Source organism: Musca domestica, unplaced genomic scaffold (assembly GCF_030504385.1).
Source record: "Musca domestica strain aabys unplaced genomic scaffold, Musca_domestica.polishedcontigs.V.1.1 14, whole genome shotgun sequence".
In the NCBI taxonomy this organism is placed as follows: domain Eukaryota; kingdom Metazoa; phylum Arthropoda; class Insecta; order Diptera; family Muscidae; genus Musca; species Musca domestica.
In genome coordinates, this window is record NW_026712192.1 from 448521 (window position 1) to 576020 (window position 127500).

Here is a 127500-nt window from a genome sequence, read left to right on the forward strand (position 1 = left end):
ATATTGTCAGCTATCTTTGGTACAATTTCGCTAAGAAAAGATGATTTATTCTAATAAAAATTAAATTTTTGTCTGTGAAGGTCCTCAAAAATTCTTATTCTTAAGAAAAGTACAATAAGACGTCGAATCAGTTTAACTAAACAAAAATATTATATTTTAATAAATTAATTTATTATTATTATTAATTATTCTTACAAAAAATTGGTATGGCCGACTGTTGGAAAAAGCCATACCGACAATTGGCAAGTGGTGCCGAACTACTGGCAAAAAAAAGCATTGTTTTAATAAACTAAAAATTTATGAAATTTATAAAAAGTTATTAAAACTTTATTTATTATTGCAAAACTATACAAAATTTCGAATCTGAATAAATTAACTTTGTAATAATTGAGAAGTTCCACTCAGAATGGTGAGCGATTAAAAACGCGAAAATCCTAAAAGTGCCGACTACTGGTACACTTACCCTAATTCACACTTAAAAAAGTGATCACAAATAATAGCTAAAAACGCTGAAAACTCAATATTTAAGGAGTTATGGCCATTTTAAAATTCATATTATTTCACACTTAAAAAAGTGATCACAAATAATAGCTAAAACGCTGAAAACTCAATATTTAAGGAGTTATGGCCATTTTAAAATTCCTACTAATTCACACTTAAAAAAGTGATCACAAATAATAGCTAAAAACGCTGAAAACTCAATATTTAAGGAGTTATGGCCATTTTAAAATTCATATTATTTCACACTTAAAAAGTGATCACAAATAATAGCTAAAAACGCTGAAAACTCAATATTTAAGGAGTTATGGCCATTTTAAAATTCCTACTAATTCACACTTAAAAAGTGATCACAAATAATAGCTAAAAACGCTGAAAACTCAATATTTAAGGAGTTATGGCCATTTTAAAATTCCTACTAATTCACACTTAAAAAAGTGATCACAAATAATAGCTAAAAACGCTGAAAACTCAATATTTAAGGAGTTATGGCCATTTTAAAATTCCTACTAATTCACACTTAAAAGGTGATCACAAATAATAGCTAAAAACGCTGAAAACTCAATATTTAAAGAGTTATGGCCATTTTAAAATTCATATTATTTCACACTTAAAAAAGTGATCACAAATAATAGCTAAAACCCTGAAAACTCAATATTTAAGGAGTTATGGCCATTTTAAAATTCATATTATTTCACACTTAAAAAAGTGATCACAAATAATATGGCCATTTTAAAATTCCTACTAATTCACACTTAAAAAAGTGATCACAAATAATAGCTAAAAACGCTGAAAACTCAATATTTAAGGAGTTATGGCCATTTTAAAATTCATATTATTTCACACTTAAAAAAGTGATCACAAATAATATGGCCATTTTAAATTCCTACTAATTCACACTTAAAAAGTGATCACAAATAATAGCTAAAAACGCTGAAAACTCAATATTTAAGGAGTTATGGCCATTTTAAAATTCATATTATTTCACACTTAAAAAAGTGATCACAAATAATATGGCCATTTTAAAATTCCTACTAATTCACACTTAAAAAAGTGATCACAAATAATAGCTAAAAACGCTGAAAACTCAATATTTAGGGAGTTATGGCCATTTTAAAATTCCTACTAATTCACACTTAAAAAAGTGATCACAAATAATAGCTAAAAACGCTGAAAACTCAATATTTAAGGAGTTATGGCCATTTTAAAATTCATATTATTTCACACTTAAAAAAGTGATCACAAATAATATGGCCATTTTAAAATTCCTACTAATTCACACTTAAAAAAGTGATCACAAATAATAGCTAAAAACGCTGAAAACTCAATATTTAAGGAGTTATGGCCATTTTAAAATTCATATTATTTCACACTTAAAAAAGTGATCACAAATAATAGCTAAAACGCTGAAAACTCAATATTTAAGGAGTTATGGCCATGTTAAAATTCATATTATTTCACACTTAAAAAAGTGATCACAATAATAGCTAAAAACGCTGAAAACTCAATATTTAAGGAGTTATGGCCATTTTAAAATTCCTACTAATTCACACTTAAAAAGTGATCACAAATAATATGGCCATTTTAAAATTCCTACTAATTCACACTTAAAAAAGTGATCACAAATAATAGCTAAAAGCGCTGAAAACTCAATATTTAAGGAGTTATGGCCATTTTAAAATTCCTACTAATTCACACTTAAAAAAGTGATCACAAATAATAGCTAAAAACGCTGAAAACTCAATATTTAAGGAGTTATGGCCATTTTAAAATTCATATTATTTCACACTTAAAAAAGTGATCACAAATAATAGCTAAAACGCTGAAACTCAATATTTAAGGAGTTATGGCCATTTTAAAATTCCTACTAATTCACACTTAAAAAAGTGATCACAAATAATATGGCCATTTTAAAATTCCTACTAATTCACACTTAAAAAAGTGATCACAAATAATAGCTAAAACGCTGAAAACTCAATATTAAGGAGTTATGGCCATTTTAAAATTCCTACTAATTCACACTTAAAAAAGTGATCACAAATAATAGCTAAAAACGCTGAAAACTCAATATTTAAGGAGTTATGGCCATTTTAAAATTCCTACTAATTCACACTTAAAAAAGTGATCACAAATAATAGCTAAAAACGCTGAAAACTCAATATTTAAGGAGTTATGGCCATTTTAAAATTCATATTATTTCACACTTAAAAAAGTGATCACAAATAATAGCTAAAAACGCTGAAAACTCAATATTTAAGGAGCTATGGCCATTTTAAAATTCCTACTAATTCACACTTAAAAAAGTAATCACAAATAATAGCTAAAAACGCTGAAAACTCAATATTTAAGGAGTTATGGCCATTTTAAAATTCCTACTAATTCACACTTAAAAAAGTGATCACAAATAATAGCTAAAAACGCTGAAAACTCAATATTTAGGGAGTTATGGCCATTTTAAAATTCCTATTATTTCACACTTAAAAAAGTGATCACAAATAATAGCTAAAAACGCTGAAAACTCAATATTTAAGGAGTTATGGCCATTTTAAAATTCATATTATTTCACACTTAAAAAAGTGATCACAAATAATAGCTAAAAACGCTGAAAACTCAATATTTAAGGAGTTATGGCCATTTTAAAATTCCTACTAATTCACGCTTAAAAAAGTGATCACAAATAATAGCTAAAAACGCTGAAAACTCAATATTTAAGGAGTTATGGCCATTTTAAAATTCATATTATTTCACACTTAAAAAAGTGATCACAAATATAGCTAAAAACGCTGAAAACTCAATATTTAAGGAGTTATGGCCATTTTAAAATTCCTACTAATTCACGCTTAAAAAAGTGATCACAAATAATAGCTAAAAACGCTGAAAACTCAATATTTAAGGAGTTATGGCCATTTTAAAATTCCTACTAATTCACACTTAAAAAAGTGATCACAAATAATAGCTAAAAACGCTGAAAACTCAATATTTAAGGAGTTATGGCCATTTTAAAATTCATATTATTTCACACTTAAAAAAGTGATCACAAATAATAGCTAAAAACGCTGAAAACTCAATATTTAAGGAGTTATGGCCATTTTAAAATTCCTACTAATTCACACTTAAAAAAGTGATCACAAATAATAGCTAAAAACGCTGAAAACTCAATATTTAAGGATTTATGGCCATTTTAAAATTCCTACTAATTCACACTTAAAAAAGTGATCACAAATAATAGCTAAAAACGCTGAAAACTCAATATTTAAGGAGTTATGGCCATTTTAAAATTCCTACTAATTCACACTTAAAAAAGTGATCACAAATAATAGCTAAAAACGCTGAAAACTCAATATTTAAGGAGTTATGGCCATTTTAAAATTCATATTATTTCACACTTAAAAAAGTGATCACAAATAATAGCTAAAAACGCTGAAAACTCAATATTTAAGGAGTTATGGCCATTTTAAAATTCCTACTAATTCACACTTAAAAAAGTGATCACAAATAATATGGCCATTTTAAAATTCCTACTAATTCACACTTAAAAAAGTGATCACAAATAATAGCTAAAAACGCTGAAAACTCAATATTTAAGGAGTTATGGCCATTTTAAAATTCCTACTAATTCACACTTAAAAAAGTGATCACAAATAATATGGCCATTTTAAAATTCCTACTAATTCACACTTAAAAAAGTGATCACAAATAATAGCTAAAAACGCTGAAAACTCAATATTTAAGGAGTTATGGCCATTTTAAAATTCCTACTAATTCACACTTAAAAAAGTGATCACATGATCATATGGCCATTTTAAAATTCCTACTAATTCACACTTAAAAAAGTGATCACAAATAATAGCTAAAAACGCTGAAAACTCAATATTTAAGGAGTTATGGCCATTTTAAAATTCCTACTAATTCACACTTAAAAAAGTGATCACAAATAATAGCTAAAAACGCTGAAAACTCAATATTTAAGGAGTTATGGCCATTTTAAAATTCCTATTATTTCACACTTAAAAAAGTGATCACAAATAATAGCTAAAAACGCTGAAAACTCAATATTTAAGGAGTTATGGCCATTTTAAAATTCCTACTAATTCACACTTAAAAAGTGATCACAAATAATAGCTAAAAACGCTGAAAACTCAATATTTAAGGAGTTATGGCCATTTTAAAATTCATATTATTTCACACTTAAAAAAGTGATCACAAATAATAGCTAAAAACGCTGAAAACTCAATATTTAAGGAGTTATGGCCATTTTAAAATTCCTACTAATTCTCACTTAAAAAAGTGATCACAAATAATAGCTAAAAACGCTGAAAACTCAATATTTAAGGAGTTATGGCCATTTTAAAATTCCTACTAATTCACACTTAAAAAAGTGATCACAAATAATAACTAAAAACGCTGAAAACTCAATATTTAAGGAGTTATGGCCATTTTAAAATTCATATTATTTCACACTTAAAAAAGTGATCACAAATAATAGCTAAAAACGCTGAAAACTCAATATTTAAGGAGTTATGGCCATTTTAAAATTCCTACTAATTCTCACTTAAAAAAGTGATCACAAATAATAGCTAAAAACGCTGAAAACTCAATATTTAAGGAGTTATGGCCATTTTAAAATTCCTACTAATTCACACTTAAAAAAGTGATCACAAATAATAGCTAAAAACGCTGAAAACTCAATATTTAAGGAGTTATGGCCATTTTAAAATTCATATTATTTCACACTTAAAAAAGTGATCACAAATAATAGCTAAAAACGCTGAAAACTCAATATTTAAGGAGTTATGGCCATTTTAAAATTCCTACTAATTCACACTTAAAAAAGTGATCACAAATAATAGCTAAAAACGCTGAAAACTCAATATTTAAGGAGTTATGGCCATTTTAAAATTCCTACTAATTCACACTTAAAAAAGTGATCACAAATAATAGCTAAAAATGCTGAAAACTCAATATTTAAGGAGTTATCGCCATTTTAAAATTCCTACTAATTCACACTTAAAAAAGTGATCACAAATAATAGCTAAAAACGCTGAAAACTCAATATTTAGGGAGTTATGGCCATTTTAAAATTCCTATTATTTCACACTTAAAAAAGTGATCACAAATAATAGCTAAAAACGCTGAAAACGCAATATTTAGGGAGTTATGGTCATTTTAAAATTCCTATTATTTCACACTTAAAAAAGTGATCACAAATAATAGCTAAAAACGCTGAAAACGCAATATTTAGGGAGTTATGGCCATTTTAAAATTCCTATTATTTCACACTTAAAAAAGTGATCACAAATAATAGCTAAAAACGCTGAAAACTCAATATTTAAGGAGTTATGGCCATTTTAAAATTCCTACTAATTCACACTTAAAAAAGTGATCACAAATAATACCTAAAAACGCTGAAAACTCAATATTTAAGGATTTATGGCCATTTTAAAATTCCTACTAATTCACACTTAAAAAAGTGATCACAAATAATAGCTAAAAACGCTGAAAACTCAATATTTAAGGAGTTATGGCCATTTTAAAATTCCTACTAATTCACACTTAAAAAAGTGATCACAAATAATAGCTAAAAACGCTGAAAACTCAATATTTAAGGAGTTATGGCCATTTTAAAATTCCTACTAATTCACACTTAAAAAAGTGATCACAAATAATAGCTAAAAACGCTGAAAACTCAATATTTAAGGAGTTATGGCCATTTTAAATTCCTACTAATTCACACTTAAAAAAGTGATCACAAATAATAGCTAAAAACGCTGAAAACTCAATATTTAAGGAGTTATGGCCATTTTAAAATTCATATTATTTCACACTTAAAAAAGTGATCACAAATAATAGCTAAAAACGCTGAAAACTCAACATTTAAGGAGTTATGGCCATTTTAAAATTCCTACTAATTCACACTTAAAAAAGTGATCACAAATAATAGCTAAAAACGCTGAAAACTCAATATTTAAGGAGTTATGGCCATTTTAAAATTCATATTATTTCACACTTAAAAAAGTGATCACAAATAATATGGCCATTTTAAAATTCCTACTAATTCACACTTAAAAAAGTGATCACAAATAATAGCTAAAAACGCTGAAAACTCAATATTTAAGGAGTTATGGCCATTTTAAAATTCCTACTAATTCACACTTAAAAAAGTGATCACAAATAATAGCTAAAAACGCTGAAAACTCAATATTTAAGGAGTTATGGCCATTTTAAAATTCATATTATTTCACACTTAAAAAAGTGATCACAAATAATATGGCCATTTTAAAATTCCTACTAATTCACACTTAAAAAAGTGATCACAAATAATAGCTAAAAACGCTGAAAACTCAATATTTAAGGAGTTATGGCCATTTTAAAATTCCTACTAATTCACACTTAAAAAAGTGATCACAAATAATAGCTAAAAACGCTGAAAACTCAATATTTAAGGAGTTATGGCCATTTTAAAATTCCTACTAATTCACACTTAAAAAAGTGATCACAAATAATAGCTAAAAACGCTGAAAACTCAATATTTAAGGAGTTATGGCCATTTTAAAATTCATATTATTTCACACTTAAAAAAGTGATCACAAATAATAGCTAAAAACGCTGAAAACTCAATATTTAAGGAGTTATGGCCATTTTAAAATTCCTACTAATTCACACTTAAAAAAGTGATCACAAATAATAGCTAAAAACGCTGAAAACTCAATATTTAAGGAGTTATGGCCATTTTAAAATTCCTACTAATTCACACTTAAAAAGTGATCACAAATAATAGCTAAAAACGCTGAAAACTCAATATTTAAGGAGTTATGGCCATTTTAAAATTCCTACTAATTCACACTTAAAAAAGTGATCACAAATAATAGCTAAAAACGCTGAAAACTCAATATTTAAGGAGTTATGGCCATTTTAAAATTCCTATTATTTCACACTTAAAAAAGTGATCACAAATAATAGCTAAAAACGCTGAAAACTCAATATTTAAGGAGTTATGGCCATTTTAAAATTCCTACTAATTCACACTTAAAAAAGTGATCACAAATAATAGCTAAAAACGCTGAAAACTCAATATTTAAGGAGTTATGGCCATTTTAAAATTCATATTATTTCACACTTAAAAAAGTGATCACAAATAATAGCTAAAAACGCTGAAAACTCAATATTTAAGGAGTTATGGCCATTTTAAAATTCCTACTAATTCACACTTAAAAAGTGATCACAAATAATAGCTAAAAACGCTGAAAACTCAATATTTAAGGAGTTATGGCCATTTTAAAATTCATATTATTTCACACTTAAAAAAGTGATCACAAATAATAGCTAAAAACGCTGAAAACTCAATATTTAAGGAGTTATGGCCATTTTAAAATTCCTACTAATTCACACTTAAAAAAGTGATCACAAATAATAGCTAAAAACGCTGAAAACTCAATATTTAAGGAGTTATGGCCATTTTAAAATTCCTACTAATTCACACTTAAAAAAGTGATCACAAATAATAGCTAAAAACGCTGAAAACTCAATATTTAAGGAGTTATGGCCATTTTAAAATTCCTACTAATTCACACTTAAAAAAGTGATCACAAATAATAGCTAAAAACGCTGAAAACTCAATATTTAAGGAGTTATGGCCATTTTAAAATTCATATTATTTCACACTTAAAAAAGTGATCACAAATAATAGCTAAAAACGCTGAAAACTCAATATTTTAGGAGTTATGGCCATTTTAAAATTCCTACTAATTCACACTTAAAAAAGTGATCACAAATAATAGCTAAAAACGCTGAAAACTCAATATTTAAGGAGTTATGGCCATTTTAAAATTCATATTATTTCACACTTAAAAAAGTGATCACAAATAATAGCTAAAAACGCTGAAAACTCAATATTTAAGGAGTTATGGCCATTTTAAAATTCCTACTACTTCACACTTAAAAAAGTGATCACAAATAATAGCTAAAAACGCTGAAAACTCAATATTTAAGGAGTTATGGCCATTTTAAAATTCCTACTAATTCACACTTAAAAAAGTGATCACAAATAATAGCTAAAAACGCTGAAAACTCAATATTTAAGGAGTTATGGCCATTTTAAAATTCATATTATTTCACACTTAAAAAGTGATCACAAATAATAGCTAAAAACGCTGAAAACTCAATATTTAAGGAGTTATGGCCATTTTAAAATTCCTACTAATTCACACTTAAAAAAGTGATCACAAATAATAGCTAAAAATGCTGAAAACTCAATATTTAAGGAGTTATGGCCATTTTAAAATTCCTATTATTAAATAATAGCTAAAAACGCTGAAAACTCAATATTTAAGGAGTTATGGCCATTTTAAAATTGTTACAAATTCACACAGTAATGTATAAAAATTGGGATAGTGTATGTAAGGTTAAGGGCGAGGGTTTTGCATAGCTGTCATAGAATAGATGACCTAAAAACAGCCAATTCTTTCGATCCACTCTAGTAAACATTTTCAACACATTTGTTATTTGGGAAACCGAACCCATAAGCAATCAGACACCTGCACAAAATTAAAATGTTGAATAAAGCAGAATAGGGAAGGAACTAAATGAGCAGCAGTTTTTCTATTCTAGTGCATGGTGACTACATTTAGAAAATACCGTCAAGTAAACACAAATTTTCAATACATTTTGAAATTGCTGACGGCTTATGGTTTGCAAAAACATATTTGTTGTTGTTATTGGTCAGGTTTTTTTTTTTCTATTATTGCTTTTCGCAATCTTTATACGGTTAGCATGTGAAAGTTCGTGTAGCTTGGCACGTACGACCTTTCGAATACAACAACAGACAGCTAAAGTAATAATTGAATTTATTTTTCATTAGATTAATTGTAAGTTGCCACTGAGAGAGGTAAATAAATATTCTCGGCGAGTGAAGATGGGAAATTATTATTATTTTTTTATTGAGAATCTTGATGGGAAATGATGTTAATATTAGGTGTGTGCGATACCACAATGATTTGTGTGCAACCCATTACAAAACTTAGTTCTATAAAGCAAAAGTCCGGTAAATGATAGCAGAAGAAAGAAGAAAAATTCTCAGTCACATCACCTGATTAAAAGTCAGCTGTTTTATAGCAAATGTAAAAATGTTAGCAAATTTCAGGTAATATTTGTATTATTTTTCATTATTATTTAATTATTTTTATTATTATTATTATTATTATTATTATTATTATTATTACTATTATTATTATTGTTATTATTATTATTATTATTATTATATTATTATTATTATTATTATTATTATTATTATTATTATTATTGTTATTATTATTATTATTATTATTATTATTATTATTATGATTATTATTATTATTATTATTATTATTATTATTATTATTATATTATTATTATTATTATTATTATTATTATTATTATTATTATTATATTATTATTATTATTATTATTATTATTATTATTATTATTATTATTATTATTATATTATTATTATTATTATTATTATTATTATTATTATTATTATTATTATTATTATATTATTATTATTATTATTATTATTATTATTATTATATTATTATTATTATTATTATTATTATTATTATTATTATTATTATTATTATTATTATTATTATTATTATTATTATTATTATTATTATTATTATTATTATTATTATTATTATTATTATTATTATTATTATTATTATTATTATTATTATTATTATTATTATTATTATTATTATTATATTATTATTATTATTATTATTATTATTATTATTATTATTATTATTATTATTATTATTATTATTATTATTATATTATTATTATTATTATTATTATTATTATTATTATTATTTTAATTAGTATTTAAGATAAATCCAGTTCTTCACGGATAAATGAGCCTGTTTTTATAATAAAAGAGAATTGCGGGGCTACCTAGTGTAGAAGAGAGAGATTTTTATTAAACCGGGATCTTTTTTATACAGACCACATTAAAAGAGATAAGAAAATGACGTAAACAGAACTTCGAGTCATTAGAAATAAATAAAAACGCATTTATACTATTGAAGATTTACCCACTGGGTTTATTAGATCCAGTGGGTCAATTATGTGTGTTTAGAAGGATACAAATCCCGCTCAGCTGACGTAAAAAAATCAGCAAAGATGATGTATCAAAAACCAAATATAGAGACAATTGACGAGTAAAATAGCAGTAAGTTCGGTCGAACTTTGAATTACCCTCCACAATTTGGGTCGAACTTTGAATTACCCTCCACAATTTGAAACGAATTTGGAAATTTCCAAAAAAAAATAAAATTCGTTAAAAATGCTATTAAAATCTTAAAAATACCGAATATAGCCGTTATATTAGGGTCTATTTGAAGACGTGGACCTGCATATGCAACTTTTGTCATAAGCCATTACAATATTCATAGCTAAAATCATCAAAATACCGAATATATCGGGGCTGTTTGAAGATCTGGACATGCATAGACAATTTTCTGGCATAGACTATAGTTCCCATTACGAACTCTAAATACGAAATTTGAAACAACTCCGGTGAGGAAGATCCCTAAAATCGTCTAAATATCGTTGTATGTTGGCTCTACGAATACGTGGACATGCATACGACATTTTTTGTCACAGGCTGTAGTACCCATTACGAATTCTAAATACGAAATTTGAAACAACTCCGATGAATAAAGTCTATGAAATAGTCAAAATATCGGATATCGGGGAGCGTCGTATGTGGGCTATACGATATCGTGGACCTATATAGACATTTCTCTTCCTGAGGATAAAGTGCTTAGAAGGAGCTCCTTGTGTGGAATTTAGGCAATACCATTAAAAAATGTGGCTAAAATCATCGAATGTCGGGAGGTGCGGTTATATGGGGGCTATACGACGTCGTGAACCTATATAGACAATTCTCTTCCAGGGGGTAAAATACTTAGAATGAACTCCTAGTGTAGAATTTCAAACAATTCCATAATTTTTAAATTTTTTTTTAATTTTATTCAATAAAAGCAAAAAATGTCGGAAATGGCATCAAATTTTAGAATAAGTTTAGATTTGTTCGAATTGGTCACCTTTGGCACGAATTATGGCCTTCGAACGGCCAATGAAACCGTCACACGCTGCCCAAATGTTGCTCTGCGGTATTTTGGACCATTCCCGGCGAAACGCTTGCTTGAGGTGATCGACATTTTTTAGCGCCGACCTTGCTTGCCAAAATACTCCAGACACAAAAGTCCAACCGATTGGTATCCGGAGATTTTTGTGGCCATTGTGCGCTGGAAATGAAGCGAGGAACCTCATTTTGTAACCTTTCTTGGGTGGCACGTGCTGAGTGCGATGGTGCGGACTCCTGTTAAAATATCCAAGGTCTGGGGCCAGAATGTTGGCCTGCCCAGGGCCTTTATACATCCTCCAGAATATTTTCGCGATAATATTCGGCATTTATTCTAATGCCACGGTCGATTAATACAAGCGGAGAGCGACCATCGGCTGTTTTGGCGGCCCTCACCATCACCATGGCCGGCGCCGGCATTGAGTTCTGGTGGCCAACCGAAGGTGCACATTTTCAGCTGACCCCTTTGGCAAGTAAACACGATCATTTTGTTTGTTTACAAAATGCTGGACAACGAATATTTTCTCATCGGAGCGGAGAAAACCAAATTCGGCAGTTCACCACTTTCGGCCAAGCGAAGCAAATCTTCAGCTCGTTTGAGTCTATTTTCTTTCTGTTGCGGTGTAAGTTCTTCTAGTTTTTGGAATTTCAATGGCTTTACTCCGAGCTCATTTTTCAATATTTGCCGAATAGAATAATGCGATATGTTCAGCTCACGAGCCATTTTTCGGCCACTGCGACGCGGTTTCCGATCAAGTCGCTTCATTACTTTTCGAACCATTTCTTCTGATGTTGCTGCTTTCTTTCGTCCATTTCCTTGACGTCGGGCTACGCTACCAGTATCACGGTAACGAGTGATGGTACGAGACACAAAAGATTTATTCACATTTAAATACTGGAGTGCTCTAACGATAGCCACTTGTAGTTTTTCAGCTAAGTATAAAGAAATCACACTATCACGCTTGAATTCGATTACGAATAACTGTTTTTCTGGAAAATTCCCACCAAAATGCTTTTGTACGCTTGTAAACTATAAGGCCTCCCTGGCCTGCAGCTCGTCTATAAGGCCTCCCTGGCCTTCCAGCTCGTCTATAAGGCCTCCCTGGCCTTCCAGCTCGTATATAAGGCCTCCCTGGCCTTCCAGCTCATCTATAAGGCCTCCCTGGCCTTATAGATCATCTATAGGGCCTCCCTGGCCTTCCAGCTCGTCTATAAGGCCTCCCTGGCCATCCAGCTCGTCTATAAAGACTCCCTGGCCATCCAGCTCGTCTATAAAGACTCCCTGGCCATCCAGCTCGTCTATAAAGACTCCCTGGCCATCCAGCTCGTCTATAAAGACTCCCTGGCCCTCCAGGTCGTCTATAAAGAAGTGTCCTCTTCCTTTCTTTCTCCCACCTCGTAGTTGAAAGACTCCTTCAGCTCTTCAATGACAGACTCCATTCCCCAAATTGTCATTGAATGTCTCAACTCTGGTCGTTTAAACTTTTTTCATTTATTTTTTGTATTTTCTTTTATCTCACTTATCAAGTAATTGCTTGACAAACAAACATCATGCGAATAAGATTATGTCATACGAAAACAACAAACACTTGTGTAATATCTCAAGATGCAGTGCACTGAGGTATGACCGTTCCCGTCATTTCCCTTTTGCCACAATTTTTATTTTATTGTTTGTGTTTTTCGAGAGAATGCATTTTTGTTTTGTTATATTCATATTCTCACATTCTCTGCTCTAAATACACTAACACTGAGCAACAAAAGTTAAGGAGACTTTCAACCTTTGGAGATGTATAGAGTACAGAACGCCTTCTACCCAGAGAAAAATTATGAAAGGACTACTGCACTAAGCATTTCGTCGTTTAGATTTCTATACAAAAAAGCCCTTTGGGAGATCATTTATGCATCGAAGAATTTTGAAAGATTTTCTAATGTACGAAAGAACTTCCGAGTTGGTCCATTTTATGGTAATCCATTTTGGGGTTTTTTCTAGTTTCTTTTGAAAATATCTTCAAAAGAACTTTGACAATGTCTGTCATTTCCTCAACAAAAAAAAACTTTGTTCTCTTTAATAAAATTTACAATAACAAAAAAAAAACACACAGAAGAGGAAAGGAAATTGAAAAACCAAACAAACAGGTAAAGGGAAGCAACAGCGTATGCACTCACCTAAAACGAAAACCAACTACAAGGTCATTTGCAGTGCAGTTCAATACACTTTTATCTAGAAGTGCCAAAGAATTGACGTAAATACAATAGCAACAAAACGTGGCCAAAACAGCTCGCATTGGTTTCTGCACTCACACACACACTCATAGACAAAAACGCGAGCGCCCTCATCCACCGGCCACACTCACGCCATGCCAAATCAAAGTATTAGGTCTGTCTGATGAGATTTTTTGAAAGAATTGTCCAGCAGCATCTTTCTCGGAGAATAATAGCTCATTTATACTATTGAAGGTTAAGGTCATGGTAGAGAAATATAGGTAGACGCATCGACACAGCTGCTGGGACATTGAACTGTCAAACCAATTTTGGAATGAAAAATGTCGAATGAAAAATTATTTAAATTTGTAAAAATTGTTGAGAAACGTAAATTATAATAACCTCCGAATGACGCCGTATAAGAAACCATATAAAAATCTACTTATATTTGAAAAACATGTAAATTGTTTTGAGATATCAATGTTTCCAAGCGATAATGCATCTACCTGTATTCTTCTACCATGGTTAAGGTTGTGTGTTTAGATACAACCATGGTAGAAGAATATAGGATAAACACATCCATGCTTGGGAACATTGATATGTCAAAAATTGTTGAATGTTTTTTTTTAAATACGTGTATTTATATTTACTTTTCTATACGACGCTAATCGGAGGTTGTTATGACATGCATTTTTAAACAATTTTTAAAATTTGAATAATTTTTCATTCAAATATTTAAAATTTAAAAATATATTTGACAGTTCGTGTGTCGATGCGACTACCTGTATTCTTCTACAATGGATACACCCTAAGGAGAATATAAATGTCGCTCAGCTGATATTTGTTTACGTATAGGGTGAGATGAAAAAACTGCAACCAACTTCAGCCTGCTGTCATTTCTAAGCCACTAGTCCGACAACTGTTATTATTCCAGTGATAGCTCATTATATTGTTTACAAGCGTACAAAAGCATTTTGATGAGAATTTTTCAGAAGAAAAGTTATTCGTGATGGATGGATGGATGGATCAAGCGTGATTTCTTTATATTTGGCTGGAAAACCACAAGTGGCTATCGTTGGGGCACTCCAGCATTTAAATGTGAATAAATCTTTTCTGTCTCGTACCATCGCTCGTTACCGTGATACTGGTAGCGTAGCCCGAAGTCAAGGAAGTGGACGGAAGAAAACAGCAACATCAGCTTGATCGAAACCCGCGTCGCAGTGGCCGAAAAATGGCTCGTATATATCGCAATATTTCATTCGGCAAATATTGAACAATGAGCTCGGAGTGAAGCCATTAAAATTCCAAAATGTGCAGGAACTTACACCGCAACAGAAAGAAAATAGACTCAAAAGAGCTAAAGAGTTGCTTCGCTATAGTGGTAAACGGCCGAATTTGGTTTTCTCTCTCTCTCCGATGAGAAAACATTCGTTGTCTAGCAGTTTGTAAACAACCAAAATGATCGTGTTTACCTGCCAAAGAGGTCAGCTGAAAATGTGCATGTCAAGGTGATGGTGTGAGCCGCCATAACAGCCGTTGATCGCTCTCCGCTCGTATTAATCGACCTTGGCATCAGAATAAATGCCAAATATTATCGCGAAAATATTCTGGAGGGTGTATAAAAGCCTTGGGCACCCAAACATTTTGTCCGCAGACCTTTGACATTTCGACAGGACTCAGCACCACCGCACTCAGCACGCGCCACACAAGAATGGTTACAAAATGAGGTTCCTCGCTTCATTTCACTAAAAAATACCAAAGCAAGCGCTTCGCTGGATCTGGGCTAAAATACCACAGAGCAACATTCGGGCAGCGTGTGACGGTTTCATTGCCCGTTTGAAGGCCATAATTCGTGCCAAAAGTGACCAATTCAAAAAATCTAAACTTATTCTAAAGTTTAATGCTATTTCCGACATTTTTCAGGTTATCATATTTTTTTTATAAAATCAAAAATTTTGCTCAATATATTCGTCTGATCCTTGTATATACAGTTGAGCATTATTTGTTAATTTTCATGTCGATTACAACCACAGATCAAACATCAATTCATTACATTTTTAATTTCCAAACAATTATTTTTGCAAATTCTTAAGCATGGCAGAAGAATACATCAACGTTTCCGAGCATTGATATGTCAAAAAAATTTAAATGTTTTTTTCAAATATAAGTAGATTTTTAAATGTTTTCTTATACGAAGTCAGTATAATTCGCATATTTCAACAATTTTTACAAATTAAAATAATTTTTCATTCAATATTTTCAATTCCAAAATTGGTTTGACAGTTCATTGTCCCAGCAGCTGTGTCGATGCGTCTACCTATATTCTTCTACCATGTTCTTAAGTAAAAAAAAGTGTGTGTGCATATGTAAACAAAGACCAGCTGACTGATATTTTATATCATATTAAACTAATCTAAACATGTATGATTTGAAAGTTTGTTTTAGAAACCTAGTCTATATAAATTAACTAGTCTAAATTGGTTTTAATAAACTTTAACTTTTTCAGTTTTTTTTTTTGCCAAGGATAATTTAAGACAGCATTTAAGCACATTAATCAGCACCACTTTGTGAAAAGAAGAAGTTTCATCTTTGTGCATCTTTTATACGAACGAAAAAGACGTCAAATTCCCCTGCTTTCCATAAAATGTCACATTTTTTTGTTTATCTTTGTCCCTTTTGTTGTTTTACCTATACAACCCTATATTGAACCCAGAGTTGTTTTCTTACGTACATGTGCATACCCAACATTGGCATCACTTTTAATGAATCATAAAATTGGTGGGAGTATCCTTTCCGATTCTTTTTCCAGCCATCGACGTCTACAACAGTTGGGAGTAAAAATTAAAATTTATATAAAATTAAAAAAATCATCTCAATTGTACGCAACACCTTTTGTGGTTTTGTGGTACTGACCAACATCATAACAATTCGTAACTTCGTAAAAAAATACAGACTCTTCTTAAAAGAGCTGTCAAAATGTATTTCTCTCTCTCCCAAATCGCTCTCTTTTGCTGAACGTTTTTCACTAACAATTTGCAAACAATTGTTACAAAGTCTTAGGCAACCAGACAGACCTAGTATTATTTTGCTTTTGAACGGAAAAACAAGTGTGAGAAGGAAAACCACACACAGCCCGCTAAAATATTGCCTGAGTTAAACGGGTACGAGGGTATGCAACGCATATCGGTGGAAGTATGTCATCGTATTAATCGTGGTGCACGAGACTGACTACACTCACCGCAGGTGTTATACGGTGAGGATAATACAATAACACGCAATGGGATGACAACAAATTTAAAGAAAATAATTAAATATCCTCCGCAAAGTTTCTGCAAAAAAATATTTTGCCAAAATAAAATCTGGACTGAATGCAAATAATAGATTCGTTTTTATTAAAATTCGTGCTCTATTAAGGAAATGAATGTTCTTCGATTCAGCTAAAAAGAAGCTAATTTTTGGCTCAATGGAAGTACGTAAATAAACAAAATTGTCAATTTAGAAGCAATGGGAAAGCTACCAATGCATCCAGAAGAGGTACCTCTTCGTTGCCGTGAGATGAAATTCGTTTTTATACCCTCCACCTTGCAAAGGAGGGTATATTAACTTTGTAACATGCCTAAATATTAGTCGTAGACCCCATAAAGTATATATATTCATAATAAGCATAAAAGTCGATTTAACGATGTCTGTCTGTCTGTTGAAATCACGATACAGCCCACATTATTTGACGTAGAGCGTCAAAATTTAGCAGAACAATTTGTTAGCAGAACGATATATTAGGTATTTTGATGATTTTTGCCATACTTTTTCGCGGATTTGTCTGAAAATTGGTATTTGTACGTCATAATGGGTCTTAGTTCGTGTGGCAAAATATTGTATGTATGGGTCCACGCTTTGATATATCCCCCTTATAACGGTACCTCCAGATTTTTGGTATTTTGATGATTTTTGCCACATTTTTTTCAGGGATTTGTCTAAAAATTGGTATTTATGTGTCCTAATGAGTTCTAGCTCCGTTGGCGAAACATTGTATATGAAGGTTCACGTTTTTGTATAGCCTCATATAACGGTACCTCCCGATATTCGATATTTTGATGATTTTTGCCACATTTTCGCATGAATTTGTCTAAAAATTAGTATTTGTGGGTCATAATGGGTTCTAATATCTCCTTTACCCTAAGGTGGAGCGTATTAAAAGTTCGCCCCGGCCGAACTTAATGCTTTTTTAATTGTTTTGTTTTTTGCAAGATTTTCTGAATTGTTTGTGTTTTTTTCTTAAATATTCCAATAGCTCTTAAAAAGTCCTTCAGAAGATTTGCTTAACAAAAGACAATTATATGTTCTCTACTCCCAAAACAAGTCCCGAAAGATGTGAGATTTTACATACCATAGTATTTGAAAAACGCTTCTCAAAATCCCAAATATAATCTTCAGGGAAATTCACATTTGTAATCTTAAATTCCTGTGGTGTACGCCTCTTAGAGTGTTAACCATGAGAATAAATAATCGTAAGAAGAAGAAGAATAGGTGGCAACTTTTATTAAAGAAGACAAAAACAGCTGATGCTTAATATTTCTAAATGTCAATAAGGTTGGAAAATAAAACAATATTAATTAAGAGAATGGCAACTAGAATTTCCTAGCAAATTTCAAAAGGCCCTATTTTATATTCATCGCATGAGAAGATTGGATGTGTGGCTCCAACCAAACCTCAGAAAAAAACATGAAGAACTACATATATCAATGGGTTTTTTATTGAGTGCTAAAATCTACATTTAGTGCTAGATTTGAAAATTGAAAATAATTAAAATAAAATTTATTGGTAATACCGAATAAAAGTATTACATGAAACTATAATCCGAACTTAATTTGAAAGCGAAAAAAAGACAAAGCTTAACTTAAAAGCAGCAAAAAACTGTTCAAATATCCAATTGAACTAAATACAAATAGAATCAAGAAGAGGACAAACTTAACTTAAACTTAACAAGTAAAACAGCCGTAAGTTCGACCGGGCCCAACTTTGAATACTCTCCACCATTTGGAACGAATTTGGAATTTTTCAAAAAAATAAAATCCGTTAAAAATTCTGTTAAAATCTTAAAAATTCAAATGCTAAACTTGAAAAAAAAAATCGAAAACTTGAAAAAATCGGTTAAAAATGTAGATAAAATCGTCAAGTAGGGAAGTGCTATTTTATGGGGGCTATACCAAAATGTGGACCTACACAGACAATTTTCTGCCTTAGGCTGCAGTACCCATTACGAACTTCAAATACCAAATTTGAAACATTTCCGGTGAATAATGTCGCTATACCAGAATTTGGACCTGCACACACAATTTTCTGTCTTAGGCTGTAGTATCCATTTTGAACTTCAAATATCAAATTTGAAACAATTCCGGTGAATAATGTCGCTAAAATCAACAAAGTACCGAATATCGGGAGGTACCGTTATGTGGGGGCTCTAAGAAGATGTGGACCTCCACAAACAATTTTCTGTAATATGCTATAGTATCCATTTCGAACTTCAAATACCAAAATTGAAACAATTTCGGTGAATAATGTCGCTAAAATCATCAAAAATCAAGTGACACCGTTATATGGGGGCTATTCCAAAATGTGGACCTACATGGCTCATTTTCAGTACCAAAAGTCCTGCAGACATAGTACACATTTGAGTAAAATTTTATCAATCTACATTATTTCGTTCGGGAGCTAGAATGATTTCCACAGACGGACGGAATTCTTCGAATTGGTAACCTTTGGTACGAATTATGGCCTTCAAACGCCTAATGAAACCGTCACACGCTGCCCGAAGGTTGCTCTGCGGTGTTTTGGTCTTTTTTCGAGGTGATCGACACATTGGTATTTTTTAGTGTCAACCTTGCTTTCCAAAATACTCCTGACACAATAGTCCAACAGATTTGTATCCGGAGATTTTGGTGGTCATTGTGCGCTGGAAATGAAGCGAGGAATGTCATTTTGTAACCATTCTTGGGTGGCGCGTGCTGAGTGCGATGGTGCCGAGTCCTGTTGGAATGTCCAAAGTCTGCGGCCAAAAAGTTTGCGTGCCTAAGGCTTTAATACGCCCTCCAGAATATATTCACGATAATATTCGGCATTTATTCTGATGCCGCGGTCGATTAATACGTCCGAAGAACGACCATCGGCTATTATGGCGGTCCACACATTCATCATGGCCGACGTTTGAGTTCTGGTGGCCAACCGAAGGTGCACATTTTCAGCTGACCTCTTTTCATTTTGTTTGTTTACAAACTGCTGGACTATGTTTTCTCATCAGAGAAAATCAACTTCGTCAGTTCACCACTTTCGGCCAAGCGAAGCAACTCTTTTGAGTCTATTTTCTTTTCGTTGCGGTGTAAGTTCTTGCACTTTTTGGAATTTCAATGGCTTTACCCCGAGCTCATTTTTCATTATTTGCCGAATGGAATATTGCAATGCGTTCAGCTCACGAACCATTTTTCGGCCACTGCGATGCGGGTTTCGATCAAGTCGCTTTTCTTTACTTTTCCGACCATTTTTTGCTGATGTTGGTGTTTTCTTCCGTCCACTTCTTTGACGTCGGGCTACGCTACCAGTATCACGAGCGAGAACCGAGCAATGGTACGAGACACAAAAGATTTATTCACATTTATATGCTGAAGTGCTCTAACGATTGTGGTTTTCCAGCCAAATGTAAAGATAATACAATAACTTTTTTTCTGGAAAATTCTCACCAAAATGCTTTTGTACACTTGTAAACAATAACATGAGCTATTACTGGAATAATTTTAACAGCTGTCGGATGAGTAGCTTAGAAATGACAGCAGGCATGAATGGAAGGCAGTGGAGTTAGTTAAGTTATTCCGCTTTTTATTTTTTTCTTTGGTTTTTTTCTTCGACATGTTTCAGGTCCTTTTATAAACCCCTATTATGATCTGTAAGACCGGTATGTGTTTCTAATATTTGTCAACCGAAATGTCAATGAGTGACAAGAACCACCGCTCATCCGATGAGCTATAGTCGCGCAAAGCCCCATTATACCAGCAACGTCACTTAAATACGAAAAAAAAAACCTTATTTCCCCATTCAAAAATCGGTTGCTATAGTCAAATTTTTACAAAAAGTCCCCAATTATAGCTTCTACAGCCCATTTCATATTCAGACTTAATGAATAATCCTCATAACCCGTCACCTATATTTTTTATTATATTTTTTTTCGATGCAAAACAACGATATGCGTTCATTGCCTTCTCATAACTGGCTGATAAGATTATGAGTATTTTTTATTTGTCATACAAAAAAAAAAACAAAAACACTGAATAACAAAATTCTAAATAAATTCCATTTATAATAAAACACTTATAGAAGTTTAGCAGCGGTGGTGATGATAAGAGGCCAACGCAAGCGGCTGCGAGAGAAATGAGTAAAAGTTAAGTAGTTCATGTTTTCACTGTATTCCCGCATTTTTTTTTTCTTCAAAATTGAGCATGAGAATATTTCAGTGAACCCCAATATATATCTGTGTGTGTGTGTGTCTTTTATGGATAGACAGTAGTGTTTGTGTGTGTGTTTTTCGCCACCCATTGTTTATGAATGACTTTCATTTCTATTCTAGGTTATGGTCAAGGAAACTATCGCCACAGCCTAGAATAGAAATTATTTTATCTCAAGGTCAAATGGCTAAAGTTTATTTTATTTATATAAATTTCCTAATTGTTGTTATTGCTAGATGACTCTTTCATTATTACTACACACACTGTTGCTGAGTTGATTTTTTTTCATTTTTGTTATTTTTTTTTTTTCGTTGCGCGCCATCGTTGCTTTTGGATTATGTCCATTGTTCGTACATTTGGAATAAGTTGTGATAGTCTTTTATGATGACTACAAGGTAGTCATTGCAGGAATATTTGCCAAATGTCCACGATAACAAATCACAATATCCTAAAAAGAAATTATCTTCAAAAATCCACGGAAGGAAGATGCCTTCAAACTTGTCACGAATCTAAAGGAGAAAGTCAAGACTGCCGATGAAACTAAGGATAAATAAGTATGGTGAATCCGAGAAAACTCAAGGTGTAAGTACATAAGAAGTTTGAAGCCATGGTTAGGCATATTTTGTGACATTTCATAAAGGGATTACAGAGCCGTATTAAAATCGTGCCGCCGCTTTCCATTATAATTTGACTTTAATATGCCTAGCCATGAGATCAAGCTTTTTATGTACTTACACCTTAAGAATGAATAACTAACGGCTACCCAGGAGGCAGAAAGCAAGGGCAATCCTTTGAAAGCAATAGTAGGACAACTTACTGATGATTACAATAGAGTTTGGAAGGAAGATGCCTTCAAACTTGTCACGAATTCAAAGGAGAAAGTCACGATTGCTCTGTGTGAAGACAAGGAAACTAAGGACCAATTACTAACGGCTAACCAGGAGGCAGAACGCAAGAGCAAACTATTGAAGGCAGTATTAGTAGGACAACTTTCTGATGATTTATCCAGCTCAAAGAGAACACGACTTGCAGCTGAAACCGAGCGAGATGGGTTGGCTGAAAAGCTAGAAACTAGAGAAAAAATCAAGCATGCTGAGTACGCTGTAAAAAATATCTGAAAATACCAGCAAAGATGAAAGAGTTGAGGTAGAGATCCAATTACTGAAGTTGAAGAACTAGGAGAAGAAACAGAATCAAACTCTTAAGACTTGAAAGAACTAGAATCAATCGCAAAAGGTCATATTTATATAGAAACGAAAAAGGACAGCAACCAGGGATGAACTGCACGCCAAAGAGATGAAGACGATAGAGGATGGGTATCTACGAGTTTGGAATAATAAAATGTTCGAGGGAGCACAAGTTGTCAGAAAGATGAAGATGCCTAGTGGAAGTGGTGCAGCGAGAAAAAATAACGCTAGAGTGACAGAAAATAATGACGAGAAATGGAAAAGGACAAAAGTCAGGGATGAACTGTACGCCAAAGAAGTGAAGACGATAGAGGATGGTCATCTACGACCCAAAAGTAATAAGAAGCTCAAGGAAGCACAAATTGTCAGGAAGATGAAGATGCCTAGTCGAATTGCAGTGCTTTAATGATGAGATGTCCATCGTGACGAAAAGGAAAAGGACAGAAGTCAGCGATGAACTATACACCAAGAAGATCAAGGCGATATAGGATGGACATCTTCGACTCTGGAGTAATAAGATGCTCAAGGCAGCACAAGTTGTCAGAAAGATGAAGATGCCTAGTGGAAGTGGTGCAGCTAGAAAAAGGCAGACAGGAGTGACAGGAAATTATGAACGCTTGCAACGCTAAAACGATAAGCTATCCAAGCTCTGTAAGAAGGCGTTACCAGAGAAATATCACACCATTGGCTGCAAAAGGTAATTCAGCATATGAGGGAAATTCAGCCTGGAAATTGAAGCCGGCAGAAAAAGGAGGTGAGAACTTTAAGAGAGACTGATTGGACAGATGGAGGAAAGTCCTGGGTGCTATTACTTCACATCTTTTTTATACCCTCAGCTATGTGGTGGAGAGGGCATATATCATTTTATACCGCAACGACGTGCCTTATCAAAATAATGGTTTTTAGGTCTCTTTGGACCAAATCCGTTTCAGGACATTTGGAGTCGATCTAGCGATGTCCGTCCGCCTGGCTGGCTGGTGCGCAAGTTAGCTCTCGAAGGGAGTATCCGATTTGATCCAAACTTGGTACATCGTAATATTATTGTCAAACTTAGATGGAGTTCGGAGATGGGCAATATCGGTCCACTCCTTCTGATACCACACCCACAAAATGTCAACATTTTCAAAGAAAATAATTTTCTAGACAGAATGAGAAAGGATAATCCCATTTTGCTCCAACTTTGCAAATCCAATTTTTGCATCAGTGCCAGGTCGGGTGCGGAAATGAACAATATCGGTTAATTCCATTCAGTACCTCCCCCACAAAGGGCCAAAATTTTTAATAATTATAACTTATTTAAAATGTGATGTAGGAGTCCGATTTTCTTCAAATTACGATTTTCTTCTGGTGTGAATATGGGATATACCGGTGCACTCCTTCCGGTACCTCCCCCACAAAAGGTCAAAATTTTGAATATCCATGAAGCTCATAAAACACGAAATTAACATCCGACTTCATTCAGACTTGGCACATCTTAATATTTCCATTACCACAAGATCTGCCATAAAGATGGTAGAGTTCGGACAATTCCTTGTGGTACCTCCCCCGCAAAGGGTCAAAGATTTGAATAACAAAAACGATCATAAAATCTAAAATAAGCATCGGGTTCTCTTCAAATTACACACATCACAATATTGTTATTAACCCAAGGTTTGATGTGAAGATGGAATATATCGGTCCATTCCTTCTGGTACCTCCCTCACAACGGAGAAATAGTCTTTAGAAAGTCAATTCGACATATTCTTCCACGTCCTCGGTGTTTCGGGTCCTTTAAAAAAATTTTCCAAAAATATCACATTCTTTATGAAGTGTTCTTAGAATATCGTCTACCTTTACAAATGTTTTTAAGAAATCCACGTCCTTTAAGAAATATTTTTTTTTAAAGATCCTCGTCTCTAAGGACATATTCTTTAAAAATCCTCGTCATTTATAAAACAGTCTTCAAAATTTCACGATATTGGCTCAGCTAGTACTTCAAGAAATTTTCATTAATACTGCACTAGCTTTTAAGATATGTTCAAAAAATCCCCAATTGTAGGTCAGATAGTATTTGAAGAAATAGTATTAAAAATTACCTTAATAGCTCTTATATATACTTCTTTCAAAATCCATCTCATTGGACTTAAAGTCCTTCAAAAAACATAGTCCACAATAATCCACAATTATTTAAATATATTCTTTAAAGCCACAACGAATGAAATGTCTCTTACCTTGGATGCCACCAAAAATCGTAATTCGCCAAATCTTTAGCTTGGCTTGCCTTATTAAAAGATTATTTGCAAGATTTTCTTGATGCTTTATGCAATAATTTATTTTATGGGAAATTGGTCAGCCAAAGATAAACAATAGTTCGCTTCATATATTTTTATTTTTTGGACTATTAATTTCTTTTTCAAAACATATACTCTTTTAAGTATTTTTTTTTTTTTCAAATTGAAAAGTGTTTCTATTTTTTACAATTATGGGTTTCCGTTTGTTTCGCAGGTTTTGCTTTTTTCAATTGACGAAAAATGTAACGGATTAAAATTGAATTGCAGTGTATTACCGCCTTCATAGATAAATTGGGCGTACTTACACTCACTATCTGCTATTAATCACACTATTCACCAATAGGTGGCCACCGTTCGAATGAGATAAACAAACATGTACAACAAACAAAAACCCAGCCGATTTGCCTCTATTGCAATACTAGTGTCAAATTTGATAACAGGTTAAAAAGAATCTAAAAAGAACCGTAAAATAAGTCACGTAAGGTTTGATTATTAAATGGTTGAATATTGTTTTAAAATATCATTTTGCGGCAGCTAAGACTAATATGAAAATCAAGCAACGCGTCTTGTTTGGTTATATCCATGGCAGAAGAATATAGGTAGACACGTAGACACAGCTACTGGGACAATGAACTGTCAAACCAATTTTGGAATTGAAAATGTTGAATGAAAAATTATTTAAATTTGTAAAAATTGTTGAAAAAAGCGAATTATAATAACCTCCGAACGACGTCGTATAAGAAAACATATAAAAATCTACTTATATTTGAAAAAACATTTAAATTTTTTGACATATCAATGCTCCCAAGCATGGTAGAAGAGATAGGTAGACGCATCGACACAGCTGCTGGGACAATGAACTGTCAAACCAAGTTTGGAATTGAAAATGTTGAATGAAAAATTATTTAAATTTGTAAAAGTTGTTGAAAAACGCAAATTATAATACCGTCCAAATGACGTCGTATGAGAAAAATATAAAAATCTACTTATATTTGAAAAAACATTTTTTGACATATCAATGCTCCCAAGCGTTGATGCATCTACCTGTATTCTTCTGCCATGGTTATAATAATGATAGAAGATTGTCATTCCGACTTTTCAGTCGAATTTGTCTTAATTTCATTGGAGGAAATTATCAGATTGTTCCAAACAAATTTCACCCGATTATTCTGGGGGTTTGATCCTTAGAAACTGGCATAAAATAAAATGTTATTTAAGGATTACAGAGGAACTAACAGCACCTAGAAAGTTTTCCCAAAATGCCGAGTTTAAAATTTATATTTTTATAACCCAAAGCTTAAGCCAAAGAACGCTGAAAAATAGACTTTTTATTATTTTTATAAAATATGCCATTCGTCATACGTACAATTTTAGATATGAAAAACCATTTAAAAAAATGACAGAGTCGAGCATGGTACTATGATATCAAGGTAGGGCTATGATACCATATGATTTTAATTATTTTATTTTCTTGGCTTAATATGTCATCTTTATTTGTTTATGTATGTGTTTTCTTTCCAATAACAAAAAAAATTGTTCAGAAAACATTCAAATTCGGGTGTTTTCAAAATGTTTATTTCAACGTATGCATCGACAAAATCTAGAGTTTTTGTAGCGAAATAATCCTTTAGAGATATATAGTACATGATTTTAAAAAGAAGTGTTGACCTTTCATTCACTTATCGTGGTTTTCAATTATTTATTCAAAATAAATGCAACAAGTTGTTTGATTTTTTATTGTTTTGATACTAATTCTGACATTACAAGCCAAACAGGTAGACCTCTATACTTGCAATTTTTTCAAAGTTGGCCTACCTTCTCTTTATTGTACCATGTATGGGAGCTATATCCAAATCTGAAACGATCTTGATAAAATTTGACAAAGATATTTCTGAGCTGTATTTCATATATTTACCTGAATATCGTTATTACAGAGTGCATATTACGGCTGTGGGTAACAAGTATAACAAATCGGATGAACAATATATATGGAAGCTATAGCTATATCTGAACCGATCTTCACCAAATTTGACATACTACCTTCTAGACGCAATTCGGTCGTAAGTGCCAAATCTCATCCCATTTGGGATGAGACGAAGTTATGTATGGGAGATATATCCAAATACGAACCGATCTCGATGAAATTCAGCAAAGATATTTCTGAGCTGTATTTGATATATTTCCCCAAATATTGTTGTTACAAAATGCATATTACGGCTGCGGAGGACGAAAACAAGAAATCGGATTAACAATATATATGGGAGCTATAGCAATATCTGAACCGATTTCCATAAAATTTGGCATACTTATTTTCAGGTCTAATTTGGTTGTATGTGCAAAATTGCATACTGATATTACACGTTTGGTGCACAATAAAAGACAAATCGGACGAAGATATATATGGGAGCATTATCTATTTTTTTACCGATTATCTCCAATTTCAAATTCGACTGAATGTATTTTTTTTACAAAAACAGGCTTCATTCAGAAATTTTAATTCTAAAAATGTTTTGACAATTTATTATACCATCAAATGTGTTGATGCGGTATTATTTTATAATGGTACCAAAATACAGTTGCTGTGTTCCAGAACCTGCAAGAACCGGGTTTTGGATTTTTTTCGATGTCACAAAAGGAAAAATCTGTTATCGTAGTAAAAACGTTTACATTCTTGCAGGTACTGGAACATAACAATTGTATTGAAAAATAAAAACAAAATCAACGATTGGAAGATACGTACATTGCGGATTATTAAGAGTGTTAACCAGTTTTGCCATGGAATTGAGAGATTGAATACTTTGAACAATAATTTTTAGAAAATATCCAAACATTTCATTCATTTTCGCGCTATTTAAATCATTTTAAAAATGAGTAAAAATATTAATTGTCAATAATTCTGACAGGAAGCGGGCATAGGAGAAAGTTAAAAGCAACATGAAACTAATCAGAACAGACGAAAGTATGAGATGAACTAAAGGAACTATATGAACAAAGCGGCTGCATATAGCTCCGATGGTTCATTTCGCTGAATAATTCTTTTGAACTTTAAGCGCCTTTATTTTGAATACAACATTTTTGTAGCTTTTGTTTATAGAGTTTCTCTTAAAAATGGATAATAATGATATTCCAATAATAACTGATACTGAAGCGGAGACAAGTATTGAGCAGGATCCTGAAGAAAAAATTGCAACAATTGCCAGCAATGCAACTCAAAATATAACAAAAAGTTTATTTAACTTGACATTGGAAAATTGTGAGTAAAAGTTGCGCTTACACTACTAGAACTTAGCGACACCACAAGAAAATATGTCCGCAAAGCTCCTTATCACTATTTAACATAGGCTATATAAATCAGTAGCAAATGATAAATATGAATCCCAAACGGGATTCATACCCTCATGCCCCTGCGAGGCCAACCAGTAAAAAAATGATAGTGACCCTAAGCAAGAAATTAGCCGCGCGATTGATATATTTTATATATATTTTAATTAAACAACGTTGATAAAATATGCAGAATAAAATTGATATTGGTTGACTCTTTATGAACCTATGCAAAGAGAAGTATCCAAAGGCTGACTATATTTTTTTGTGTTTTTTATGTATTTGAATTCAATCCGATTCCGTATACCATTTATTATTTTACCGACTAATTGTCTGCTACAATATTTTCTATTTTTTTCAGTCGAAGATGAAGAAGAGCAAAACAGCTTAGAATTCAAAGCGTAAGCATTTTTTTATAAATTAGTTGCAAATTTAACACGCTCAATTAAAATTACATTTCAGTTATGAATCTCGTTTGCATCAGGAGATGAAGGATTGGAAAACACTGCTGCGCCAAACATACAGTGACTTGAAGAAGGCCAAACAAAAACATCCGATTATTGATAAATCAGTATTATCACATGAGAAAATAAAATACTTGGAAAAGGCACCTTGCTTGCAAAACTTCATAAGAGAATCTCTGGATTTTCGGCATCAGGCTTATATATTTTTGGAATTAGATTATGCCGATACAATGGATATGATAAGAAATTTGGAAGATCAATGTGAGCACCGTTTAAATCAGGTTATGGCAGAGAAAATCAGAGAAAACCTGGCTAGCTTTTCAAAAAACCGAACGAGACAATTCTAAAATAATACAACAAACAATTTTTTTTTAAAAATATACTTAGTTATACATACATACGTGTCAGTATATAATTTTATAAAACTAGTAAACTATTAAAACTAATTATTAGCATTGTTTTTTATATTTCTGTTATTCTTTGCCCCAGGCAGCTAAATATTTCATTAAATCAGTCAAACTTTCAAAGTCAGTACGACTTTTGGGCGGCTCGTCACTAGTTATCTTTGGTAAAGCACTTCCCATTTTCATGCGAAATTCTTCCATCTGTACTCACAAAGAAGAATTGTTAAAAAGGTATCTTTCTCATAAGGATACAATTTACTTACATTTTTAGCTCCTGACAGCTTCCAAACACCAAAGCAGAATGCTCCCGTACCCAAGACCGCGTATAAAGTACCCCAACCAAGTGCACGCATAGCTAAAGCTGACCCTTCGTCCAGTAAAACCAACGTTTTTGTCCCACCTTTCTCCAGGAGTTTCGATTCCGATTTTTTCGCCTTTCCAAGTGTCCTAGAAAACCCAAATAATGCCGATATGCCACCAACTAGACCAAGAAAAGCGGCCCCTGCAATGAATGCACGCGCAGTTTGTGTTTTGTAATCAAAAGTTATTTTGTTGCAGCGACCAAGTAGCCGGACGACGTTGTTATTTTGTACCCACATACCTTGTATTCTATGCTTTTTATCATCTGTAATTGTTGTCTGCGGTTCACCCATCTTTCTTCTGTTAATTTTATTGAACTTTTCCTTTTTTAAGTGTTATCCGGATTTCTCTTACAATTTTCCCAGCCGTCTTTTATTTACATTTTCTTGTTTTTGTATACGGTCTACATGTCATTGAACTGACTTTTCATTTCAACAAGTTGGGTGTGTTCAGTGAAAGACAGATATGTTTGCCCCATAAAAATGCTACTGACTAAGTGGTTTCATAAAGAATTCATTCTTAATATAGGAATATCTTGTTTTCATATATACGATGTTGCCTTCCGTTGGTAGTATCCCATTGTCTAACGTTACATTAAACACCAAATTTGGTGTGAGTGTGGAGCACAACTCCACTGTGTGTGTTGTATGTTCAGTGATATGCCAAATGTAGTTAAAATACAACTCTGCCAATGTTTACATGATTAACTTGAGGTTATTTTTTGGCAACACATAGAACACCGAAACGAAAATGTCTAGAATAATTTTAAACGCAATTAGAAATTCACGTAATATTACAAGTAATAGTAATAAATTAATTCTCAGGTATGGAAATTCCATAAGTTTATTGTTTATATTAAATACATGTCGTCTTCATTTGCACAGAGATGTTATGCAAAAGAGGGGGCTGATGCAAAATGGCTGGAAAATTCAACAATCGCAGGCGAGTTCAAAACTATTGGAAAACCATCTGAATGGTGGAAAAATGCTTCAGCAATGTCAACGTACAATGTTTATACAAACACAAGATACACCAAATCCAGACAGTTTAAAATTTCTACCAGGCATTGAGGTTTTGGGTAAAGGCAATACATATGATTTTCCTGCTGTATCTGCTGCCTATTGCAGTCCTTTGGGTAGGAATAATGAGGTATATTATGTCGGCGATATTAATAGCTCTCGTCAATTATAGCCAAACTTCTGTTCCGCATTGAAGGAGTACGTTCCGTGTTCTTTGGTAGTGACTTTATAACCATTTCTAAAGAAGAGGAGGCTGAATGGGCTATTATAAAGCCAGAAGTATTCGCTGTCATAATGGATTTCTTTGCCAGCGGATTGCCCATATTGAATGAAGCCAAACCCAATGCAGACACAGAAATCAACGAAGACGATGATGAAACTGTGATGATGATTAAAGAGTTGCTGGATAGTCGCATTCGACCGACAGTACAAGAAGATGGTGGTGACATCATATTTATGGGCTTTGAAGATGGTATCGTTAAATTAAAAATGCAAGGTTCTTGTTCGTCTTGTCCCAGCTCGATAGTCACTCTAAAGAACGGCGTGGAAAATATGCTGCAATTCTATATTCCCGAAGTACAGGGAGTGGAACAGGTCTTCGATGAATCGGATAAAGTCGCCGACAAAGAATTTCAAAAATTGGAAGAGAAAATAAATGGAAAAGAAAAGGGCACTTCAACTGAGGCGAAGTAAAGGCATGACTATTAAGTTTGAAGGATATCAAAACTGACTAACATTTATCATCAGTTGGCGTGATAGGATAAATTTAAGCGTTATATTGTGAGTCTAGCTTTAATAAATGTTATTAGCTTATTGAGATTATCTGTGTTTTATATAAATTTCATTGGCATACAATTAATTGCAATTAAAAACATTGCCAGGGTAAGGTACTGTTTGGCACTGCGAAACAAATTTTAATGTTTAAGGAACTCTTATTTATATATGCAAAGAGAAACGTACTTTTCTATACAACTGCCTAAGTATATAATTCGAAAAAGATAACTTAAATTTATTTGAACATTTTGGTTTGAGGATGTAGTTTCCGACTTTTCAAACCCAGTTCAGTGTGAATTTAATTAATGTATACTCATTCATCTAACACAATTTTATAATCCTGTTCATTCTTATTAGTCATATATTCATACTCCAATATCATAGGCAGAATAGTCTCTTTAAAATACAATTATCATTATTCCATCTGTCGACAGCATAAGTGCCAATATTACCATCTGTGAGGTTTTTTAAAATTTTGTAAGGTTTTTGTAACTCTAACGACAAAATCAGAGCCAATACAAGTGTACGTCGTCGTCACATTCACCCTTATCAAATTTGTCGACGTCGACACAAGTCGACGGCGTTTTTCTAAGGGCGCGTTTAGATTTACGAAATCTACTTGATGTCGAATGTTAGTTACGTTTATTTACTTGACGTATACTCTATGGAATTGATATTTGAAATCTAGTGGATTTAGACTACAACTCTTGGTGCTCTTAGAAAAACGCCGTCGACTTGTGTCGACGTCGACAAATAGAATAATGGCAACGCTGTGCTGTGGTAGAAGTGCAAAAAGCAACCTCTAAATTAAAAATCGTAAAAAATAAACTTTTAAATGAAAGAGTAAACTGATTGTGCTTAAATTGTGTGGAAAAGTGACTCTTGCATTACGGGCATATGAAGTTTTGATGTGACGCCGCCTATTTTTATCAATAGCAGATCAAATTATTTTTGCTTTTTGCAAATCGCTTTTTGTGCATTTTGTTGTTGTGATGGTGTCGTCGTATATTATACGGTAGTTGTTGTTGCTGACAACCTGTAGTGCTGTTTTTGAAGCCGTCAATTCGAATTAAAATTATACGCCGTTTAAATTTTGGTTACGCCGTTAAATTGACGTCGATAACTTTTTACGCCGTTAATTTCTTACGCCGTTAATTTTTGGTAAGACTAACTGCGTCTTTGTTTGTTATTTTGCCGTCAAAATCCATCAAGCTACCAAAAGATAAACAATACATACCGGCAAAACGTTTAAAAATAACATCAATACCTGCGAGCTGAGGATAATAATTTTTTTACTTGGAGCTATTTTCTGCGTTTACAAATCCACAAATAATTTTTGGTATCGCTTTATTATTTGCACATTCTTCTGCCAAACTAAATATTTGCAAATTTGTTTTCCCAAATGGGCCACCCTTGTGGAATATGCAGTGCTGAAACAACAGACACAAATTGCGTACTCTGTTGCAAATGTAACATATGGTTTCATGCAGACTGTGAAAACATTTCGAAGACTGTTTTTAGTATGCTGTCCAAAAATAAAAGCCTGGAATATAAATGTGTAAACTGTGTGGAAAATCCTGCTGATAACTCTGATGATGCATTCAAGAACGAAATGAGAGCACAGTTTGCTAATTTAAGAGCATCTATAAATTCACTTGCCAGTGACATGAGTGTTGTTAGACAAGATCAGAGTGAAATTAAAAGCAAGTTTGAGAGCCTTGCGACTGAAATACGATCCGATTTAACAAATGGTCTCGAAGATATGAGGGGTGAGGTCCAGAAGTGCAAAGATCTTGTTGACTCTCATGATGCAGTTTATAAAAATAAATTCATGGAACTTGAGCTCCAAAATCATTGCCTTCAACACAGATTAAACCGAGCTGACATTATTGTTTCTGGACTTCCTGGTGATCTTGAAAAATTAAATGATGTTGCTGTTAACATTTGTAGTTTGCTCAAGGTGGATATTGCTCCGAACCTTATTGATAGTGCTTTGTATATCAGGAAGCGTCGTTCAATCTTAGTTAAATTTAAGAACATTGTACAGCGAGATGAGGTGATGCGTGTTTACTACAAGTCAAAGTCAATTAAAGTATCCGATGTGATTGGTGGATCTGATGGCTCCCGTGTTTATCTTAATGATAATTATTCTACTTTGGCCAATAAAATTTGGATAATTTGTATAAAACTAAAAAGAGAAAATAAAATTACTGGTTTTAGCCTTATAAATCGAGAAATACTTACAGTAAAATTTATAATGCCAAATAATGTTTCAAAAATTTTGAATTTTCGTGAATGTGTTGAATTCTTCAAAAGTAATCAATGTAATCTATAACCTTGCTTTTTATTTTTTATCTCAAACTTTTTTGAATTAATTGTTATCATGGTTAATACAATTAACTGTCTTTTATTAAGTGGTTATACCACAGTTAATGAATTAAATTTTTTCACATTGAAAATATTTTATAAAATCCTAAATATTTTTTATATAGTTTTTATAACTTGGTTCCCCCAAATATATGAATATTGCTGCCTTTTTGATGAGTTATAATATTAATCTGGGCCCTGTAGCAACTGATAATACTATACTGAAAAACTTTACTTCTTCTTTTTGTCGGAATCTTAATATTGGTCATGTAAATGCACAAAGTTTGTGCCCTTCAACCTCCAATTCTAAGTTGGAAGAGTTTAAAAATATTTTTGATGATTGTGGATTGGATATTTTGGGAATATCTGAGACTTGGTTTAAACCTAATATTTACTCAAGTTTGTTGGATCTCGTGAATTATAACCTAATTAGAAATGATCGTTGTTCTCTTAGAGGTGGCGGTGTATGCTTATATATATTAAGGAATTTACGTCATAGGGTGATTTTTAGGGGTATGCAGTATGGTGTTTGTGAGTCCTTGTTTGTGGAAATTTTTGGGGTTGAATCTTCATTTATTTTAGGAATTGTTTATTTGCCAACTGGAGCTATCGATGTTTTTGAGGATATGCATTCGGATATCTTTGACAAGTTCTCAAATATTGTTGTAATGGGAGACTTTAATTATAACTTATTCGATGCTAATAAATCCAATAATTTCCGCTCGCTGGTGAATAGATGTGGTCTTCATTACATTCATAATTCGTTACCAACGCATATAAATCATCCCACGAAAACAACTTCGTTGTTAGATTTGTTTCTTACAAGTCAGCCTTCTTATGTTGCCCACAAAAGTCAAATTCAATACCCATTTTTTTCCTCAAACCACAGTCTTATATTACTCTCTCTTCATTTTAAATGTCAACCGGGGAAAGAATGGATTGAATTTAAAGATTACAACAAGTTTAAAATTGATGATTACTTAGAGGTAGTAAATGAATTTGATTTGCGTTTGATTTATGATGTTCATGATATTGATTGCAAGTTATCAATTTTAAATAACCTTATTAATTTACTCCACTCTTATGTTCCAACTGCACGAATTAAAGCAAATTCAAATCATCAGTCTTGGATGAATTCCCAAGATATAATACAGGCGAGGATTGAAAGAGATAGAGCATATTCTGTTTTCCTTAGAAATCCAATAGATGAGAATTGGAAGACATATAAGCGTTTAAGAAATAGAACAAAAGGAATTATAAGAAAAGTGCGGTTTCAATTTGGAAAAAGTTATTTTGCAAATGTAAATGGTTCTCAAATGTGGAAAAAAGTCCGTCGACTAGGTTGTATTGGTCGTGAGAACATTGAAATTGATGTGAATGAAGTTGAGACTTTAGCGAATAACTTCCTGAGTAATATGTGTCCATCTGATAATTTGTCTTTTGATTTTGATAGTTTTGTTGATGACGCCGATTCGTTTTCTTTTCATCCAATTACGGAGTATGAAATCTTATCTTCTCTTAATTCCATTAAATCAAACTCGCTAGGATATGATTCAATACCAATCAAATTCATTAAACAGATTTTTCCAGCAATATCGAGTTCCTTAATGCATATATTAAATACTGTTCTAACCGTCTCTAGTTTTCCAGATGCTTGGAAACTTGGAAAAATAATCCCCATACCCAAGGATTGTCATAACTCAATTAGGAGTTTTAGGCCGATTTCCATATTACCTTCTGTTTCCAAAATCCTTGAAAATGTGATGAAGGAGCAAATTCTGGAGCATTATCGTCAAATCTCATTTTTTAGCCCATTTCAGTTTGCTTTTCGAAAAAACCATAATACAACATCAGCTTTGCTTTCAATTACTGATTCTATTAGAAGACATTTAAACGTTCATCCTAGCTGTTTGCTTGTTTCGTTGGATGTAACTAAGGCATTTGATCGAGTTAATCACCGCATCTTACTTGAAAAACTTCGTGACCACTGTAAGTTTTCTAAAACAGCGTGTCGGTTAATTTATTCATATCTTTCTGATCGAAGACAGTATGTTTCTTCTAATAATATCAAATCTTCTATTGGCTTTGTGACGTCTGGTGTGCCTCAGGGATCTATTCTAGGCCCTATTCTCTTTCTTTCTTACGTTAATGATATAATTGCTGCCTTAGAAAGTCGGATCTGTGAACCTTATGTTTTTGCGGATGACATCTTCCTTTTATTTAAGTCGTATGACTCGGATCTTGAAATAAATTCCCATCTCCATCATGTTTCTAACTTGCTGTCACTAAATAAGTTGGATATAAATCCTCTTAAAACAAAGGCAATGCTGTTGCATACACGTAGACATGGTTCTTCTTGTCCTAATATTAAAATTGGTTCCACACTTATTCAAACGGTGGAGTCTATGAAATGTCTTGGCATTAATGTTGATTCTAAGTTAGATTTCAGTGACCATATTGATGATATATCAAGAAAAGTGTGTCTTATCTTGAGAAGACTTTATAGCCTAAAAGAGTATACACCAATTGCTGTGAGAAAACAATTAGCACATTCGTTATTGATGTCCTTGGTTAACTACGGAATTGAAGTTTACTCTGGAACTTGGGGATATAATTTGAATATAATTGAACGGTTTGTTCGAAGAATTGTTAGATATGTTTACCAAATTCGTGTTTACGATCACGTACGTACGCTGGAGGCAACGGAAGATTTCCTTGGATGTACTTTTCCAAATTTTGTAAAGCAAAGGATTGTTTTGCATTTCTACAAACTTGTTAAATATCAGCAACCTGAAATACTAGTAACTCAGTTTTCTTTTATTAATTCAGCGCGTAACACACAAATTGATGTTCCCTTAGTAAATAATGCCTTTTTCGAACACTCATTCTTTGTGCGGGTCTACAGAGTATGGAACCCTTTACCAACTCCTTTGAGAAGGTTCTCGTTTTCCTACTTCACCTTCAAAAAAAAGTTGAAAAGTTTTGTAAATAGTGGACATAATTTATAAGTCTTTTTGTTTTCATTTACATATGTCTTTGCTATAGGACCTAAATCTTGTAACATTTATTTAACTTTCAATATTCATATGGCTGGGGAGCCGTTCATTCTTGTTCATTGAATTTTTTAGCTATTAAAAGTAAACAAACTGTTTTTGTATTATTATGATAATTACTACCACAGTATTAGCATTTATTTTTATAGTAATCTCCAATACATGTATAATTGGCTAGGAAGCTTTCTATGTATTGATTTTTTTGAAATAAATAAAATAAAATAAATAAATAAAAAAATGTGACGACGGCGACGACGACGTTGACTTGTATTGGCTCTGCATTTGTCGTTAGAATTTTTGCTGTCGACTTGAATTTGTGTAGTGTTTTTCTTTACAAAATAAAATAAAAATGGAAAATACCAAAATGAAAATAACAAACTCAAATCAATTTTCTAAATTACTTGAAGAGTTGGAAAAAAATCCGCATCTTGCAAGGGGATTTCGCAGAGGCAGCGTTCCAAAAGATTTCAAGGAGCAATGGGAACGTGTTTCCGAAGTGCTAAATGCTCTTGGACCACCAGAAAGATCTTGTGATGGTTGGCAAAAGGTAATATAAATTATATTTTTCCAAAAAAAAAAGTTTTTTGACAAAATTCTTGCAAAGGTTTGGCGGGATATAAAATGTAAAGTTAACAAAAAATTGGTTAACAACAAAGCCGAGTGTGCGTCTACTGAATGCAGAATATCTAAGCAGCTGGCACTTAGTCCCTTAGAGAAAGCTGTGGCTAATCTGCTCCAATTCCAGAAACAAATAAACACTGAGCGTGCTGTTCATGGACTGCAATCTCAAGGCCAAAACCATGAGTGCGACCTTGAAGATCGAGCGTTCGAAACGTCTGGCAGTTTTGTTTTGGCAGATATGCCAGAACAACCTGAGAGTGAAAGCCAACAACACATACAAATGGAAAATCCTAAAATCAAAATAACCAATACAAATCAATTTAATAAATTAGTTGAAGAATTGGAAAAAAATCCGATCCTCGCTAAGGGATTTCGCAAAGGTACCGTTCCAAAAGATTTCAAAGAGCAGTGGGAAAGTGTTTCCAAAGTGCTAAATGCTCTTGGGCCACCAACAAGATCTTGTGATGGATGGCAAAAGGTAAAGTAAATTATATTTTAAAAAATAAGTTTTTTTGACAAAGTTCTTCGTACAGGTTTGGCGGGACTTAAAATGTAAGGTTAACAGGAAATTAGTTAACAACAAAGCCGAGTGCACAGCTACGGAAGGAGAAATATTTAAGCAGCTGACACTCAGTCCGTTAGAGAAAGCTGTGGCCAATCTGCTCCAATTCCAGAGACAAATAAACCCTGAGGGTGCTGTTCATGGAGTGCAATTTCAAGGCCAACACCAAGAATTCCAGCTTGAAGATATAACATTCGAATCGGCTGACAGTTTTGTTTTGGCAAATGTGCTAGAACAACCTGAGAATGAAAGTCGACAACAAAGAAAAATGGAAAATCCCAAAATGAAAATAACAAATTCAAATCAATTTCATAAATTACTTGAAGAGTTGGAAAAAAATCCGCATCTTGCAAGGGGATTTCGGAGAGGTTCAGTTCCAAAAGATTTTAAGGAGCAATGGGAAAGTATTTCCGATGTACTAAATGCTCTTGGACCACCAGAAAGATGTTGTTATGGATGGCAAAAGGTAAAGTAAGTTACATTTTACTGAAATAAGTTGTTTGACAAAGTTTTCGTATAGGTTTGGCGGGACTTAAAATGTAAAGTTAACAAAAAATTGCTTAACAACGAGACTGAGTGTACGACTACTGGAGGTGGAATGTCTAAGTCCCTCAGTCCCTTAGAAAAAGCTGTGGCTAATCTGCTCCAATCCCAGAAACAAATAAACCATGATGGTGCTGTTCAGGGAGTGCAATGTCAACGCCAACACCAAGAATTTGAGCATGAAGATACAGCATTCGAAACGAATGACAATTTTGTTTTGTTAAATGTACATGAATCGCCTGAGAGTGAAAGCCGACAACTGGAACCAGCAACCAGTTCTACGCGAAATGATAATGGGATCACTTTGAAAACAATGCCAAATACGCCTATGTCAAATTATAACAGCCACTATGAAATGCTACAAAAGTTTAGCAGAGAACAGGCAAATATATTGAAGAACATGAAGAATTCTATGTCGTCAGTGAAACGTAGCCTAAAAGATTTGAATGACTGTCAAAAAAAATTATTGGACATAGAAGCGAAGAAATTAAAATTAAGTATAGAAAAAAGTGAAAAAAAGAAAGAGATGCATGGGCTATATTCTCATATATGAAAAATAAATTTATTTAAAATTAGAGGAAACTTTGTTTAATTTGTTCCCATATCAGTAACTTGTGTAATTGCAGCGTTGTCATTTGCATCTTATACTTGTTTAGTTTTGGTTATATTAACCAATGTCAATAAACGCTCAAGTGGAAAAAATTATTATTTTCCAACATCGGTTGTCTCTATATTAGGTTTTTTGATAGATTATTTTTCGTTATTTTTGCATTTTCTTTTGCTTGTGTATGCATTAGCAAGCGAACGCCAGCTTAGTTGCATTTATATCCTCCTAATGGTGTATCTAATTCATAGATATGTAAAACTGCCCAAAACGTACACTGGCTATACTCGTATTCTTTGAAATATCATCAAGGGGTGCCAGAGCCGCACTCGAATCCTGCCGTCGTTCCCCCTTATAATTTGGCATTAATATGCCTAGCCATGATGCCGAGCTGCTCATGTACCGTCACCTTTATTTTCACGTTTTTAGCATACAAAAAGCTACATAAAAGCTCCAGCTGAGTGGGATTTGTACCCTTCTAAGGCTAAAATTAGCCTTACGTTACGTTCATCACTAATCATAAGAATAAAACTACGCCGTTAACGCATAACATCGAAACGGCTTTGATCTCTGAAGGCTGAACGAAGACTAGACCTTCGTCGTTTTCATTTGGTTGGTTTTTGTATTAAAAAGCCAACGTCGTCGTTCCTCGCTTTTTTGCTACAAATTATTTTTATTTAAATAAATTAGAAATAAAATAATTTATTTAAATCCAGTAGAGTAAATAGTAGCATTAATACTTAAATATTCATATAATATTTAAATCAACGAAGAACGTGCACATAAAAAAGTAAATCCTTTTACGTTTAACGACATAAAAAGACGACGAAAAAAAAATCACGTAAGAAAAAATTGATTTTTCATCGTCACAAAGAACTACAAATTATAAAAAAAAGAAAGCGAGGCGGCGGCTTTGGTCATTTATAAAAAAAAGAAGTTATACATATAAATTATAACTTTTTTTCGCTATTAGAAGTAAAAAATACATTCTAATAAGTCAAATATTTTCTCAAACGAGTTTTTGTGAAAAATATAATATACACATTAGGTAAGTTGCAAAAGAAGCCATTTATTTCGTTTTTTCTTTTTCATTTACTTGTCCATAAAATGAGTAGTTTTCATTGTGTGTATGTATGTGATGTAGTTGTAGGGTTGCCAACCACCAAATATCACAAGTCTTGCTGCTGCTGCAGTTGTATTGTTTTTTTTCCTCCTGTTCCCATGGTCTTGTATCTTTTTCTATAACAAAATTCATAAAACCGAGTACAGATCTATACTATACACAGGGGTTGGTTGGAAAGGAGGGTGATTACCACCGACTGTGTATGTGTGTCATATTGAACGTTGAGTACGTACATGTATGAGCACTAGGTATTCTTCCGACCGCATGTGTACCTTGGTAGATTTTTGAGAAAAAAACAGTAGTCTTAAGGCAAAACATTACATGGAAAAGTTAAAACATCGATTGCTTTTAAAAAGTGTTAGCGTGCGTTATTTTTGTGAGATTTTCAGTGATTGTGAAATTATATTGCATATATTGTTCGGAAAATGTCTCGTGGCGCTTTATGTTAGGTGACTACAGTTGTTAATTCCTCCGATTTTCCAGTTTCGATTTTTAGTCTACCACCGTTTTAAGGTTATGTGTTTTTAAATTACTACGAACAAATTAAGTGCCCAAATAGGGAATAATTTCGAACATCTAAACTCCTTTGGAGCTCTATTTTAAACCCCGATAGTTTTGTTAACATCTACCCTTGCATCCTTCTCGTTGTTTTCGGACCGACAATCGCAGTATGAAAATAACAATTCTAAGTCCTTATTGAAGTTGTAGTTTTTGTTGAAAGCCGGCACTTTGCCACGAATATTCAGATATAATCCGACACTACTGGCTATTCGTCAAAAGGCTCACCTATGGACAGAAACTCATCTTTAGTTGCCTGAATATACACTCCTTTATATATTTAGGTACACAGGAGGGTTGCCAAATTTACCAGAAAATACCAGAAAACATGAAAAATATGAAAACTTAAATTACCAAGAATTTAAAAAGTTTTCTACGCATCGCATGAAGCAAACTTCGACTCAGTGGGACAAAAAGAGCTAAATATGCAGATAAATATCCAATTTAATAGAAACCAGGGCAGGTAATGTACTTACTACACTGCGTCCTGGACCCCTTCAAACTAGTTTATATTCTGACATTTTTCTTTATTTTTACATGGAAAATGTTTTTTATACCCTCCACCATAGTTTTTAACACCTCGAAATATACATTTTAAACCCCACAAGTATAAATATTCTTGATCAGCATAAAATTCCAAGTCGATTTAGTTATGTCATTCTGTAAAAATCACTCTAGCTTCCGAACGAAATGACGTAGGTTGATAAAATTTTACTCAAATGTATATTATATCAGCAGGGCTTTTGGTATTGAATATGGGCCATGGAGGTCCACATTTTGGTATAGCCCCCATATAATTTTACCTCCCTATTTTCGGTATTTTGCCTATTTAAGCTACATTATTCACCGGAATTGTTTCAAATTTGATATTTGAAGTTCGTAATGAATATTACAGCCTATGACAGAAAATTGGGCCTTCGTATAGCCCCCATATATCGGCACCTACCGAAATTCGGTATTTTGATGATTTGAGCGACATTATTCACCGGAATTGTTTCAAATTTGATATTTGAAGTTCGTAGTGGATGCTACTACCCATGACAGAAAATTTCGTGCAGGTCTACGTTTTGGTATAGCCCCCATATCATGGTACCTCCCCATATTTGGTATTTTAATGATTTTAGCTACATTATTCACCGGAATTGTTTCAAATTTGATATTTGAAGTTCGTAATGAATATTACAGCCTATGACAGAAAATTGGGCCTTCGTATAGCCCCCATATATCGGCACCTCCCGAAATTCGGTATTTTGATGATTTGAGCGACATTATTCACCGGAATTGTTTCAAATTTGATATTTGAAGTTCGTAGTGGATGCTACTACCCATGACAGAAAATTTCGTGCAGGTCTACGTTTTGGTATAGCCCCCATATCATGGTACCTCCCCATATTTGGTATTTTAATGATTTTAGCTACATTATTCACCGGAATTGTTTCAAATTTGATATTTGAAGTTCGTAATGGATACTACGGCCCATGACAGAAAATTGTCTGTGCAGGTCCACGTTTTGGTATAGCCCTCATAGCGTCGACACGGTACATCGATATTCGTTTTTTTGACTATTTCAAGTTTCGCGTTTGAATTTTGTAATGGCTTATGGCAAAAGTTCCTATGCAGCTCCACGTCGTCGTATAGACCGTAATATAACGACTACATTCGGTATTTTTTAAATTTTAACAGAATGCTTAACGGATTTTATTGTTTGAAAAATTGTCAATTGCGTTCCAAATGGTGTATAGGGTATTCAAAGCCCGCCCAAACTTACAGTTTTTTCGCATAAAAAAACGTGTTTGGAATACCATTGCAAAAATTCTTAAAAAATTCCACGTTTTTGGCTCTGTAAATCAAAGCGAAAATTCTTTAAAAATCCAAGTTTTTGGGACTGTTAGAACTTGGAAAAAATTCTTGAAAAAATCCAAGTTTTTGGGACTGTTAGTCCTTGGCAAAAATTCTTTGAAAAATCCACGTTTTTGGGACTGTTAATCCTTGGCAAAAATTCTTTAAAAAAAATCTACGTTTTTGGGACTGTTAGATCTTGGCAAAAATTCTTTAAAAAATAAAACTTTTTGGAACTATTAGTCCTTGGCAAAAATTCTTTAAAAAGTACACGTTTTTGGGACTGTTAGCCCTTGGCAACCAATCCACGTTTTTGGGACCATTAATCCAGGGCAAAAGTTCTTTAAATAAACCATCAAATATTTAATAATCTGTAAAGGATTTTTTAAATACACAGGTGGAAGGCCTGTTATCCTTAAGTCATTATTTTGAAAAATACGTTTGGAATCCTTAAAATTTAATTTTTTTATTTTTATATTTCGTATCTAAAATCTTTATTTTCCTTAAAAAAACACCACCAATTTTTTCTCAAAACGAAAATTTGTTTTTTATGATTTTACAAATGGTCTTCACCAAGCCGACACATTATTCCTCTGCACATTCCAATTAACTAACTTATTTTCTTTTGTTTTCTATTCTACAGGAATACTATCCTAAACAAATATCCTTACTGAAGTTAAATAAAAACTTAAAAAAACGCTATTATCTGCTTTTTTAAATTAAATATTTATCCATTGATAATATAAATCGAAAACCAGAAGAAAACAAAATGTATCCAAACGGTTATACAGCTACTGCTCCCGGTGTCGGTGCCCCAGCTCAAAGTTACGGTAATGCCAATGCCGGTGGACCATCACGTACAGATCGTCCCCATTATCAGCGTAATGCTAACGGTATGGCCAATGGTGCTGTTGGCGGTGGAATGGCTGGTGGTTATGGCGGTGCCCCCAACAATATGGCTGGAGGCTATGGCGGTGCACCACAAAACGTGGGTGGTTATGGTGGAGGTTATCGTGGTAATAATTTTAACCCCATGCTGGCCAACGGTGGATTTTATAACAATGCAGCTGCAGGAGGCTTTCAACCACGTGCCAAAAACCCTAATTTTGTGCCACGTCACCAGAAACCACAAAACGGTGGAGGCTACCAGGGCAACAACCCATACAAACCATCCATCAACATTGCAAATTTGTCCAAGGAAGAACGCGCCGAGTTGCAACGTGAAAAGGCCAAGAATCCCGGTCGCACTCTTGTCACACCCGAGTGGCAAAATTTGCAGCCATTCAAAAAGAATTTCTATAATCCACATCAGAACACTTTGAACATGAGCGAACAGCAAGTGGCTGAGATGCGTGCAGAGTTGCAGATTACTGTGTCGGGCAATGAAATTCCACATCCCATTGGTTCGTTCGAGGAATGCACATTGCCAGAATACACCATTGAAGAAATGAAACGTCAAGGTTTCACCAAACCAACAGCTATTCAAGCACAGGGTTGGCCAATTGCCCTATCTGGGCGTGATTTGGTAGGTATTGCCCAGACAGGTTCTGGCAAGACATTGGCCTATATGCTGCCAGCTATGGTTCATATTGCCAATCAACCACCATTGCAACGTGGTGAAGGCCCCATTGCCCTGGTGTTGGCACCAACGCGTGAATTGGCCCAACAGATCCAGTCGGTGGTGCGTGATTTTGGCCACTTGTGTAAACCCGAAATACGTCATACCTGTATTTTCGGTGGATCCTCTAAGGTGCCCCAGGCACGTGATTTAGATCGCGGTGTAGAAGTGATTATTGCCACACCTGGCCGTCTAATTGATTTCCTCGAAAATCGTACCACAAATTTGCAACGTTGCACCTATTTGGTGTTGGATGAAGCTGATCGCATGTTGGATATGGGTTTTGAGCCCCAAATTCGTAAAATTATTGAACAAATTCGTCCAGATCGTCAAGTGGTCATGTGGTCTGCCACCTGGCCCAAGGAAGTGCAAGCTTTGGCCGGTGATTTCCTCAACGATTATATACAGATTAATATTGGTTCCATGAATCTCTCGGCCAATCATAATATTCGTCAAATTGTCGAAGTCTGTCAGGAGAACGAGAAACCGCAGCGCATTGTCAAGCTGTTGAATGAAATTTTGCCAACAACAAATAATGCCGCCAATAATAGCAACAAGATTATCATCTTCGTGGAGACCAAAATTAAGGTGAGCTTTTTGTTTGTTTTAAAGATAATTGTCATCCTACATTACATTGTTGGCCGTCGTGGAAGAGAATTTAGGTTTTCATTCTCTAATGTTATTTGTTTTCTTTTCAAATTAGGTTGAAGAGATATTGCAAATCATTCGCAATGAAGGCTACACGGCCACATCCATACATGGCGATAAATCTCAAGCTGAACGTGACTCAACCTTAAAAGATTTCCGCAATGGTAAGTCAAACATATTAATTGCCACTGATGTGGCTTCGCGTGGTCTGGATGTTGAAGATTTGCAGTATGTCATCAATTATGATTATCCCAATTCATCGGAGAATTATGTACATCGCATTGGTCGCACGGGACGTTGCCAACAATTGGGCACAGCCTACACATTCTTTACCCCGGACAATGCCAAACAGGCCCGAGAACTATTGTCGGTGTTGGAAGAAGCTGGCCAACAGCCAAATCCAGCATTAGTTGAAATGGCACGTTCAATGGGCGGTGGTAATGGCAATGGACGCAACAATAATAGACGTTGGACCCAAAATGGCAACAATCAACAACAGCAACGTAATAATCCCTTGAATTATCAAGCGAATGGTGGAGGAAATGCCAATGGCTATGCCAAACCCGGTTATCAACAATATGGCAGTCAGAGTGGTGGAAATAACTATCAAAATGGCGGAGCACCCAAGAATGGGGCCGGCGGCATGGGTAATTGGAATAATCGTGCTAATGGCCAGTACAACAATGCCGGCAATGGTCAAGATCAAGCTAACAGATCTTACCGTCCAAGGGCTCCATTCAATGCCCCCAATGGAGCTGGGCCACGTCAGGTAATGGGCGGTTTCATGCATCCCCATATGCCACCACATATGCAACAAGGCGCCAATGGTTTTATTCCCCAGCAACAATATCGTCCTCGTGGACAATATATGCCACCCAATGGAAATGCACCACGATTCCAACAGCAGCAGCAACAATACCAGAAACGTGACTACCAACAACAGCAGCAGCAAATGAACGGCGCGGCTGCTGGTGGGTATAATAAGCCACAAGGACAGCAACAAAATGGCCAAATGATGGATAATGCACAAGGCCAAAATGATAATGCTGCAGCTATGGCAGCAGCAGCAGCCCAACAACAGCAGCAACAAATGAATAATATTGCTGCAGCTGTGGCAGCAGCTGGTGGCCAGGTCGAATATCCCAGCAATGTGTCGACACCACCAGCCGGAGCTTTATATGCCGCACCAGCACAATCGCCACCAACAACAGCTGGGGCCTACATGTATGATGCTAATGGCATGTTGGCTGCTGCAGCAGCTGCCGCCGGCAATCCTTATGCTGGTCAATATGGACCACCACACACAGCTTATTATGCCCATCCACATCAGTTTGCCACAGCTGCAACGGCAGCCAATGGCAATGGAGCTGCTACACCCGAAATTATTGCCCAGCAACAGTAAGTTGTGGAGTAATCTACCCCACACACACACATACTTCTTTTCAATTAATAACAAAATATTACTACTGAGAAAAAAAAAACAAAATATTAAGAAATATAAAACATAAAATAATTAAATATTAACATACAAATATCAATTAATCACAATGCTACTCTACTAAAGGAAAAAAAGCCCCAAGAAAAAATGATGATTTCTTTTTCTCCAAAACCAAAAGCAAGAAAAAATCGAAGCATTAAATCGATTTTGTCAATGAAAGAACAACTAAAAAACCAAAAGGAGTTTATTTTCCAACGAAAACGGAAAATACAATAATAATCAATTTAATGGACACAGCATTTTATATAGCAGCAGGCAACAACAGCAACATCTACTCTATTAGATGCTGGTCATCTAAGATTATACAGTAAGAGAGACGCAACTCCTTTATTTCAAAATAATTAAGAAGGAAACTGAAACTAAAACAAATCAACATTTCCACCACCACCAAAAACATAATTTTATTCAAGAAAAAAGAAATGATGCCAGACATTTTTTGAGATGTCTCTACTTTTGGCCATTGACAACAAAATGATGCTCTCTTCTGTACTCGTTGTGATATTTAAAAATTTCAATTTTAATTAATTATTATTATAGGCATACAAGCAGTGACTTGTGTCCTTTTCGTTAAACAAAAAAATGTTTGTAACTTTACAACGTGTAGAAAGAAGATGGGCCTTTTTGCTTAAATGGAGAACGAAGCCTGAGACCCTTTAAAAATGTTGGTCACACTTATCTATAATTAGAATTATGAACGATAATGATTATAACCATAGTAATACAATTTATTTTTTTAAGACAAACAACAAAACAACATTCAACAAAACATCAATAATTAATTAATCAAGTCATTGAACTTTTCAAACGGATATTGAAAATAATAATGAATTATTTTGAGTTGAATCCTTGATAAACAAGAAACGAGAATTTCAGAATCGTCATATTTTTTTTTCTTTTTCTTTATAAACATTTATAAGTATACATATAAATATTAATTTTAGTTTCTTATTTTTACTTACAATAATATTCATTTTTGTAAATTTACAATGAGTAACAACAAAGAATGTAAACAACTCGTGAAAAAAAAGTATTTCAAAAAAAGAATTTGATAACAACAATGAAACACAAATAACCAACCAAAAAGAAAAACAAGCAAAACAAACACAAGAAGAAAGAAACGCGTTAAAACAAAAATACAATTAATTTGATTTAAAAAAAATTAATGAGCAACAAACAAAATTTTACATTGTTTTTAAGTGTACGACTTCTACTCTACCAATAAGAACAACAACAAAAGAATAGCAAGAGTTTGTTTTTTTGTATTTATTATTTCCATGAAAACAAAAAATTTCACCAAGAAAAGAATGAAACAAATTTCTATGATTTTATTTTAATTTAGAAATTTGTTTTTATTAATTTTTAATTTTTCCCCCTTTTATTAGTACTCACTCTCTGTGAAAGCAATTTCTTGTTGAAAACAAGTAAAAAAATGTAATTAAATGTAAATTGATACTTGCCAAAGCCGCCGCCTCCACCGCATCGTCGCCTTCCTTTTTTTAATGACATTTAAGAAATATTTGATGCTCTCATAGAGAGCAAAGAACAAAACAAACACGAACTAAGAAAAAAAATACATTTCTTTTTGTGAATTAAATGCCTTGGACGACGACTTTAAAGTAGAAATAATACAAAAAAAAACAAATCATCATTAAATTACTAATTGCAAAGTAAAAACTAAACATTTTAATGATGATCAAAAAACAAGATACTAACTACCATGAGAAATTGAATGAAAAATCATATACAAACCAAAAACAAAATGCGCCACATACATCCATACAAATATATACAAAAAGAGATTTTATGTTTTTTTTCGCAAAGAAAATTTTTAAACAATAATAACAAAATGCAACGACGAATGCGTGTTATTATTATAAGAAATTCAAGCAATTCGTTGATTTTCTGGTAGACCAAGTCAAAATATTAGCAAGATTCTAGAAAGCAAAAATTAAACATTTGATCATACACAATTAAATTGTGTGAAATGGTTTAAAAATTTGTCTATTTTGATTTAAGGAATTATTTATTTAAAAAAGAGACAATTTTTGAAAAAAATCCGAAACAAGTGTATTTTATATTTATTTGAAGAAAAATTTTTGATTTGATAAAACTTTGGGCACGTTTTTAGACTACTAAATCCAATTGATTTCAAATGTCGTAAAACCAATGGATATTATTTCACATATACGCTATGGAAATGACATTTGAGACCGAGTGCATTTAGTAGACCCGAGTGATAGTAGTAGTCTCCAAGTTCTATAAAATCAAAAATGTTTCTTCAAATAAAAAAATTCTCTTTTTTTTCAAATCCATTTTCTTTATAAAAGACAAATTTTTTGAAACATTGGACTTAGTAAATCTAAACATACTTTTATTTCTCATAATCTCTTCCTTTGCTGTATGGAAAAGTCCTACCAGAAAATCGCCGTAAAAAATTAAAAATCTCCCCCGACACACTATACTGCACACATTATTTGAAAGAAAGGTATAAATGAATTTAGTTTTTTTTAATAACAAATAGATGAAATTAAACCCAAAAAAAAAAAAAAGAAAATACGAATCCTTTTTATGTGTGTTGTGTTTTTTATATGAAACATATAATGAAATGATAAAAGAAAGACAGAAAGATGTTAAAAACAAGAAAAACGCGCAAAATAAATTTTAATTTTTTATACTTTTTTTGTTTTTCTAAAAATTACTAACCCAAACTTTTGCAAAACAGAAACTATTGCAAAAGACTTTAACAAAGAAAAAAAGAAATGGCCAGCACTCAAGAAACGAACAAATAATGTATTAGTAGAATAAAATTCGTTTAAAATTAAATTCAATGCCTAAATAGAGAATACAAAAGAAAATTATTCGAATTTTTCTTTCGTTTTTGTTTTTTCTAGAAACGAAAATCATTAATGTTTTTAATCGAATCGAATATGGTAGAGACAGAAGAAAACACAACATTTGTGGTTATGCTCTTTTGTAAAACTCTCTACCCTCTCTCTCTCTCTGTGATGATGTGTTGAAACCTCTAAAAACCACAACAAACAAATAAGCAAAGGATCTCATATTTTTAATTACTATTATTACAATATAATTTTTTTTTTTTAATTTTTTTGTTATTAGTTACTTATTATCACTCTCCTTTAACTATATAATGAACGAAACAAAAAAATATGCTGTGAAAAATGTCTGTTTTTTTTCTCTTGAAAATTGACAGGCAAACAACAGCACAGCAACAAAGATTGAACAATATTTTTGCATTTATTACAAGATACAACAATAAAAGAAGAGGAACAAACAAAAAACCAACCAAAATCAACTTAAATTGTGAATTATGAACTACTATTCACAAGAGAAATTATGAAACATTTTTTTTAATAAAAAAAAGAAAACAAACTGAGAAATATATGTGATGTGATATAGGTTAAAAAAAGCAAAGAAGCTAAATGAAACTACATTTTTATGGATGATATGAGGCACATTCTCTTTTTAACATAATTTGTTTTTTTTTTTTATTTTTGTTTAACTTTAAAAAATTATTATTTATTTACATTTACCATATATACATACCTAAAAAAACACACTCTTTCCCAAAAAAAATATGATAAATGAATATCAATTTATTTAATATTGTAACAAGGAAAAACAAGGCTATTTACAACATATATATGTATATGAACTTTAAAGTGCAGTGTTTTCTACTCTCAGCAGAGGAAAACACTGAGTTTTTCTCTAAAAGTTCATACTTTTCTTTAAACAAACAAATATCGTATCGTATGTTAATTTCTATCTCTCCGCCGCCCCCTCCACAAACCGAACAAAATGTGATATTTCTCAAAGACGTAGAAGAAAAAAAAAACAATTAAAACAAAATACAATTGTTTTACACATTTTTATTAAAAGGAACAATAGCAAAATTCTTTGACATCTAAAAAAAAGAAAAATTAATTAAATTCGGGTTTTTTATGAAAGAAAATCTTTTTAGAAACCAAAAAAAACACAAAAGAGAAACACTTGGTATTTAAAGATTTATTTATGAAAATCAAAATTCAAAAATAAACACATTGGTAATTGGTGCTAAACTATTCCCCCGGTAAAAATACACAAATTTTTTCCTTATAACATAAAAAAGGAAATAAATTTATAACAGCCAAGTATAAGAAAGAGTTAACTATGAAATTAAGAAAATATATTTCCTAGTACTCTTTTTATTGTCAAGAACATACGAGGGAAAAATATTGTGTAGCAAAAAAGCAAGCAACTATAAAAGACTTAATTTTTTTTTTTTTTTTTTTTTGTAAATCAAAAATTTAGATCTAAAACACAAAACATACGATATTATATTGTAAACCTTTAAAAAAGACAGCAACAAGAACTAACTAACAAAATTTTATTTTAATATTGTTGTTCTCATTGATTGAATATAAATTAAATTAAAACAAACAAACAAAAAAAGATATAAGCATTTTTTTGTTTAACATCCGAAATCTTGAAACAATTCCCCCAAACTCATAACATATTTCCATTATTATTACTAATTTTTCATCGTTATTAATTTTTTTTACAATCATCATATGTCACTCCATCTGTCCATACGTACAGATGGAGAAGAAACCAAACATGTATTCAAATTAAATGAAATTCCGCAAACTAAAATTTTTGAAAACAAACAAAAAATGAATAAAAACCTATAAAACTTTCTTTAATTACTCATTGTATATGCAATAATATTTATGTTACCATTTAATTTTCTGTAAACAAAACCAACAACAAGAACAACCAATATGTAACGCAAATAAAAAATTGAATTATTTTGTTAATTTTTTTCCACTTTTGAAACTAAAAAAAAATGTTTTTTATTTAATTTTTTAGTTTTATGATTTTTTTTTCACTCTGAGATAAACAATGATTTGCATTTTTGTAATTTTTTTATATCAAATTTCATGGAAGAAAATCTGCGATTTTGGAAGAGCAATTTGGACTTGAAAGCGTTAAGGTACAAATACATAAGAAGCTTGAAGTCATGGCTAGGCATATTTTGTGACATTTCATAAAGGAATTACTACAGAGACGCAATAAAATCCTGCCGTCGTTTTGCATTAAAATTTGACATCTTTATGCCTAGCACTGACTTCAAGCCTTTTATGTACTTGCACCTTTACCCCTGTTGAAGGGAGATGGTGACGTTTCCTCAGAATTAAAAAATAACGCCTCAAATATAAAATCAGAGGCTGCAAGAGTTTTGATTTATCCAATAGATATGGAAAATCTTGTCCACAAGGATCAAAAATAAGCTGTGGAGTAAAAGGAATTAGGCAAAATGGTGGGAAGAGAAGTGAAATTTCAAAATTAGTATTTAGCTTAAATGTACTTATTAATAGTGTCACAGTATAGCAAAAAATTTCCAGGCGTGGATGAGCATCACATACATCATTATTACGCCATGTTGATGATCAATCCTTTTAAAAGCCACTAAAGTCATCGCATTCGACTTTTATTCTGACGGAAAAAATGGTAAGGAGTTGGAAAATAAAACACGTACAGATGAATCAAAAAATAGGGTGTATAAAAACCCTCCAACCATACTTTGGAGGTTATATCAACAATTTAATTTCGTTCGTAACTTCTCGAAATAATCATGTTAGACTCTACAAAGTGTTCATATTCTTGATCAATGTAAAATTCCAAGCCGACTTAGCGATGTCCGTCTGCCTGTGAAGCCTATTTTGAAGTTTTTTTCTTATTGGCAACTTCGTCGCCACCTTTTCAGATGAGCAGGGGTTTCCCGCAGTCGTCGTCACCTTTTTTGGAGCCTCGACTGTTTTCATTACTGTTCTGCATTTGTGAATCCGGAGTTTCCTTAGTGATGGGTTGGGATATGTCCCCCTCGAACGTCCTAACGAACTTCAGGTTCTGCTCGCCGAAATGCCTTTTTATCCCTCATCTCCTTGGACTTGCCGCTCTTGTTGCCGGGAGAGTTCAGCGACACATTCATCTTAGCAATGGAGGCCGCTCTGTCCTCTATCTATATCGATTGCCTTCGGCCTTGAGAGTGTGGGCTTTTTTATTTACCGACATATGGGTATTAGGCCTTCTAGGACAATTCACTTCGACTTTCTTGATAGCTAACCCCAGGCTAGAGGTCAAGGCTTGAACTACCGTGGTATTCATGTCCTCGTCAGGCATGGGGCTTTCTCAAAAATCTACAGAAATACTGTACTGGCGGATTGCTTGCTGCTCTCGTTTTCAAGGCCAAGAGTCAGATCATTGACGATCTTGAAACGCTGTTCGAGCACGATTTTAAGGACTTTTTTGTTGAGTTGGAGGTAAGCAACGAACTTGTAGCATTGTTGATTAAGGGTGTCAAGTCTACATAAATATTGTCCTAACTCGGTCTTAACGGTCCCATATTCGCAATGATCTGGCGGATTGCTTGCTGCTGTCGTTTACAAGGTCAAGAGTCAGATCATTGCCTCCTCCCAGGCTTCCCGTCCCCTTCGTCGTGGTAGTGGTAGCAGACGACCCTGAATCGCTGTTCGAGTACGATATTAAGATAATTTTTTGTTGAGGTGGAGGTAAACATCGAACTTGTAGCATTGTTGACTGAGGTCAAGGCGCCTCGAATTCGTAATGGGTTCAACCTCCTGTGGCAGATCATTACTGTAATTGTATGAAATTGTTTGCATTCTATCTATTGTAGCAGCAAAGATAGACATTACTGCACCGACCTTTCTAAAAATTGTCCTCGAAATTTTGTTCAATTGGGATGGGTTATGAAGTGGAACACAGCACGACCGCCAAAACGTATTAAAGCCTGATGTATTACACTAGCGTTCCCAAGATTCCAAATCCTTTATTTCCATGGAATAGTATTTGGTCGTTTTTTAATTTTTTTTTTTTTTTGCTTCCTAAAACATTTACCATTTTTACAATACACTACATTGTTACAACACATAAATATTTTTTAATTTACGTTGGAAATATTTTTTGTTTTTTTTTTTATTTTAAACAAAAGTGATTTCAAGAATATTTTATTAACAAGTATTGAAATCTTTTGAAATGCATTTTGTAATTCATATATAACGTGGCATTAAGTGGTTTTTTACTTTTAGAGATTACAAAGAATGTTGAAAACTAAAAACAAAATTGCATTTGAAAAAGAAAAAATACACATATTTATACAACGTGTTGTATAAGAAAACAAGCACATTATAAATGAAATAATTTAAATTGTCAAACAATTTGACTTAAGCAAACTTTTTAAAAATGGACAAAATTTAATTTTTTTTTGTGATATAAAAATAATAAAATTAATTTTTAAAACCTGATCCTAATCAAATGCAACTGAAAAGTTTAAAACCTGGATGCCCAGAAAATCATTGACATTTTGTTTATTCTTTTTTTAATTCCATAAAAAAATCCTTTTATACTTTTTAATTTAATATTGAACCAAAATACCATTGAAAATTATCCTTAATTTCATTTGTAATTTCTATAAAAATATTTATCAATATATATTTATTGTGTATTTTGAAAAGATTCAAATTTATGTTCATCCCATTCCAAGTAAATGTTGAAAATAAACGAAAAGATCGAAACATGTTATGAAACTGCAATGCAATGATATGAATGAAATATTTCATTCATTCAATACTAACAAAAGAAATGAAAAGCAAATGAAAACAGACCAAATCACATGAAATGTTTGAAATATTATCCCAACACAAAACAAAAATGTTTCAGAGAAACATTTAAGATGGGAAAATATCAAAGAAATTTGTAACATTTTGCAAATTGAAGTTATTTTGAAACAAATAAAAACAATGAAGAAAAAGAAACCACAAACAAATTTTAACTTTGTTTCAATTTTCGGAATAAAAAATGAGAAGGTGGGTATTTTTTTTAGTGTCCTAATTCACCTTATTAGTCCCAGTCCTGATGTACATTAAGTTTTGTTGGGTTCAAGGATATACCAACATACTGGGAAATTAAGTGGTTGATAAACTAAACGGACCCCAATTGATTGATCTCTTGATTGATCAGACTTTTAATCTTCCAAAAGGCTATTATGTCAGCTGCTTCAAAAATTCTCTTATCGAAGAAGCTGGAAGAAGATTGCACTTGGAAACCAGTTGCAAGGTATCTAAAACCATCTGGCTGGTAATCTCGAGAAGAAAAACGAGCTCCCGAAAAATCGCGGTGAACATACTGATTGGCCAATGCCTATCTGGGCTCAAAATGGGATAACAGTCTCCCTAACAACTGAAGACTATGTGACGATGAAGAAGAACTACAGACGTAGTAGCTGTTCGCAGATGTCCCATGTTATTTAACAAGGCTATTTGGCAAGTGGGAGATATAAACACTTAATGTTTTTTCAGACGTATATCTCATCACCATTTACAAGTTTGCCAAAGCAGAAAATGTTAAATTGGGCGGTGCCATCATATTAACATTTTACATTTGGTAAGCGACTTAGAATTGTAATATAGATCAAAAATTAAATATTTAACAGGGTGTATTTAGCATCGGAGTGAAATAGTTAGTGTACCAGGGAGATCAATTTTTAAGCAGTCACAACATTTTTCCATTCGTTATCATCCAGAAAGACTCCGACGACATCTTTAGCTGATCTTGTAATAACATCTAGAGCGCGATATCATCATCAATCATAATTACCATTTTGATTTCAAATTTTCCATCCACAAACTTTCAATATTTTCCAAATAAACGACATTTTTACTTTTATAGAAATGTTTACTTTATTTTTCGCTATAGTTAAAATGCCTAACATACGTATTTTATGCTTGACTTCTCGCCGCCTTACGTTCATAATATCGTTGGACAGCTGCCTCAAATACCTCACCTACGGTACGTTTTTTCCATACTTCAGCTTTATCACGTTTTGGTTTCGCCGGCGGTGGACTTGCATTTTCTTCTTCAATATCGACTGACGGTACTGGTAATTTAGCCGGTGTCTCTGTTGGAATATTTCCTGTTTTTACCGTGGACTCTGTTGTGTTTTCGGTTTTATCCTTTTTCAGGGAATCTAAATTAAGGGCAATTTTACTAGAATCTATTTTTGTACTTGTATCCGAGTTGTTTGTAGATTCCTTTGTTTTTGTTTTATTTTTCTTCTTCTTCGGCTTCTTGTTTGGTGTTGCACTTTCATCACCACTGTTTGCTGATTCCTCAGAAGAGGTCGACGATGAATCATCTATGCTAAAATCTGAATCCGCATCAATGTTATTGGTTAAATGTTGTTTTTTATCGACACCAAGCTCGGTGAGGGATGTATCTTTAGCTGCCTCCTCATCTTCTTCATTGGAAGATCGTCGTTTGCGATAGGCTCTCTGTTGCGCAGGTTTGCCAGATTTGATGGGTTTATATGCTACTTCCTCGGTATCACTGTCACCCGCGCCAGACGTCATAAATTCTGGTCGTAATTCAGGTTTTTTAACCTCCTTTGTGGAGCCCATCTTTTGTTCGTACAAATGACGATAAAATCCATCAAGATCTTTCTGTTTTCTTACATCTCCAATTGCTTCCAAATAGTCGTCACGTTTGTTTTGTTCTTCCAGTTTACGCATTTCCTCGAGCTTCTTACGATACGAAGACGTGACAAAAGCTTCCTTGTCTTTGAACTGCTCCCCCTCAGCTTCACGTTCTTTTTGCACTTGCCTCTCGACACGCAACTCATTTTCCAATTTTCTCCTTTCAGCTGTTTCCAAAAGTTTCGTAATGTACTTTGGTTTCTTGGGTTCATTGGATTTGACTTTCTTTTCCTCATCCCGTTGATTCTCCATGTCATCATAAAGTTCATCATACTGAAATATTGTGGGATCTTCAGCCAAAGCCTGCGCCTGGAGGTTTTTGGCACGTCGCCTTTCCATCATACTAGGTCCCATTGTGGGTTTTTTCATTTGCATTTGTGGTGGACCATTTTCATCATCGGAGGCGCTGCTGCTGCTCTCATCGAAAATTGAGGGCTTAGAAACCTCACGCTGGACTGGAGGTGGGGCCTTCTTTTGTTGCCCGGGAATAATGAGGCCATACCTTAATGTAGAATGAGAAAAATAATTATTGAAATTAATCGAAAAATAATATAATTATCTTACTGTTTTGACATTTTTTTGTTATTTACCCATTAGTGTTGCCATTTAGTTTCTTTGACTGCAGTTTGGGAATGTTGTTGGCAATACTAATAACGTCCAACTCTGAATATTTCGTTGGACAAGCAACAACGCGCAACGTAAGCGCTGACGTAAGAATGCAAATCTTTGCAATTTCTTAAGTAATAATACAATTTGGAAGTACTAAATAATATATTTTTCCATAACCTTTCATTTAGGGTGTAATTTAAGCCATAATATGAAAGTCTAACTTCTAAATATCAATAAAATACTATACTTTCCTTTTGGTATTTTCAAATGTGTTCAGCTACATCGCCTTACGCTTTTAATTAGTTGAAAAACATTTATGTATTTAGTACCCTTTTTGACAACTCTGTGCAAAATGGCGCTCCGATGCAAAAGCGAGCAGGAAAAAAATGCTTTATTTTTCAGACGGCTGCCACAACCTGCTGCGAGCGTTGATGAAAATTCTGTGAAAAGGCCGGAAAAGCTTGAAAAACTAACGGAAAACATAGCCAAAGTAAGCTTTAGACTACTAAACATGCATTTCCAATAACAATTCGTAAAAATTCGTGAAATTTTCGCAAGAAAATTGAATGTAAAAAATTCTTTGTTCAGTTTGTGAAATTCGCGTTCACGACGCAACGAATTGAAAAAACGATCAGAAACGAAGGCACTGAAAAGCGCATACAGTCAATAGAAATATTCAGTAAGGCAGCCAGCGGAGTCTCGACTTGAGGTTAGCCATAACAGCAGCAGCAAGGGAAAGTTTTGCGCTGTAGGGCGCTAACTTGACTCCGGGAAAATATCCATTATTTATTAAAATTTTAATTTTTGTTAATGATATAATTTAAAAAACACAGACGCAAAATGTCTACAAACGATTCCAAGGCGCCTTTGCGCCAGGTGAAACGTGTGCAGTTTGGCATCCTATCACCCGATGAAATTGTAAGTTTATGGGAAATTTGGTTTTTCTAGGATTAGTTTAACAAATATTTATTTTACAGCGTCGTATGTCTGTGACAGAGGGTGGCGTGCAATTTGCCGAAACGATGGAAGGTGGACGTCCCAAATTGGGTGGTCTCATGGATCCCCGACAGGGTGTCATCGATCGTACATCACGTTGTCAGACTTGTGCTGGCAACATGACAGAATGTCCCGGTCATTTTGGTCACATAGATTTGGCCAAACCCGTCTTTCACATTGGCTTTATAACAAAAACCATCAAAATCTTACGATGCGTTTGCTTTTATTGTTCCAAAATGTTGGTATCTCCCTCGAATCCCAAAATCAAAGAAGTCGTTTTGAAAACCAAAGGACAACCACGTAAACGCTTGGCTTATGTCTATGATTTGTGCAAGGGCAAGAAAATTTGCGAAGGTGGTGAAGATATGGACATGACAAAGGATGGCCAACCGGCTGATCCCAATAAGAAACCCGGACACGGTGGTTGCGGTCATTATCAACCATCATTGCGTAGAACAGGTTTAGATTTGACAGCTGAATGGAAGCATGTAAATGAGGATTCACAGGTAAGTTGGTGCCATATTACTATAGATATTGGTTTCATGTTGTATATAACACCTGTTGAAGGGGTTTTGCCTCGGGATTTAAAAATTATGTAGTTTTTATTTAATCAAATGCCGTTTCATTTATTTAGAGATGCTGGATATTACTTCCGTTTTCATAGACTAGTTCAATAACTCAAACCATTCATATCTTGTTTTGGCAGTGGTATATATAGGGTGAATACAATTAGAATTATGCCACTGTTTGCGAATTAAGTTCGTTTACTAAGACTCTAAACATGAAAATATATCATTGGTATTTCTTTGAATCAAAAAAATCATAATCTTGTAAATTCCATGGTTACATTTTTACACAATGAGTCGATAACTTGTAACTAAATGTAAAGATGTCACACAAAAAAAAAAATACTTAGTTGAATTGTAGCTGCTAGGTCACGTAGAAGCGAAAAAGATAATTATCCAAGGTTATAGTATGCAATGCCACGTATGCAGCGTTAGGGATGGTCAATGGTTTATTATTGAAATATACTTGAAGAAACAACAAATTCTTCAATCACCAAAAAAAATATTTTTTAAAACATTTGAAATATTTTCCATGACGGAAGTTAAGTCCATCAAGCCAATATTTAAATTGGAGTTATTATCTGGCCACAAATTTTTCTCAAATAGGTATCTCTCTTTTGTGTTGTTTCACATTTAATCGACTTTTTCAGGAGGATACTTTTCAATGAAAGAAACAAAAATGTCCATGTCGATTTCAAAATAGTAGCTAATTTTTAGAATTTCGAATGATAGGTGTTATGACTCACACCTATTATCTGTAATCAGTTTTTAGAAGTAATTTGCTAAATAAAGTTTTATATTTTTTATTTCACAATTCTATTTGAACAAATTCTTTGCAGGAGAAAAAAATTCAAGTCACAGCCGAACGAGTATGGGAAATTTTGAAACACATTACAGACGAAGAATGCTTTGTTATGGGCATGGATCCAAAATATGCACGTCCCGATTGGATGATTATTACCGTATTGCCAGTTCCGCCATTGGCTGTAAGACCTGCAGTCGTTATGTTTGGTGCGGCCAAGAATCAGGACGATTTAACGCACAAGCTATCTGATATCATCAAAGCCAACAATGAATTACGTAAAAATGAAGCTAGTGGTGCCGCCGCTCACGTTATATTAGAAAATATAAAAATGTTACAATTTCATGTGGCGACATTGGTTGACAACGATATGCCCGGTATGCCAAGGGCTATGCAAAAATCCGGTAAACCATTGAAAGCTATCAAATCCCGTTTGAAGGGTAAGGAAGGTCGTATTCGTGGTAATTTGATGGGTAAACGTGTGGATTTCTCAGCACGTACTGTCATTACTCCTGATCCCAATTTACGTATCGATCAGGTCGGTGTACCACGATCGATTGCTCAAAATTTAACTTTTCCGGAACTGGTGACACCCTTCAATATCGATCGTATGCAAGAATTGGTACGACGTGGTAATTCACAATACCCCGGTGCCAAGTATATTGTGCGAGACAACGGTGAACGTATTGATTTGCGTTTCCATCCCAAACCATCCGATTTACATTTGCAATGTGGCTATAAAGTGGAGAGACATTTACGCGATGATGATTTGGTTATTTTCAATCGTCAGCCCACACTACACAAAATGAGTATGATGGGTCATCGTGTCAAAGTGTTACCATGGTCAACATTCCGTATGAACTTGTCCTGTACCTCTCCCTACAATGCTGATTTTGACGGTGATGAAATGAACTTGCATGTGCCACAATCCATGGAGACCAGAGCTGAAGTAGAAAATATTCACGTTACCCCTCGTCAAATTATTACACCACAGGTAAGAAGGCGTAAAATGGCTATATCAAATGTATTAGTTTCAATTTTTAATTCTTGTTTATTATCATTTTTAGGCCAACAAACCCGTCATGGGTATTGTGCAGGACACACTGACAGCTGTACGTAAAATGACGAAACGTGATGTCTTCATCACGCGCGAACAAATGATGAATCTATTGATGTTCTTGCCCACTTGGGATGGCAAAATGCCTCAACCTTGTATTCTTAAACCAAAACCCCTGTGGACAGGCAAACAAATATTCACCTTGATTATTCCTGGCAACGTAAACATGATACGTACCCATTCCACACATCCTGACGATGAAGACGATGGTCCCTACAAATGGATATCTCCCGGTGACACCAAGGTAATGGTAGAGCACGGTGAATTAATTATGGGTATTCTTTGTAAGAAAACCCTGGGTACATCTGCCGGTTCTCTGCTGCATATTGTCTTCTTGGAATTGGGTCACGAAATTGCTGGTCGTTTCTACGGTAACATTCAGACTGTAATTAACAACTGGTTGCTGTTGGAAGGTCACAGTATCGGTATTGGTGATACAATTGCCGATCCTCAGACCTATAACGAAATTCAGATGGCTATTAAGAAAGCCAAAGACGACGTCATCAACGTTATTCAAAAGGCCCACAACATGGAATTGGAACCCACTCCCGGTAATACACTGCGTCAGACTTTCGAGAATCAAGTAAATCGTATTTTGAACGATGCTCGTGACAAAACTGGTGGCTCAGCTAAGAAATCTTTGACTGAATACAACAGTTTAAAGGCTATGGTGGTGTCAGGTTCTAAGGGTTCCAACATTAATATCTCCCAGGTTATTGCTTGTGTAGGTCAACAGAACGTAGAAGGTAAACGTATACCATACGGTTTCCGCAAGCGTACCCTGCCCCATTTCATCAAAGACGATTACGGTCCTGAGTCCAGAGGTTTCGTAGAAAATTCATACCTTGCCGGTTTGACACCATCCGAATTCTATTTCCACGCTATGGGTGGTCGTGAAGGTCTTATCGATACAGCTGTAAAAACTGCCGAAACTGGTTATATCCAGCGTCGTCTTATAAAGGCTATGGAATCTGTAATGGTAAACTACGATGGTACCGTGCGTAATTCAGTTGGTCAGCTGATTCAGTTGCGTTACGGTGAGGACGGTTTGGCGGGAGAAACGGTAGAGTTCCAGAACTTGCCGACCGTTAAGTTGTCGAACAAATCATTTGAAAAGAGATTCAAATTTGATTGGTCCAATGAGCGTTATATGCGTAAGGTGTTCACCGATGAAGTGATAAAGGAATTGAGTGAAAGCGGCAACGCTTTGCCAGAACTTGAAATAGAATGGGACCAGCTGTGCCGCGATCGTGAGGCGCTAAGAGAAATTTTCCCCAATGGCGATTCCAAAGTTGTATTGCCTTGTAATTTACAGAGAATGATTTGGAACGTGCAGAAGATCTTCCACATCAACAAACGCATGCCCACAGATTTGTCTCCTCTACGAGTTATAAATGGTGTGCGTGATCTATTGCAACGCTGTGTTATTGTGGTGGGTAACGATCGTATCTCAAAACAGGCCAATGAAAACGCCACTCTATTGTTCCAATGTTTGGTGCGTTCCACATTATGTACCAAATATGTGGCCGAAGAATTCCGTTTGTCCACGGAGGCCTTTGAATGGTTGATTGGTGAAATTGAAACAAGATTCCAACAAGCCCAAGCCAACCCTGGCGAGATGGTGGGTGCCTTGGCTGCCCAGAGTTTGGGTGAACCTGCCACACAGATGACACTGAACACTTTCCATTTTGCTGGTGTATCCTCAAAGAACGTAACATTGGGTGTACCCCGTCTAAAGGAAATTATTAACATTTCCAAGAAGCCTAAGGCTCCTTCTCTCACTGTGTTCCTGACTGGCGGTGCAGCTCGTGATGCAGAAAAGGCCAAGAACGTATTGTGTCGCCTGGAACACACTACGCTGCGTAAGGTGACAGCCAATACGGCAATCTACTATGATCCAGATCCACAACGCACCGTCATTGCTGAAGATCAAGAATTTGTCAATGTTTACTATGAAATGCCTGATTTCGATCCCACACGCATCTCACCATGGCTGTTACGTATCGAACTCGATCGCAAGCGTATGACAGATAAGAAATTGACCATGGAACAGATTGCTGAGAAAATTAATGCTGGTTTTGGTGATGATCTTAATTGTATCTTCAATGATGACAATGCCGATAAGCTGGTCTTACGTATTCGTATCATGAACAACGAAGAGAACAAATTCCAAGATGAAGATGAGGCTGTCGACAAGATGGAGGACGATATGTTCTTGCGTTGCATTGAGGCCAATATGTTGTCAGACATGACACTGCAGGGTATTGAGGCCATTGGCAAAGTGTACATGCATTTGCCGCAGACGGACAGTAAGAAACGTATTATCATTACGGAGACGGGTGAATTTAAGGCCATTGGCGAATGGTTGCTGGAAACTGACGGTACTTCTATGATGAAAGTTCTGTCCGAACGTGATGTAGATCCAGTGAGAACGTCGTCTAACGATATTTGTGAGATTTTCCAAGTATTGGGCATTGAAGCTGTGCGTAAATCTGTGGAAAAGGAAATGAACGCTGTGTTGCAGTTCTACGGTCTTTATGTAAACTATCGTCATTTGGCCTTGTTGTGTGACGTAATGACAGCCAAGGGTCATTTGATGGCCATTACACGTCACGGTATCAATAGACAGGATACTGGTGCTCTTATGAGATGTTCATTCGAAGAAACGGTAGATGTGTTGTTGGATGCTTCGGCTCATGCTGAGACTGATCCTATGAGAGGTGTATCTGAGAATATTATTATGGGTCAATTGCCAAAGATGGGAACAGGTAAGGGGTATTCTCTGAATGTGTGCGTGTGTGTGAGTTATTAATATGTGGTTTTATTTTCAGGTTGTTTCGATTTGCTGTTGGATGCAGAAAAATGTCGCTATGGCATTGAAATTGCCAATACGATTGGTTCGAGCATTTTGGGTGGTTCTGGAATGTTCTTTGGCGCTGTATCAACACCCAGCATGTCACCACCAATGACGCCTTGGCAGAATTGTGGAACACCCAGATATTTCTCACCATCGGGTCAAAGTAAGTTGCAAATAATGAATAGTTTTTGGATGATAATTATAATTTCATTGCATTTTTAGTGAGCGGTATGACACCGGGAGGACCTAGCTTCTCGCCATCTGCCGCCTCTGAAGCTTCTGGTATGTCACCCAATTGGTCACCAGCCCATCCGGGCTCATCGCCAAGTTCACCTGGACCACCAATGTCACCCTTCTTCCCCCCATCGCCCAGTGTGTCACCATCATACTCGCCAACTAGTCCAAATTATACGGCTTCTTCGCCTGGAGGTGCCTCGCCCAGCTACTCTCCACTCAGTCCAAATTATTCGCCCACAAGTCCGGCATATGGTTCAATATCACCACGCTACTCTTCGACTACGCCCAACTTTAATCCCCAATCAACTGGCTACTCACCATCGACAAGCCGTTATTCTCCCTCGTCTCCGGTATACTCGCCAACATCACCTTTCCACACTTCAAGTCCTTCGTATACGGGCAGTGGTGGTTCGAATATGTACTCTCCAACAAGTGCTTATTCTCCAACGTCTTCAAATTATTCGCCGAATTCTCCATCATATTCACCAACTTCACCATCTTATTCTCCCTCAAGTCCTTCATATTCACCATCATCGCCTTGTTACTCGCCCACTTCACCATCCTATTCGCCATCTTCTCCAACATATACACCAGTAACTCCATCATATTCGCCATCATCTCCCAACTATTCGTCTTCGCCACACTATTCGCCGGCCTCACCGGCATACTCACAGACAGGAGTGAAATATTCACCTTCATCTCCGAAATATTCACCACCCTCACCATCCTATGATGGTTCACCGGGCTCACCACAATACCCCCCGGGATCGCCACAATATTCGCCTGCTTCACCCAAATATTCGCCATCCTCACCGTTGTATTCGCCAACGTCGCCACAACATTCGCCCGCAAATCAATACAGTCCAACAGGTTCGAGTTATTCGGCTGCATCACCACGTTATTCGCCCAACAATATGTCGGTGTATTCGCCTGGCAGCACTAAATATTCACCTACTTCACCAACGTACACACCAACAACGCGTAATTATTCGCCGGCCTCGCCCATGTATTCTCCAACGGCCCCCTCACATGGTTATTCACCAACTAGTCCAGCCTATTCACCAAGTAGTCCCACCTATGAAGAGAGTGAAGACTAAGGCGATGCAGCTGATACAGCTGGCAATGGTGACGCCGGAGATGATGATGGTGATGTTAGCACAGATACACATTTTTAGCAATGACGCACGTGCATTTTCAGAACTAAATTTCTGATTGGAAACAAAAAAAAAAAATTAAAAAAAAGAAAATAATAGTTTTAAAAATAAGTAACTAAATATTCATTATTCATATGAATTGTAGTAAGAATTGTTGAAATAAGAATTTTCAATTACAAAGGATAAACTATTCAACTCAAAATGCTTTTGTTATAACCTTTATTATATGGACCCCAAGTCCCCACCTAATATCCCCCCTCCTCCAATCTCGTACTAAAATCCTATGTATTGCTTTACACAAAAAACAAGAAGAAACTATAATTTAAAATAAATGACGTCATATTCAATAGTTATAGAGGGAAAATAGTGATGATAAGACAAAACTTCAATGTTGTGACATTCAAAACATTTTAATTTAAGTTTTTTTTTTTCAACTTTATCTGACGTGTCTATCTATAAACTGAGATATGTTTTCATAAATTTACTGATTTGTTAGAATACGAATAAGCTGAATTAAAATGTTTGAATGCCAAAACAAACAACAAACAAATATATGTTAGCAATTTTTATTTCATTTGATTCTATTTTCTTTTATTTAAAATATTGTTTAAAGTATGTAATATTTTAAATATAACGAAACATATATTGGTACCGAGACTTTAAGAAAATATATCGTTTTATTTATGCACTGTGAGATTTGCATTATAGGAACTCTATGAAAGGAAAACTTTAGGAATGCCTCTTGGCCATTTATGAGACGACCTTTTTCGTCTTCTATGAGAAGACCTTCTTGGACTTTTATGAGACGACCTTTTGGTCTTTCATGAGAAGACCTTTTTCTGTTCTTCTGTAAGAAGATCTTTCAGGCTTCTATGAGAAGATCTTTTGGTCTACTATTATAAGCCTTTGTTGGTCTTCTATGGAAAGACTGTTGGTATTCCATGAGAAGACCTTTTGGCCATTTTCGAGAATACCTTGTGATCTTCTATGAGAAGGCCGAGGCTTCTACAAGAAGACCTTCCAGGTTTCTATTAGAAGAATGTCCAGGTTTCTATGGAAAAACATTTTGTTCTATGAGAAGTCCTTTTCGTCTTCAATGAGAAGACCTTCTATTAGAAGATTTTTCAGGCTTGTATGAGAAGACGTTCAGGCCTATTAGAAGATATTTTGATCTTCTATGAGAAGACGTTCAGGCCTATTAGAAGATATCTTGATCTTCTATGAGAAGACGTTTTGGTCTTCTATGAGAAGAATTTTTGGGTTTCTATGAGAAGACCTTTCAGGCTTCTATGAAAAACCCTTTCCGGCTTCTATGAGAAGCGCTTACAGGCCTCTATGAAAAGCCCTTTCCGGCTTCTATGAGAAGCGCTTACAGGCTTCTATGAAAAGCCCTTTCCGGCTTCTATGAGAAGCGCTTACAGGCTTCTATGAAAAGCCCTTTCCGGCTTCTATGAGAAGCGCTTACAGGCTTCTATGAAAAACCCTTTCCGGCTTCTATGAGAAGCGCTTACAGGCTTCTATGAAAAGCCCTTTCCGGCTTCTATGAGAAGCGCTTACAGGCTTCTATGAAAAGCCCTTTCAGGCTTCTATGAAAAGCCCTTTCAGGCTTCTATGAGAAGCCCTTTCAGGCTTCTATGAGAAGCGCTTTCAGGCTTCTATGAGAAGCCCTTTCAGGCTTCTAAGAGAAGACCTTCAGGCTTCTGAGAGAAGACCTTTCAGGATTCTATGAGAAGACCTTTCAGGCTTCTGTGAGAAGACCTTCCAGGCTTCTGTGAGAAGCCCTATCAGGCTTCTATGAGAAGCCCTATCAGGCTTCTATGAGAAGCCCTATTAGGCTTCTATGAGAAGCCCTATTAGGCTTCTATGAGAAGCCCTTTCAGGCTTCTATATACGAGAAGCCCTTTCAGGCTTCTATATATGAGAAGCCCTTTCAGGCTTCTATGAGAAGCCCTTTCAGGCTTCTATGAGAAGCCCTTTCAGGCTTCTATGAGAAGCCCTTTCAGGCTTCTAGGAGAAGCCCTTTCCGGTTTCTATGGGAAGCCATTTTAGCATAGACAAATTAGGTATAGACTAAAAAGTTGTCTCATCTGTTATCTCTGAAAAAAGTGCTTCAATAGATGTCGTTCATGCTGTGAGAGAGGTTCAGTAGACTCACTCAATTCTCTCAAAATACAAAATATTGAATATTTTTATGATTCATTATTATTTATCAATTGAAAACGAAACAGTGACTTTGTTTGCATTGACATTACCTATATATGCCGTAAAATATAAAAATATAGAACTTAAATAGCAGAAAAATGAATAAATTGTTTTCGAAGTCGAGTGACTTCACTAGCCCTGAGTGACTTGACTGGCCCAAGATCAACAATAGTGGCATCTGCCGGAAGGGAAAATTTTAAAACTTTTTAGTCTATACCTTTATTTGTCTATGATTTTAGGCTTTTATGAGAAATCCTTTGAGATCCAGAAAACTTTAAAATTGAAAACACATCGATTTCAATAGTCATTCCAAAGACTAATAGATAAGACAACTTCGATAGATATCTGTATTTAGGTTTATTGCTACAATTATAATATCGATGGATTACAAACTATGTAATGGGTGTAGGATAGAACTAAACAAGTTTTCTCAAGCTTTTTCAATATACAGCTTTTAAAGTGTTACACATACTTAGATTCTAGGCACTTGGATCAAAATTGACTTAAATTAATTGCTAATAAAATTTCTAATTTTACGTTTTTTTTTTATTTTGGAATAGAGAACATTTCTATGTATAGGTATAATTATTTTTGGTTATTTTGACTAGGAGGTTTACGATGGCGGCGATGAGGGTGACACATCTAATTACTAATTGTGTTAGAGGTGGCTAGTAAACGCCGGGTTGTTGTTGGTATAACTACAGTAATCAGGGGTTGTTGGTATAATAATGGCTGCATTTGTTGTTGTGGTTGCTGCTGCTGTTGTTGTTTGGGTCAAGCAACAATATCCGTGGCCGGATTATAGGTGAAATAATTTAAATTGAATTCATCATTGAATAAAATGACATCAGTGTCTTCGGTATTTAACGAAGAACTTGGATCCCCTGAACCATGGATGTGATGTGAGTGATGATGATGGTGGGAATGTAGTTGGTGGTTATTGCTGTGATGATTTTGATGAGCATGATCATGCTGATGATTGTTGTTGCTGTGAGTCTGACAGTGTACCAAGGGATTCGGATGTGATGACATCTGTATACCCAATTCGATGGGATCGATTTCGGTAACATAGTAGGGAGTTGTTGCCGTTGTTGTGCCGTGTCCAGTGTGACTGTTCCCCGCTGTTGCTGATACGGTTGTATTACTAACCTGGTGCAAACCGCTTTCATTGACCGCAACATCTTTATGTATTGGATTGAGGTAATCTGCAGAGATAAAAGAAAATAACGTTTTTAAAAATATGAATGATAAGTAAAAGGGAATTGGTAATTCAAATCCACTGTTTTTACTGCATGAGATAAATTGTAAACCTAGTATAAGTTTATTCTCAAATTCTTGCCCATAGTAATCTTCTTGTCCGACCTTATATAGACCTAGATATCTTAAAGGAAATTGTATTCGTTGACTTTTGCTTCACTACGGTCTTTAGTTTCCTGGCCCGTTCCCTTCGCCCTCGCCTAAAATTTAATATTGCATCTATAGAAAACTGGCTCAACTTACCATTGTCCAGCAGAACATCCTGATATGTGCTAATTATCGGCTGATGATGATTTACCGATTGTACTTCCACCTCTCGATGAATTCCATTTAAAATTTGGCCAGCAGTTTTTCGTAATTCTTCTTCGGACAGCAATTCGTTATAGGGCAGATCGTGTAAACTTTGGGAATGGTGAGGAGGATGATGATGATGGTGTTGTTGTTGATGAACATTGGCTTGATGCAATGTCGTCCGATGATGACTATTTTGCTGATACTGGGCATGATAATGTTGGTGGTGTGGCAATGAAACATCTTTGGCTGTGGGTGTTGTGTTTCCCTGCTGCAACATTTCCTGTTGTATTGCAGCTGCTGCCACAGCAGCTTCATCATACAAACAGGCATCCTGGGAAGAACCATCATGTGAGTGACTATTGGTATGGCTTTGGTGTCTTGTACTGTTGGAGGAGGATTGTTGTTTTTTCTGTTGTTGTTGTTGTTGATGCTGCTGGACAAGTCGTTCACGATTCATCGATTCCATTTTGAAAAATAAATCCAAACGCTGTTTTTTCTGTGGAAGAAGAGTTTTTAAATATTTTAATGACATAGATATGGCTTAATTGTAAAGGCTCTATCAGACGATATGTTTTTTATATATGTAGTGTCAAATTTTCCATGCATAGAAGTTACACACATCGTGTGATGCATTTACTACACTTCAGTTGTGAAATACATGAGGAAAGTGCATATGTACTTTTTCGATAACAGCGAGCCCTATTTTCATTGGAAAAATGTAATTTAATCAAAAGCGTTAATTTTTGGTTGTCTGAAAATATATGCAATTAAATTTGCGGTGCACGATGAACTTGAAATCGGATAAAGATATATATGCGAGCTATATACAAATCTGAACCGATCACGATAAAATTTGATAAAGGTTTTTCTGAGCTATATTTTATATATTCTTCAAATATTGTTGTTACGGAGTGCATATTACGGCTGTGGAGAAAAAATATAACAAATCGAATGAACAATATATATGGAACCTATAGCTATATCTGGACCGAATTTGACATACTTGTTTCTAGACTCAATTTGGTGGTAAGTGCCAAATCGGACGAAGATATACATATATGCGGCCTATATCTAAATCTGAACAGATCTCGACAAAATTTCTGAGTTTTATTTCATATATTTCCCCAAATATCGTTGTTTCAGAGTGTTTATTACGGCTAAGGACGAAAAAATTACAAATCGGATGAACAATATATATGGGAGCTATAGCTTTATATAAGCCGACTTCAATCAAATTTTGTATTTTCAAGGATAAATTGGTTGTATGTGCACATTTGGTGCACAATAAAAGGCAAATCGGACGAAGGTATATATGGAAGCTATATCTATATTTTGACCGTCTTTATCGACGGACGGGCGGACATGTATAAATCGACTCAGAATAGGTGTGTCTGGTTACTTTTCCAGCAGGAATTGTCCAGCAACTTCTTTCTGAGAGAGAGTTTTATTCTCTTTTGCAAGGAAAATGCGAAAAGTAAACAGACGGTATTCCTGCAGAAGTTTGCAACTAATCAGCTGATTTGTCAAAACAAACCAATTTGTCCCCATAAGGAGAATTAAAACAAAGGAAGCAATACTAATTTTACAAGTTTTTTTAAATAAAAATGTTGGAAATAGTCTTTTATTTTCTTATTACATATTAATATTTACTTTTTTTCACATTCTTTTACGTTGTTCTCAAATTGAAACTAAACAAACAATAGAAAACATCTGATTGAATGTCGATGAATGAGAAGAAGAAGAGTTGCAAGTGATTGCAAGAAGAAATTTGTCCAGCAAGAATTTGCAAACTCTCACTGAAAGAACTGTCAAAATTTCTCTCTCCAACCGCTCTCTTTTGCAGAACTTTCGGGTTAACAGACGACTTCCAGTAACAATTTGTAACAATTGTTACAAATTTTAGAGTAACCAGAAACACCTAATGTGATTCTATGCAGATCATCAAAAGGAACTATAGGTCTATCTCGTTTCCTTTTGCCTGATACAAACAAAGCACAAATACATAATACCCTGACCACGTAAGTGTGTGATAGCAAATATTCTGAGTCAGATGTAAAATGACAATTTTGACGATGTAAAATTCTCATCGTCTGATAGCAGCTTAATAGACTACATATATGGATTAATTTTAGGGTTCCCCATTAATAGCGCGTTTATATACAATTTTTGGGAAGAGAATAATCATGAAAATCGATCAGATACAATCAAATTAACGCATCTTTTAAGAATTATTAAATCGACTAATACCCTAGACAGATGGAAGTCCTTATTTAAACGACTTCATGCCAGGTCAGAATACATAAATCGCTTTTCTGTCTGGCTTAAGTCATTGGCTGGCTTCTTCGGAAAGAAACAAAGGAGTTTCAGGTTGGCTTAGTTCGATTTTGGCCCTACGCTCCTTTGTTCTTTTCCGAAGAAGCCAGCCGATGACTTAAGGCAATCAAAAAACCGTTTTATGTATTCTCACCTTTAAGCCATTCAAGAAAGGCTTTTATGTGCTCTCACCTTCATCCCATTATTATTGCACGATATGAAAGTGAATTTAGAGTATATTTAGATTTACGAAATCAACTCGATCTCAAATGTCGATGCCATACGTCAAATAATATCCATTGGATTTATTAATTCGATCTACGTGACGTATACGCTTTGGAATTGACGCTTTGATCCTTGGTAAAAGAATATAGGTAGACGCGTCACCACAGCTGCTTGGACAATGAACTGCCAAACAAATTTTGGAATTGAAAATGTTGAATGAAAAATTATTTAAATTTGTAAAAATTGTTGAAAAACGCGAATTATAATAGCCTTCGAATGACGTAGTAAAAGAAAGTATATAAAAATCAACTTATATTTGAAAAAACATTTAAATTTTTTTGACATATTAATGCTCCCAAGCGTTGATGCATCTACCTGTATTCTTTTGCCATGCTTTGACCGAGTGGATTTTGTAGTATTTAAAGTACGTTTAGACTACTGAATCTACTCGATTTAAAATGTCAATCCCATAGCGTATACGTCACGTAAATCGTATTCATATATCCAATGGATATTATTTGACGTATACGCTATGGAAATGACATTTGAGATCTAGTAGATTTCGAAAATCTAAACGTACTTTTATGTGCTCTTATACTGCGTAAAACAAATTTCATATGGCAACGCTGCTGAAAATTAACTTGTCAGAATCGGAAAGGATAACAAAACAAGGAATGTAAGAATTTTCTTTGTTTTTTTCATAAAAATTTATTGTTATTGGGCAATTATCAGAGTTAACCAGAGTAAAGATGTGTATGTAAACGCGCTATTAGACTGATTTTGAAAAGCTGTGTAATTGATACTTACATGTTCCCAGGCCAATACGTTCTCAGCAGAATCTCCACTTGATATTGTCCAGAGGTGACCGGCACCTTGAGGAGCTTTGTGTCCTTTGCGAAAATGCGGGTTTATCGAAAGATTGTGCCTCACAGAGTTCTTCCAACGATCATCATTGGACTTATAATAGGGGAAACGGTCACTGTAATAGAATAAAGAGAGAGACTCAATGATTTTTGAATAATGTGGACTATATATTTCAAAATATTGTTCCCCAAATTATTATTATGATTTAAAATGAATGCATGATGAAGTGCCTCCTGAACCAATTATTCCATGAATCATACGATATGAGCATTTTTACATATGAAAATATAAAAAGGGTTACCATATGTAAAAAACATTCCGTCTGATCATGGTAGAAGGTAGAAGCATCAAAGCTTGGGAACATTGAGATGCCGAAAGTTTTCGAATTTATTTTCAAAAATAATAAGATTTTTATATGTTTTCTTATACGAGGACAATCGGAGACATTCAAATCATTCAAAATTACAATTCCAAAATTAGTTTGGCAGTTCATTGTTTCAGCGGCTGTGTTGATGCGACTACCTGTATTTTTATACCATGCGTCTAATCATGGCAGAAGAATTCAGGTAGCTGCATCAAAGCTTGGGAGCATTGATATGTCAATAAAATTCAAAAGTTTTTTCAAATATAAGTAGATTTTTATATGTTTTCTTATATTACGTCATTCGAAGGCTATTATAATTCGCGTTTTTCAACAATTTTTACAAATTTAAATAACTTTTCATTCAACATTTTCAATTCCAAAATTGGTTTGACAGTTCATTGTCCCAGCAGCTGTGTCGACGCGTCTACCTATATTCTTCTACCATGGTGTATACCAAGGATTTATAAATATAAATTTATTTTGAAAATATAAGTTGTGTTCCAGTACTTTTTTAGTAGTAAAGAGAGAACAGTTCGAAATGTCATTCTCATTTAGGTGTGCTCAAAAAATAAGGGATCGGAAAATTAGCAGAAATGCGATAAAATGTCGAAATTCCAAAAATAAACAGTCTAAATCGGACTGGTGGAATCTTTCTGAAAAGGACGCAAAAATTTAAAAAAAAATGAGTATTGAAGACGGTAAGTAAAAATTAATAATATATAATAATAATTAATAATCTGATACCTCATTCAGCCAGTCCTCTTCACTGCTGGAATCATCCAAAAGTGAATACATCAGTTGCTCCATATTTTCTCTTTTTGTTTTTTGCACGACAATTATTAGTTTTTAAGTTGATCATTTTCTTTTTTTTTTTTTTTTTGTTGTGACGCGCGAACATTGAAATGTATCAATACATTTTTCAACCTTGTTAGCCCTGCCAATTAAATGTCAAATTTACAATATGCATCGGCCAAATTCATGTAGCTAAAACAAGCAGAAATGTGCACCACTCAGCGCCATTTTTTTCTCGAAAGCTGCAAGTTTTGCTAGTTTTTGGAGTACGGGAACGCGTTGTAGCAGAATAATTACTAATTTGTAGGTTCTGGAACACAACTATAATTTTGAAAAAATCGTAAACATATGATTGTATGCATGGTAGAAAAATATAGGTAGACGCGTCGACACAGCTGCTGGGACAATGAACTGTCAAACCAATTTTGGAATTGAAAATGTTGAATGAAAAATTATTTAAATTTGTAAAAATTGTTGAAAAACGCGAATTATAATAGCCTCCGAATGAAGTACTATAAGAAAACATATAAAAATCTACTTATATTTGAAAAAACATTTAAATTTTTTTGACATATCAATGCTCCCAAGCGTTGGTGCATCTACCTGTATTCTTCTGCCATGATTGTTTGACTTCACCTTCTTAATTCTACCATAACTTAAACATAACATTTTTTTCTGTATCTTAACGCGCTATTACGCCTACCCGCGAAATCACCGGCCCTCGGTGTTCGTTTTAACAGGTCTCGACTGTATATACAATTCCAGTATATAAATATATCCATCAGACAACATAGTCGTGTTTTCCACCCCAAATGACGGGGGAGGCCGGCGTTAGTTTTCTCTTTCTACCCTCAACCAAAAAAACACAATTTTTCCTATTTAATGGAGTGGGGTGAGTAAAATATGGAGGACCACCAGTACGTATGTCATTGGTTTGTAAATTAACATCCACAAAAACACTAAGACCAACCTCTAACACAACAACAGCAAAAACCCATTTTGGGCAATAAAATCAGAGTAGCACGCGACCATTTACCAAAGCGAACTGATTTTAGCTCTCGTCATTGGCCAGAGAGAAGTGTGGTGCTACCAACTTCAGTTTAGTTCGTATATCGAAATATCAATTTAAATTTAAGACCTCATTTTGTGACTCTTACTATGACAGTATTGTTTAATTTTGGGACATTCTGTATATGAAACATTTAAATGTCCTTTCCGGTTGTTGTTGTTTTGTCAGTGGTGGTCCGTTTCGTTTTTCGTGTGCTCCCCATTTCGAAATTCACCTGCATATTTAATTGACTCGATATGATTGCGTGCCACAAATATTTTTTTTGCTTTCGTTTATAGTATAACACAATTATATACTTAATATGTATACATATGTATATCTGAATATTTGTATATACATTCACAAAACTATATACTGTACTAATTGAAGAGGTGGAATGAAAGATAATTGCTTCATATTTGTTGCATTCATTGGTAAAAGAAAACGAAAACAACAAACTGGGGGTTTCTATAGCCAAAGAAGACCTGTGGAAGGTTTTGTATTTGCGAATGGACATACGTCCATCTTAAAGGGTTACCTACACAGAAGACCTGTAAAAAACAGATTTTTATACCCTACACCACATAGTGGTAAGGGTATTATGTCTTTGTGCATTTGTTTGTAACATGGAGAAGGAAACGAGATAGACCCATAGTTACTTTTGAGAACCTTCATAGAATCACTTTCTGAGTCGATTTATGCATGTCAGTCCGTCTGTCCGCCCGTCCGTCCGTCTGTCCATGTATTCTTGTGAACAAAATGCAGGTCGCATTTATTATCCGATTGAGATGAAATTTTCCAAACAATATTTTTTTGGCCCAAGGAATCGGATCAAATTTAGATATAGCTCCCATATATATCTTCATCCGATTTCGGGTTAAATGTGCACCAAATGACCACTATCAGTCCAAATTACCTGAATTTTGGCACACCCAACCGAGTTCGGCCTAGAAGCAAGTATATCAAATTTTCATCCGATTTGATCTTTAAGGTCCTCACATTCGTAATATGCACTCCACAACCGTGATATTTGGTACCAGGTATTAGATGGAGCACAGGAATAGCTGTTTTAAATTTATCGAAATCGGTTCAGATTTGGATATAGCTCCCATATATATCTTCATCCGATTTCGGGTTAATTGACCACCAAGTGGCCGATATAAGTCCAAATGGACTGAATTTTAGTACATCGGACCAAATTCAGCCTAGAAGCAAGTATATCAAATTTAGTGAAAATCGGTTCAGATATAGATATAGCAACCATATATATATGTTTCATCCGATTTAGTGTTTTAGTCCCTTACATTCGTAATATTCACTCCACAACCGTGATATTTGGTACCAGGTATTAGATGGAGCACAGGAATAGCTGTTTTAAATTTTATCTAAATCGGTTCAGATTTGGATATAGCTCCCATATATATCTTCATCCGATTTCGGGTTAAATGTGCACTAAATGGTCAATATCAGCCCAAATCACCTGAATTTTCGTACATAAGACCGAATTCAGTCTAGAAGCTAATACGTCAAATTTGGAGAAACCCGGTTCAGAGATAGCTATAGTTCGTAAAATGCACGATAGAATTAGATAGATTTTGTACCAAATATCTCATAGAGCTCTGAAATGCCCTGTATAAACCTTTTTACGGGAGCTCTACTTAATATGATTAGTGGTGTAGGGTATCATATAGTCGGCCCGCCCGACTTTTGAGCTTTCCTTACTGGTTTTCATTTAAAAAACAGGTAATTTTATTCATCGCAATAGAAGAGAATTTCAACAAAATGTTAAGAGATGGTAAAATTTTAATTAAATTTAAAAAAGAATAAAAAACGAATCTATATATATAAATGAAAGTTGTGTTAGTTACTACGCTTATAACTTAAGAACCGCTGAACTGATTTTAATGATTCATACAAATTCGGAATTGTCTCTTATCCGAAAAGGATAATATCCAAAAAAATCACGTAAAAATGTGATATTTTAACATTTTCATTTTGACTTTTGAAATGTACAATAGCAATGTTTTATTTTGCATGATTTTTTTCATTTTGACTTACTTTTTTCTAATGTACATTTGTAGTGTTTTTTATATTTTATTTTTGAATTCGAATATTTATACCAATTTAAATAATTGACTTGATTTCTTGAGAACTGAAATTGATGGCAGGTTACATGGAAGTGTAGTACCGAATTATGTGGTGGCGAAACGGAATAGATGATACCGAAATAATTTAATGCGGTCACACCAAAGTTAAAAGATAATTACTTTTTCAAAATCGTTAAAAAAATCACTAAAAAAGAGATCTCATTGCAACAATTCTCAAAACGGGAAAATATCGAAAAAAATTTCCAATGGAATTGAATTTTAAAATAAAAGTACATTCTATTGACAAACTTTGTAAGGATCTTTAAACAGTTGCTGTAAAAAATCAGCGACAGTTGAAGATTTTTTCAATTTGTTATTCTTCTTTTGTCAATATTTTTCAATTTGTAATATCATATTGAATTCAGTGGATTTTTTGTGAACAAAATAAAGAATAATTTTTCAATATATACAATTTTTCACCAAAAAAAAAAAATGAAATAAGTGCGAAATACGATGGTAACTGACATCTACCAGGGCCTACACCGTGTTTCAGCTGGAAGTTGCGCAGACATTTAAACAAACAAAAATGACCGAAAAAGACTAAAGGGGCTTATTTCAAAGCGCGGTCCTACTTCTTTCATATGACAATAATCCGTTCAATGAGAGCTCAAAATGCAAAAATTTTTGGGAGTACAATCAGTAAAATACCAAATATAAAGGGTGCAAAATAGTAGAGCGAATGGGACTTTTAGTAAGAAAAGGATTTCTATCCTTCCAAAAATTCTTCCTGAACATTTAAGATACCTTAAATCGCTTTTGCAGGTCATGATATCGATCATAAATAATCATCGTATGATTTAAGCCATTTTTGGAGTCTTTGCCACTTTCTTCTATTTTTGGCCCTTATTTGGCATCTTTGTTTCTAAGGGGGTAGAGAACCTCTTCGCATTTTCGGAGTAGGGCCCATATTGGTCTTGACCACTAAAAAAATTGTATATATGCTACCACATAGAAATTTATTCATGTAAAGTCCCCACATTGGAGTATCCCCAAGTCCACTTTCGCATCTAATGTGTGGTCAGAAAAGAAAAATTTGTATTCTATTGAATTTGTAACCCCCAAGAGAATATTGGTTGGGAACGTAGATATGGGATATACATCTATATGAAATAAATTGTGAAAACATGAACAAATTACAAATATAAGAAAGTAGCACGGGACCGAATATACATATGTTGAATCGTCATTGAATTATACTATCTGATGAAAAAAATATGGACTTTATGGGGTCTCCAATTTACAATTTAAATGACAAATAAAATTAGTTCCCATATTACGGTAATGGGTGTAAAATGGTAATTATATTTGACTATTCTGAAATCAGTCTGACCTCAATTATGAGGTCATGCTATGTTGTTCTGCTATATTTTCGATTTGGCCTCTATTTGTCATCTTGGATTATAAGGGGAGAAGAAAGTTTTCAATGTAGGTCGATGTTTCGCATTTTACTATATTTCAAAGGATTTGGCTAAAAATGTGTATTTGGGGGTGAAAATCTTACACAAAAATTTCAACATATCTACAAATTTTAGAATTTTCTCCATGTAATAGTACCCCCTCAAGTCCACATTTTGGCGGACAAACAGACCGACATGGTTAGGGGGACTCATGAGGAATCTAATGCACAATCTGAGGTGCTAATGGGTTTAAAAAAGTAATTAACTTCGCCTATTCTTAAATCAATTAGCCCTCAATTATGAGTTGTACAAAGTACAGTAAATTCCAAATAACTGCTCATTTGACTAAAAATTAAAAACTAATCGACCAGTACGTGAACATTTATAACATTCATATCTTTGAATAATTATGCTTTGACAAATATGCATAATAGACAAAAACCGGCAACGCGGACCGGGCCAGCTAGTTTGTAATAAATTTCGTAAAACATATCGGTAATGATTTCTGCATCGAACGCAAATAGAAACCCGTAACAGAAAAGGGTCAAAAACTACCATTTCTTTTATTGCCATAGTATCAATATAAAATATGGCAACATGAATTCTATAAACTTTACGTTAAAAGATAAAAAGAAGATGGTATGTCCTTTTGATTATCGGACAGTTCATATTCAAATGAATCTTGTGATAACAAAAAACGATTTATTTTTCCGACAGCTTCATTTTTGTATCTGTCAGAAAGATGTAAAAACCGGCCTATGTATTCTCAACTTAACGGATTTACAGCCCCGATTACTTAAGGCATTATCAGATGGAATGAGCCTTACATATGTGCTGTCACTTTTATTATCCAAATTGCCATTTAACATATAATAATTTTTACTACCACACACTTGCATATGTTTTTATTTCCTTTGATTACAATGTTTTTATACCCTCCACCTTGGAAAGGAGGGTATATTAACTTTGTCATTCCGTTTGTAACGTCCTTAAATATTCGTCTTAGACCCCATAAAGTATATATATATATATTCATAATCAGCATAAAATTCTAAGTCGATTTAACGATGTCCGTCTGTCTGTTGAAATCACGATACAGCCCACATTATTTGACGTAGAGCGCCAAAATTTAGCAGTGCAATTTGCATTGTGTCTAGGATGGTTGGTATTGAAAATGAGTTATATCGGTCCACGTTCTGGTATAGTCCCCATATAACGGTACCTCCCGATATTCGGTATTTTGATGATTTATGCCACATTTTTTCACGGATTTGTCTGAAAATTGGTATTTGTTGGTCATAATGGGTTCCAGCTCCGGTGGCGAAACATTGCAAGCACCGGTCAATGATTTGATATAGCCCCCATATAATGGTACCTCCCGATATTCGGCATTTTGAGGGTTTTTCCACATTTTTTCACTGATTTGTCTAAAAATTTGTATTTGTGGGTCATAATGGGTCCTAGTTCGTGTGGCGAAACATTGTAATTATAGATCCACGGGGATACACCAAACCCCATAAAACGGTACCTCCCGATATTCGGCATTTTAATGGGCTTTGCCACATTTCTTCTAATGTTTCTTTTACCCTAAGGTGGAGGGTATTAAAAGTTTGGCCCGGCCGACAACAAACAATGAACACTTTTTATTTAATAATTTTTTTTCGATGAAAATAGGGCTCGCTGTGATCGAAAAATTACATATTTACTTAGCTCATGTACTATGGAAAATTTGACACTGCATATATAAAACCCTTATCGTATGATAGCGCTTTAGTTATATTTTTCCGATGAAAATAGGACTCGCTGTGATCGAAGAACACTAGTATGTCCAAAAATATCTTAAAAAATCTCCAAAAATAAATGAATTTTAAAATATTTTCTGCCGTTCAGAGGTTTTTACCATATGTGATTTTCTACAAATTTCACTAATTTTAATAAACGTTCATTTAAAATTTAGAATTCCAAAAAATGTTTGGACAGCTGCTGCGTTGATGCGCCTATCTGTATCATTTAATCATGGTATGTTCTTTACTCTTGTATTTCAAACCTAAAATTTCGTCCATGTATCATACTATATGTGCAATTTCTCCACATGGGAAATTTGACATTACATATGTAAAAAACATTTCGTCTGATAGAGTCGTTAGAAAAGGTATGTGGTAACTTATAGCAAGTTTACATACAAAATCTTAGCTGGGGTAATAGTGATTGGTTAATTATCAAGTTTAAACCTCATAAAAAAACAACAAGAAAATGTTGTAGATTATTAGTTATTTTTGTTGTTTAGTATAAAGCATTCGACAAATATTTCGAGGTGTTGCAAACGGAATGAAAATATTAATATACCCACCATCTAATTGTTGTCGTGGGGGGTTTCACAAAACTTTTCCAAACGACCCTCATTATTTATATTCCGGCTTTTTACTGATGACTTCACCCAAGTGTGGTGGAGAGTGTGCGCATTACAAGCGATGTCCCTTCCGTTTGGAGGTTCCGTTTTTCATTTCTTTTTTTCTTTTATATGAAAAGGAAACTTTTGCAAAGTTTTTCGTTTCTAGAGTGTGAGAAGGAAATGGAAAATGTATGGATTTATGGTTGTGTATGTAGACACGAGGATGTCCGTGTGTAAAGTGTACAGTGTGTACTTGTGTTTGTATAGGAAATGTATGGCATATTGTTCGGAGCGGAGAAAAGTTTTAATTGCCACTGGTCAAAAAGTTTTAATGGTTCTCTCTTTCCTATTGTTGCAATAACCTGGGTATATACGTATGTATGTACATGGATTTGGCCATTCCAGTGTGTACATATGTCTGCCGTGGTCTATGTAAGGGTTAGTAATTTACGATTTGTAATAAACCGCAGTGGCCAATGAAAAGTAAGGACAATGGCTCTAGTTGTCTTTAGTCTTTGGGTGGTGGCAGTGGTTCGTTCACCTGTCATAAATGCCTAGGTATTTTGTAGCCAATTGCTTTTTATTGAAATATAAATTAATGTTGCAACCCTATGTGGTCAAACTTTCACAATTTATGGAAATCATAACATCAAATATATTATTATATCCTCTAACATAGTATGGAGGGTATATTAAGTTTGTCATTCCGTTTATAACACCTCGAAATACACCTTTGAGACCCCACAAAATATATATATTCTTGATCAGCATAAAATTCTATGTCTATCTAGCGATGCCCGTCCCTCCGTCAGTCTGTCTATCCGTATGTGGAAATCACTCTAGCCTCCGAACGAATTGAAGTAGGTTGATAAAATTTTACTTAATTGTGTATTATGTCTGCAGGGCTTTTGGTATTGAAAATTAGCCATCTAGGTCCACGTTTGGTATAGCCCCATATAACGGCACCTCCCCATATTCGGTATTTTGATGATTTTAGCGACATCATTCACCGGAATTATTTTAAATTTTGTTTTTGAAGTTTTTATTGGACACTTCAGCCTATGACAGAAAATTGTCTGTGTAGGTACTCGTCTTCGTATATCCCCCATATAACGTAACCTCCCGATATTCGGCATTTTGATGATTTTAGCGACATTATTCACGGGAATTGTTTTAAATTTGTTATTTGAAGTTCGTAATGAATACTACAGCCAAGGACAGAAAATTGTCTATGCAGGACAGAAAAGTATCTGTGCAGGTATAGCCCCTATGGTACCTCCCTATATTCGGTATTTTGATGATTTTAGCGATATTATTCACCGGAATTGTTTCAAATTTGGTAATAGAAGTTCGTAATGGATACTACAGCCTATGACAGAGAATTGTCTGTGTAGGTCCACATCTTCGTATAGCCCCCATATAATGTAACCTCCCGCTATTCGGCATTTTGATGATTTTAGCGACATTATTCACCGGAATTGTTTTAAATTTTGTTTTTGAACTTCGTAATGGATACTACAGCCAAGGACAGAAAATTGTCTATGCAGGACAGAAAAGTATCTGTGCAGGTATAGCCCCTATGGTACCTCCCTATATTCGGTATTTTGATGATTTTAGCGATATTATTCACCGGAATTGTTTCAAATTTGGTAATAGAAGTTCGTAATGGATACTACAGCCTATGACAGAGAATTGTCTGTGTAGGTCCACATCTTCGTATGGCCCCCATATAACGTAACCTCCCGATATTTGACATTTTGATGAATAATGTCGCTAATTCACCGGAATTGTTTCAAATTTAGTATTTGAATTTCGTAATGGATACTACAGCTTATGAAAGAAATGTGTCTGTGCAGGTCCACGTTTTGGTATAGCCCCCATATAAGGGTACCTCCCGATATTCGAAATTTTGATGATTTTAGATACATTTTTTTCAAGTTTCGCATTTGAATATTAGCTTATGACAAAAGTTGGCTACATTCGGTATTTTTAAGATTTTAACAGAATTTTTATCGGATTTTTTTTTTGAAAATTGCCAAATTCGTTCCAAATGGTGGAGGGTATTCAAAGTTCGGCCCGGCTTTTTTACTTGTTACATCCTCAGTCATATGGCGAAATAACGGTTTTAGAACCTATGTCTCCTTGGAACAAATCCGTTTCAGGACATTTGAAGTCGATCTGCCTGGCTGGCTGGTGCGTACAATAACTCTCGAAGGGAGCATCCGATTTGATCTAAACTTGGTAGAGCGTAATATTATTATCAAATTTAGATCGAGTTCAAAGATGGGCAATATCCGGCCACTCCTTCTGGTACCTCCCACACAAAATGCCAACATTTGCAAAGAAAATAATTTACTGCACAGAAAAAGAAAGGATAATCCGATTTTGATCTATTTTTGCACATCCTAATATTTGACAATATCAGTCCGTTCCACAAAGGGTCAACATTTGGAAAAATTAAAAGTCTTATAAAATGTAGTGTAAGTGTCCGATTGTCTTCAAATTACACACATCACAATATTTTTATTAAACTAGGGTCTGGCGTGAAGATGGAATATATTGGTCTACTACTTCTGGTAACTCCCCTACAAAGGGTCAAAATTTTGAATATTCATGAAGTTCATAAAACGCGATATTAACATCAGATTCTGTTTAAACTTGGTACATATTAATACTTCCATCAACACAAGATCTGTTATAAAGATGACAGAGATCGGACCATTTCTTCTGCAACCTCTCACACAAAGGGTCAACGTTTTGAATAACCAAAACGATTATAAAATCCGAAATAAGCATCCGGTTCTTATCAAATTACACACAAAACAAGATCTGCTGTGAAGATGGGATATATCGGTCCACTCCTTTAGGTACCTTTCTCAGATAAAACACGAAATTAACATCCGATTCCATTCATACTTGGCACTTCTCAATATTTCCATAAACACAAGATCTGTTATAAAAATGGTAGAGATCGGCCCATTCCTTCTGGTACCTCCCCTACAAAGGCTTAAAGTTTTGAATAAGAAAAATGATTATAAAATCCGAAATATGCATCCGGTTCTCTTCATATTTCACACATCCCATTATTTCTACTAACACAAGATCTGCTGTGAATATGGAATATGTCGGTCCACTCCTTCTGGTATCTCCCCTACAAAGGGTCAAAATTTTGAATATTCCTGAAGTTCATAAAAAGCGAAATCAACATCCGATTCTATTCCAGACATGGCACATCTCAATATTTCCATCCATACAAGATCTGTTATAAAGATGTTAGAGATCGGACCATTCCTTGTTGTACCTCCCTCACAGAGGCTTAAAGTTTTGAATAACAAAAACGATTATAAAATCCGAAATAAGCATCGGTTCTCTTCATATTTCACACATACCATTATTTCTACTAACACAAGATTTGCTGTGAAGATGGGATATATCGGCCCACTCCTTCTGGTACCTCCCCCACAAAGGTTCAAAATTTTGAATATTCATGAAGCTTATATAACACGATATTAATATCCGATTCGGTTCAGACTTGCTACATCTCAATATTTCCATCAACACAAGATCTGTTATAAAGATATTAGAGATCGGACCATTCCTTCTTGTACCTCCCCCACAAAGGCTTAAAGTTTTGAATAACAAAAACCATTATAAAATCCGAAATGAGCATCCGGTTCTCTTCATATTTCACACATCCCATTATTTCTACTAACACAAGATCTGCAGTGAAGATGTCCACTCCTTCTGGTACCTCCCACACAAAGGGTCAAAATTTTGAATATCCATGAAGCTCATAAAACGCGATATTAACATCCGATTCCATTCAGATTTGGTACATCTCAATATTCCCATCGACACAAGATCCGTTATAAAAATAGAAGAGATCGGAATATTCTTTCTGGTACGTCTCCCACAAAGGCTTAAAGTTTGGAATAACAAAAACGATTATAAAATCCGAAATAAGCATCCGGTTCTCTTCATATTTCATACATCCCATTATTTCTACTAACACAAGATCTGCTGTGAAGATGGAATATATCGGTTCACTTCTTCTGGTACCTCCCTAAGATAAAACACGAAATTAATATCCGATTCCATTCAGACTTGACACTTCTCAATATTTCCATAAACACAAGATCTGTTATATAAATGGTAGAAATCGGACCATTGCTTCTTCTCCCACAAAGCGTCAACGTTTTGAATAACCAAAACGATTATAAAATCTGAAATAAGCATCCGGTTCTTATCAAATTTCACACATCCCATTATTTCTACTAAAACAAGATCTGCTGTGAAGATGAGATATATCGGTCCACTCCTTCTAGTCCCTCCCCCACAAAGATTAATATTTTAAATATCCATGCAACTCATAAAACATAAACTGAAGTAAGCATCTTGTTTTCTTCAAATTACACACATCACAATATTTTTTATTAATCTAAGGTCTGGTTTGAAGATGGAATATATCGGTCCACTCCTTCTGGAACCTCCCCTACAAAGGGTCAAAATTTTTAATATCCCTGAAGCTCATAAATATGGAAAAACATTTTAAAGTGAACTGTCATATTAACAATTTACTTTTCGACCTAAAGAACCCTAATTTGAATCACCTGTTTAAATAAACAAGAGAAAGCATGGTAGAAGAATACAGGTAGATGCATCAACGCTTGGGAACATTGAAATGTCAAAAAAATAAATGTTTTTTTGTCAAATATAAGAAGATTTTTATACGTTTTCTTATACGACGTCATTCGGAGATTTTTATAATACGCGTTTCACAAAAAAAATTACAAATTTACATAATTTTTCATTCAACATTTTCAATTCCAAAATTGGTTTGACAGTTCATTGTTCCAGCAGCTGTGTCGTTGCGTCTACCTATATTCTTCTACCATGATAGAAAGTAAATCAATATGATAAGGGATTTCGTTATGTTGGTCTTCTTCCTAAAGATCTAAAGTTACTCATCTACAAGAGGATCTTGAGCCGGCCTTCTTTAAGAATCCTTCAGCTGTCCTGTTGTAAGAAGACATTCTGCCCAGTATCCTAGGAAAATATATTTTATGAAAAATGATATATCGAACTGTCATAGTTTAAAAATACTATTGGTGTACTGGTGTAATTATTTTTTTTTGTAACCAAAAAATTAGTAGGCATTGGCCCTACTTTGGTAAAAATTACGGAAATAAGCCGATATTGATCGGGAAAATGTTTTTTGGAGTGATGAATCAAAATTCAAATGATTTGGTCCAGATGGAAAGAAACATCTCAGGTGCCCCTCTAAAACAAGACTTTAATTCACGATATCCTTGAAATAAGTGTTTTTTATCGCTGGTTTGTTCGTAATATTTTCTATCCTGCTTTATGGGATTTCAGTGTTGTGCTCCAACCACTGAGCCAATATTGCCCATAAAATATCTACAAGCAATATGAATGGTATCACACGTCCGAATATGATTTTCCATGGTTAGACAGGTGTTACGTATGGCATAGTTCAAAGAATAATAATAAAATCAATATAAAATAGTGGCATGAACCCATGAATCCACCACCACCACCAACCGTTAGTCAGTCAGCCAATAACCTCCATATATCTCGACATAAATGAAGCAAATCGAAATATGACATGTTTTTTTTTCTATTCTTTTGGTAGACTTGTGTATGTCCGTCCGTCTGTCTGTCTAACTGTCTGTTCTGCAAGGAAATTCGTCCATTTCCATTTTAGCTGCAGGTTGTCATTCGTATCGATTTGTTGTTTATTGCCACCATTTGGTTTGGCATAGCGAAAGCTATGGCATTTGATATCAATAAATTTCCATTTACATACAGAAATAGGTGCTGGGTATGAGGGTGGGTCGAGGGATAATGGACACAATGGCAAATCAATCCATGTGTAGTATCAGATACACATACTTGCATTTTAGAAGCATCAAGTAGAAAACGAGTTAGTTCAATGAAAATACTCAGCGAAAGGAACCATCGGAACTATAAAACAGCTCTTTTTAATTTAACTAGTTCTTAAAGATCACTAATTTACCATCAGTTTCTTAAAGCTTAGTGCAACACAGCAATAAACTGGTATTTATAAGCAAGGAAAATCCGATATACACCAGAGAATTCCGTTCCGAAGCAATCTGCAAAGTGAAGTCTTAATGTAGAATACCTCTTTTAGGTCAATTTACGAACTTGTACGCCAGGTAAAGTTTAAAAAATCAAAAGTGAATTCTAAGGCTTTAATAATTGTAAGTGATATGTATACAGGGTGAGATGAAAAAACTGCAACCAATTTCAGACTGCTGCCATTTCTAAGCCACTCTTCCGACAGCGGTTAAAATTATTCCAGCGACATTTTATTATATTGTTTACAATCGTACAAAAGCATTTTGGTGAGAATTTTCCAGAAAAAAAATTATTCGTGATGGAATTCAAGCGGGATAGTGTAATTTCTCTATATTTGGCTGGAGAACCACAAATGGTTATCGTTAGAGGACTCTTTCATTTAAATGTAAATAAATATTTTGTGTCTCGTACCATCGCTCGTTACTCGCTCGTGATATTGGTAACGTAGCCCGACGTCAAGGAAGTCGACGGAAGAAAACAGCAACATTAGCAGAAAAGGTTCGGAAAGTAAAGAAGCGACTTGATAGAAACCCGCGTCGCAGTGGCCGAAAAATGGCTCGTGAGCTGAACATATCGCAATATTCCATTCGGCAAATATTGAAAAGTGAGCTCGGGGTAAAGCCCTTGAAATTGCAAAAAGTGCAAGAACTTACACCGCAAAAGAAAGAAAATAGACTCAAAAGAGCTATAGAGTTGCTTCGCTCGGCCGATGAGAAAACATTCGTTGTCCAGCAGTTTGCAAACAAACAAAGTGACCGTGTTTACTTGCCGAAGAGGTCAGCTGAAAATGTGTTGGACAATTTTGTCTGAAGTATTTTGGAAAGTAGGGTTGGCACTAAAAATACCAAAGTGTCGATCACCTCAAGCAAGCGCTTCGCCGGGAATGGGCCAAAATACCAAAGAGCAACATTCGGGCAGCGTCTTGCGGTTTCATTGGCCGTTTGAGGGCCATAATTCGTGCCAAAGGTGACCAATTCGAACAAATTTAAACTTATTCTAAAATTTGATGCTATTTCCGACACTTTTTTGCTTTAATTTAAAAAAAATGTAAAAGTTATGGCGTTTGACTTTGTTGCAGTTTTTTTTTATCTCACCCATACCCTCTCCAGGCCTATGGCTGATTTACATTTGGGGTTATTGGAAGGTCTATTTTCTTCCTGTAAAAAATATTCGCTCCACTAATTGGTAGCCTTTGTGCATTTGTTTGTAACAGGCAAAAGGAAACGAGATAGACCTATAGTTCCTTTTGATGATCTGCATAGAATCGCATCCCGAGTCGATTTATGCATGTCCGTCCGTCTGTCTGTCCATGTATTTTTGTAAACAAAGTACAGTTTGCATTTATTGCCCTATCCAGATGAAATTTTGCACAAATCATTTGTTTGGCCCAATGACGAACCCTATTTAAATTTGAGATAATCGGTAAAAATTTAGGTATAGCTCTCATATATATCTTCGTCCGATTTGCCTTTTATTGTGCACCAAACGTGTAATATCAGCCCGAACAGTATGGAATTTTGCACATACAACCAAATTAGGCCTGAAAATAAGTATGCCAAATTTAATCGAAATCGGTTCAGATATAGCTATAGCTCCCATATATATTGTTCAACCGATTTGTTAGTTTTGTTCTCCTCAGCCGTAATATGCACTCTGTAACAACAATATTTGGGGAAATATATCAAATACAGCTCAGAAATACATGTGCCAAATTTTATCGAGATCGGTTCAGATTTGGATATAGCTCCCATATATAACTTTGTCCGATTTACTTTTTATTGTGTTCCAAACGTCTAATATTTGTCCAAATGGAATGGAATTTGGCACTTACGACCGAATTGAGTCTAGTAACTAGTATGCCAAATTTGGTGAAGATCGGTTCAGATATAGCTATAGCTGCCCTATATAGTGTTCATCCGATTTGTTATGTTTGTTACCCACAGCCGTAATATGCACTCCGTAACAGCGATATTCTGGGAAATATATCAAATACCGCTCAGAAATATCTTTGCCAAATTTTATCGAGATCGGTTCCGATTTGGATATAGCTCCCATATATATATATATATTTATCCGATTTCAAATTAACTGTGCACCAAATGGGCGATACAAGTCCGAATTTTAAAGATACAAATGCTTCGGCATGTTGAGTCTTTTGAACTTTAAATTATAATTATAATCATAGCATGTATGATTGAATTCTCCCATAAAAACGTTTAATTGTTATGCGGAGCTCTACTAAATTAGCAAAGTGGTGTAGAGTATCATAAAGTCGGCCCCGCCCGACTTAAAGACTTTCTTTACAGTTTTTTTTCTAAATAATTGACGATTTTTTTTTAAATTTTGTTGGCAGCCCTGGAAATATTTAAGTAATATAAACTGTATTTCTCTCTCCCTCTCTCTCTCTCTCTCTCTCTCCTAAATAAATTCTCATGCTCTGAAATCTGCTTTATCATTAATTCTCTTTTGTTTATTGTCAAATTAGTATTATTACTGCGTTGAATCTTGTTCAAAAATGAAGTCTTTGACCGGAATAAATTCAATAATTATAATCAACAATTTTAGAATCATAAACATCTATCTATGTTTCCACAAACTTTCCACCCAACCCTCGCTACAGCTACGTGACCAAAAGAAAAATGAAAAAAAAACACTATTAGACAATTTCCTACAAATGTCCATTAGCCGTACTTTTTTTTGCGATTGAACAAAAAAATACAACTGAAATCATGCAAAGTTTTGATTGATGTTTCACTGGTAAGCAGAGTAGCAGTTGGTGTGTTTTTGTTTCTACAAAATGGCCATGATGTAAAAGGATAATAGCAATAGCCTCCATCAAGAGAAGGCCTAATGGTTTTTTGGCTAGGGTTAGGTTGGACAAACAGCCGGAGAGATTGTTGAGTTGGCTATACGAAGGCTCTGTGTGGGAAAATGCCAATGGAGCCGAACCAAGTAATCAAACAGCCAGCCAACCAACCAGTCATCCTTTTGATGATGGATTTTCGTGCCAACCGGTAACATGGTACCACCAAACGTCCAAATGTTCGCCTCTAAATGGTTGACTGGCTAAAGTTGTAGTTGGCAAAAAAAAAAAAGAAAAAAACCCAAAAGGAGTTGTCTCTCTTCCAAACTCTCTTCCCTTCTCTCATACTCTTTGGCAGAATGAAGGGGCCAGGTAACTACTTTGAAAACATTCTGTGAAGTCCTCAACTAACGAGAAGAACGAGTTCATAAATTACAATTCTTTATTATTATTTTTATTCATATTTTCTTTGTCGTCATTTCAAATGGATTTCTTTTTCTTTTTTTTTTGTGAATATCATTAAGCCTGGCATTTTCAGTGGAAATGCCAAATGGAAGAAAATCAGTGGAAGAAGTAGAAGTGGCAGAAAGGGAAAAGTTTGTAGTAGTTTAAGGGATTTTCCTGTATTTTTGCTAGTCCAGAAGAAACTTTTTTTTAATGATTGCCTGCTAAAGTCAATTACCAAAAATGTTAATGGCAAATCCACTTTTCATGGATTTTCTTCTGTCGTTTTTTTTTGGTGGTAGCAAAATGTTGCAAAACGACCTTCAGATGAAGGTAACATGAGCGGGGAAAATTTTGAATTTGAGAGAGAGATTTTAAATCCAAGAATGACAATGAAGGACTGGAGAAGAATTTATCTTAAGGATGCGAAGTTAAAAAAATAGTAAGGAAAAGTGGGGCGGGCCGACTATATGACACCCTACACCATTATGCATATTTAGTAGAGTTCCCCTATCAACATTTGGCTTTAGAGCAATTATAGTTTGGTTTCAGAGCGAACTAATGTATGGGAGGCATATCCCATTTTGAACCGATGTTCACTAAATTCGACGGAGACATTTTAATCTTTTATACCGAATAACATTGCTATAGAGTGCATGATATCACTTCGAGAAGGATTATATTAAAAAAATATATATCAGAGCCGAGTTCCGCCAAATGGAAACGTACGTCCCGAAATTCACTCCATTTGGGCTGATATTAGACTTTATTTGCACAATAATCGGGAAATCGGTTTAATGATATTTATGGGAGCTATATCTAAATCTGAGCCTATCCTGATAGATTCAGCAAAGATATTTCCGAACCCTACAGGGTGAGATAAAAAACAGTAACAAAGTCAAAAGACATAATTTTTACGTTTTCTTTAATTTTATTAAATGAAAGAAAAAATCTCGGAAATAGCATCAAATTTTAGATTAAGTTTTGATTAATGTCGGAAATAGCATCAACTTTTAAAATAAGTTTAGATTTGTTCGAATTGGTCACCCTTGGCACGAATTATGGCCTTTAAACGGTATTTGGCACATTCCCGGCGGTATTTGGGTCCATTCCCGGTGAAGCGCTTGCTTGAGGGGATCGACACCTTGGTATTTTTTAGTGCCAACCTTGCTTTCCAAAATACTCCAACGGATTGATATCCCGAGATTTGGTGGTCATTGTGCGCTGGAAATGAAGCGAGGAACCTCATTTTGTAACCATTCTTAAGTGGCGCGTGCTAAGTGCGATGGTGCTGAGTCCTGTTGGAATGTCCAAGGTCTGCGGACAAAATGTTTGCGTGCTCAAGGCTTTAATACACCCTCCAGAATATTTTTGGAATTTAATATTCGGCATTTATTCTGATACCACGGTCGATTAATACTAGCGTATAGCAACGATCGGCTGTTATGGCGGCCCACACCATCACCATGGCTGGCGCTTTAGTTCTGATGGCCAACCGAAGGTGTACATTTTCAGCTGACCTCTTTGGTAAGTAAACACGATAATTTTGTTTGTTTACAAACTGCTGGACAACGAATGTTTTCTTATCGGAGAAAACCAAATTCGGCAGTTCACCACTTTCGGCCAAGCGAAGCAACTCCTTAGCTCTGTTGAGTCTATTTTCTTTCTGTTGCGGTGTAAGCTCTTGCATTATTTGGAATTTCAATGGCTTTACCTTGAGCTAATTTTTCAATATTTGCCGAATGGAATATTGCGATATGTTCAGCTCACGAGCCATTTTTCGGCCACTGCGACGCGGGTTTCGATCAAGTCGCTTCTTTACTTTTCGAACCATTTCTGCTGATGTTGCTGTTTTCTTCCTTCCACTTCCTTGACGTCGGGCTACGCTACCAGTATCACGGTAACGAGCGATGGTGCGAGACACAAAAGATTTATTTACATTTAAATGCTGGAGTGCTCTAACGATAGCCACTTGTAGTTTTCCAGCCAAATATAAAGAAATCACACTATCACGCTTAAATTCCGACACGAATAACTTTTCTTTCTGGGAAAAATGCTTTTGTACGCTTGTAAACAATATAATGAGCTGGCATTGGAATAATTTTAACAGCTGTCGGACGAGTGGCTTAACAATGACAGCAGTATGATGTTGGTTGCTGTGTTTTCATCTCACCCTGTATACAGGAGTTATAGCCCTTTTTGGACCGATTTTTACCAAATTTGATGTACTTGCTACTAAACTGAATTCGGTCTGATGTACCAAAATTCAGGTCATTAGGACTTATATTGGCCATTTGGTGCACAATTAACCCGAAATCGCTCTGAAGATACATGGGAGCTATATCTAAATCTGATCTGACTATCACCAATTTCAATAGGGTTCTTCCTTCGGCCAAACATATATTGTTCGTAAAATTTCATCTCAATCGGATAATAAATGCGACCTGCATTTTGTCCACAAGTATATATATGGACGGATGGATGGACGGGCGGACTGACATGCATAAATCTACTCAGAAAGAAAAATTCTATGAAGATCCTCAAAAGTAACTATGGGTATATCTCGCTTCCTTCTCCAAACAAATGCACAAAGACATAATACCCTTACCACTATGTGGTGCAGGGTATAAAAAATACATCTGAGTACCGTGGAAAAATCAATTCTTATGAGGAAGGCTATTTTTATAAAAAAAAAAAAAAAAAACAAGTAAAAATCAGCTTAGTTCGGGAGGAATTTGCACAATGTATAAAAGGTCGTTGAAACGACTGAAGGATATTTCTATAGAAAAAAAATTAGGATCGAATTTTTTTCTGTTGGGAAAAAAATCAGTCCTCATGACAGAGAATTTTTTTTCTATAGAAAAAAATAGTCTCATGACTGAGGCTTTTTTTCTATAGAAAAAAATCAGTCCTCATGACTGAGGATTTTTTTTCTATAGAAAAAAATCAGTGCTCATGACTGAGGATTTTTTTTCTATAGAAAAAAATCAGTCCTCATGACTGAGGATTTTTTTTCTATAGAAAAAAATCAGTCCTTATGACTGAGGATTTTTTTTCTATAGAAAAAAATCAGTCCTTATGACTGAGGATTTTTTTTCTATAGAAAAAAATCAGTCCTTATGACTGAGGATTTTTTTTCTATAGAAAAAAATCAGTCCTCATGACTGAAGTATTTTTTTCTATAGTCCTCATGACAGAGGAATTTTTTTCTATAGAAAAAAATTAGTCTCATGCCAAAGGATTATTTTTCTATAAAAAAATCGGTCCTCATCACTGAGGAATTTTTTTTTTGAGAGATATTTTTTTTTCAACCCTCTGGCCCAAGGATTTTTTTCGATATTATACATTATTATCTTTATTATCTTACATTATATCTTTTTCTAATTTGTGAACATTTTCAAATTTTCCGCATGATTACCCATGTGTTTCGTGTTGAAATAATAATTCAAAATTTAAACTGATAATGCCCTTCACCAATATGGCCTTTCACGACGAAAGAGTTCCTTTAATTTCTCACAAGTTAAACGATTATGAATGGAAGGCTGCCCAGAAACCACCCCTACAATTTAAGGACAGAGGTAAATGATCCTAGAAATTATGATAATTTTCACAGGCAGTCATGCGTGTATGACACTCCATTCGAGGCAGGGTAAGAGGACGGTCGTCACACACTGACCGGAAAGACCAAACGATGGTCAATAAAACGAAATTTACATGCCAATATCCGTTCAATTTCCATTCCATTTGAGAGCACATGGTCGATGACGAAAAGGACCTTATCGTTAAACCAATATCAGAGAACATATGATGACAATACCTGATCGGGTTGGGTATCCATCCAGCAATGGGCTATGACTTCGGATAAAGCGGAACTGTAATTAAACATCACGTGGCGGTTGTCTATATCCTTGGCATGTGGAAAAGGGACAATGGCCCGAAATTTTCCAACTACCTGTTCGGATGCACTGACTCATTTGCATTAGACACATGTTCGAAGCTCACCCTTATTGGAATGCTTGCTCACAACTCTTCACAACACCCACCTTTACTCTTCTCCACCCACCCCCCCCATAAAAACAGTTAAACGTTTTTGAATGCTACGAACAGAAGAATTTATTTATTAATTGCTTTTATTGCCATCATTATACGAACAGTTAATAGTTATGAGACTTATAACGACTTGCACATTGCGGGGGAGGTAGGGAAGAGAGAGAGAGAGTGAAAGAGAGGGAAGCAAATGTACACAATCACATTTGTGTGGAAATGCGTAAGGCTATCCAAACAGTCTGGTGGAAAAATATGGGGAGTTAATAATAAGAAAATTATGACCCCAAGCCTGAGGATTTTTTCCCATAAAAAAATCGACCTTCTGCATTGAGGAATGTTTTTCTGTAGAACAAAAATATATCGTCAAAAACTTTTTTTCTATAGGAAAAAAAATTGGCCCTGAATATTTTTTATATCCTCAGCCATATGGCTACAGAGTCTTCGTAATAAAGGTTTAAGACTATAGATCTCTCTGGACCAAATCCGTTTCAGGGCATTTGGAGTCGATTAAGAGGCCCGTCCGTCTGTCTGTCTGTCTGTCGGGTTGACGGGTTGGTGTGCACCATGACTCTCGCAGGGAGTATCCAATTTGGTGTAAACTTGCTACATCGTAATATTATTATCAAATTTATATCGAGTTCGGAGATGGGCAATATCGGTCCACTCCTTCAGTTTCCTCTCCCACAAAAATGACAAAATATTTACAGAAAATGATCTACCTTATAAGACAAAGAAATTATCATGCAATTTTGTGAAAATCCTAATATTTTTTATCAGTGCTGGGTTAGGTTGGAAAATTGACAATATCGGTCTACTTTACATCTCAAAGGGTCAAAATTTTGAATAATAAATATGCTCATAAAATGCGAAATAAGCATTCGATTCTATTTAAACTTCACAAATTTCAATATTTCTACTGACACGAGATCTGGCGTGAAGATGGCATATCTGGCCCACTGCTACTGGTACCTCCCTGATAACGGGTCAAAATTTTAAATAATCATGGATCTAATAAAATGTGAAATAAGCATTCTTTAGATCTCTTTAGATTTCACACATTATCAACACAAGGTCTCGTGTGAAGATGGTAGATATCGGTACACTTCTTCTGGTACATCCCCTACAAAGGGGTCAAAATATTGAATTTCCGTAAAGCTCTTAAAACTCGAAATTCTGAACAACCAAAACGTCAAAAAATGCAAAATAAGCAACCGATTCTCTTCAAATTTCAGATATTCCAGGATTGAGGATTTAAACCCTATCCCTTTACTCAATACCAAATTTAGTAGCATATACAATTATAGTACAAATTTCCAAAATCACCTCCATATCTTAACCATCTCCATATTCATGTATTCTTGTGAACAAAATTCGGGTCGCATTTATTATCCGATTGAGATGAAATTTTTCAAACAATATTTGTTTGACCCAAGGATGAACCCTATGAATTGGTGATAATCGGATCAGATTGAGATATAGCTCCCATATATATCTTCAACCGAATTCGGGTTAATTGTGCACCTAATGTCCAATATGTATATCAGTCCAAATGACCTGAATTTTGGCACATCTAACCGTATTTAGTCTAGAAACAAGTACATCAAATTTGGTGAAAATCGGTTCAGATTTAGCTATAGCTCCCATCCGATTTTGTGTTCAAGTCCTTCACATTCGTAGTATGCATTCGACAACAATGATATTTGGTACCACATATCAGGTACAGCCAGAAATACCTCTGCTAAATTTGATCAAAATCGGTTCAGATTTGGATAAAGCTCCCATATATATCTTCAATCGATTTCGGGTTAACTGTGCACCGAGTGATCTGAATTTTTGCACATCCGACCGAATTATGTCTAGAAGCAAGTACATATAATTTAGTTCAGGTATAGTTATAGCTTCCATGTATATGTTTCATCCGATTTGTTGTTTAAGTCCCTCACATTCGTAATATGCATTCGACAACAATGATATTCGGTGCCAGATATCTTATAGAGCTCGGAAATACGCCAAATTTTATCGAAATCCGCTAAGATTTGGATATAGCTCCCATATATATCATTTATCCGATTTCAGACATATTGTGCAAATTATGGCTTATATCGGCCCAAATGGATTGAATTTTGGCATATCCAACCGTATTCAGTCTAGAAGCAAGAACATTTGATTTGGTGAAAATCTGTTCAGATATAGCTTTAGTTCCCATATATATGTTTCATCCTTACATTCGTAATATGCATTCGACAACAATGATATTCGGTACCAGATATCAGATACTGCCCAGAAATATCTCTGCCGAATTTTATGAAGATCGGTTCAGATTTGGTTATAGCTCCCATACATATCTTCAACGGATTTCAGGTTTATTGTGCAAATAACTACTAATATCAGCCCATGTGGAGAGAATTTCGAGACATATGTTTCCATTTTGTGGAACTTGATCAGATTTTTTTTAATATAATCCCTCTCGAAGTGATATCATGCACTCTATAGCAATGTTATTTGGTATGAAAGATAAAAATGTTTTCTGTCAAATTTGGTTCTGAATTGGGTATATTTTAGTTCCCTCTGAAACAAATCTATAACTGCTCTAAAGCTAGTCAGTCCCGGTTTCTATAAAAAAAATCTGGCTCGGCATTGAGGCATTTTGTTCTATAGGATGAAATCTGACACAGCTTTAAGGATTTTTTCTGTCGAAAATAAATCTCACCAAGCATTGAGACCATCAGCATTTAGGAATTCTCTTCATTTTTTGTGCTCAATTTTCCAAACACACCACGTAGGAAAAGTTTTCCCAGTTTTGTGTAGTCTAGTTCATGGGCAGATTTAATGTAAATTGTTCTAATGAATTTCCTCAACAAAAGACATTTCAATGTTTTATTAACCTCATTCAGGTGCGTCGTCGTAGCTATCGAAGAAGAAGGAGAACGTCGCCATTCCATTTAAGGATAGAGTAAATATTTCATATGGATTTGTTGTGTTGTTTCTCCCACCCGAAAATTTGATTTCCCCTTACTCATTTGTGGGGGAAGGGGGTGTGCAAAACATCGTCCCCACACAGGTGAAAAGAATTTCAACCCCTGGGCAATAAACATATTTACTATCCTGAGGTCTGCCATAGTTAAATTTGTATTGTGGGCCATGTGGTAGGTAGGTGGGTGGGTGGGTGTCATGTCACCCCATTTGTGTTGGATGTGGAAATGGAAAATCATATAGTATTTGATTAAATGGAACGAATGAATTTTGTAGTCAATAAACTAAGCAGACCAGTCAGAATGACGACGACGACGATGAAGATGATGAGCAGAGCCAGCCAGTCAGTCAGTCAGTCAGCCAATGCCTGGAATGTATGCAGGTGAATATTATATTCTGTGGAAATGCTGAGTTTATGGTGGCCGTGTTTTGGGTATGTCAGGGTTGCCATCTTCCTATGTGAGAATTTTTTTCGCAAAATAAATTTTTTTCCTATAGAAATTTTTATTTCTATGGAAATAATAACCAGAGTCCTGATGTCTTGTAGAGAATACTGTCTGCATTCAATACAGATTTTTTCCTTTACAAATAATTCCAAATGCCTACAGAAAAGTTCAGAAAGAAAAGTTCTTATTGCAAAATGTTCATAGAAAAGCGATCCCATTTTCATTGTCTTATTTTGCAATTAGACCTATAGGATAAAACAGATTTAAGCTTATATCGTGACTTTGGCGTAAAAATACAACCCTGTTGTCAGCTACAAGTGGTAACAGTGTTTTCACGTTTCGTTCTGTCAAATATGGCAACAGCGTTGTATTTTCACACCGAAGTCAATCTTATATCTGTTCCTCCCTTTTGGATTTTGTTTTCCTTTGAGGGAGAAAACAAAATTAAAATAATTCGAAAATAAAATCCCACATTGGCAACCCTACTGCGAGCCTCCGCCAATCGTCGTGGGGGATGAGTTTACATTCTCTGCAGGTATGACAGGTAATTGTGAAACTATACAAATTCATATATGATTTATACACGCAATCTTTATTAACATTTCCTTTTTAAGTGGTTTTTCGCTTAACTTCGTTTTTTTATTTCTTTTTGAGAGAGGGAGGGCAGAGGGCGTTTTTTTCTGCGATTTATTCTTATGAACTAAAGTTTTTAAATAAAAAAATCATTTATTCTATTTAGTTTGGTTTTTATTGTTGTTGTTTTTGGGAAACCTTGAAAATTTTGTGACAGATACTTAACCTACAGAATAATGGTCTATAATTGTGTATGGGGGGGATGGTATCCATTTGAGATAATGATGAAAATACAGTTGTTAGGATGACGACCAAATTTTTAATTAATCTTTTCTACATAAAAACGTCCTCAGAGGAATGAAAAAAAACCCTCGCTCTGCGGTCTATTTTTTCCATAAAACACCTTTTTTAGTCCTTATGAATGCATTTTTCTTCATAAAAATCTTTCTTAATTCCGACAACAGGTTTTTTTTTATTGAAAAATGACTTTTCAAAACCAATAAGATTTTTTTAAAGAGAAAATCCAATAAAAACAAGTCCTATCGCTGAGACAAAATTTTAAGGAAAACGTTTCTACAGTCTTAAAAAATGATCTTAATCAAAAAACCGCTTCCAAACCGCTTTCTCAAGGTCTTTTTTCTGTGGACAACACTTCATCCGTTATGAGGCCTGAGTCTTGTCCAGAGAAAAAAATAAGTTACTTCCGAGTACTTTTTGTACCCCATACCACGTAGTGGTATCTTTATGCAGTTGTTTGTAACATGGAATAGGAAGCAAGATAGACCCATAGTTACATCTGAGGATCTTCATAGAATCACTTTCTGAGTCGATTTATGCATATCTGTCCGTCTGTCTATGTATTCATGTGAAAGAAATGCAGATCGCATTTATTATCCGATTAAGATAACATTTTTCAAACAATATTTGTTTTGCCCAAGTACGAATCCTATTGAAATTGGTGAGAAACGCTTCAAATTTAGATATAACTATAGCTATACATCTTCAACCGATTTCGGGTTAAATGCGAACCAAATGGCCAATATAAGTCCAAATGACCTGAATTTTGCCAAATCACACCTAATTCAGTCCAGGAGCAAATATATGAAATTTGGGGAAATTCAGTTCAGAAATAGCTATAGCTCCCATATAGAGGGGGAGACGAAAAAAATCGCATCCAAGTTCAGACTGCGGTCATTTCTAAAACACTTGTTCGACAGATGTTAAAATTATTCCAGTGACAGCTCATTATATTCTTTATAAGTGTACAAAAGCATTTTGGTGAGAATTTTCCAGAAAACAAGTAAAAAAGCTGGGCCGGGCCGAACTTTAAATACCCTCCATCATTTGGAACGAATTTGGCAATTTTCAAAAACAATAACATCCGGTAAAAATTTTGTTAAAATATTAAGAATACCGAATGTATACGATATGTATACGACGACATGGACCTGCAAAGGTAACATTCGTCACAAGCCATTACAATATTCAAATGCGAAACTTAAAAAGAAATCGGTAAATAATGTAGCTAAAATCACCAAAATACCGAATATCGGGAGGTACCTTTATATGGGGGCTATACGAAAACGTGGACCTGCACAGACAATTTTCTGTCTTACGCTGTAGCAGCCATTACGAACATCACATACCAAATTTGAAACAATTCCGCTGAATAATGTAGCTAAAATCAACAAAATACCGAATATCGGGAGGTACCGTTATATGGGGGCTATACCAAAACGTGGACCTACATGGCCCATTTTCAATACCAAAAGTCCTGCAGACATAATATACTTTGGAGTAAAATTTTATCAATCTACTTCAATTCGTTCGGAAGCTAGAGTGATTTCCACAGACGGACAGACAGAGAGGCGGGCAGACGAACAGACGGATAGATGGACGGACATTACTAAATCGATACAGAATTTTATGCCGATCAAGAATATATGGTCAAGGGTATAAAAAGTTATTCGTGATGGAATTCAAGTGTGATAGTGTGATTTCTGTATATTTGGCTGGAAAGCCACAAGTGGCTATCGTTAGAACACTTCAGCATTTAAATGTTAATATTTTTTTTTTGTCTCGTACCATCGCTCGTTACTCGCTCGTGATACTGGTAGCGTAGACCGACGTCAAGGAGGTGGAGGGGAGAAACCCGCAACATCAGCAGAAATGGTTCGAAAAGTAAAGTAGCGACTTGATCGAAACCCGCGTCGCAGTGGCCGAAAAATGACTCGTGAGCTGAACATATCACAATATTCCATTCGTCAAATATTGAAAAATGAGCTCGGGGTGAAGCCGTTTAAATTCCAAAAAGTGCAAGAACTTACACCGCAACAGAAAGAAAATAGACTTAAAAGAGCTAAAGAGTTGTTTCGCTTGGCCGAAAGTGGTGAAATGCTGAATTTGGTTTTCTCTCTCTCCGATGAGAAAACATTCGTTGTCCAACAGTTTGTAAACAAACAAAATGATCGAGTTTCCTTGCCAAAGAGGTCAGCTGAAAATGTGCACCTTCGGTTGGCCAACAGAACTCAAGCCTCAAGCGCCGGCCATGGTGATGGTGTGGGCCGTCATAACAGCCGATGGTCGCTCTACACTCGTATTAATAGACCGTGGCATCAGAAATTAACAGAATATTATCGCGAAAATATTCTGAAGGGGGTGTATTAAAGCCTTGGGCACGCCAACATCTTGGTCGCAGACTTTGGACATTCCAACAGGACTCAGCACGCGCCACCCAAGAATGGTTACAAAATGAGGTTCCTCACTTCATTTCCAGAGCACAATGTCGACCAAAATCTTCGGATACCAATCCGTTGGACTATTGTGTATGGAGTATTTTGGAAAGCAAGGTTGGCACTAAAAAATACCAAAATGTGTAGTTGACCTCAAGCAAGCGCTTCGCCGAGAATGGACCAAAATGCCGCAGAGCAACATTCGGGCAGCGTGTGACGGTTTCATTGGCCGTTTGAAGGCCGTAATTCGTGCCAAAGGTGACCAATTCAAAGAAATCAAAACTTATTCTAAAATTTTATGCTTTTTCCGACATTTTTTGCTTTGAAAACTGACTTTGTTGCAGTTTTCATATCTCATATATGTTTCATCCGATTTGGTGTTATTATTTATTATTACAATGATATTTATTACCAGATATCAGATACATCCCAGAATTACTTCTTCCAAATTTTATCAAGATCGGTTCAGATTTGGATATAGCTCCCATATATATCTTCAACCGATTTCGGGTTCATTGTGCACCAAGTGGCCAAAATCTGCCCATAATTCCTGAATTTTTGTACATCCGACCGAAATCAGTCTAGAAGCAGGCACATTAAATTTGGAGAAAATCGGTTCAGAAATAGCTATGGCCACCATATATATGTTTCATGTCATTTTGTGTTTAAGTCCCTCAAATTCGTAATATCCATTGATATATCGGAAATATCTTTGACAAAATTTATCGAGATCGACGAAAATTTGGATATAGCTCCGAAAAATCCTAATCTGATTTCAGGTTTATTTGGCAAATAATGGCTAATATCACCGAAATGGAGTGAATTTCGGGACGTTCGTTTACATTTTGTGGAACTCGGCACCGATATAAATTTTTCAATATAATCCTTCTCATGCACTTTAAAGCAATGTTATTTGCTATAAAAGATTAAAATGTCTCCGTCAAATTTAGTGCAAATCGGTTCAAAATCGGCCCCGACCGAATTTTGAATTTTCCTACTTGTTCCTATAAATAAAGTAAACTCGAATTCTTCCAAAGGATACTCAAGTCTCCATATTCAATTTCCAATAAAAAAAATCGTCTCGATCTCGAGAACAGCTTTTTCGCGTTGGTCGCATTTTTTTATCCACGGGAAAATTTCTCATTATTTCCAGATAAATTTGTGAAATATTTATTGTCTTATCGCCAATCAAAAACCCTAATATCAAACATTCCGCTATGTTTGTTTTACTTATTTTCTGCAATAATTAGCAACTTGTTGACTTCTTGGCTGACTCTTTGACAACAACTAACTAACAAACAATAAATGAATGAATGAAATTCTTGAAAAACCTTGCAAAATGAACAATCGACAGCAAGAATGCCAAACAAACCTTGTTCGAGTATTAAAAGTCAAAACAAAAGAAAGGAGTAATAAATTACAGTGAACAAAAAAGCTGACAAAATCAAGGAAAACATAATATAGAGAGAAAAAAGTTGATATGTTGATTATGCTCAGAGAGCTCAAATGGTATGAGTAATAACCCACTAAACGGTGTTTATAGTAATTGGGAGAGGTTGGATTTCTGGAGAGCGTTGAGAAGAGAGTTACAATTTTAATTTAGCTTCCTTCTTCTTAACTACAATATGAGCAACCAAATCCGTTGCTCGTTGCAATAACAAATATCCTCATGTGGTTAAATAACATAGCAAGAAGAATATTCCCACATACATACATATATACACATTTACATATAATTATAAAACTATGTAGCAAAAATTGAAATTCCTTACAAAACTTTAAAAAGGAAAACAGAAATACTTCAAAATCCAAGAAAAAGATTTGTTAACTGATCAACCAAAGTTTAATTTACTTTCAGGTATGAAGAGCACATATACACACACACACACAAACGCAGCCGTAACATAACCACCCAATCGTAGCAGTGTGTGGGGGTGAAATACTCCATTATCATGCAACCCCCCAAAAAATACAATATACAAAATGGCGTTGTTCGCCGGCATTTTACCCTCCCCCCATTACGAATATATATATTTTTGCTACTTACGATATCCATGTGTATATGCCGGAGACCGTCAGCTCACCCTTATCCTCAAGGGCGTATTCGATGAGTTCGGTGTATGTGAATGGTGGTTTCTTTGGCCTGGGGTTGTGGACACGTATAGGAGACGACGGGGTTTTGTGGTTTGTCCGCACATAAAACATCCAAGGTATACATTATTCATCAGCAAGAAAAGGGTAGGATTACAATTAAGGTATCCAGTTGGTTGGTGGTAGGAGGGAGGCACGTTTTTCATAGGAAAATGAAAAAAAAAGAAAATTAATACAAACAATTATTAACATTAAATTATTAGGAATGTCGTATATTTCGTAAGACTGTCGGAGATATGAACGGAACCAAAACATATAACTGTTTTTTTTTTCGAAAGACGTGGCATTTCAAGGGAATATAGGATGAGAAAAGTAATTGACTAACTTAACGATTCATCAACACCCAGATGAAATAACTGAAGCTAGAATTTCGGTGAGGGTCACTCTTGGTCCGAAGGGGTCAGATTAGGCTGGGTTTTTGGAAATTCGCACTAGAACAGTACGGAAAGTATTAGAAGGTACAAAATATGGTACCCTTTGTATTTGAGGAGGCAGTAGAGCTAGAACTTTTTAATTTGCAACGAGGGTCAATGAGGGAGTGCATGACAGATGTAGCAAAGGGTTTTTAGAAATTCGCACCATAAGTGTACGAAAAGTACTAAAATATACTATATTTGGTACCATTCGTATTATTCGGAAGGTTAGAGCTAATAATATGGAATGGGAATCAAGATTGAAGAGTAGAGTCGATGTAAGGAGGTAGTTTTGAAAGTGTATACTCATGTATACGAAAAATACTAAACGGTACTAACTTTACTCCAATTTGAATTTGGAGGAACCGAAGGAGTTGGAATCCTGAAATTTGAAATCAACATTACTTGCTTGGTTTGTGATATGGAAGAAGTTTTCGAAATTTGTACTTGTGTCCACGAAAAGTACTAAATGGTACTAAATTTGGTACAATTTTGATTTAGGTGAACCGATAGAGCTCGGATTTTGAAATTTACAAATAAGATTACTATTACATTCTAGGACTGAGGAATGTAGGTAGTTTTGGAAATTCGTACTTATGTGTACCAAATGGTACCGAATTTGGTACAATTTAAATTTTGAGAGAACCAATACAAATAAAATCTTGAAATTTTATAATAAGATTTCTATTGCATTGTAGGACTGAGGTATGTAGGTAGTTTTCGAAATTCGTACTTATGTGTACAAAATGGTACTAAATTTGGTACAATTTATGTTTTATGTTGGAATCCTTAAATTTAAAATAAGATTTCAATTGAACTGTATGATGTATGTAGTTACGGAAATTTGTACTTAAGTGTACTACATGGTACTAAATTTGGTACAATTTGGATTTGAGTAAACCAATAAAGCTGGTATCATGAAAATGAGAAATAAGATATCTGCACTAAATTTGGTACAATTTGGATTTAGGTGATCCGATAGAGTTTGAATCCTGAAATTTGGAATTATAATTATTGTTGGAGTGTAGAATTGGGTTATGTAGGAAGTTTTGGAAATTCGTACTTATCTGTACTACATTGTACTAAAATGTGTCGGAATTGTGTAATATAATTGTTCGAAAAGTACTAAAGGTACTTAATTTGGTATTGGGTGAAGAGATAGAGCTGGAATCCAAAAATTTGATATTGAGGTGTCTGTTGGTATCCGGGTTTGAGATATGGAGGTGGTTTTGGAAATGTGTAGTACACTTGTATGTAAAACTAAATGTGGAGTTGGGTGATGGGATAGGGCTAGGATCCTCAAATTTGATATTGAGGTCTCTGTTGGAATCTGGAATCGAGATATGGAGGTGGGTTCGGAAAGGTGTTCTACAATTGTAAGAAAAGTACTAAATTGTACTAGATTTGGTATTTTGTGAAGTAATAGAGCTGAAATCTGATATAAATATCTCTGTTGGTGTCTGTGTTTAAGATATGGAGGTAGTTTTGGAAATGTGTACCACAATTTTTTCGAAAAGTACTAAAGTGGTACAAAATTGGGTATTGGGTGAAGAGATAGAGGTACAATTTGATATTTAGATGGTATCTGTGTTTGAGATTTGGAAAAGGTTTTGAAATGCGTCCTATTTATCTACAAAAAGTAGCAAATGGTACTAAACTGGCTATTGGGGGAAGGTATAGGACTGGAATTCTCAAATTTTATATTGAGGTCTCTGTTGGTATCTGGAATTGAGATTTGAATGAGGGTTTGAAAATGTGTACAATAATTATTCGAAAAGTACTAAGTGGTACTAAATTGGAATTTGGATGAAGCTAAAATCCCTAAATTTGATATTTAGGTCTGCGATTGAGTTTGTTCGAAAAGTACTAAATTGAACTAATTTTGGTATTGTATGAACGGATAGAGCAAAAAGAGAGAAATTTTACATTGATGCCTAAGATTGGGATATGGGACGGTATTGCAAAAGAGTAATAAAATTATACGAAAAGTACTAAATTTTGTATTGAGTGAATAGAGCTAGAATTTCGACATTTGATATTGAAATGCGTACTATAATTGTTCGAAAAGTACTAAATAGTACTAAATTTGGATAACTGTTGGTGTCAAGGATGTGGGGATGTCATGAAACGTATTTAGTCCAAACAGACCTATGGTCTAACTTCGTTAGTTCGATGAGGAATGTTTTGGCCGCATCTACTGATATAAATGCCCTGTAGCCATATGTTGTAGGGTATAAAAATCCACCATTAGTACTTGAAAAATGTTGTTTAAAATTCCTTATTTAGTAGTCTAATAGTCCCCTTTCGAAATCCATTTGGGTGGTCTGATAGTCCTTTGAAAAATATTCTTTAAAAATCCACGTTTAGAGGTCAGATAGTCCTTTAATTTTTTTTAAATCCAAGTCCTTTGAAAAATATTCTTTAAAAATCCACGTTTAGAGGTCAGATAGTCCTTTAATTTTTTTTTAAATCCAAGTCCTTTGAAAAATATTCTTTAAAAATCCACGTTTAGAGGTCAGATAGTCCTTTAATTTTTTTTTAAATCCAAGTCCTTTGAAAAATATTCTTTAAAAATCCACGTTTAGTGGTCAGATAGTCAGATAGTCCTTTAAAAAAAATTTAAAAATCCAAGTCCTTTGAAAAATATTCTTTAAAAATCCACGTTTAGAGGTCAGATAGTCCTTTAATTTTTTTTTTTTAAATCCAAGTCCTTTGAAAAATATTCTTTAAAAATCCACGTTTAGTGGTCAGATAGTCCTTTAAAAAATTAAAAATCCAAGTCCTTTGAAAAATATTCTTTGAAAATCCATGTTTAGAGGTCAGATAGTCATTTAAATTTTTTTTTAAATCCAAGTCCTTTGAAAAATATTCTTTAAAAATCCACGTTTAGTGGTCAGATAGTCCTTTAAAAAATTAAAAATCCAAGTCCTTTAAAAAATCTTCTTTAAAAATCCACGTTTAAAGGTCAGATAGTCCTTTAATTTTTTTTAAATCCATGTCCTTTGAATTTTTTTTTTTAAATGCACGTTTAGAGGTCAGATAGTATTTTAATTTTTTTTTTAAATCCAAGTCCTTTGAAAAATATTCTTTAAAAATCCACGTTTAGAGGTCAGATAGTCCTTTATTTTTTTTTAAATCCAAGTCCTTTGAAGAATTTTCTTTAAAAATCCACTTTTAGTGGTCAGATAGTCCTTTAATTTTTTTTTAAATCCAAGTCCTTTAAAAAAACATTCTTTAAAAATCCACGTTTAGAGGTCAGATAGTCCTTTAATTTTTTTTTAAATCCAAGTCCTTTGAAAAATATTCTTTAAAAATCCACGTTTAGAGGTCAGATAGTCCCTTAAATTTTTTTTTTAAATTGAAGTCCTTTGAAAAAAATTCTTTAAAAATCCAGGTCCACAAAAATCCAGAGAGTCCTTTAAAAAAAGTTTTAAAAATTCAAGTCCTTTGAAAAATATTCTTTAAAAAATCCACGCTTAGTGGCCTGATGATAGTCCTTAGAAATATATTTTTAAAAATATACATTTAATAGTCTGATAGTACTTAAAAATCCACGTTTGTGGCCTGATAGTCCTTGGAAACATATATATTTTAAAAATCCACGTTTATTGGCTCGATAGTCCTTGGAAAAATATTCTTTTCAAATCCACGTTTAGTCTTTGAATAGTCCTTAAAAAATATATTTTAAAAATCCATTTTTAGTGATCACATGGTCCTTGGAAAAATATTCTTAAAAACTCTTTGTTAAGTAGTCCGATAGTCCTTGAAAAATGTATTTTAAAAATCCACGTTTATTGGCCTGTTAGTCCTTGGGAAAATATTCTTTAAAAATCCACGTTTAATGGTCTGATAGTCCTTGAAAAAATAGTCTTTCCAAAATCCACGTTTGTGTCCTGATAGTTTTTGGAAAAAAATATTTTAAAAATCCACGCAAAATGTTCGGCTAGTCCTTTAGAAAAAATACTTTAAAAATCCGTGTCTAGTGGTCAGATAGTCGTTGGACAAATAGTCTTTAAAAAAATCCACGTTTATTGGCCTGATAGTCCTTGAAAAAAAATATTTTAAGAATCCACGCATAATGTTCGGATAGTCCTTTGGAAAAAATATTTTAAAAATCCGCCTCAAGTGGTTAGATAGTCGTTGGACAAATATTCTTTTAAAATCCACGTTAAGTGGTCAGATTGTCCTTGGAAAACTAGTTCTTAAAACCCCACTTTTAGCGGTCAGATGGACCTTAGAAAAACGAGTGTTCCAAAATCTACATTTAATGGTTTGAGTTTGAGTACTTCGAAAAATATTTCATAGAAATCCACGTTTATTGATTTGTTTTTCCTTCGAAAAATATTCTTTCCGAATAGTTTTTCTATGGGAAATTCTATTTTAGTTCTGCAGATATCTCTCAGAAATCATAAATTTAGACTGCCTGATATTTTTCACTTACGCTCTTTGTGGAATTGTGGTGGTATCCTCAATGACAACATTTTCGCCAACAGCCATGTCGCCGCCCTCCACTTCTGAGGTTACTTCCATAACCAATTCTTCAAACTTTTTCCCAGCTTTATTGGTACTCTTCGGAGATTTGGAACGTTCTCGTCCATTTGCTGTACCATTTATCACCTTGTAGCCGCCAGCGCCTCCATTACAGTGCATCGAGGATTTTTGAGAGCGATTTGGTCCACCTGCAACATCGGGGTTTAGGTGGGGAAATTCATCAAATTTAAAATTCAAAAGCCATGACAAGTTGCGATCCTCAAAATCGGGTTCAGTGTCCGCAGTGGTGTGCTGGATCATGGCTGGTAATTGTTTTCCACTTTTGGAAATTTCTTCTGCACTCTGAATATATTGCCTTTGATTCGATTGTTCGCCATGATTTTGATTTGAATGGTGTTGTTGTTCCACCAATGTTACCAAATTTTCTTCATGCGGCTTTAGCGGGACCGTTGGATTTAATTGGGTTATTTCCGTTTGTAGGGTGGAGTTATAACGGTGATCCAATTCGAGCAGATCTGTGGCCTGCCAATTATCGGCATTTTCTCCCTCTTCATGGAATTGTTGAGTGGTGTTGACACAAATGGCAGAGGGAGCGGTGAAACTTGGCTCGCCCTGACTGAGCAGGTTATCCGTTGAGGTTGTGGGCACCAACAAATTGGCATCATAGGCAAAGAGATCGTTGATGAATGCCGGATTATTGGTCATAATATTGAAGGATGCCGCCGAGCTGCTACTAGTGACCTGAGTACTCTCCACTGTGGGCGATGAAGTGGTATAGGAGGAGGACACGGGGGAAGTAATGGTAGTGGTAGTACTTCCATTATTTGTGGAGAATTTTTCCGCGCAAGATATGGGAATTTCTGTAGATGTATAGGGCGCCATGGGCGATGATGTTGTATCGGGTGTCATTGTACAGTTCCCTCCATTTTCCTCCCCGACCTGCTTTTGTTTTTTCCACGAATTATTGCTATCACTGTTCTGATTCTCTTCACTCTGATTATTATTTTGACTGATGTCATTCTCATCGTCCGGATATTTTCGTTTCAGAAAATCACAAAATTCACTTTGACTCGGGGAGTTTGAAGCTGCTGCTCCATTTGTGGCGGACATATTTAAAATCATTATTTTTTTTTCAAATTTTGATTTTGTTTTAAATTTTTTTTTTAATTTCAAAATTCTATTTCAACTGTCACCACTTGTCATTCATTTCACCAGAGCCCTATCACTCGGAGTAGGTGTAACCGTTAAACGTTTTGCCCACAACCGTTTAGAGTGGAAAATGTTGTTGTTTACCTTCGCCGAGTTCGTAATCAACTGACTGAATTATCCTGTCTTTCCACCAATTTCCTTTTCCGCTTCATTCGTTCATTCAAATCCCCCCTTAATTGCAGGCTATCGTAGCGTATCAATTTCACATCAATTTTGCGCAATTACTCTCTGGGGGGTTTTCTGTCTCTCAGTCGCTCTCTTCAATATTTCCCTTCTCTTTGACCCTACTGCACAGTGGTGTGAAAGAAGCAAAATTCTTATTCAATAATTATACCCTAGAGATAATAATTATACCCTGAGGCCGGAAAGGGTATTCAAAATTTGATACGGCCAAAACGTGCCTCATGGAAATATTGGTTTTAGACCCTAGGTCTCTTTGAAAAAAATCCGTTTTAAGACATTTGAAGTCGATCTAGCGATGCCCGTCTGTCTGGCTGGTGTGTATAATAACTCTCGAAGGGAGTATCCGATATGATCCAAACTTTGCACATTGTAATATTATTTTCAAACTTAGATTGAGTTCGGAGATGGGCAATATTGGTCCACTCCTTCTGGTACCTCCCCCACAAAATGTCGAAATTTTCAAAAAATATATTTTTTGCACAGAAAGAGAAGCGATAATCCGATTTTGCTCGAACTTTGCAAATCCTAATATTTGCGTTAGTTCTAGGTCAGGTGAGAAAATGGACAGTATCGGTTCTCCCACAAAGTGTCAAAATTTTGAATAATTACAATTCTTATAAAATGTGGTGTAGGAGTCCGATTGTTTTCAAATTTTACACTTCCCAATAATTTTATTAACCAACGGTTTGGTGCTGAGATGGAATATATCGGTCCTCTCCTTGTGGTACCTCCCCCACAAAAGGTCGAATTTTTTTAATATCCATGAAGCTCCTAAAACGCGAAATTAACACTCGATTCCCTTCAAACTTGGCAAATCTCAATATAAAAGAACTGTTATAAAGATGATGAAGGTCGGACCATTCCTTCTAGTACCTCTCCACAAAGGGTCAAACTTTTAAATAACCAAAACGATTTAAAAAATCCGAAATAATCATCCGGTTCTCTTCATATTTCATACAGAATTTTTTCACACAGAATTTTCTTGACATGGAACGGAGGCTATGCCATAGTCGACATCAGTCCCTTCACTTGGAAATGACCTATGGTAGACGAAATTAATTAATTATTAATTAATTAATAATTAATCCTATTTCGATTTGTTCTGGTGTGGACGCCTTGGCACTATTAGTCAACAAACAATACAAATTCGAAGTTTGGTTCCGTCTCAATAAAAATTACCTTAAGTTCGGACTCGGACAGTGATTCAGGACCGTCTGGTACCATTAGTATCACGAAGCTAGGGAGGAGACAATGACACTGACACTTGACCTCGTTAAAAGACAGCAGCAAACAATGCGCCAGATCATTACGGATATGAAACCGATAAGGCTTAGTCAGAATAGTATCTCTGTAGACTGCCCTGCGAAAGTCCCCTGTCTGATGCGGAAGAGTACATGGATACCAGGTGATTTCCAAGAAATTTGACCTGAATAGTCTTGGCGGCCCAATACTTAATTCGTCGCTGGATACCGACAAACCCACATTCTCAAGGAAGGAGAAAGTCGAGGTAGAAGGAGAATAGATGCATCTTCATTTATAAAATGGAAGTGTCGCCGAGTTCTCCCGATACCAAAAACTTCAAATCCAATGAGATGAGGGATAACAAGGTATATCGGCGAGCAGGTTGATTTGTCGACTTATAAAAGCTTACTGAAAAAGAGCTTCAGCTTATTAGAACGAACCTAAAGTTGGTTGGGAATTCTAAAGGACATATCCTAACCCGAAAAGCTGGTTCCTCTCATGTAAAACAGTGGTGAAACTAGTGGGGACCTCAAAAAAAAGCTATGGCTGCGGGAAACCCCTGCTGTTAAGGTGGTGTCAAAAGAGGCTGAAACAAAGAAGCCTTTAAAAAACACCTTTGAGTTGCAAGAGCCGTAGGTACCACCATCCAAAGCAACGGAAGGTAAGGCTGAGGTTAAGTCTATGCCCAAGAAAAATCCCGCGAGGAAGAAAAGGAAATCGAAACCCTTGGTATTCCTGAGCTGATTGGGGCATTGATTAGCACCTAATAGTGAAATGAAAGTACAGTATCAGCGCCATGGAGGTATAGAAAGGCATCCATCAAATTTTAACCAAAAAATTTGGAGCGTAGATTTGTATTTTCACTGCAACGACTATTTGCATTTTCTACTATCAATTCCGGTGCCGTCCTGAGGTGTAGAACGGCTCTGGGAAATTTGCACACTTTTTTCCGGCCTTTGAAGTCGCCGACATGTTTAAACTCGCTCTCTGTCATTTTTGAAGAATTTAAAGTATTTCAAGTCAAAAGTGTAATGGTACAAAGAGCCTCAAACAAATCTGGCCAGATATCTCCTCGAATAGAGAGCTCAGTCTGTACTAAGCATGAATAAATCAATGATACGAAGCAATAGGAATACCAATAGGAATACCACTGCAGCATCCGATCAAGAACGTCCAATATACTAATGTCGTATATTGTGTGAGAATGAACAAGTAAAAAAGCTGTAAGTTCGGCCGGGCCGAACTTTTATAACCTCCACCATTTGGTACAAATTTGGTAATTTCCAAAAAAAAAATAAAAATTAAAAAAATCCGTTAAAAATTCTGTTAAAATCTTAAAAATACCAAATGCCTTATCGACGACTTGGACCTGCACAGGCAACTTTTGTCATAAGTTATTACAATATTTAAATGCGAAACTTGCGAAGAAAAATCTGTTTATAATGTAGCTAAAATCATTAAAATACCGAATATCGGGGGGTACGGTATATGGGGGCTATACGAATACGTGGACCTACATGGCTCATTTTTTGACTTAGGATGTAGTATCCATTTCGAACTTTAAATGCCAAATTTGAAACGATTCCGGTAAATAATGTCGCTAAAATCATCAAAATACCGAATATCGGGGGGTACCGTTATATAGGTGCTATACGAAGACGTGGACCTACATGGCTCATTTTTTGACTTAGGATGTAGTATCTATTACGAACTTCAAATACCAAATTTGAAATGATTCCGGTAAATAATGTCGCTAAAATCATCAAAATACCGAATACCGGGGGGTACCGTTATATGGGGGCTATGTGAAGACGTGAACCTGCACAGATAATTTTCTATCTTAGGCTGTAGTATCCATTACGAACTTCAAATACCAAATTTGAAACGATTCCGGTAAATAATGTCGCTAAAATCTTCAAAATTCCGAATATCGGGGGTACCGTTATATGGGTGCTATACGAAGACGTGAACCTGCACAAATAATTTTCTATCTTAGGCTGTAGTATCCATTACGAACTTCAAATACCAAATTTGAAACAATTCCGGAGAATAATGTCGCTGAAATCATCAAAATACCGAATATCGGGAGGGGGTACGGTATATGGGGGCTATACGAAGACGTGAATCTAAATGGGCCATTTTCTGTTTTAGGCTGCAGTATCTATTACGAACTTCAAATATCAAATTTGGAACGATTCCGTTAAATAATGTCGCTAAAATCATCAAAACACCGAATATCGGAGGGTACCGTTATATGGGGGCTATATGAAGACGTGAACCTGCACAGATAATTTTCTATCTTGGGCTGTAGTATCTATTACGAATCTCAAATACCAAATTTGAAACAATTCCGGTGAATAATGTCGCTAAAATCGTCAAAATACCGAATACGGGGGGTATCGTTATATGGGGGCTATATGAAGACGTGGACCTGCACAAACAATTTTCTATATTAGGCTGTAGTATCCATTTCGAACTTTAAATACCAAATTTGAAACAATCCCGGTAAATAATGTCACTAAAATCATCAAAACACCGAATATCGGGGGTACCGTTATATGGGGGCTATACGAAGACGTGGACCTACATGGATCATTTTTTGACTTAGGATGTAGTATCTATTACAAACTCTAAATATCAAATTTGGAACGATTCCGGTGAATAATGTCGCTAAAATCCTCAAAATACCGAATATCGGGGGTACCGTTATATGGGGGCTATACGAAGACGTGGACCTACATGGCTCATTTTTTGATTTAGGATGTAGTATCCATTACGAACTTCAAATGCCAAATTTGAAACAATTCCGGTGAATAATGTCGCTAAAATCATCAAAATACCGAATATAGGGAGGTACCGTTATATGAGGGCTATACGAAGACGTGAATCTAAATGGGCCATTTTCTGTTTTAGGCTGCAGTATCTATTACGAACTTCAAATATCAAATTTGGAACGATTCCGTTAAATAATGTCGCCAAAAACATCAAAATACCGAATATCGGGGGTACCGTTATATGGGGGCTATACGAAGACGTGGACCTACATGGCTCATTTTTTGATTTAGGATGTAGTATCCATTACGAACTTCAAATGCCAAATTTGAAACAATTCCGGTGAATAATGTCGCTAAAATCATCAAAATACCGAATATAGGGAGGTACCGTTATATGAGGGCTATACGAAGACGTGGACCTACATGGCTCATTTTTTGACTTAGGATGTAGTATCCATTACGAACTTCAAATACCAAATTTGAAACGATTCCGGTGAATAATGTCGCTAAAATCATCAAAACACCGAATACCGGGGGGTACCGTTATATGGGGGCTATACGAAGACGTGGACCTACATGGCTCATTTTTTGACTTAGGATGTAGTATCCATTACGAATCTCAAATACCAAATTTGGAACGATTCCGTTTAATAATGTCGCTAAAATCATCAAAATACCGAATACCGGGGGGTTCCGTTATATGGGGGCTATACGAAGACGTGAACCTGCACAGATAATTTTCTATCTTAGGCTGTAGTATCCATTACGAGCTTCAAATACCAAATTTGAAACAATTCCGGTGAATAATGTCGCTAAAATCATCAAAATACCGAATATCGGGAGGTACCGTTATATGGGGGCTATACGATAGGGTACGATACCTACATGACCCATTTACGAATTTAACCTGCCTACTGGCAAAATATACATGTGTGCAAAATTTTAGCCTTCTATCTCAATTTGTTCGAAAGATAGCGTGATTACAACAGACAGACGGACAGACAGCAGACAGACGGACATGGCTAAATCGTCTTAGAATTTTACGCTGATCAAGAATATATATACTTTGTTGGGTCTGAAATGAGTATTTCGAGGAGTTACAAACGGAATGACCAAAATAATATACCCTGCATAGTATGGTGGAGGGTATAAAAAGATAATGAAATGATCGAACACTTTTTATGGCACTGCCCTGCTCTATCTAGCGATTGAGTACGAGCTATGGGGCAACATTCTAAACATGATATCAGTGTGCATTAAGACATGGATTTTCAGATTTTGTAGGAAAATTTTCTCTAAATCTCAGTGATATAATATTTTGCAGGGTGAAGTTATTTGGTCATTTTGTCTGTTATAGTCATGGACCAAAAAGGCTACTCTTTGAAAATATTCATTATTCTGACTACAAAACCTTAGAACTTCGATAGCCAGGTATTTAAGTAACATTCTGCGTGGAAGAGTATTTTAATATGACGAGAGTTTCTGTACGAGACTCTCGCCCGTTATACTCTTCTCCCTTCACTAAAACACTGTTGAAGAGAAACTAATCGATGAGAACTCATGCTCAGTCAAACTGAGCATTTAGTTAATTTCCTTCTCCCCTCTTTTGGGCCGCATTTTCTCTAGTCAGCGGTTTTCTTGTAAATATGTCGACGGCAACTTTCTCTCTTAGTTTTCTCGTTTAACACAGCCCTTCCAACCGGGGATAGAAAATTGAGTACAAATTGCCATTATTTGATACCAAAAAAAAAAGAGAGTCAACTCTAAAACCAATGAACAACTGACGACCATATGTTTGGCGTTCTGTTATCCTTGTGTAGGGTGTTGCTTACAAAAGTAATGTCTTAAAATGTTTAAATATTATTATCGTTGTTGTTGTTATTGTTGCCAATCAGCCATGTAATTTATTTCACATTGTTTTATTGTTGTTGTTTTGTGCTGGCGTTCCTTCTGCTCCTACCAAGTGCGTTTATCAAAAACAGGTGTTGCTTTACCAGCTAAGGCACCCTTGCACAACCACGAGACACATTCCACCTCCCCCCACAGGGTATGGTAACAAAAAAAAAGGACAATCCACATTCTTTGATAAGGAAACATTTATAGGCTAATATTTGTCAAAAAAGGGGGTGTATTTTCCGTGGGGTATTTGGAAAATGTGATTTAGTCTTTTTTTTTGGTTTTTGGAAAGAAAACGGGGGAAGGGTGCTGAAGGGTGATTTGTAATGAATTTGTATTGGAGTTTTTGAATTCTTCAGTGGTCACTAATTTTATTTTATCGTAAACAGATTGTTAAATTCTTTTTATACCCTACACCAAATAGCGGTAAGGGTATTAGGTCTTTCTGGATTTGTTTGCAACATGGAGAAGGAAGCGAGATAGGCCCATAGTTACTTTTGAGGATCTTCATAGAATCACTTTCGGAGACGATTTATGCATACCAGACCGTCTGTCGGTATGTCCATGTATTCTTGTGAACAGGTCGCATTTTTTATCCGATTGAGATGAAATTTTCCAGACAATATTTGTTTGGCTCAAGGACGAACCCTATTGAAATTGGTGAGGATCGGTTCATATTTAGATATAGAATTTGAATTTTGGCACAATCGGCTGAATTCAGTCTAGATCAGGTGAAATTAGGTGAAAATCGGTTCAGATATGGATATAGCTCTCATATATGTGTTTCATCCGATTTGGTGTTTTAGTCCCTCAGATGCGTAATATGCACTCCACAAGAATGATATTTGGTACCAGGTATCAGATACAGTCCAGAAATACCTCTGCCAAATTTTATCAATATCGGTTCAGATTTGTATATCCCATATATATCTTCAACCGATTTCGGGTTAATCGTCCACCAAATATTGGCCATTTGGCCGAATGACCTGTATTTTGGCACATCCGACTGAATTCAGTCTAGAAGCAAGTACTTCAAATTGGTATCACACATGCGTATTTATGCATACGACAATAATGATATTTGGTACCAGATTTCTCAAAGAGGTCGGAAATAACATTGCCAAATTTTATCGAGATCAACTAAGATTTGGAAATAGCTCCTATACATATAGCCTAAATTCGATTTCAGGTTTATTGTGCAAATAAGGGCTAATATCAGCCCACTTGGAGTGAATTTCGGGACGTACATTTCCATTTGGCGGAACTCGGCTCCGATATGTACATATTTTTATACCCTCCACCATAGTATGGAGGGTATATTAACTTTGTCATTCCGTTTGTAACACCTCGAAATATACATTTCAGACCCCACAAAGAATATATATTCTTGATCAGAATAAAATTCTATGTCGATTTAGCGATGTCCGTCTGTCCATGTGTCCGTCTGTGGAAATCACTCCAGCTTCCGAACAAAATGAAGTAGGTTCATAAAATTTTACTCAAATATGCATTATGCTTGCCCGATTTTTGGTATTCAAAATGAATCATGTAGGTCCACGTTTTGGTACAGCCCCCATATAAAGGTACCTCCCGATATTCGGTATTTTGATAATTTTAGGGACATTATTCACCAGAATTGTTTCAAAGTTGGTATTTGAAGTTCGAAATGGATACTGAGACAGAAAATTGTCTGTGCAGGTCCACGTCTTCGTATAGCCCCAATACAAGGGTATCTCCCTATATTCGGTATTTTTATGATTTTAGCGACATTATTCACCGATTTTTTTTTTCAAGTTTTGCATTTTAATATTGTATTGGCTTATGACAAAAGTTGCCCGTGCAGGACCACGTCGTCGTATAGACTCTAATATAAAGGCTAATTTCGGTATTTTTGAGATTTGAATAGAATTTTTAACGAATTTAATTTTTTTGAAAATTTCCAAATTCGTTCCAAATGGTGAAGGGTATTCAAAGATCGGCCTGGCCGAACTCACAGCTTATTACTTATTTAATAAGGATTATATTAAATAATATAATTCTTTCTCATGAAATCTGTAGCAATGTTATTTGGTATAAAATATAAAAATTTCACCGTCAAATTAATGAAAATCGATTCAGAATTGGATATGCCTCCTCTGCCCTAAAGCCAAACGTTAATAGGTGTTACGATCTACTTCAAATAAATTCTTTTGTTACGGGAACTCTACTAAATATGCATAGTGGTGACGGGCCCGCCCGACTTTTGACTTTTCCTTAATGGTTCTTTTTAATTGATTTTATTTTATTTTTTCAGCTCATCACAATTGTGCAGATAACACTCGAGGAGGAAGTAAAAAATAACCTATTGACACCCCGAAATATTTTTAAAAATATTGAACTTACGAATTTGTTTCTAAGAATAACTTATTTTTGTATTTTTTTTTTGCGGAAACTGGATTTTTTAATCGGAAATTGGTGCATTCGAGTGATGACGAAAAAATATTATTGTTTAAAAGAAAAATCCCCCCCGAATTAAAAGATAATTAATATTTGATGAATACTAGTGATATTGACCACATTCTGGACTTTCAAGCTTTGAATAAAAATATCCCCCTTCGAAGCTGTGATTAATCGTAATAATAAAGGCATTAGTTGTAAAATTAGTCAGGTTGCCTTAGACTAAGCTATGAGAAGACCTTCCTGTTTTCTATGAGAATTCTTTTTTCTGTGAGAAGACCTTCTGGTCTTCTGTGAGAAGACCGACTGGTCTTCTGTGAGAAGACCGACTGGTCTTCTGTGAGAAGACCGACTGGTCTTCTGTGAGAAGACCGCCTGGTCTTCTGTGAGAAGACCGACTGGCCTTCTGTGAGAAGACCGCCTGGTCTTCTGTGAGAAGACCGCCTGGTCTTCTGTGAGAAGACCGCCTGGTCTTCTGTGAGAACACCGACTGGTCTTCTGTGAGAACACCGACTGGTCTTCTGTGAGAAGACCGACTGGTCTTCTGTGAGAAGACCGACTGGTCTTCTGTGAGAAGACCGACTGGTCTTCTGTGAGAGGACCGACTGGTCTTCTGTGAGAAGACCGACTGGTCTTCTGTGAGAAGACCGACTGGTCTTCTGTGAGAAGACCGACTGGTCTTCTGTGAGTAGACCTTCTGGTCTTCTGTGAGAAGACCTTCTGGTCTTCTATGAGAAGACCTTCTGGTCTTCGGTGAGAAGACCTGCTGGTCTTCTTTGAGAATACCGACTGGTCTTTTATGAGAAAGCCGACTTCTATGAGAAGACCTTCAGGTCTTCTATGAGAAGACTTTCTGGTCTTCTATGAGGAGACTTTCTGGTCTTCTATGAGAAGGCCTTCTGGTCTTCTATGAGAAGACCTTCTGGTCTTCTATGAGGAGACCAACTGGCCTTCTATGAGGAGACCAACTGGACTTCTATGAGAAAACCTTCTGGTCATCTATGAGAAGACCTTCTGGTCTTCTATGAGAAGACCTTCTGGTCTTCTATGAGAAGACCTTCTGGTCTTCTATGAGAAGACCTTCTAGTCTTCTATGAGAAGACCTTCTGGTCTTCTATGAGAAGACCTTCTTGTCTTCTATGAGAGGACCTTCTGGTCTTCTATGAGAAGACCTTCTTGTCTTCTATGAGAGGACCTTCTGGTCTTCTATGAGAAGACCTTCTGGTCTTCTATGAGAAGACCTTCTGGTCTTCTATGAGAAGACCTTCTGGTCTTCTATGAGAAGACGTTCTGGTCTTCTATGAGAAGACGTTCTGGTCTTCTATGAGAAAACCTTCTGGTCTTCTATGAGAAGACGTTCTGGTCTTCTATGAGAAGACGTTCTGGTCTTCTATGAGAAGACGTTCTGGTCTTCTGTGAGAAAACCTTCTGGTCATCTATGAGAAGACCTTCTGGTCTTCTATGAGAAGACGTTCTGGTCTTCTATGAGAAGACGTTCTGGTCTTCTATGAGAAAACCTTCTGGTCTTCTATGAGAAGACGTTCTGGTCTTCTGTGAGAAAACCTTCTGGTCATCTATGAGAAGACCTTCTGGTCTTCTATGAGAAGACGTTCTGGTCTTCTATGAGAAGACGTTCTGGTCTTCTATGAGAAGACGTTCTGGTCTTCTATGAGAAGACGTTCTGGTCTTCTATGAGAAAACCTTCTGGTCTTTTATGAGAAGACGTTCTGGTCTTCTATGAGAAGACGTTCTGGTCTTCTATGAGAAGACGTTCTGGTCTTCTATGAGAAGACGTTCTGGTCTTCTATGAGAAAATCTTCTGGTCATCTATGAGAAGACCTTCTGGTCTTCTATGAGAAGACGTTCTGGTCTTCTATGAGAAGACGTTCTGGTCTTCTATGAGAAGACGTTCTGGTCTTCTATGAGAAGACGTTCTGGTCTTCTGTGAGAAAACCTTCTGGTCATCTATGAGAAGACCTTCTGGTCTTCTATGAGAAGACGTTCTGGTCTTCTATGAGAAGACGTTCTGGTCTTCTATGAGAAAACCTTCTGGTCTTCTATGAGAAGACGTTCTGGTCTTCTGTGAGAAAACCTTCTGGTCATCTATGAGAAGACCTTCTGGTCTTCTATGAGAAGACGTTCTGGTCTTCTATGAGAAGACGTTCTGGTCTTCTATGAGAAGACGTTCTGGTCTTCTATGAGAAGACGTTCTGGTCTTCTATGAGAAGACGTTCTGGTCTTCTATGAGAAAACCTTCTGGTCTTTATGAGAAGACGTTCTGGTCTTCTATGAGAAGACGTTCTGGTCTTCTATGAGAAGACGTTCTGGTCTTCTATGAGAAAATCTTCTGGTCATCTATGAGAAGACCTTCTGGTCTTCTATGAGAGACGTTCTGGTCTTCTATGAGAAGACGTTCTGGTCTTCTATGAGAAGACGTTCTGGTCTTCTATGAGAAAATCTTCTGGTCATCTATGAGAAGACCTTCTGGTCTTCTATGAGAAGACGTTCTGGTCTTCTATGAGAAGACGTTCTGGTCTTCTATGAGAAGACGTTCTGGTCTTCTATGAGAAGACGTTCTGGTCTCCTATGAGAAACCTTCTGGTCTTCTATGAGAAGACGTTCTGGTCTTCTATGAGAAGACGTTCTGGTCTTCTATGAGAAGACGTTCTGGTCTTCTATGAGAAGACGTTCTGGTCTTCTATGAGAAGACCTTCTGGTCATCTATGAGAAGACCTTCTGGTCTTCTATGAGAAGACCTTCCGGTCTTCTATGAGAAGACCTTCTGGTCTTCTATGAGAAGACCTTCTGGTCTTCTATGAGAAGACCTTCTGGTCTTCTATGAGAAGACCTTCTGGTCTTCTATGAGAAGACCTTCTGGTCTTCTATGAGAAGACGTTCTGGTCTTCTATGAGAAGACGTTCTGGTCTTCTATGAGAAGACGTTCTGGTCATCTATGAGAAGACGTTCTGGTCTTCTATGAGAAGACGTTCTGGTCTTCTATGAGAAGACGTTCTGGTCTTCTATGAGAAAACCTTCTGGTCATCTATGTGAAGACCTTCTGGTCTTCTATGAGAAGACGTTCTGGTCTTCTATGAGAAGACGTTCTGGTCTTCTATGAGAAGACGTTCTGGTCTTCTATGAGAAAACCTTCTGGTCATCTATGAGAAGACCTTCTGGTCTTCTATGAGAAGACGTTCTGGTCTTCTATGAGAAGACGTTCTGGTCTTCTATGAGAAGACGTTCTGGTCTTCTATGAGAAAACCTTCTGGTCATCTATGAGAAGACCTTCTGGTCTTCTATGAGAAGACGTTCTGGTCTTCTATGAGAAGACGTTCTGGTCTTCTATGAGAAGACGTTCTGGTCTTCTAAGAGAACCTTCTGGTCATCTATGAGAAGACCTTCTGGTCTTCTATGAGAAGACCTTCTGGTCTTCTATGAGAAGACCTTCTGGTCTTCTATGAGAAGACCTTCTGGTCTTCTATGAGAAGACCTTCTGGTCTTCTATGAGAAGACCTTCTGGTATTCTATGAGAAGACGTTCTGGTCTTCTATGAGAAGACCTTCTGGTCTTCTATGAGAAGACCTTCTGGTCTTCTATGAGAGGACCTTCTGGTCTTCTATGAGAAGCCTTCTGGTCTTCTATGAGAAGACGTTCTGGTCTTCTATGAGAAGACGTTCTGGTCTTCTATGAGAAGACGTTCTGGTCATCTATGAGAAGACGTTCTGGTCTTCTATGAGAAGACGTTCTGGTCTTCTATGAGAAGACGTTCTGGTCTTCTATGAGAAAACCTTCTGGTCATCTATGAGAAGACCTTCTGGTCTTCTATGAGAAGACGTTCTGGTCTTCTATGAGAAGACGTTCTGGTCTTCTATGAGAAGACGTTCTGGTCTTCTATGAGAAGGACGTTCTGGTCTTCTATGAGAAACCTTCTGGTCATCTATGAGAAGACCTTCTGGTCTTCTATGAGAAGACGTTCTGGTCTCTATGAGAAGACGTTCTGGTCATTCTATGAGAAGACGTTCTGGTCTTCTATGAGAAGACGTTCTGGTCTTCTATGAGAAGACGTCTGGTCTTCTATGAGAAGACGTTCTGGTCTTCTATGAGAAGACGTTCTGGTCTTCTATGAGAAGACGTTCTGGTCTTCTATGAGAAACCTTCTGGTCATCTATGAGAAGACATTCTGGTCTTCTATGAGAAGACCTTCTGGTCTTCTATGAGAAGACCTTCTGGTCTTCTATGAGAAGACCTTCTGGTCTTCTATGAGAGGACCTTCTGGTCTTCTATGAGAAGACCTTCTGGTCTTCTATGAGAAGACGATTCTGGTCTTCTATGAGAAGACGATCTGGTCATCTATGAGAAGACGTTCTGGTCTCTATGAGAAGACGTTCTGGTCTTCTATGAGAAGACGTTCTGGTCTTCTATGAGAAAACCTTCTGGTCATCTATGAGAAGACCTTCTGGTCTTCTATGAGAAGACGTTCTGGTCTTCTATGAGAAGACGTTCTGGTCTTCTATGAGAAGACGTTCTGGTCTTCTATGAGAAAACCTTCTGGTCATCTATGAGAAGACCTTCTGGTCTTCTATGAGAAGACGTTCTGGTCTTCTATGAGAAGACGTTCTGGTCTTCTATGAGAAAACGTTCTGGTCTTCTATGAGAAAACCTTCTGGTCATCTATGAGAAGACCTTCTGGTCTTCTATGAGAAGACGTTCTGGTCTTCTATGAGAAGACGTTCTGGTCTTCTATGAGAAGACGTTCTGGTCTTCTATGAGAAAACCTTCTGGTCATCTATGAGAAGACCTTCTGGTCTTCTATGAGAAGACCTTCTGGTCTTCTATGAGAAGACCTTCTGGTCTTCTATGAGAAGACCTTCTGGTATTCTATGAGAAGACGTTCTGGTCTTCTATGAGAAGACGTTCTGGTCTTCTATGAGAAGACGTTCTGGTCTTCTATGAGAAAACCTTCTGGTCTTCTATGAGAAGACGTTCTGGTCTTCTATGAGAAGACGTTCTGGTCTTCTATGAGAAGACGTTCTGGTCTTCTATGAGAAAACCTTCTGGTCATCTATGAGAAGACCTTCTGGTCTTCTATGAGAAGACGTTCTGGTCTTCTATGAGAAGACGTTCTGGTCTTCTATGAGAAGACGTTCTGGTCTTCTATGAGAAAACCTTCTGGTCATCTATGAGAAGACCTTCTGGTCTTCTGTGAGAAGACGTTCTGGTCTTCTATGAGAAGACGTTCTGGTCATCTATGAGAAGACCTTCTGTCTTCTATGAGAAGACGTTCTGGTCTTCTATGAGAGACGTTCTGGTCTTCTATGAGAAGACGTTCCGGTCTTCTATGAGAAAACCTTCTGGTCATTTATGAGAAGACCTTCTGGTCTTCTATGAGAAGACGTTCTGGTCTTCTATGAGAAGACGTTCTGGTCTTCTATGAGAAAACCTTCTGGTCAGCTATGAGAAGACCTTCTGGTCTTCTATGAGAAACCTTCTGGTCTTCTATGAGAAGACCTTCTGGTCTCTATGAGAATACCTCTGGTCTTCTATGAGAAGACCTTCTGGTCTTCTATGAGAAGACCTCTTGTCTCTATGAGAAACCTTCTGGTCTTCTTGAGAAGACCTTCTGGTCTTCTATGAGAAGACCTTCTGGTCTTCTATGAGAAGACCTTCTGGTCTTCTATGAGAAGACGTTCTGGTCTTCTATGAGAAGACGTTCTGGTCTTCTATGATAAGACGTTCTGGGTCTTCTATGAGAAAACCTTCTGTCTTCTATGAGAAGACGTTCTGGTCTTCTATGAGAAGACATTCTGGTCTTCTATGAGAAGACGGTTCTGGTCTTCTATGAGAAGACGTTCTGGCGTCTATGAGAAGACCTTCTGGTCTTCTATGAGAAGACCTTCTGGTCTTCTATGAGAAGACCTTCTGGTCTTCTATGAGAAGACGTTCTGGTCTTCTATGAGAAGACGTTCTGGTCTTCTATGAGAAGACGTTCTGGTCTTCTATGAGAAAACCTTCTGGTCTTCTATGAGAAGACGTTCTGGTCTTCTATGAGAAGACATTCTGGTCTTCTATGAGAAGACGTTCTGGTCTTCTATGAGAAGACGTTCTGGTCTTCTATGAGAAGACCTTCTGGTCTTCTATGAGAAGACCTTCTGGTCTTCTATGAGAAGACCTTCTGGTCTTCTATGAGAAGACCTTCTGGTCTTCTATGAGAAGACCTTCTGGTCTTCTATGAGAAGACCTTCTGGTCTTCTATGAGAAGACCTTCTGGTCTTCTATGAGAAGACCTTCTGGTCATCTATGAGAAGACCTTCTGGTCTTCTATGAGAAGACCTTCTGGTCTTCTATGAGAAGACCTTCTGGTCTTCTATGAGAAGACGTTCTGGTCTTCTATGAGAAGACGTTCTGGTCTTCTATGAGAAGACGTTCTGGTCTTCTAATGAGAAGACGTTCTGGTCTTCTATGAGAAGACGTTCTGGTCTTCTATGAGAAGACTTCTGGTCATCTATGAGAAGACCGTCTGGTCTTCTATGAGAAGACGTTCTGGTCTTCTATGAGAAGACGTTCTGGTCCTTCTATGAGAAGACTTCTGGTCTTCTATGAGAAGACCGTTCTGGTCTTCTATGAGAAGACTTCTGGTCTTCTATGAGAAGAACGTTCTGGTCATTCTATGAGAAGACCGTTCTGGTCTTCTATGAGAAAGACCTTCTGGTCATCTATGAGAAGACCTTCTGGTCTTCTATGAGAAGACCCTTCTGGTCTTCTATGAGAAGACCTTCTGGTCTTCTATGAGAAGACCTTCTGGTCTTCTATGAGAAGACCTTCTGGTCTTCTATGAGAAGACCTTCTGGTCTTCTATGAGAAGACCTTCTGGTCTTCTATGAGAAGACCTTCTGGTCTTCTATGAGAAGACCTTCTGGTTTCTTATCATTGTGAGAAGACGTTCTGGTCTTCTCATGAGAAGACCTTCTGGTCTTCTATGAGAATACTTTCTGGTCTTCTATGAGAAACCGTTCTGGTCTTCTATGAGAAGACGTTCTGGTCTTCTATGAGAAGACGTTCTGGTCTTCTATGAGAAACGTTCTGGTCTTCTATGAGACGACCTTCTGGTCATCTATGAGAAGACCTTCTGTGTCTTCTATGAGAAGACCTTATGGTCTTCTATGAGAAGAACCTTCTGGTCTTCTATGAGAAGACCTTCTGGTCTTCTATGAGAAGACCTTCTGGTCTTGCTATGAGAAGACTTCTGGTCTTCTATGAGAAGACCTTCTGTGTCTTCTATGAGAAGACCTTCTGGTCTTCTATGAGAAGACTTCTGGTCTTCTATGAGAAGACCTTCTGGTCTTCTATGAGAAGACCTTCTGGTCTTCTATGAGAAGACCTTAACGTTCTGGTCTTCTATGAGGAAAACCTTCTGGTCTTCTATGAGAAGACCTTCTGGTCTTCTTGGTCGTCTATGAGACAGACCTTCTGGTCTTCTATGAGCAGACCTTCTGGTCTTCTATGAGAAGACCTTCTGGTCTTCTATGAGAATACTTTCTGGTCTTCTATGAGAAGACCTTCTGGTCTTCTATGAGAAGACCTTCTGGTCTTCTATGAGAAGACCTTCAGGCCTTCTATAAGAAGACCAACTGAGAGAAAACCATCGAGTCTTCTATGAGAAGACCTTCGAGTCTTCTATGAGAAGACCTTCGAGTCTTCTATGAGAAGACCTTCGAGTATTTTCGGAAAGAATAATAAAAAATGTTTACCAACACCGAATCTTTCATTTCGAAGGTTACCGATTAGGATCCAAATGTTCTGTCCAAAACTAACATAGATGTAACCATGGTACAATGATATCAATAATAAAAAAATTGTTCAGGAAATATTCAAATTTGGGTGTTTTCAAAATGCTTATTGCAACGTATACCTCGACAAAATCTACTGTTTTTGTCGCGAAATAAACCATAAGAGATATATAGAACATGATTTTGAAAAGAAATTTTGACCTTTCATTCATTTTTCGCGGTTTGAAATTATTTATTCAAAATAAATGCAACAAGTTGTTTGATTTTTTATTGTTTTGGTAGCAATTCTGACATTACAAGCCAAACAGGTAGACCTCTATACTTGCAATTTTTTCAAAGTTGACCTACCTTCTCTTCATTGTACCATGGCCCTACCTTGATATCATTGTACCATGGATGTAACATAGAAACCTAGAGTGACCTCAAAATCAAATTTAAAATTTTAGCTCTCGCTCTTCACCGAATACCAAAATTTGGTAATTGTTAGTACGCACATCTAAAACAATCTCCATCCTAGACACCAACAACGATCTAAAATAAGTATTTTTCGAATAATTTTCGTACGCATTTATAAAACAACCTCTATCAATATAATTTCAGGATTCCAGCTCTATCTCATTAGCAAATATCGAATTCACTACAATATTGTACTTGTCGTACCATTATAGTACACATATCCGAATTTCCTACATATGTTGATTCCAAATACCAACAGATACCTCAATATAAGATTCGAAGATTCCAGCCCCATTCCTTTAACCAATACCAAATTTAGTATCACTTAGCACTTTTCGTACAAATATAGTACACATTTGTGATACCACATCCATATGCCCAGGCCACACATAAAAGGCGCCCTAATACTAAATTTTTAATTTCAAGCACTATCTGTTCACGCAATACCAAATAGTACCATTACGTACTTTTCGTACAATTTTAGTACACATATCCAAATTCAATTGTATATATCAAAAGAGACCTCAATGTCAATTTTCGGGTCTATCCCTTCACCCAATACTAAACATTATTGTACCACCCAGTACTATTCGAAGAATTATAGTACATATTTCCAAAACCTCTCCATACCTGAATTCCAGATACCAACACAGACCTCAGTAACAAATTTGGGAATTCCAGTCTTATTCATTCATTCAATACCAAATTAAGTACCATTCCTTCCGTACACTTATAGCACACATTTCCGAAGAAACCTCCATATGTCCAGGCTACACAAGAACAGCGATCTCAATACCAAATATACATAGTAATATTTAGTACTTTTTCTTTTTATCATAAACCTATCACCAACAAGGACCCCAATACAACATTTAATCTTCATCTGTTCACCCTAGACCAAACTGTTCCAAATTTAGTTCAATTTAGTAAAGTTCGCACATAAATACACATTTCCAAACCCACCGCCATACCTTAATCACGACACCATCAATGACACTAATATCAAATTTCGAAATTCCAGCCCTATTCCTTCACCTATTGCCAATTTTAGTACCATTTAGCACTTTTCGTACAATTATAGTACACATTTCCAAAATCACCTCCATTCCAGATACCAACAGTTATTTAAATATCAAAACTCAGATTTTTATCTCCATCCCTCCAATTATAATTATAGTACACATTTCCGAAGCCACATCCATATGTCCAGAGTACACATTAACAGCGACTCTAATACCAGATTTCGAGCTCTGTCCCAATAGCAAATTGTACCAAATATAACACTATTTAATATTTTCCCTCTTCATCACAAACCTATTACTAACAGGGATCCAAATACAAAGTTTGAAAATTTCAGCTTCATCCGTTCATTCTAGACCAAAATCTTAATATGTAGTACCATTTAGTAGAGTTCGCACATAAATATACATTTCCAAAAATTAGTACTATTTAGTGCCTTTCGTACAATTATAGTACACATTTCCAAAATCACCTCCATATCTCAAATCCAGATACCAACATAGACTTCAGTATCAAGTGTGAGGATTCCAGCCCTATCCCCACACCCAATACCAATTTTAGTACCATTATGTACTTTTCGTTCAAATATAGAACGTATTTCCAAACTTTCGAAAAATTTCAAACACAGATAACATCAGTAAACTAAACATCAAATTTCAGAATTTTATCTTTACTCCTTCCCACAATACCAAATATAGTACCAGTTCAGTATTTTTCGTACAATTATGGTACACATTTCCGAAATCACCTATATGTCCAGGCTACAGATGAACAGTGACCCTAATACCAAATTTCAGATTTCAAACACTATCTGTTTACCCAATACGAAATTGTACGAACTATAGTACTATTTAGTACTTTTCGTGCACATGGAGTACACATTTCTAAAACCCCCTCCTAATCATAAACCTATAACCAACAAGGACCCCAATGCAAAATTTCGAAATTTTAGCTTCATTTTCAAATTTAGTGTCATTTTAGTTCGTGTACCAAACTCACAGGGTGAGATGAAAAAACCGCAACCAACTTCAGACTGCTGTCATTTCTAAGCCACTCGTCCGACAGCTGTTAAAATTATTCCAGTGACAGCTCATTATATTGTTCACAAGCGTACAAAAGCATTTTGGTGAGAATTTTCCAGAAAAAAAGTTAGTCGTGATGGAATTCAAGCGGGATAGTGTTTTTTTTTTATATTTGGCTGGAAAACCACAAGTGGCTATCGTTAGAGCACCCCAGCATTTAAATGTGAATAAATCTTTTGTGTCTCGTACCATCGCTCGTTACCGTAATACGTAGCCCGACGTCAAGGAAGTGGAAGAGGACGGAAGAAAACAGGAATATATGTAGGAATGGTTCGAACAGTAAAGAAGCGACTTGATCGAAAACCGCGTCGCAGTGGCCGAAAAATGGCTCGTGAGCTGAACATATCGCAATATTGCATTCGGCAAATATTGAAAAATGAGCTCGGGTTAAAGCCATTGAAATTCCCAAAAAGTACAAGAACTTACACCGCAGCAGGAAAAAAATAATAATATCAGAATAAATGCAGACCGAACCGAATATTATCGCGAAAATATTCTGGAGGGTGTATTAAAGCCTTGGGCACGCAAACATTTTGGCCACAGACCTTGGACATTCCAACAGGACTCAGCACGCGCCACCCAGGAATGTTTACAAAATGAGGTTCCTCGCTTCATTTCCAGCGCACAATGGCCACAAAAATCTCCGGATACCAATCCGTTGGGCTGTTGTGTCTCGAATATTTTGGAAAGCAAGATTGGCACTAAAAAATACCAAAGTGACGATCATCTCAAGCAAGTGCTTCACCGGAAATGAGCCAAAATACCGCAGAGCAACATTCGGGCAGCGTGTGACGGTTTCATTGGCCGTTTGAAGGCCGCAGTTCGTGCCAAAGGTGATCAATTTGAACAAATCTAAACTTATTCTAAAATTTGATACTATTTCCGACATTTTT

General features: G+C 35.4%; 8 protein-coding genes across 10 annotated transcripts; 5 read left to right on the forward strand and 3 right to left on the reverse strand.

Moving 5' to 3' along the window:
• The first annotated feature begins 27812 nt into the window (after window positions 1-27812).
• On the forward strand, window positions 27813-29003 carry LOC101891201 (uncharacterized). The gene is made up of 3 exons (XM_005189120.4): window positions 27813-28025; window positions 28455-28494; window positions 28556-29003. Exons 1-3 carry the CDS (start codon window positions 27881-27883, stop codon window positions 28902-28904), a joined length of 534 nt encoding a protein of 177 aa, XP_005189177.1. The 5' UTR covers window positions 27813-27880; the 3' UTR covers window positions 28905-29003.
• LOC101890682 (transmembrane protein 242) lies at window positions 28912-29768 on the reverse strand. Its single transcript, XM_005189117.4, has 3 exons — window positions 29563-29768; window positions 29225-29463; window positions 28912-29162 (listed from the first exon to the last, which is right to left on the reverse strand). Exons 1-3 carry the CDS (start codon window positions 29612-29614, stop codon window positions 29031-29033), a joined length of 423 nt encoding a protein of 140 aa, XP_005189174.1. The 5' UTR covers window positions 29615-29768; the 3' UTR covers window positions 28912-29030.
• A 217-nt stretch (window positions 29769-29985) lies between these two features.
• Window positions 29986-31159, forward strand: LOC101890510 (NFU1 iron-sulfur cluster scaffold homolog, mitochondrial). Its single transcript, XM_005189116.4, has 3 exons — window positions 29986-30145; window positions 30206-30456; window positions 30513-31159. Exons 1-3 carry the CDS (start codon window positions 30072-30074, stop codon window positions 31031-31033), a joined length of 846 nt encoding a protein of 281 aa, XP_005189173.1. The 5' UTR covers window positions 29986-30071; the 3' UTR covers window positions 31034-31159.
• A 5616-nt stretch (window positions 31160-36775) lies between these two features.
• LOC101891028 (uncharacterized) lies at window positions 36776-38855 on the forward strand. Its single transcript, XM_020038783.2, has 4 exons — window positions 36776-37081; window positions 37139-37633; window positions 37689-38183; window positions 38238-38855. Exons 1-4 carry the CDS (start codon window positions 36884-36886, stop codon window positions 38811-38813), a joined length of 1764 nt encoding a protein of 587 aa, XP_019894342.2. The 5' UTR covers window positions 36776-36883; the 3' UTR covers window positions 38814-38855.
• A 617-nt stretch (window positions 38856-39472) lies between these two features.
• Window positions 39473-50962, forward strand: LOC101890343 (uncharacterized). Its single transcript, XM_005189115.4, has 3 exons — window positions 39473-39912; window positions 43028-44590; window positions 44706-50962. Exons 2-3 carry the CDS (start codon window positions 43154-43156, stop codon window positions 46050-46052), a joined length of 2784 nt encoding a protein of 927 aa, XP_005189172.1. The 5' UTR covers window positions 39473-39912; window positions 43028-43153; the 3' UTR covers window positions 46053-50962.
• A 3916-nt stretch (window positions 50963-54878) lies between these two features.
• Window positions 54879-56398, reverse strand: LOC101890166 (nuclear speckle splicing regulatory protein 1). 2 transcript variants are annotated; one of them, XM_005189114.4, is made up of 2 exons: window positions 56261-56398; window positions 54879-56198 (listed from the first exon to the last, which is right to left on the reverse strand). In XM_005189114.4, the coding sequence occupies exons 1-2, from the start codon at window positions 56269-56271 to the stop codon at window positions 54944-54946; spliced, it is 1266 nt and encodes a 421-aa protein (XP_005189171.1). In that variant the 5' UTR covers window positions 56272-56398; the 3' UTR covers window positions 54879-54943. The 2 variants fall into 2 exon arrangements, with proteins under 2 accessions (XP_005189171.1, XP_058975050.1); XM_059119067.1 differs by having other exon boundaries at window positions 56287-56374.
• A 379-nt stretch (window positions 56399-56777) lies between these two features.
• Window positions 56778-64702, forward strand: LOC101890003 (DNA-directed RNA polymerase II subunit RPB1). 2 transcript variants are annotated; one of them, XM_059119068.1, is made up of 7 exons: window positions 56778-56795; window positions 57139-57223; window positions 57283-57807; window positions 58707-59663; window positions 59737-62554; window positions 62618-62806; window positions 62866-64702. In XM_059119068.1, exons 2-7 carry the CDS (start codon window positions 57146-57148, stop codon window positions 63975-63977), a joined length of 5679 nt encoding a protein of 1892 aa, XP_058975051.1. In that variant the 5' UTR covers window positions 56778-56795; window positions 57139-57145; the 3' UTR covers window positions 63978-64702. The 2 variants fall into 2 exon arrangements, with proteins under 2 accessions (XP_058975051.1, XP_058975052.1); XM_059119069.1 differs by lacking the exons at window positions 56778-56795; window positions 57139-57223 and having other exon boundaries at window positions 57670-57811; window positions 58710-59663.
• A 1872-nt stretch (window positions 64703-66574) lies between these two features.
• LOC101890855 (uncharacterized) lies at window positions 66575-107934 on the reverse strand. The gene is made up of 5 exons (XM_011296544.3): window positions 106473-107934; window positions 101515-101610; window positions 71133-71304; window positions 67737-68283; window positions 66575-67441 (listed from the first exon to the last, which is right to left on the reverse strand). The coding sequence occupies exons 1-5, from the start codon at window positions 107642-107644 to the stop codon at window positions 67011-67013; spliced, it is 2418 nt and encodes an 805-aa protein (XP_011294846.3). The 5' UTR covers window positions 107645-107934; the 3' UTR covers window positions 66575-67010.
• Between the last annotated feature and the right edge of the window lie 19566 nt (window positions 107935-127500).

What these genes read in the sequence shown, in the direction of transcription:
- LOC101891028 (XM_020038783.2), top strand. Translation starts at nt 36,884, where the DNA reads ATGGAAAATACCAAAATGAAAATAACAAACTCAAATCAATTTTCTAAA. An exon ending in CTTGTGATGGTTGGCAAAAG is followed by an intron (nt 37,082 to 37,138) that starts GTAATATAAATT and finishes ATTCTTGCAAAG; the next exon opens with GTTTGGCGGGATATAAAATG. An exon ending in GTTGTTATGGATGGCAAAAG is followed by an intron (nt 38,184 to 38,237) that starts GTAAAGTAAGTT and finishes GTTTTCGTATAG; the next exon opens with GTTTGGCGGGACTTAAAATG.
- LOC101890855 (XM_011296544.3), bottom strand. Translation starts at nt 107,644, where the DNA reads ATGATTTTAAATATGTCCGCCACAAATGGAGCAGCAGCTTCAAACTCC. An exon ending in GGCATATACACATGGATATC is followed by an intron (nt 71,305 to 101,514) that starts GTAAGTAGCAAA and finishes ATTCTATTACAG; the next exon opens with TGACCGTTTCCCCTATTATA. An exon ending in ACGTATTGGCCTGGGAACAT is followed by an intron (nt 68,284 to 71,132) that starts GTAAGTATCAAT and finishes CTTCTTCCACAG; the next exon opens with AAAAAACAGCGTTTGGATTT.
- LOC101891201 (XM_005189120.4), top strand. Translation starts at nt 27,881, where the DNA reads ATGGATAATAATGATATTCCAATAATAACTGATACTGAAGCGGAGACA. An exon ending in TAACTTGACATTGGAAAATT is followed by an intron (nt 28,026 to 28,454) that starts GTGAGTAAAAGT and finishes TATTTTTTTCAG; the next exon opens with TCGAAGATGAAGAAGAGCAA. An exon ending in AACAGCTTAGAATTCAAAGC is followed by an intron (nt 28,495 to 28,555) that starts GTAAGCATTTTT and finishes ATTACATTTCAG; the next exon opens with TTATGAATCTCGTTTGCATC.
- LOC101890510 (XM_005189116.4), top strand. Translation starts at nt 30,072, where the DNA reads ATGTCTAGAATAATTTTAAACGCAATTAGAAATTCACGTAATATTACA. An exon ending in AGTAATAAATTAATTCTCAG is followed by an intron (nt 30,146 to 30,205) that starts GTATGGAAATTC and finishes TCATTTGCACAG; the next exon opens with AGATGTTATGCAAAAGAGGG. An exon ending in TGCCTATTGCAGTCCTTTGG is followed by an intron (nt 30,457 to 30,512) that starts GTAGGAATAATG and finishes CGTCAATTATAG; the next exon opens with CCAAACTTCTGTTCCGCATT.
- LOC101890343 (XM_005189115.4), top strand. Translation starts at nt 43,154, where the DNA reads ATGTATCCAAACGGTTATACAGCTACTGCTCCCGGTGTCGGTGCCCCA. An exon ending in TCGTGGAGACCAAAATTAAG is followed by an intron (nt 44,591 to 44,705) that starts GTGAGCTTTTTG and finishes TTTTCAAATTAG; the next exon opens with GTTGAAGAGATATTGCAAAT.
- LOC101890003 (XM_059119068.1), top strand. Translation starts at nt 57,146, where the DNA reads ATGTCTACAAACGATTCCAAGGCGCCTTTGCGCCAGGTGAAACGTGTG. An exon ending in GTCAAATTATTACACCACAG is followed by an intron (nt 59,664 to 59,736) that starts GTAAGAAGGCGT and finishes TATCATTTTTAG; the next exon opens with GCCAACAAACCCGTCATGGG. An exon ending in TTTCTCACCATCGGGTCAAA is followed by an intron (nt 62,807 to 62,865) that starts GTAAGTTGCAAA and finishes TTGCATTTTTAG; the next exon opens with TGAGCGGTATGACACCGGGA.
- LOC101890682 (XM_005189117.4), bottom strand. Translation starts at nt 29,614, where the DNA reads ATGGGTGAACCGCAGACAACAATTACAGATGATAAAAAGCATAGAATA. An exon ending in TAAAAAGCATAGAATACAAG is followed by an intron (nt 29,464 to 29,562) that starts GTATGTGGGTAC and finishes CATTCATTGCAG; the next exon opens with GGGCCGCTTTTCTTGGTCTA. An exon ending in AGCTGTCAGGAGCTAAAAAT is followed by an intron (nt 29,163 to 29,224) that starts GTAAGTAAATTG and finishes TTGTGAGTACAG; the next exon opens with ATGGAAGAATTTCGCATGAA.